The sequence below is a fragment of the Phodopus roborovskii genome, unplaced genomic scaffold (assembly GCF_943737965.1).
Source record: "Phodopus roborovskii unplaced genomic scaffold, PHOROB, whole genome shotgun sequence".
NCBI lineage: Eukaryota > Metazoa > Chordata > Mammalia > Rodentia > Cricetidae > Phodopus > Phodopus roborovskii.
This window is the reverse complement of record NW_026126410.1, coordinates 13,132,772-13,272,500: the sequence shown is the minus strand read 5'-3', so window position 1 is coordinate 13,272,500 and position 139,729 is coordinate 13,132,772. Positions and strand designations below refer to the sequence as shown.

Sequence of the window (139,729 nt, the reverse complement as noted above, 5' to 3'; positions counted from 1 at the left end):
GCTACACTAGTAAGTACTCAAGTCAACTGACAAGATAGGTATAACACATACTAAGTCTGTTACACACAGCAAGTAATTATGGGAAGGAACATGAATGAAAAATATAAATAATTTATACTTTATAATAGACTGATGATAGGTGGATACGTTTGTTAAGTTTCTCTCTCCTCTCTCTCTCTCTCTCTCTCTCTCTCTCTCTCTCTCTCTCTCTCTCTCTCTCTCTCTCTCTCTCTCTTTTCTTTTTGACTTTGCAACTTTTCAAGGCAGGGTTTCTCTGTATTGCTTTAGAGCCTCTCCTGGAATTAGCTCTGTAGACCAGGCTGGCCTCGAACTCAGAGATCTGCCTGCCTCTGCCTCTTGAGTGCTGGAATTAAAGTGTGCATCACAACACCCAGCTAAGTTTATCTTTTTTCTCCTACCTTTTCAATATAAATAAAAATTACACAAAGAAAATTATCAAGATAGAAATTTAGAAGGTTATCTACCTAACATCTCTAACCATATTCACCACATATAAACAGTCTCTAGAGTTGTCAGTTAGAGGTAAAACAACTTAATTTCTACCTCACTCTTTGCACCAAAACAATTCCATTTAGATGGTATTACTAAGCATAATAATAAAATAAAACATAGGTCAATTTTAATATTTTTTTGACTGACACATGACTTTCAAAACAGAACACAAATACCCATCTCTGAAGTCCCAAGGTAACTTTGATATATAAAATTTAAAACATCTTTGTAGCAAAATATACAGTCAAGTTTAATAACAATTTGAGAAAATGCTTGAGTGTAATTAATAGGTTGCTAATCTCAAATATGCATAGTTCTTTCACATCCCTGGGGAAAATGCTGGTGACTAGAACAAGAGATGACAAATGACACAAAAGAATAAAGGACAATAAACACATACAGGAAATATTAACATTTTAAATTAAAAATAGTAACTAAGGAAGGTGCCATTTTAACTTAAACTAATACATAATAATGCTCAGAATGTGATACAATACATTCCTCATTTGTGAGGAAGTGGTGAGTTACATCATTTGATAAAACACAAAACTTAAAATTCACATGCCTTTTAAATTAGTAACTACAATTTCAATTTATTCCACATATAGTATCAGAAATGCCAAAACATGTATACAAGGGGTATATGGTTTAGTACTACTTGTTTATTAAACAATCTACATGTCCACTAAGGGGACTGATAAAATATGACAGTCTTATACTATGCAGCCACTGAGAAGAAGCACCTCTAAGCATAGACCTAAACACCGTTAACTGAACACAGGAAGTTGCAGAATAGCATGTATACTGTGCTCCCGTTTTTTTTTTTTTTTCAAAAACACTAAAATATTGGATTTAATACCAGCCTGCCCTAGCGATTATGATTAACATACAAAGTTAAAAACGAATACATACAGCTGGGTGTGGTGGCACATGACTATAGTTTCAGCACTGAAGTGGTAGAGGCTGGATGGTCAGAAGTTTCAGGCCAGCCTGGGCTACATGAGACTCTATCCTCTACTCTGTTTCCCATCCTGCCCCCAAATAAATACATATGAAACTACACTCTGAGTTGTTTCTTGGTAGTGCAGTAGGAATCAGGCTCCTACATACCAACCCACCTGATCTTCTTGAAACAAAGTGCCTTTCTGAGCATTTATTCGTTTAAACAGGTCCCCTCCTTCACAGTAATCCATTACTATGTAGAGAGAGCCATTTTCTACAAAATATAAACACCAAATTCCATTTTCAAAATGTTGTATTAAAAGCATAGTTAAGGAACTTAAAGATTTGTTAAAAAGCAGCAGCTAAACAATAGAGTGAATCATCTTCAAAAAGAATTAGGGCAGAGACTAAGAATTCTGCCTATATAGCTTGTACACGATTTAAGTTTTAGGCAACTCCATCACTGACCACTTTTCTACCAAGAATGCACCATCTGAGTAGAGAACGGTTTTTATACCTTAATACTTCAAGGTATAAAGGCATACATAAATAAAATGAAGAACAGTATACTTTTGCTCAGTTTTCTCAAATGTTATATATAAACTCACGTTTTCCCATCAATTTTTCAGAGCCTACATCTTAGATTTGAAATAATAAATTCTGAATGTATTCACTTTGAATTAACTGCTCGTTAAATACAATATAATCACTTTTGTGTCTTTTATACCCTTATATCTTTACATGTGGTAGAATATTACTTTCAGGTATGTGACTTTTGTTTATGCTGCAATTGTTTAACTCTGTGAAGCTAGCTGTGTTACTGTGCCTGTCTAAAACACCTGGTGGTCCTAATAGACAGCTGAACAGTCAACAGAGAGGCACGAGCAAGGATCGGCAGGCAGAGGGGATACATAGGAGAAACAAGGAAAGAGGAGCAATGAGAGATCAAGGGGAAGAGGACATCAGGGGCCGGACACCCATCCATCCATCCATCCATCCATCCATCCATCCATCCATCCATCCATCCGCCCATGGAGTGAATGGAAAGTAAGGATGATAAAAGCCTAGAGGGAAAAGGTAATTAAAAATCAAAAAAGCTGGCCAGAAACAAGCTGAGTTAAAGTCAGGCACTCACAAATAAGAATAAGCCTATGTATTATGAGAGCCAAAAGAATAAAAAACATTTAACATTACATTTATGCATGGAAAAAGGATCTTCTGTGTCCCTTTCCATCCATTAGAAAGGCCTAGAAACCATTATTTCCACTACAAACTTTTTTCATGCAAGGAAGAATGATCAATATGACTTGTAACACTTGCTGAAGCATGACTCACTAAGTAAACTATCACAACTCAGAGTGGCGTTCCTCCTTCTCATGTTCTTACAACGTGCACAATGGCCACATTTCTAGAAACACTCATCTCTCTCACTTTGTGGTGGCATCCTTATTGAGGGTTCTTATATGCTCTTCTGATATACTGCCTATAATATACCATTAGAGCTAGAAACTTATCTGGATTAAACTAATTAGGAATCTATGACTATGACAGAGCTAGAAATGACAAAATAAAATGGGGCTGGAAAGATGACTCAGTGGCTAAGAGCATTCACAAGGACCTGAGTTTGTTTCCCAGCACCCAAACGGTGGCTCACAATCACTGATAATTCCAGTTCCATGGGATCTAATGCTACCTTCTGACCTCCAAGAGCACCAAACATACACATAATGCACTTAGCTATATACCTTAAAAAAAAAATGACAAGTGAAAAACTCTGCACAATCCACAAGTTGCATATAGTATGTCATCACTTATACACTTATTAATACTTAAAGACTATTTCTGGGAAGGACAAAGAGCAGTAACAATAGCTAATTCCAAGGAAAAATGACGGTATTTCAAAGATAGTTGAAAGCAAACCTTCTTCTATGTTTTGCAAGCTAAGTGTGGTGTCAGGAAGCTGATGAAGATTTTCAAGTTTGAGCAAGGCAAGATCCTGTGTTAAAGCTGGAGACATAACTTGGTAGAAGTGTTTGCTCAGAACACACAAAGCCCCATGTTTGATCTCCAGCATTGAACCATGGTAAAACAGAGAGAACAGACTATGGGAGGTTATATAGAACACAATGAAATTTTGAGAAATGTTGGGGATTTAGTATATGAATTAGTTACATTTTCTGCTACTCAGATCTCTATTAGAAAACTCAGTGCAAGCACACTGCTTGGTTACTTCTGGCATCCTTTCCTTTACCACTGCTAAGTTCAGAAGCCAAAAAGCCCCAGATGTTTTAATTATTGTTTTGTAAAAATTTGGGGTGTAGATTTGTGTTCAATATCAGAGACATACATGTGTGTACGTGTGTGTGTGTGTGTGTGTGTGTGTGTGTGTGTGTGTCTCCATTATAAATTTAAGAACAGTGTTTCCTGAAATTCTGTGAGCTGAAAAGCATGTCAGTCAGATCTGAAAGGAGGCTGTGGAAATGTCCATTTGTAGCTTATTTGGCAGAAATTCACAGGTCTGCACTTGCTGCTGGGCTGAAATAGTGACAGTGTGGACAATATAGACAGCATGACACTACCTTAAAGTAGAGTGTCTGATGTGAATTGGAGTAGACGGTTTCTAGCTGCTATCCACTGCAGAACTGCTTATTTGCTACAGGAAAGACTCCCACACATTCTGAGTTATGGAAGTCTTCAGCATTATAGTGCAAGAGCAGAGGGAAAAATGAGTACTTTGTTTCCCTAACACAGCCATGTGTCCTGTAGACACAGAAAACAGGCTAAGAATAAACACTGGGCTGTCAACCCCACTAATTCCTAGGGATCTGGAATGAGGATGACATTACAGGAACTGACACTTTGTAGTCATGCCTGTCTGTCTATACCTTTTGAACATTTATCACGAGCCAGCACTGCTTTAAAATGAAGAACACTTGCATCATCCAGATACTTCTAGGTAAAGGTGGGGCCTGTTAATCTAGGATGAACTGGGGAGGGGCCAGGAGGACCCAATCCTCGATGAGGAGATACAGCAGTTAAAGGCTAGGAGGAGGCGTTTTTTCCTCAGAGCTGTAATCACTGGGAAACCCAGAAGTAATCCCACACCTGTGCACATGCAAACAGCTCTACTTAAAGTCAGTGGGTTATTAAAAAGGGAAGACACGAAAGTAGGAAGGAAGTGCTTGGAAGAGGAGAGCAATGAGGTGTGTGTGAAGTATGATTAAGTTATATACATGTATGAAATTGCCAAAAAATAAGGAAATAGTTTTTAAAAAAATAAACATCAGAACATTTTCTCAGTTTTAGTGATATTAATGTTTACATGGAGTTTTAAGTTTAAAATGTTAATTACTATTAATTTTTCCTACTCCAAATTAGTGTGCTATTATTACTTTTTAAGTAATTGCTAATATCAATGAGCCAGCTATGAGGGGACAGTCTGGTGTCACTACTACCCTAGAATTTATACTTATATACATATTTATTAAACAAAAAACCCCACATTTTTTCCTAAAAATACATTCACAAAATAATGCTTTACAAGGAAAATACACAAAAGTTATAAGTGTCATAGAGCTTATTTTACATGTTTGCAAAATTAATCTGACCTTCAAATGATTCTTTATATTGGACAATATTTGGATGTTTCATGTTTGCCAACACAGCAACTTCTCTCCTTGATTCTTGCCGTTCTTTACCGGACATCTTAAATGGGAGGAAACAGTAAAACCATTAATAAAGTTAAAAGTTCATCAACAAGAGAGTGGTTAAAAATGGTACTAATATAATACAATAATAATAATAATAAGTTAAAAATCACAGCACTAAGTTAAAATGGAATTAACTGAATCCATAAGTGAAATCCTCTTAGGACACCTAATCTATAGTAAGTTACAGGACTGTAACTATATATATTTCTATATACAAGTACAGAACATACAAGTAAGTACATGATAAAAAGTCTGAAAGGACACACAGATTCCTCTGAAATCAGTGGTCCTAGGTGCGATATAGCACTCTTTCTCATTAGATTATACAATTTCTCTAATAAAATGCCCTATGGTACCCAAATTACTACTTGTGCAACCGAAGTAAAAATATACTTACTCTTGAGATGTTAATTTCCTTGATAACATAATGCCTGCTGTCCTCTGTGGATTTAACAAGAACAGCTTTTCCAAATGAGCCTTCTCCAATCTTCTGTAGTCTAACATACTTCTCCATGGTTTGTTCTTAAGGCATGTTTATAGGTTAGCTACACATAAAGAAGTTAACAGAGATTTAAGCAAGTCTTAACAAAAAAGATATCTAACAACTTGACTGAAAGTTAAATAAACTTTACATTTAGAATAAAACAAACAAGAAACAGTGATGTTTCAGTTTTATTAGGATGCTTTGAAGCATCCAATACTAAACATACTCACAATACAGGCACATAAACAAAATCTTTTTCCTACGTGAATTAGAGGCATTGTTTTACTACCTTAGTAAGAGTATAAGCTCACTAAGACACAATTTCTTCAAGTTGTTTCAACAATTGTAGGTAAAATTCTGCACTTATATTTTAATGTAATTTGCTGTAAGGATTTTTTAGGATAAAATATAAAATCAAAAACTATGCACGTGTTAAAACTTGCAGGCACATTACTTAAGCATTTTACAGAAATATCAGTCAGAACATAGTCCAAAAATGAAGTCATATGAGAACTGTGAGAATTCTGAGTACTTGTGGGAAAACTCTAAGGAAACAAGAGTCCTGTGACCTTAGTTTCTTCGAAACACAGAATTGTTCTTGGAGTGTGCTCCTCCCAGGTGCAGTGGATAAGAGTTTACTTCAGCTGTTGTTATTCATGTGTCTCTATGGAAAAAATGTTTTCCTTGTGATTGCATTCTTTACTCAAGTGACTCTTCTTAACCCTTAGGGGTTAAGAGTCGGATGCTCTGAAGATGGCTATTTCATGAGACTTTAGTTCACCTTATTTTTAGTCCCCTTCTCAGGCTCACTCCACCAACTAGAGTGGTTACTACTGTAACCAATACTGTATAAATGCTGACTCTTAAATACTCTTATCAACAGTGGCTATTCTTTATAAAATTCTCAAAGCAGCAGCAAAAGTAGTTAAAGAGCTGGTGAGCAAGATGGCTCAGTGGGTTAAAGGCATTTGCTAAGCAAGCCAAGGAAAAAACTCAACCAAGTTGTCATCTGACCTCCACACATGCACGTGGCATACATGCCCACACTCACATAGATCATATATACATAGACACACAAGGGAATGCATGCCTCCACTCATTTACATCGTATGAGCATGTACACACAATTATAATAAACGTCACTTTCTAAAGAGCACTGGCACCTTAGCGCTTGTGGTAGTGTGAATGAGAATGGCCCATAGGCTCATATATTTACATGCTTAGTTCTCAGGTGAAGAATTGTTTATAAGGATAGGCAGTGTGGCCTTGTTGGAGGAGCGGGGTTTGAGATTTCAAACACCCACACCAGTGTCCCACCTTCCTCTGCAGGCCTGCCTGTGATCTGGATATAAAGGTGTCAGCTACCATCCTAGTACCATGCCATGCCTTCTCGCCTGCCGCCATGCTCCCCTTCATAATGGACTAACCCTCTGAAACCATAAGCATGCCCCTGGTTAAATTCTTTCCTTTACAAGAGTTGTCTTGCTTATGGTCTCTCTTCACAGCAATAGAACACCAAGACAGAGTTTAAATCCTGGTTCTATTGTTTGTCACATGACCTTACACCAGTGGTTCTCTACCTGTGGACTGCAACCCCTTTGTGGTCAAACTACCGTTTTTTACAGGGGTTGCATATCATCTATCCTGAATATCAGATATTTACACTACAATTCACGACAGTCACAAAATTACAGTTGTGAAATAGTAACAAAAATAATTCTATGACTGGGGATCACCACAACATGAGGAACTGTACTAGGGTTGCAGCATTAGGAAGGTTAAGGACCACTGCCTTACACTATTGATTTCTATATCTCAGTTTATTCACTTGTAAATGTAAACAAACACAGTATGTACTTAAAGAATCACCATGAGGATCAACTAAAGCAATATACTAAGAACAACATTTTGTTGTTTCTGATGTTTGATTAGACAGTGTGGCATTTTAATTCTTTTGCTTACTGATTAATTTGAAAGATTCTTCTACAATAATCGAACATTTGTATTTTCTCTATATTAACTGCGCATTTCTACTTGCATAGTCTTTTTTATTAGTATGGAAAACCATACTATTTAATGAGAGTTTTCACTGTTATAAAGGTAAAAACTTTATTTTTGAGACAGAGTATTAATGTAGTCTAGGCTGGCTTCAAACTGTCTTCCTTCCCAATCCTAAATGCTGGGATACAAGTGTGTACCACCATGACCAGCTTATTATGAACTGGCTTGATTAGCATACCTCAAAGATTTTTCCAACTAAGATAATTAAAGTTGCTGGTAGCTTTGCTAATCTTTGTTGTCAACTTGACTACATCTGGAATCAACTAAAACCAAGCAGTTTAGGCACACCTTTGAGGGATTTTTCTTCACTGGATCATTTGAGGTGGGAAGACCCACTCCAAATCTGGGTCATCTAAGATCAGAAGATCCATCCTAAAATCTGGTACATCTTTTGGTGACAGTTCACATAAAGGGACATGGAGGACAAAAGCTTTTGCTCTGCCTGCTTGCCTTCACTCCTGCTGGCAAGTTCATCTATCCTGCTGCTGAAGCCCTTCTTCCCTGGCACTGGAACCTCCTTCTTCTGGATTGAAGACCAGCCTTTCAGACAGAACTAACACCAGATTCTTTGCCTTTCCATCTGATGACACCTATTGTTGGGCTAGCTGGACTACACTTTAATAAATCTCCCTTTGACACATTGAGACTCTCTCTCTCCTCCCTCTCCCTCTCCCTCTCCCTCTCTCTCTCTCCTAGTTCTGCTTCTCTAGAGAACTGTGACTAATACAGTAGCTTTAACAATTATAATTTTAGGATAAACAAATGTACAAATTCACCATTTTAATCAGAAATTAATACTTTATTTACTCAGGTTTCCAATATGAGTTCCCTTCTATGGGGAAATGGGCTTTCAGGAAGCTGAAATTTTCTGCCATAGTTCACTATATTGACAAACCGATGTTTCCATCTCATCCACAATACTCAATACTCAATTTTTAAATTTTTCTAAAAAAGATTCTACGTTCTTAAATTAGAGAATTCATATTATAGTCATGAAAACTAAAGGTTAAAATCCAGCCTGTACTAAAATTGACTATTATAGCTTATGAAATTTTGTGAAAAGAACCTTCTTCAACATTCAAAAATGTTATAATCAGATCCCATTTCAATTTCTATAATAATGCTTTTAGCAACTGTAAGAGAAATAAGAATGACAACATTATCATAAAATTCCAGCCATTAATGGTGAGGTGGAGAGGAAAAGTCATTCCAAATACGGTCTACATTGACTCAACCGGCACAGTATAATGGATATCTGGGAACCAGCCAAAACGTAATGTTATCTACAGAACAAGAAAGCTCAATGTATCATATAACTACACTACTTAGAGAGCAAATCATGATAAACTCATCTCAGAAGACTCGATTCCATGAAATAAAATTACATTAAAAAATAACCACATAATGAGGTTATTTTATAATCATCATTGCTTGTAACATTTTCCCAAGAGAGGAAAAAACAAACATTGTCAGTTTGGCTCTTTCTCCAAATTTAATTGCCAATTCCTTTCTAGGGACTATACCAAGAAGACACAACTTATTAGTGTCCCTAGTATTTTATTCTATTGCCATCTACATCCTGAGCACTGTGGTTCTAATTCAATACAGCCAAATATACTGCCCTTGGAAAAAAGAAAGATAATTCTAATTGCCATCAGAAACAATAAACACAGGTATCTTTCTGAGCAATCAGAGATTCATGGTTAATGAGTTTCAGAACACAGCCTTTTCTGCAGACAAATATACACCAGAAGGAAGCTACCTACTTCATATCTGTGAGACTTTACAACTAATTTATTATAAAAGGAAATAATTTCAAATGAAATGAAAGAAAAGATAATAAAATATACCACCAGCAACAGCTGGCTTTCTTACATAACCCAGGACCACCTGCCTAAGGGTGCCACCACCCACATTAGTCTGAGCTCTCTCGCACCAATCATTAATCAAGAAAATGCTCACAGTCATGTACTGGCTGAGGCAATCTTTCACTTGAGAGTCCCTTTTCCAAGATATGTCTAGATGTGTATCAAGTTGACAACAAACACTATTTGTGTAGCAAAAGGAAATACATATGTACAGATTCATGTTTACACTTATTTATATACATATCTATGTACACACACAGAAGTATTTATATAAAAAATAATTCGCAAGGACGGACACACATACACCTAGTAACATTGCTTCCAAAGAAGAGAAATGAACAGTTGAGAATTCTTCAATCTTTTCTATTGTCTGAATTTTGAATTGTAAGAATGATTAGCTCGTCAAAACAACAAAATTAAATTTAATTAACCATGTATACTGGTACAAATAGGAAGAACACTGATCAATTTATTTTTAAATATTTTAAAATGTATTGAAAGACTGTGTGTGTGTGTTATATGTGTGAGTGTGAGTGTGTGTGAGGTGTGTGAATGTGTGTGTGTACTAAGAATAAGACTTGTGGGAGTTGGTTCTTTCACCATGTAGGGTAGGTCTTGGAGATTGAACTAAGGTCATCGGGCTTGGTGGCAAGTACTTTACCTGCTGGCCCTACTTAAATATTTGAACAGAATGGGGATACAGCTTGGTGGAAGAAGCAGCAGCCAAGTATGCACGAGGCCCTGTGCAAAAACCTTCAACAATTCCTTATTTCCAAACTTTTCACCTTAACATTTAAAGTTTTGCTACAATATCATGCTGCCTTTTAAATATGTCAGTTATGTTTCAGAAAAAAATATACTTCAACTCTAGCCAAATTAGATATCTTCCTTTCCATTTTTCTAAGAACTATTACAAATAAGCAATCTTTGACACAATATTATGAACCACATGAGAAAACTGTTAGAGTACATGAATTTAAAACTGCATCTCCATCAATCAGGAAAAGACACACTGACAGGCATTAAGCATTAGCTGTTTCAGATATTTGATGGAGAGATTATTCCAAAGGGAAACATTAGGAATAAATGACAACAGATGCCAAGAAGTTTTCTGGTACTGTCTGCAATATCTGTACACAGGGTTCTTCCAAAACAATAGAAACGGCCTGAAGAGGTGGATGTATCTTTTCAGAGGAAAATTCTTCTCTATTTTTTCCATTACTGAGAATAACCCAGAAAGCAAAATAGAGAAATGCTACTCTCTTTTTCCACAATATGTGTTTTCTCCTCGGTAAATGTATTCAGACAACATCCAAGGACTTTGTAGTAGAAACTACCAACATACAAAGGAAAACTTTATGTACATAGAAAGCTATCATGTCCACGACTTAGATAAGAAAGCAGAGTAGAAGAGTAAAATCTACTAGGGACACAATGTCAATGTATTATTAATACAACCTCAAAAGAACTTCTGTGGCTTTTCCACGGGCTTTAATCACATTTCTAACAGACCTTTTTCTGTGTAAAAACCAGTTTCCCCACAAAATAGGCCACTCGGGTTTCACCAGAAGAAACCATTTTAAATATAGACGCCTAGATCCTGGAACCTAGAAACAAAGAACTATCCTGTGTTTGGCTGTGGCCCATCATCTCTACTTACTACATCATAAGAAAAGCCCATCATTAAAGCTTTGAAGGACTAGGGCTTTTAAGCCATCACAAACATTTCCCGGAGTGATTTATGTAGGCAATAAAAATATTTCTTCTTCTCGGAGATCTTACAGGAGAGAGTAAAAAATTGGCTGGGGTATATAGTTCAGTGGCAGATCACATGCCTAGCAAAAATCTTTAAGTCCTATATCCAATCCCCAGAACCCCTCCCCAACGTTACACTGATTAACGTAGTAAAACTTTTAAGGCTTTACACATGGAAATTGTGTCAACTCATGAAACAAGAAGCTATGCATTAGGTTTTAGAGTAATCAGTTATTCATTTTCTCTTCATTAAAATATACAGGTAAGATCAAAGGTATCTAATCCATTTAAATGACCGCTTATCATCCACTAAGATTGCGTTGTCATTTTTATGATACCAAAGAACTGCTTTGAGCCACACACAGGACCTCCGAGTTAACATTTTAATGAGATGAAGGTGCTTCACGTGCAAACACTTGGGTGAGCATCCATGCATTCTACAGAAGATCTATCTATACAGTTCTCTTCACTCCCAGTGAGTTCACCATTCTGCCTATCTCTGCTTCCCCCACGAGCAACTCACCTCAACGATACGGGACTTGATCCTAATAACAGTGGCGACCATTAAGCACCGGTCTAGAAGCGGCAGTGACTTCCTACAGGCTTCCTACAGGAGGCACCCCGGTGCATTTTGAAAATGGCATGTAGTAAGAGAAAGTAAGTCTGTCTACCCAGCCAGCAGCCGCTCAATGCCCAGACTGAGACTCCTACACCTGGCACACACGGGTTTCTGGCTGACGCGTCAGGCTTGCCTCGGGCGGGCCGGGCACAGCGCCCGCGCCGCTGGTCCTGGCTACGCCGACGAAACAAACGCAGCCTTTTTGACCCCTTGGAAACGGCAGCGGCAGGGGGAGTGCCCGGGTACCGCCCCCAACTTCTCAGGCCGAGGTGGCCGGGCCAGGCGCGGGACGCGCAGGGTGTGAGGCTGGGAGTCTACCTGCCGCCCACGTCCTCCCGCCTCGCCACAGTGATAATGGATTCGGAGGTGCGGGCAGCTGCACCGGTTCAAGGTAAAGACTCCGCACGTTGCCGCCCCAAATGCCTGGAGCTGATACTGGGAGGGTAGACCGGAACGGCCCGCGCGTCCCCGTCGCCGGCGTGTGACGTCAGCGCGCAGGAGCCGGCTTGTAGCGATGCAGCAGGGGAGGAGCCGGGAGGCGAGGCGGGGCGGGGCTTAGCCGGACGAAGCAAACGGGGCGGTGCCCACAGGGCGGGGCGGGACTAGCGGGGTTGGTAAGGGCGGGGCTTAGGGGGAGGGCGGGGTTACGGAAGCTGAGAAGCGAGGGGGAACGAGCTCGACTCGCCGCTAGTGGAGTTGCCATAGGGGCGGGCATAGAGGAGAGAGGAGGCGAGGCAGAGGGCAGAGCGAGAGGGTAGGTACTAGTTAGGAAGGACGGATTGAGGCGGGGCGAAGCGAGTTGGGCAAGGCTGGGGGTAGGGCGGGATCGAGGAGGAGCGAAGGAAGTGGGGCGGGGCCGGGATAGAGGAGTGGCGAAGGAACTGGGGCGGGGCACCAAGGAGGGGCGGGGCCATTGGGAAGAGTTGGGACACCGGGGCGGGGATACAGGGAGAATAGTGAAGATGAAGAGAGCTAGTGCTATCAGGGAGGGGCGGAGCTTCAGGGGTGGCCACTCCAAGAACCAGAGCGTGAGAGTAACAGAAGGATGGTTTGAGAGATGGCTGTGGGGAAGAAGAATGTAAAACTACAAAGAATTAGACGGAGGGAAGGCGGGAAGTTCACTCAGGAATCTCAGACCGAATAAAGCATGTTAATAACTTCCCCACACATGGTACACTAACTTTTATTTAATCTGAGCGCTTATTATTTAACTGAGGATGCCATATATTCACAAATAATTTTCCTTTAAAAAGTTATTTTGAGGGACTGGAGAAACGGTTCAGCTGTTAGAACGGAGGAAGAGTTCGGGTCCCAGAACCCATGTTGATTAGTTCACAACCACCTACAATTTAACTTCAAGGTGATTCTGAAGCCTCTGGCTTCTGCAGGCACTAGCACCCACGCATATGCACATATCCACGCACATAAATTAAAAATAAGATTTCTTTAGGTTACATTGTTCAATTAATTAAAGGAATAATTCTTATCTTTAATTTTTAAAATACAAAGCTATAATACGGTTTTCTACACCTTTCCATCTACTGTGTATATGTTTTATACTGAAGGCACTGGTGGTGTACAGTAGACTAAAAGCCTTTCAGTGCAGCAAGTTGAGTAGCTTTACTGAGTAACCTAGCACCTCCTAGGATAACCCGGAACTGCTGAAAAGTACACACTTGAAGCAGGAGGATAATGCCTTTGAGTACTACCACAGTTGCTGTATGTTGTGCTTGTTGTTCCTGTGTTGTATGCAGAGTGGAAAGACTGAGATTTAGATCAAAGAAACCCACCTCCTTTTTCTGTTTTCCTCAGCCTTTCCTCCTCTCTATACATCCAAGACAACTACTTTTCTAGATTCAGGAGTTTGTAATCATTTCTAACTTGGAAATCGACAGATTTGGGGCTTCTATGCCAGATGGTGATACAGCAAGTTATTAAGTTAGTACACTAGAAAAAAAATGTTGAGATTCAGCACTTCAATTTCCATGAAAAAATATATATAATCATATATATATATATGTATACATATATATATGTATACATATATATATATATATATATATATATAAAATCTTAGACTCATCCAAATTCCAGCTACCAGGAACTTTGCTATCTAAAGTACAACTCTAGTTCTACCCACATAACATTGTCTAGTTAAGTTGACAAGGAAGGAAACAGTGGCAACTGCTAATCTACGCAAATTCATTTTTAATGCTGGCATGGAAAATGACTAGTCAATAAATATGTCTGAATATAATTCTTTAGTCCAATGGTCTTTTATATTTGGGTCATGAACCCTGGGGGGATTCAAACAATCCTTTCACAGAGGTCACCTAAGACCACCAGAAACCACATATTTACATTGTGACTCATAACAGTGGCAAAATTACACTTAAGAAGCAGCAATGAAACAGTTTTATAGTTAGGCTCACCACAACATGGGCAACTGTATTAAGGGCCACAGCATTAGGAAGGTTGAGAGCCATTGCTTGAGAAAGCTTTTGCTGGGAATATAAATTGCTAGTCTTTTTAAAAGCATGATGTCAATATTTATACTCTTTGACTTTAAATTTCACTTCTAGAACCAAATAGTAATAATAAAAAAATTAGGAAACTTGGTATTATTGTTTATAAAGAGATACCCTGGAAATAATGTGATTGTTTGCAAGAGAATAGATTAGATTACAATATAAACAATGGAATATTCAAAAGCCATTACAAAAGATAGACCAGATCTATTTTTAGTGACAGAGCATTGTTTTTTTTTTTTGTTTGTTTTTGTTTTTTTAATTGAGCACCTTATCTGTTTCCCTTTCTGGTTTTTCTGGTTTATATACCCTGTACTAGTTAATTTTTTATTTTTACAGCACAAGTATTTTTTTTTTATTATTCTTAGGTATTCCATTGGTTATCCCTTTTAAACAAAAGTGCTTTTTGCTCCTGGGAACAATGTAGCAGTCTTAAGTGTAAAAAAAAAATAAAGCTTTCAGCCCCCCACCCTCTGTGCACAGAGCAGTATGAATATTTTCTGAACTTCATTTATGTCTATTCATAAAGAATACTCATGTACATAGGCATGATAGTCCTAATCATTATAGTGGGGTCATGGTATGCACATTTTAAGGCATATGGTACCTACATATACATAACTTGGATAAGCGATTTGACAGTAGACCCTGAATATCTCTGGAGAGAACACCAGATCCCTGTCAACATAAGGATCCCATGATCAGCAGCTGGATGAAGTGCTCCACATGAACATGGGCACTAGAGCTCAGAGCTCTAGAACCCATGCAAATAGACTGGACAGGCTTTTTGGTTGTAACCCAGGCATTCAGGAAATTCATGGGGCATGCTAGCCAGAGATGGTGAGATAGATCCATAATGAGAGACTCAGCCTTGTTAAAGCTGAGAGCCACTGAGGAAGACAATGTCATGTGCCTCCACATGCACACGTGTGAACATGTACACCCCCACGTGTGCCCACAGATTCAAACACCCATGCCACACACAAATACACTTGCAAAAAACCTTCCATGATATAGATGTGCTAAAATCCACTTCAGTATATAGCATTTATATTGTTCCTTAAAGTATTCTTAACAATTTCTTTAAAACTTTATTATGTATAAAGTGTTCTGCCTGCAGGTCAGAAGAGGGCATGAGATCAAATTATGGATGGTTGTGATCCACCATGTGGTTGCTGGGAGTTAAACTTAGGACCTTTGGAAGAGCAGCCAATGTTCTTACCTCTGACTCATCTCTCTAGCCTCTTAAAAATGTTAATTGAAATAGAATTACATCACTTCCTCCTCCATTTCTTCCCTCAAAGCCCTCCCATGTGTTGTTGATAGCCTCTTTAATTAGTTACATGTGTGTATGTGTATGCACAAATATATGTAAATAGAGCCTACTGGGCCTGTGGTTGTGTGTATATGACTTCAAGGCTGACCACTCTGCATTGATCAACCAATAAAGGGGCTCATCCCTGGGAGAAGATAATTGTCCCACCCAGCAGTCAGTAGTTGTCATTTGTTGTCCCCGGGCGAGACCTAGTTAAAAATTTCCCCTCTCATTTTAGCATGTCCATTGGTAATGCCACTGTTCTAGTAATTTATATAGCAATTTGTAGGAGAGAGTGTTTCATAGCTAACTTCTGGTATTCTGGCTCTTACAATCTTTTCCTTTCTTTCAGAGATGTTTTGAATCATGGATGTAGTAATGTAGATGTATTAATTGGAGTTGGGCTCCCCACAATCAGTTGTTGTCTGCATTGTCTCCATTTGTTGTTTTCTGTGATGGTCTCTATTTGTTGTCAAGATTTCTAAATGTAGGTTTACTAAATCAAATAGTGTATATTTTCCCACTCAAATAAGCACTGCCATACTTGAGTATATATTGTTGGATAACACATCATATTTAAATATTAGGGGCCTGGAAGTTATGTGAACAGAAGGTCAAGGATGGTTCTACCATGTAGTTCTTCTACTCCATGTGGCTTCTCAGTTGGTGGCTATGTTTTGTTCACATGGTACGACCCTCCCTGGGTATCCTCCAGTCTCTCCCCATGGATATCTTGGATTGTTCATAGCATTGTGATCTCAGGGATATTTTTTTTTTTTTTTTTTTTTTTTACACAGCAGCTGCCTTCAAATAAGAAAAATAGAAGTTTCGAGTCCTTTTGAAGGCTTTTAAAACAAGTATGGTGCCACTCTGGCCATGTTTTTGGTGAAAGGAGAGGGAAGAGAGGGACAGAGAGAGAGAGGGGAGGAAGAAGAAGGGGAGAGAGAGATACAAAGAGCTAGAGAGAGACAAAATTTATTGAGTGGGGGAAAATGTCAGCCATATTTGGAATATGTGCAATATTTTTGGTTACCTTTATAAGAAAACGTGCCTAGAAGTGGTCTTGATGTTTCTGTATATTTTTGATTTTGTATAAATTTTTCATTTTTTTCCCTGTGATTGCCTTTCATAAGTTGTGCTATTAGCACTTAGTTTAGGGCTGGTGAGTTGGCTCAGCTGTAAAAGCGCTTTCTGCCAATCCGGATGACCTGAATCCTATCCCAAGGACCTCCATGGTGGATGAAGACAGACTCCCAGTTTTCCTCTGACATCCACACATGTGCCATTTGATGTGCATGTGTGTACTCACACATGATAAAATATAATAATGCCAGTTTACATAAACTGTTTATGAAATAAAGAAGTTAACCATTTACTATATATAGAACAAATGTTTCTGCTGGTCTCACTGAGACTTTCTCTTTATGGTGTCTTTGACTAAGCAGAAAAAATTTAAAATGCATATGATCAGTCCCGTCCATCAGGTTCCTCTCTTGACGTGCATTTTCTCAATCTCCCCAGTATCCAAATAACTTAAATTTTCTTTTGTTTTAAAAACTTGATCCATCTGAAATTATTTTCTGTAATTACCATAAGGAAACTACCTTTGTATTCTTTCTGAGGCAAACCAGATATACCAGAATCAGTTATTAATTGTGGTTTTCTTTGTCACTGACTGGGGATATAATCTTTCATATAATAAATTACTACTTATATTTGTATTCACCTCTATATTTCTTTTTAGTATCTTTATTGGTCTCTGTCTTGGTCCATCTTCCACTGCTGCTATGGAATGAAAAGCTTCCAGTGGGCAACTTATAATGGGAAATTTCTTTAGCTAGTTACAACACAGAAATGGCATCTCAACATGAAAGAAGAGAAAAGTGGGTGCCTGGAGACAAACATGAGACTTGGCCTTGCTTTACAACGTGGGAAATAATCCAGCCCTGTGAGAGCATAAAACCCTCATAATGGAAGAACCTTCTTGAAACAAACACTTATTGAAAGCAATACTGTGGCCAGCAAGATGGGTGAGTGGGTAAAAATGATCACCACACTTAAGAGTTTGAGGCCCAGAGCCCAGTCAAGGTGTGGTGGCCTTTGTCATCCTGTGACATGGGAGGCAGTGACAGTATGATAGGCGGGCAGCTTTCAGGACACATATCCTGACACAGTGCGGCAGAAACAATACAAAAGATGCTTAACACTGGTACACAATTCATTTTGGTTCTTATGGCCTAAGCTCCTTTCTAATGACAGCAAAATTCAACTTAAAGAGAAACTGACCTTATGCAGATAACTTACTGCTCTGTTATCTCCAAATCCTTCCAGTATACTAGTATGTATATATACTAAAATCTTATGCTGTAAAAGGCTGAATTAAGTATTCCACAGCAAGCAGGCTATTCAGTCCCCCCCCAAAGACATCCATGTCCATTTAATCCACAGAATCAGTCAATAAAATAGATTAGAGGAAGATTCTACTTGTCATTGAAGGCTTGGAGTAGTAAATGAGCCAAGAAGTTCAAGTGATCTCTGATAACAACAAAAAGCACCAAAGTTGACTCTTCCCTAGGGCCTCTAGAAGAAAACCACTCAGCCAACCTTGATTTTAACCAGTGAGACCTGTGCCAGACTTTTATCCTCTAGAATTCTTAACATAATACACCTGCACAACAAGAAGGTACTGGCACATACTCCCACTAAAGGGCTAGGAAGACTGGAAAAGTCCATAAAAACTCCTTATTGGGAATTATCACCACCCTAAGATCATTCATCTGAGTATCTATTTCACAGCACTCTACCAGGTATGTCCTTTCCTTCTCTTTCCACTGAAGTCATTTGAAGAAGAGATTTAATGACAAAAATCTCAGTGGAATCACAAAGAAACTGGTTCTCAGGTTTAATCAACTGTTTGGTGACAATGCTACCACACAGTGCATTGTTTAAACATATTGTTCAATGTGGACCTCCTCACCAAGCCTTACACATTTAAGGATTGCATATAGAAAGGCTTAAGACCAATCTAGAAATGGTTAAAATAATTTCTGTGAGTAAAGTGAAGATTGAGAACTAGTGTGGTTGAATGTATGCCACAAATCAAGTATTTTTATGTTTGTCAAGCTGGAGGTGGAACACAGTACTCCTGGTATGCCGAGGAATCCCTCTATCCAAGTACTTCCCACCACAAATTTTAAAATAAACATTCTCATAAATTAGTATATAACTATTACAGAAGAGCAAATGTATAAGTAGAATTTTCTTGTCCACTTAAATGAATAGTCTTCCACAAAAGAACTAATACAGTACAAAAAGGATTCTGTCATCTTTATAGATGCCCCCAACTCGTCCTGCCCCTCCAGAAAAAGAATTAGGCTACAAGTCTGCAGTGAGAGCCCAAGCCACACCCAAGGCCTAAATATGAGGGCATTAGTATTCATTAGGCTAATATATATTCATAACTCACTAAATATACATGAGACTCTCAGCCACCTCACGTCTTAATTCTGCCACCCAGTGGCCATACCCATACTACTCCCACAGGTCCTGCTCAGTTACTAACTGCACCTTTCTGTTCACCAGGCTCTTGGACAAGCTCTGGCCAAGGCCAGGCATTTTTATGCAGCTCCCTGCTTGAGTCACAATACAGCTCGTTGAGCAAGGGGAACAGGTTTCCTCTATATTGTGACACACGACAGGAACCCAACATGTAAGACCACGTAACACCTTAAGATTCTTCCAAGATTTTTTTTAAAAATGTGTGATGTCTAAATTTGGATTTATAAGGATTTTCCCCACCTCTGGTATTTTTTTTTTTTTAAAGCGTATAACCTGCGACGCTATGTAAGGCTAGATGACACCGTGGCACACATTACTACGGGCCCCGCAGCATCAGCCCGCCCCGGTCGTAAGCGCCTTTCCCGCCGGGGGTCGCCTGTTGTCCTTTCATGTGGGTGCCGGCGGGGCAAAAGCGACGACGTGGGTGACGTGAGCAACTTGCAAAGCCAGACGCCCTCCGCTGCGGCCCTGAGCCGCCTCCTCGGCTTGCCCAAGCGGGTCCCCTCGCGGCCACGCCCAGGCCGGTCCCCGCCGCGACATTCCGACCAATAGGAGCCGACGTGCCTCCCAGCGCGGCCACGGGAGGATGCGCTGGGACGGCCGGGACGCCGAACGGCCGGCCGTTCACGGCAACGCGGTGACGTCACGCGCGCGACGCACCTGTCGGGCTCGGACTCCTGCAGCTTCCCTTCCAGTTCAGCGGGTCTGGGCCGGTCGGGTCCGGATCGTACAACCGTCTGCTTAGTGCGGTTGCGCTCCGGGTACCGGCTGTCTGGAGGATGAGGCTGGAGTGGGCGGAGGCGTGAGAGCATCGTGCTGCTCTCCTCCCGGTGTGGGGCGCAGATCCAGCCGGAGTCCTTCGAGAGCGCCCCGAGGCTGGAGTCTCCAGTCCGGACAGAGGCAGGTGGCCTCGAGGGCCCACTAGAGCCGCACGACTGAACTTCACCCCGAGACCAGCCTCCGCCAGCCTCACCTGGCCGCACTGACGTAACCCCCCCTGCCCTCAAAGCCGGGTGGCGGTGAAGCGCGCCGCGGTGGGCACCCGGGAGCCGTGTCCCGGTGAGGCTCCCGGGGCGGCTGGCGCGCGGTCTCAAGCAGATGCGGGGTCCCCAGGCAGCGCAGCCACCAGCCGCCCAGCTTGCTATGCCTCTGCGCTGCGAGGTGAGTCGCCAGCTGTCAGGCGTCGCGCCTCGGCGGCGGCGGCAGCGGACACGAGGCCAGGCTCTCGCGTCCCGGTTTCTTTCCACAGTGGTACCTATCTACCTGTTGTTCAACCCATTAAAATCGCCCCTATTTCTTCAGGGAACTGTAGAAGGAGCTACAAGAATTAGAGCTAGGTGCTAGGACACGAGTTTGATTTTTACAGAGTGACCAAATTTAGCAACAGCGTTTAGTTTTTCTATCTTTAGACTTAACGTACATCAAGTCATTTTGAGTGTGTGTGTGTGTGTGTGTGTGTGTGTGTGTGTGTGTGTGTGTAAATTTTTGCATATTGGTAATAGATTGTTGGACCAGAAGTTACTTTGGGGAACTTTTCATGCGAAATGCCTTGTTTAAATAAGTATGGCGTTTTAAAATTAGACAAGGAAGTTAATTACATATTCATCAGGTGTATTCTAATTTTAGCCCCAGGTTTCTATTTCCTTTAGAAACAATGGCTGTTTATGACATTTGGACCAATGACGACTTTGCCTTTTAACAGTTCTATGTGAGTGGTGTATAGAATTTAAAAATTCAGTTCTGCAACCTTTTTTGAGCCCTTGTATTCAGTGCCTGCACCACCACTGTGTTTTATGTATAGTGGGCAGAATTAAGATGATTATTTTCTTTGGATAAGTTTTACATGCCTTTGTAGGTTACTAAAAAACAGGATTTCAGTTCGGGTTGTACAGGAAGTCCAATGCTTGTGTTCACGTTGTTGACCAGGTTGGAAAAGTGCTGCCTTTGCTAATATCCTATTTTATATGGCTTTAAAATCAGCTGTATGACTTGTGGGTGTTTTCTCAAATTGAATAAGCTTTGGTAGAATTTGTTACAGATAGCATTCAACCCTACCCCACCCCTCCCTCTCCCTATGCTACTTCAAAGACTTTGAGTGGCAGCTCCAACTATTTTAAGAAATCAGTATGAATAACTTAGGCCATTACTTGGAAATAGTACTGTCTTATGTACTTGACGAAGCCTTTAAGGAATTAACCTGGTTTTGAGTACATATAGTTCAGAAGAACAGATTTGCTAAGTTTCTTGGTTTGCAGTAGAAAAATGGCAATTGTCCAGGTCACGCTGGTGATAGGCTTTCTGTATCCTGTTGTGACATGTTGGTAATAATTTTCAGACCTCAGGAAGCCAGATTTGATCTCTGTGGTGGGTCATATATCAAAGTTGTATCCTGTTGGGTTTGACCACTATCCTTGCTTTGTAGAATTTCTAACTTGCTTTGTAGTCAAAATCGTCAGAAGACATGGCCTATGTATATGATATAATACATGTAAATGAATACCTTCTGTAATAATTTAGGGTCTGTGTGTCTCTCTCACACACACACACACACACCACACATCATACACATACACACATGTCACACACACACACACACACACACACAGAGAGAGAGAGAGAGAGCGCACACTCAAGTTTTCACCAGTCTCACAAAGTAGAAACATTAACTTTGTCTAACATTAATAGGTGTGGAAATGTGAGAAAGAATTTACTTGTCATTCCTAAGGTTCCACATCAATAGTCGTCAGAACTGAGACTGAAGCTCATCCGTGTGTCATTGCAGAGTTGTTGCTTCCTATCTTCAATGGCTGCACTGTCCTGCATGCTCTTCTAGGTGACACTCTATAGAAAAAGATGGAGTGAGAGACATGGCACCAGAGATCCATTCATTTATAATTTGTAAAAGGGATGTGCAATTGCAGAAACTCTTACAAGTATTGTTTTAAAAAAGCAGAGCTTCCAGACCATTTTAATAAACTTTTGTGTCGGTTTGTATGTGCACATTTGTATTTGTTTGTAAGCATTACAGCTGCAGTTCCGTTTGATATCCTAAAGATAAGAGTTCTTAGTTAAGTATAAGGTGAAGGAAGACCCCCTGCAATCTCACACATTGCTGGAACTCAGAGGTTCACTGCAGCTGGGAGGGAACCAAGTAAACCAGTTCTTCCCATTCTTGGGAGATTAGCTGAATCATATGTGTGTGTGTGTGTATGTGTGTGTGTGTGTGTGTGTGTGTATGTGTGTGTGTGTGTGTGTGTATGTGTGTGTGTGTGTGTGTATCATATGTTATATATTATATTTAAATATATTTAAAGTCATGAAACCTGTTTTTTAAAGTGTCAGTCTTCTGTAGCAGCTTCAAATTGGGGTATTGTTTTATTTTTTCCCCCTTCTTATTAGGACCCTTATATTTGTGGATTTTTCCCTGTTGTCTTTTTAAAATGCTTAATTTTCCCTTTTCTTTTTACTTTTTTTTTTTTTTTTAATTTTATGTATGCTGGTGTTTTGCCTACATGTCAGGTCCTCTGGAACTAGAATTACAGTTATAAGCTGCCATGTGGTTGCTGGGAATTGAACCCAGGTCCTCTGGAAGAGCAGCCAGTGCTCTTAACTGCTGAGCCATCTCTCCAGCCCCCAGTTTTCCCTTTTCATGATGCTTGTTTTTGTTTTAATTTTCAAATTGTACTTGCGTATATACATTTGAGGTACAAATCGTATATACATTTGAGGTACAAATCGTATATACATTTGAGGTACAAATCGGTACTTTGACAAAAGTGTACATTTTGGAAACATTAAGTCAAACCCACATAGATAGCTTGTCTTTCATGTATGTTTTTATGTGTGTGGTAGAAACACTTGTGTTTGAGGAGGTAGCAGTTTAAAGGCATGCAGCCATCATGTGTAGCTGTGCTCACTGCTGTAGGTCACTAGTTGCCTAGGTAACTGAAACTTTGGACCCACCCCCACTTCCAGCCTTCCAGCCCTTTGGAACTACCATTGTTACTTTGCTTTTGAATTGGACTCTGCAGATTCTTGTGTAAGTGAGATCATGCAGTGTTGTTCTGTGCTTGTTTACTATATCTGTTGATAGACACTTTTTTGTATCATGGCTCTTGTAATAGTATTTAACTTAAAGAATTTGTAGTTTTAAGAAATATTCTTCAGGGAGCTAATTATTTAGTGTTTTTTTTTAATATATAAGGTGCAATTTCAATATGCTAAGTAAACATCTTGATTAAAAATACCAAGTAATAATAATTTTGGGAGAAACTAGTTAGATTGTCTTATCTTAACCTTTTTTTAATAAAAATATCACCTTCAATGACTCCTCAGTTTGATGCATTTCAAACTGTTTACTAAATGTGTTTATATTTAATTCCCACTTTCTACTAACTTCAAGGAAAGGTTGAATATTTTATTTATTAATAGCTAGTATTTATTAGTAATTTTGCTTCCTTTCAGTTTATTATGTCTTGTAATCCCCTGACAGGAAAAGGAGAAAGATTTTTTTCCCTCAATGTGAAATCAGATGGAAGAAAGAATGTGGTATGTCCTCCTGAAGGAGATGCCAGTGAACCTGTGGCCCAGTGCCTGTTTCTGGTCAGATGTCCTCTGAACATGTCTGCCTACTCTGTGTTCTTCCACTTCCTGCTTTCATTGACTCTGCTACTTCTGGAAGGAGTGAAATCTTTTCATTAAATGTGGAGAAAGAAACACAAACGTTAGAGCAATTGCTTCATTTCCCACTAGTTCAGTTCTCCATAGATCCAGATTTATTGATCTTTCTTCTGGGTGACACCTTAAAGGTGTTCTTTCCAGTTTTTACTATGGTTTACGATTCTTAAGGCATAATGATGCCTGTTATTTTTGTGCTGGGATTGAGCTCAGGGTCTTGAGTATGCTAGACTCTACCCCAAATTTCATCCAAAGCTGATTATTTATAATTTGGTATTGCAGCAGGACCAGAACTTTTTTCTAAGTGCTGTCCCCGTGTGCATTGTTTTCTTGGTGGTGCTCCACTTACCTAGCTGTTATTTTACTCTTCTCAGAAGCCAACTTGGTATCATTTCATTTGCTCCTCCTTTCTGCCTCCATTTAATCAGGTACTCTTATTCCTTCATACTAGGCTGTCTTTTTGTCGCTGTTCTGTGGTTCCTTCCATACTGTATGACTATATGACTACTGCCTTCTGCATTAAGTCAGCCTCTCTCATGTATCAGTTTTAAAAAGTATTTTATTGTTTATTTTTATTTTTTTGTGCACATTTGTCTGTGTGAGGGTGTTGGATCCCCCAGAACTGGAGTTACAGATAGCTGTGAGCTGCCATGTGGGTGCTAGGACTTGAACGCTGGTCCTTGTGGAAGTGTAGTCAGTGCTCCTAATGCTGAGCCGTCTCTCCAGCCTCCTCTACAAATATTCTAAGGTTCTGGTACCATAGACTGTTACGAGTATTTCATGGTGTGGAAGACTCATTCCTTGACAGAGTAAATTTGAGAAACATTTCATAGGTTTTGTTTATCAAGTTCATGTTCATATAGGTTTTCTAAAAAAGGTCTTTACTGTTAGCAAATATCGTATATATTGTATGGTAGCTTTCCCAAACATACTGACCATCAAGCCTTTCCCACAATTAGAAGTTCATGTACCTACCTATAAATGATTTTCCTTGTCTCAGCTTGGTAGGTAGTTCTGTTCATGCCACTTTTTAAATCAGGTAACCAACCCCTCCCCCAACCCTACTTAGTTTTTTTGAGAATCAGTGTCTCAAAAAAAAAAAAAAAAGAGTGTTTTATTTAGTGTTTTTATTGCTGTGAAGAGACATCGTGACTATGGCAACTCTTATAAAAGAAAACACTTAATTTGGGTGGTTTATAGTTCAGAGATTCAGTTCATTATCATCATGGTGAGACATGGTGGCATGCAGAAAGTCATGGTGGTGGAGAGGTAGCTGAGAGTTCCACATCTTGCTCAGGCAGCAGGAAGTGGTCTAAGACACTGGGCAGTATCTTGAACATAGGAGACCTCATAGCCCACCCCACAGTGGTATACTTTCCCACACCTCCTAATAGTGCCATTCCTTATGAGCTTATGGTGGTCAGTAACATTCAAACTACCACAAGGAGCTTCATGTTATCTGCCACAGTGAGACATAGTCTTTTTGTCTTGAGTTTTGTTACCTTGTGTCATTGGTTGGGTTCCACTTCTTACTGTAGGAATACATATCAGCTATATAAGAAAATACTATATCCCCCTTGAAGATAGTATTTAATATATGCTGAGGCTTACTGAACTACCTGAGGCCCGTAAAATATGGTATATATAAAATTACATTTATAGTTATATAAATTTCTGATACTTTTTAGCTGTTCTGTAAGTATTTGTTATTAAACGATTACTTTGAAATCAATAAAATAACTCACATTTTAATATGAGACCTAGTATAAACATTTTTGTTTTTGAAAATATTTTATACATATAATTAAAAAAATAGTGAAATATAATCATACCCATTCTCATTTACCCCTTCTAATACCTTCCATGTCTCCTCCAACTTTCCTCCCTCCCAACCTCATGTTTGTTTATTTTTTCTTTTTTTCCCCCTCACATTTGGTCAGTCAGTGAGCGGGTGGATGGTCTGTCTCTCTGCCTGTCTGTCTATATCTGTCAACTACTGAGTCCACTTAGTGTTCCTCATATATGTGTGGGTGTGGGGCCCAGTGGCTACATCCTCACTAAATGGTTCTCTTCCTCTTAGCAACTATTCACATCCACTGCCAACAGCTCCATAGTAGAGAGTGAGGCCTGGAAATCATCTTCCCCATCTGTACTAGGGTAGATTTTGGCTTTTTCGATCTTGCACAGGGGATATGCAAACAATCATAGCTCCTGTGAGTTCATGAGTGTGATAGCCACGTCTTACACAGAACAAAGTATTTCATAGCACTCCTCCCATCCTCCAGCTCTTAAATTATGTCTACCTCCTCATCTATGCCTTGGCAGTGTGGTGTGATATGGTATGGTGTGTGCGTGCGTGCGTGTGTGTGTGTAATATAGCTGCCCAGTTTAGGGCTACATACTCAGACTCTTATCTTAGCACTTTAGTTTTTCATGTCATTGATTGCTGCCCAGTGCAAAAAAGAAGCACATGTGAGTATAAACATAAATATTTTGAAGGCAATTTGACAGCACAACTGTCAAAATAAGAATAGCAGGTTCTACCCTTGGGCCTTTGACCTCCCATGGGGAATCGGTACCAGACATGAGATTTCCACTGTCAGAGAAGGTCTCAGATCTAATAGGAAAATGCTTAGTTAGCCTTTACAAGTTGTACCATTGCCAGGCAATGGTGGTTCACACCTTTAATCCCAGGACTTCAGGAGGCAGAGGTAGGTGGATCTCTGAGTTTGAGGTCAGCCTAGTCTACAGATTGAGTTCCAGGACAGGCAGGATTACACTGAGTAACACTGTCTCAAACAAACAAACAAAAACAAAACAAAAAAACCAGCCACTCTTGCACTAGTGGGCACATTTGCCTGGCAGGTTGGTTTTGCAGCATGAAGGGTCCAATGCTGGGTAAGACCATGGATGTCTTCTCTATCTCAGTAATTTGCTTAGCACCTTCCAGCACTATGAAAGCTAGTAATTAGGGAAGAAGTTTCCTGGTCAGTTTGGGATTCATTACTCTGTGTTCTGCAGCCTAAGTATATGCTGCCTTGAGCAACAGATCTTGTAGTCATAGTGAGTAACCAAGGGCAGTGGCAATAGCTTGTGTTCTGGAGACTTCTGGGGCCTCCCCTACCAGTAAGCAGTAGAGAAGTTCCAGGCCTTGCTAGTAAAACATTTAAAAAAGATTTAGATGGGAATGTGTCTTAACTACAGACAGCTAGACTTTTTCTCTCTCTGCCATCATGGCTTTGGAGACTTTGGTCCTTCTTTCTAGTTGCTGATGCTCCTTTTCATTTGCTCCTTTCACCAGATTGTGACAGGGTTCTCTGTTTAACTTCCCAGTCAGACACATAGTTGACTGACACTGTGGGAGCTTAGCCATTATCTTCAGCTCTGCCCAGAACCTTTACAGGGGTAACAAAGCTTGACTGAGACCACAGAGCTCCCTTAAGTTCTTTGGGAAATAGGTCTAAGAAGTATTTATGTGTTTTAGTAATAAAAATAATATCCACAGAGAAAAACTGATTAATTGAACTCTATCAAAATTCAATATTTTTGTTATGTGGTAGATCATCCTGGGCTACAGAATGAGACCGTCTCACAAAACAAAAACAAAAATACTCAAATTGAATACCTAATATATATGCACATACTTTGCTAACCATTGACTAGTAAACAACAAAAATTTAACAGTATTAGGCCTTAGGATACATTCTAGATCACAAAATCAGTAAATTAATAAAACATCAAAGAGCTGTGGTCAATGCTATACAATGGGAGCTGAAAGAACTAATAGGAAGATTTGATATAGGCAAAATTTGACTCAGGTACTGGGGTAGACTTTTTAACTATCTGCATGGCTGTGGTTATTTAAATGTTTTGTGTCTCAGATTTCTTATCTGTTAAGTGGGGAGATTAATAGCTCCCAAACCTTATTATTGGCTCTTAGTTAATACATATACTTTTTCAAAGTGTCATGAGAGTGCTAGAGAGATATGTTTTCTAGCTAGAGGAGTACTTTTGTTTGTTATTGCTGATATGAGATGATGTAAATTTCTGAGGTTGGCTTTGAACTCTGGATAATCCTGCATCAGGTTCCTGTGTAGCTGAGGCTACAAGATGCCTAGCTAATTAATGGATATTTGATGTGACATCTAGAATGAGTAACAAAGTTAGATGCAGAGGAGAGGGTATGTATGCCCCAGACGAAAGGCGAACTGAACTAGGGAGGACTGCCAGCCTGGGACTTTTCTGCTTTGTTAAGTAAGGACTTTGTCTCCTAAGAAGTGTGAAAATGATTAATATATTTTGATACATGGAATAGGGAGAGAGAATACTAGTCAGACACTGTTTTGGTGGTCTGGCTGCAGTAAAAAGATGAAGTTAGAGGCAGACAAGATGTTTGTGTTGATGTCATTAGAAATTTATTACAGTATACTGGACTTTGTCTCTGGGAGCCTGATCTTCAAAATATAGAAAATATGCAACCCACCCTCTATTATACAAATGCTTTAAGTAACACATTAACACTCTTAGCATAATAGAGTTTTATGGTAGAAGAAATAAACATTTATAAATTTGCAGAACAGCAAATTTATTTCCATATTTGTTTATTTCAAGACCAGTTTACTGTTGTTGCAGAGGATGTGTAAGTGTTGAAAACTGAACACATTTCTTTTTGAGCTCAGTTGAGTGGGAAGATTAGTATTTATTGTCTATATTCTGTTCCAGTCACTGTAGTAGGTTCTGAGAATATGGGTGAGGGCTATTTGAAGGCATTTTTAAGGGAAGTATAGCATACATTAGTTTTTACAAGATAGCTATTATTTAGTAATATTTGCTTTTCTAAAATAGTACTGTAGTTTCTGAATACCTGTGTTGCTGAGACACTTATGCTAGTTTTTCATGTGCAGAAAGAAAAGTACCAAGGAGGCAAGATTTTCTAGGAACTTTAGTCTTGGTTGAGTTTGGGAACTTGCTGCTTTCATATTCTGTGTGTAGTCAGCCTTGCTTTACAAGCCTTACTAGTTTGACTGCTTCTATGTTTGCTGAACTCTACACATGTCATTATACGTAGAAGTTCTCATCTTGATAATGAGCATGGGAGTAATGCATTTAAAAATGTAGGAGTGCTATTTTTGGTATAAAAACAGTGAATATAATAGTTTAGGTTTACCTGCTTTGAAAAAAAATGAAAAATTTTAACTATTTTTAGTTTTTCCCTGGTTAGTGGTTAACCCTAGGCTAAAAAATACTTGACTATTTCAAGTCAGTTTAAAAATTTTTAAGTTACAATGTTAACTTTAAAAATTAGGTAGTGTTTGCCTGAGGTAAAATCCAGAGGACTTGGAATTTCATCCATGTGCTGCCGTTCTTGTGGGCCTCTTCCTTGCATAGCCCTGTCCAGTCTGTGCACACAGAAGTGATTGCATACTGTGAATCCTCTCCGTCCTGTGCAGTAAGTGGTGCACCTTTATGTATGGTAGATTTACAAGTGATTGCATACTGCGGCTCCTCTCCATCCTGTGCAGTAAGTCCTGCACCTCTGCACTTGATATTTACATGTAGAGGATCTTAAGATTGTATGGTACTACTTGGAGGAGTCTTTCTTTTTGACAGTCGCATAGTGAGAAGAATTGAACCATCCCTCACCACTTAGCACAACAGAGGGAGATACTGTTACAGCAGACAGACTTAGTATTTTTTAGTACAAAGGCCATGGCTTTCATTTTGTGATGTTAGAATACGTGATTTTTGTTGTATGTTGGGAAAATGTTGAGCCATTTTCCCCTTTTTTCCAGATAACCAGACAGCTAAATGGAGTCTGAGCAGCTGTTCCATAGAGGCTACTATAGAAACAGCTACAACAGCATAACAAGCGCAAGTAGCGATGAGGAGCTCTTAGATGGAGCAGGTGCTATTATGGACTTTCAGACTTCTGAAGACGACAGTTTGTTAGACGGTGACACAGCAGGTGGTAAGTGCAGCATGACAACTGAGAATTGTAGTTATGAATATCTACCAGTACATATGCTTTGGGTTTTTTTTTTTTTTTTGAGACTAACATTTGGGGTAACTTTTGGAAGCCAAGGTAAATTCATAGAACTTAACCATTTAAAAGTGGCCTTATTCATAGTATTTACCTAAATTATTTTTACTACCTCCGACATCTCCAACACTGAAACAAACTTAAATTTAAATATAATTCATAGAAGCATGCAACCATTACATTGTACTCGTCAAGAAGAAAGATGACTGTCTGCAAAATAAACAGGTTATATAATTTCCCTTTAGTTAAGAAACAAGCATCACCTAGAACTCTCTCTTCTTATTTGATTTCCATTTAGATTGGCTTAGTGGTTATTTACACTTTATGTAAGTGGGGTCTTAATGTATGGACTCTCAGTTCTGGTGTTTTGAATTGTGTTTTGAGGTTATCTTTTTTTGTTGCCTGTAGCAGTGGTTATTTCTATCACCATGTAGTTTTTCATTGTGTAAATACACTGCAGTGTAGTTATTCTCTATATTTCATTGTAGATTTTGGCTATTGTTAACAGTACTGCTAAAATATGTAAGTGCATATGTTTTATAAAGTAATATAACTCATGCATTATACTTAATGTGACATGCTTAAATGTAGTGTGTGCATGTCTGAGCATCATCAGGTACTGTTAGAGATACTCTAACATTGTGGTATGCTTATCATCGACCAAGCAAATGGGAGAGAAAAGAAAAAAAAAAAAAAAAAAAAAGACAAACATGAGGCTGGGTGGGAGAAAAGTTGGATGGACATGGAGGTTATTAGAAGGGGTAAATGCGGATAAGTATGATTACATTTCACGTATGTATGTATGTATACAAAATTTTCAAAACAAAAAAAACTTGTTTATACTAGGTCTCACATTAAAACGTGAGTTACTTTATTGATTTCAAAATAATCATTTAATCACAAATACTTATAGAACAAATTTAGTTGTATATCTTAACCAAAACCAAATACTAAAGTGTTAACAGTTTTAAACACTAACTCTTCTGTGTATGCAGAAGGCTCATTTTGAGCTTATATTTGGTGACTTGGGAATTGAAATGCATTTATATATGTTGACCTGGCTATTTAGGTTGCTTCCAGAAGTGCCAGATCAATCTGTCTATTTTATAGAATCCTGTTATATATTCTGATTTGTCAGATACGTTTTTTTGGAGATGTCCTCTTCTCTGGTGTGTCTTAATTTTCTTAGTAGGATCTTTTGGAGAAGTCATTGAGTCTAATGAAATCTAGTTAGTATTTTTCTTTGTTGTTCTTACTTTCTGTTTTCTGGTTAATGATCTTCTAAACTGGGTGTGATGGTACATTCATGTAATACCAGATGTTGAGATAAGGATAGAGAATCTAAAGGCAGCCTGTTTCACATAGCCAAACTCTGTTATTTAAAAATAAAAATTTCAGGTACTTTAGGGGGACCAAAGATCGTATTCTGTTTGCTGCTTGTGTCATTCACATTTAGATCCAGAATCTTCTTGCATTTAATTGTGTATAATGTGAATAAGAATCCAAATTTGTTTTTTCCCATAGGCGTAACTGATTGATTGGTCCAGTACCAAGGCAGGCAACTTGAACTCTCCAGCAAAATGATAGATGGAAGATTGTTTGACAGTATACTATACTATTAGCTGTAAGATTCAGCAATACTGCACCAAAATATTTACTCCAGTTAGGTGAAATACTCACATGAAAAGAAAACAATAAGTGCAAGATGGAAGATACAGACGAGCCTAAGCATCCCAGTGAGAAACTGTGCTACCCCTGGGTGCCACCTACAGTGTTATCTCTGTGTACCAAGTAGCTGTGTGTCTGTAGGTGTGTGCTGGGCTTTGTATTCCCTTACAGTTCAGAAATACATGCCTTTTTGTTCAGTGATCTCAGCGTGTGTCTGTGTTTTATATTCAGTTTGCTTAAGCAGGACATGCTTCCATGATCTTTTCTGTGTATCAACCCTGGTGGAGGTATTAGAGAAACTTAAATGTGACTTGATTTCTTCTCATCCTCGATTTTTATAGTATATCCATGTTCTACTTGGCTTTCTGTTGCTCTGATATAATGCTGTTGGCAAGGAAAGGGCTTATTCCATCCTAAAGGTTACAGTCCATCATGTAGGGAAGTCAGGGCAGGAACTGAAGCAGAAACCGTGGAGGAGTGCTGCATATTGGCTTACACACTTTAGACTTTCACTCAGCCATTTTTCATAAACCACCCACAGTGAGTTGACCCCTCCTGTGTACATTAGTAATCAAGAAAATGTGTCACATACATGCCCACAGGCCAATCTGATGGAGGCAGTTCTGCAATTGAGGATCCCTCTTCCCAGCTGTGTCAGGTTGATAACCAAGATGAGCCATCACAAACGTTGCTTCTATTGCTTCTACAGTTCTATTTCCCCATTCTGTTAGGATTTCAGTTACTTGTAGTAGTTTCTCATTGGGATGCTTAGGCGCTTCTATACTTTTTATTTATGTTTTCATTTTCATGTGAATATTTCACCTAACTGGAGTAAGTATTTTGGTACATTATAGCTGAATCATATGGTAAAGTTACAGCTAATAGTGTAGGAAACTGCCAAAGTGTCTTCTAAAGTGTCTTTTTTTTTAAAATAAATTTTTATTTAATTAAAAAGAATCTTATATACCAATCCCATTTCCCTCTCCCTCCCACCCTCCCATTCCCCCAACCTCCTGATCCCACCCCCCATCCATTCCCCAGGAAGGGTGAGGCCTTCCATGGGGGATCATCAAAGTCTGTTACATCCTTTGGGACAGGTCCTAGGCCCTCCCCCATGTATCTAGGCTGAGATACTATCCCTCTATGGGGAATGGGCTTCCAAAGCCCATTCATTTCTGCACTAGGGATAAATACTGGTTCTACTGCCAGAGGCCCCATAGACTGCCCAGGCCTCCTGAGTGTCTGTCGTTTTGATTGAGAGTTCCTGTTGCCTGCCTTCTCATCAGCATTTGTAATGTCCATGATTTGGAGATTTGGAGTGTAACCATTCTATAATAATACCCATGCTGTAATACACAATTTCTGTATTACTTTTACTCCAAATCCCAGTTTACTGAAGTATATTTTGTGTTCTGAGGAAGTCTCCACGTATGTGTCTTTTTTGAGCATATTCTTCACATTTCTTGACATCTGTGACTGAGAATTTCAGTGCCTGAATCATCTTTGGTTCTATTTCAGTTGTCTGCTTTTTTTTCTTCACTTCTGGATCTTGTTTTGGCTTTAATGCCTGTAATTGTTAACTGAGTACTGGGTACTATGTACAAATAATAGTGGAATCGATAGATGGCACTATCTGCATCAAAGTACTTCAAAATTTTTCCCCAGCAGACATGCAATCTAGGATCTGGTAAGAGAATTTACAACATGGTGGTAGCTCTCTGTTAGTTGGTGTTAGAATTGTTTTATTCTTAGGGTGTTGCTGCTGAGGTGGGTGGTGGTTTGGTAGGAAGCTGCTATGTTTGCTGGAGGATTCAGTAGGCGCCGTCTCTCTTTGCTTCTTTTAGCACTTTATCTGCTTTTTATTGTAATGACTGCTTATTTGTCCTTTGCTTATTTCGTTTGGGAATCATAGATACTTTAGGAGTGAAGTGGAATGGAATGAAGCACCTCATCTCTCTTCTCCAGGTATCAGTTCACTCAGATTCACATTGCTATGGTGGTGTTGTCTTTAGCCCTTTCAAACTGTCCGAGCTTTCAGTCTTCTTCACCTTGTGGGCTTGCTTCTCAGTTACTCTGTTTATGAGCTTAGAAATGGCACAAAACCAAAATGGTTGAGATTGTGTTTACTGCTTTGTTTCATTGATTTCGGAATAATAACACCTCCAGGCTGCCTCCCTGGGATATTCTTTGATTTAAAAAGACAATACTTAAATTTATTTTTTTTCTAACTAATTTAAAAGTGACATTTGTTGACAGTTACAAACTAGAATACATGTATTTATAATTTGAAAAATGAAGTGAAATGAATAACATTCTCTTTACCTCTTTTTTTTTTTTTTTTAATGTGGGTGTAAAATTAGCTCAAGAAAGTAGAAGAAACAGGCAGGGGCAAGGATCCAGCACTTTCCACTGTCATCAAGTGCTGGTGATGCCATCACCCCGACTTTCTAAAGGATTAAGCCAGGTAGTGGTGGCACACACCTTTAATTCCAGCACCTGAGAGGCAAAGGCAGGTGGATCTGTGTGAGTTTGAGACCAGCCTGGTCTACAAAGTGAGTTCCAGGACAGCTAGGACTGTTACACAGAGAAACCCTGTCTCCAAAAATAAAAACAAACACATAAACAAAAAGAGGAATAAGTAGAAAGGGAGGACAGGGTACAAAAATATGACCTAATCTATCTCCAACCACATCCGCCAATATACTAATTTGTATGTCACTTACTAGAACTTGACGTATCCTAACATACCCTAACCAAGACCAGCCACTGGCAATGGGAATGGCATCACTGAGTAGTTAGAACAGTCATGGTTCCTTTACTGGACCTAGGTATGTTACCAACCAAATGAAATTAAGTCTGTATTAGCAAGAAGTTGGAAAGGCATTAGGGGAAGTAGACACTTGTGTTTTCTGTATAGATTTTGTCCTCAAAGTTAATTATATATTTTTCAGTTTGATAGATATTCTAAATACTATGTCTCAAAGACGAATTTATTTTCTTTTTAAATGTTTTTTTTATTGCATGTGTTGTGTGTGTGTGTGTGTGTGTGTGCGCGTGTGCGCATGGCAGATTGAGCATGAGAAGTCAGGGTAACTTGGTGGTCAGTTCTCTCCATGTAGGTGAGCAGGAATCTAACTAAGGTCATCAGGCTTGTTGACAAGTACCTTTACCCACTGAACCATCCCACCAGTCTCAGTGAATTCTATTTTAATACACTTTCTGAATTGGTAAGATTGTTGCACAAGGGGAAGTAAATGTAGTTGTGTATTTATTATTTTTTTTTGAAGCTCTTTGCGTGACCACCGCCTAGCTCCCAAATAAATACATGGAGACTTATTTTTCCTTATGAATGCTCAGCCTTAGCTCTGCTTGTTTCTAGCCAGCTTTTCTAACCTAAATTAGTCCATTTCTCTTTAACTACAATTTGCCTCTGAGCCTCTGACCTATCTTTATTCTGTATATTTTTCTTTCTTATTCTGTGTGACAGAGTCTCTAGCCCCTGGTATCATCCCCTCCTACTCTTTTTCTTGCTCCTCCCTCCTTTTCTCTTGAATATAGATTTGCCCTCCTATTTATTCTCTCTGGTTGGCAGCCCCACTTATGTCTAGCTATTGGTTGTCCAGCTCTTTGTGAGACCAATCCGGTGTTTTAGAAGGCAATGCAACACAGCTTTACAGAGTTTTACAAATGCATTACAAAAGAATGCAGTGCATCCTTGTATCACTTAACAAATATTCCACAGCATAAACAAGTTAACACATCTTAAACTAATATTCCACAACAAAGTAATGCCTAAAGGACCAGCAGCAGGAGTAAGGATTGTCTCCAAAGCAGTGAATGTCCCTGTGTAAGAGAGTGTTCTTTCCATGTAGTTGGTGTGAGGTGTTTAGAAGAAGGGACCTTTGTCATCATGAACTCAGACAAGTGAAAGGAAAGGTCTTACTTTTGTTAGGGCTTGTGTCTAAAGGTTATAACAATGAATGGTAGAACCAGCAATTGAGGATAAATATTCTTCATGATTCAGTATTTGTTTAGTTTTCCAAGACAAAGCCCCACAACACAAATAAGCAACAGCAGCAACAACAACACCACCACAGGAAAGTAGCAGTGATGTTTTGCTGTGTGGTCAGCAGCCTCTAAATTGAAAACCTGAATTTATATCCTGGCTCAGCTAATTCTGTAATCTTGATGAGTCAGCCTCTGTATGCCCCATGCTTTCCTATTAAAAATAATAATAATCATTGAATAAGTGCATTAGAGATCTTTACCCAGATGATATAAATTGGGTCATTAAAAGGGTAGCTGGTTAATGATAGAGAACCCTTTAGGAGAGGCTGTTTGTTTTCTCCTGTGTTCTTTCTGCTTGGATATTCTAAACTCTTTTATCTTAATATAAGCAAATTCCTTTTATGAGAGCATTCATACAGCATACTACTTACATTTCCAGTATTTCTGGTGAAAAGAATGTAGGCCTAGATATGGAATAGGCTTTAAGTTATCAGAGAAATTGCTTTGGGACTCCCCATGAGCTAGCTGTTTTTGTATGGCTTATAGTTTATAAATCCTTTAAGAAATATATTTACTAACTCAAAAATAAATTCAGCTAAAAGTAAATACTAAATACTTTAGAACACATAGTTATCAAAAATAGAAGCATTGTTTAAAATGATAACTATTATTATTAGTAACAAATGTGAATGCAAGGCCAAAAATTTCAGCTTCATCTGTATTAAGTACAGCTAATTTGAGTGAATGTTTTTAGTCGATTAAAACTCTTTGCAAAGTGGAAACACTTTCTTTGCAAATAACAGGAGGCCGAGCTTTCATGGCCAGGGTGGATTCACTGACAAGAATGATATGGTTCTGCTATTGCCAATGAAGCACATGGCTACTCATGAGCAGAACCATAGAATTATTGCTAGCCAGTGCAATCTCTAGGTGAAGTACACTACTGAGAATGACGGCGTGAACTATAGGCAACCACAGGCTTAAGCAGATTAATCGTAAGCAGTTGCTTTGTGTTGCTAATGTCATTATGCTATTTAAATGTGAGCCTGTGTATATTTTTGTCATGTCTGGCAGTGTCAAGGGATCTTTAGATTGTGTAAAACTGAATGTGAGAGTTGAAAAGTCTTACTCCTAATTGTCTTAATTTCCTTTGTATGGAAAACCCTTAAAATATTTCAGAAACATTAAAACACAAGTGTAAGTAAGATGCTTTAATTGTTGGGAATTTTTGGGGAATATGATATGTGGAATTGGAATACAGGTATTATCTTATTCATTTCTCAAACATAGGTTGAATACTCTTTAGTTAATGCTTAGAACCATGTTTCAGATTTTTAAAATAACTTTGAAGGGATAATATTTGCACATATTTAAAATGAAATTTCCTGGGCAGGGAACTCATTCATATACAGAATGTATTTTTACACATAGCCTGAAGTTAATTTTTACAGTATTTGCTGTGTGCCTGTGTCTTGTCTGTGACTGGCTGTGACTAGCATGAATCAGATGGAGACTTTCATGTTTCTCTTTCATGTTGATTCAGATTTTATAGTACAGTGGATTTTGAATTTTTGGATTAGGGATCCTGTATCTGCACATCAGTACATGAGCTTTAAGACTCAAAACTGATTTGTGATATTAGGCTCAGAGGTTCTGAGATATTGGAAGAGATTAGCATTCAAATATCTACCATTAGGTTTAACTTCATTAAAGATATTTATACTTTTATTTACATTGTATTCATTCTTGTGCATTTTTTTTTTTTTTTAAATACAGGGTTTCTGTAGACTAGGCTGGCCTCAATCACAGAGATGCACCTGTCTCTACCTCTGAAGGGCTGTGACTGAAGGCATACACCACCACTACCTGGCTTACCTTGTATACTTATTGGGTAGAATATTCTTAAATCTTCCTCCATGAGAAATTTCAGAAGGAATGCTAGGTAAAGTGATGCAGAGTGGCTATTCAAGAAGCTAGGTGGCCCATAGGACACTTGTCAGGATGAGGGCACAAATGCCAGCCTTAGTCTTGCAGATGAGCATGGCATCAACATCATGAAACTGCTGTATCTAAGAAGTAGGCTGATGTTATCCATAGTACAAATTTCTTTTGTATGCTGAGAAATAAAATAGTCTACTTTATTCCAACAAAAGAAGCAAGGCAGCTCATAAAATGATACATAGAATTTAGTAATTAACTTACATATGGAACAAAAGGAAAGCCACCTGAAGTGACAAAATGTAGAAAGGGGACCAGGAAATAAATGTTACCAACATACTTAACATTTAAAGAATTATTTTCTTTTATTCTGTTGTGTGTATTAGTGTTTTGCCTGCATGTATGTCTGTGTACCATGTGCATCCCTGATGCCCAAGGTGGCCAGAATACTGAGTCAAATCCTCTGGAACCCTGGATATATACAGACAATTGTGAGCTGCCACAGGGGTGCTGGGAATCAAATATGGGTCCTATGGGAGAGTAGCCAGTGCTCTTAACTAGCTGAGCCATCTCTCTAGCCCACCAATATACGTAAAAAAATGTATTACTTGAAAATGTCAGGCGTGTATATAATTTTAGTCACTTTCCTCTTACCCTGCCCCCATCCCATGAAACCCTTCTTTGTCAAATAGTCTTCTTCTAACTTCCACTTCTGCTTCTTGTGTGACTAATTTAGTTAGGGTTGCTTATATGAACACGAGTGGGAGGTTATTGTTGCATCACAGACAACTTATCAGTGGCTGTACTACTAGAGAAAATGGCAACTTCACCCAGCAGCCACTAATTCCTCAGGGAGGAGTGGCAATTTTTAAGTTCCTTTTCTATGCATGATCAAATAGTAATGGCCCCAAAATATAATATAAGTAAGTTTTGTGTTTAGACTCAGACCTTATCCCAAGGTATCTCATTATGTGTACATGTCTATCTCCAAATCCTTAAGCAACCATTTTGGATAAGAGTAGTGCATCTGATAGGCATTATTTATTATAGTTTGACAGGATTCACAAGTTCATTTCAGACTATCTTTGGATAGATGAGACAGTATAGACAATGTTTTAGGAATTCATTCATTTGATTATTTCTTGAAGAGTTATTCTTTGTGTGATTTTAGGCTTAGAATTCTTTATATTCAGTTAGATTTCATTAAGAAATAATGAAGCTTAGCTGCGTGGTGGTGTTGGCAGCACACACTTTTGATCCCAGTACTTAGAGGCAGAGGCAGATGGATCTCTGTGAATTTGAGGCCAGCCTGGTCTACAAAGTGAGTTCCAGGACAAGCTCCAAAGCCACAGAGAAACCCTGTCTTGAAAAAAAGAAAGAACTTGTGAATCCTGTCAAACTATAATAAATAATGCCTATCAGATGTTTCTCTGTGGCTTTGGAGCCTGTCGTGGAACTCGCTTTGTAGACCAGGCTGGCCCCAGACTCACAGAGAACCACCTGCCTCTGCCTCCCTAGTGCTGGGATCAAAGGCATGTGTCACCACCACCTGACTAAAAAGAAATCTTTTAAAAAAGGGATAATTTTGTGTCTGTCAGAAGACATTCAATATTTTGAATGGGTGAAATGTGTATGCTCTGAGTATGACAAAGCTATAGTAATTTAAGCTATGATTAGTTTTAAAGAAAATGGTGACCAAGAATACCTTAGGAAAGAGAAGTAAATCATCCAGGAATTCACAAAATAACTATCATTGAGGTTATTTCTCCTTAGTATGCCCTTTAAGCAGGGTTTTTTTTTTTTTTTTTTTTTTTTTTTTTTTAACTCTTCCCCAGATCCCTTTCTGTTGTATATCTTTTATGTGGTACAGGCTCCCAACTCCTGTGTTTATGAGACAGAATGTCACAGTGTAGCCCCTGCTGGGTGATAAGCATGTCTCACCACACCCAGTTAGTAGCATCTTTTAAAATGTATGCTATTAATATTTGCTATTGTGAATTAAAGAAGAATTTAAAACATTAGTTCATTTACAATATAAATTTAAAATGTATTTTGACATTAATGAAAACTGTATTTTCTAAGTAAACTTAATGAGAAGAGTGGCACTGATTTTCATTTAAAAATCTCTAATGTTTTGTTTAGTAGAGGACAGATTCTCAAATGTGTTTGTTATGACATGTTAGAAGATCCATCTCAAAAAATACATAGTTAGAAAAGAATGTAATTTAGTATCTTCTTTTGGTCATTATGGATTTTCACCTTTGATATTATACTAAAACAAGTGTTAATTTCTTAAAGGCTAATTGCAGTGTTGAAACTATATTAATGAATACTTTGTGCTCTGTAAAATTTAATCTATTTGTCACCTCATACTTTTAATGGGTCTTCTATCCACATACTCATAAATAATTTGGAAAATTTATTAATGTGTCATTTTGCTGTTGCAGCCATAACAAAATACTACAGGCCAAGTACTTTAAACCACATACTTTTCTTTTCTTTTGAGTCCTTGGTTTGTAGGTAGCTATCTGCCCTCCCCGTGTCTTCAAAGTATTTTTCTTCTCATGTGTTCACGTCATAAGAAACCAAGGCACACTTAGTTGGGACTTTGTTTAGCCTTAATTACTCCTTTAAAAGTTAATTTGGTCCTTATCTCCAAATACAGTTACTTTCTAAGATAAGAGGTAGAGTAAGATAGGAATTGAGGGAGAGGGGCACACAATTTAGTCCCTAACAGTTGATCTCTGTACATTCATGCATGCATAGTCAAGAAGCCACAGGCATCAGAAAGTCTTAAACTGCTGGGAAGTTCTCTGGGTCACAGGTTCAGTTTTTATTTATGCTTAAAAATGAGTTTGTTATTGGTAATACATACTACCATTTGTTTGACTTGAAGAGGTAGGCTCACCTGATTTTGTCAGTTTGCCCTACAGTTCTACACAATTATAGTTGGTGTTTTGTTTTTTTTTTTTCCAAAAAGTGGTGTTGGTGAAAATCAGTTCACTTTTTAGCTCAAATATTAGTTCATGTATCTTTCCCCAGGTGGGCCTTTGAAGAACAGTATGGGTGACAGAGGGATAGATTTTCTGTTTCCATACATGGAATATTAAATAGAGCATGTGGCTAATAATTGATTTAATAAAGTGAGTGTTATTTGCTGGTTTGTCAGGCATTTATCTGTAAGGAAAACAGAGTTTGTGTTTTTGCAAGGATACAATTGTGAAAAACACAAGGGTCATGTTAGTGTAACAACATTGATTTGTGCTAGATGGTGGCTTCTTGTTATTCTTGAACTATATACACAAAGGTCAGTACAAAGTAAAAGAAGGTATTCTGTTTGACTGAGTAATGGCCCCTCCCACATCCTCCCACACTCCCCATACCCTAGTTCCGGACACCTGTAAATAACTTACAGCAGATGAAAGACACTTGGTGATTCAGTGCTCTCGAGATTAGTCTGGATAACTGGGTGGTGCCAATGTAATCACAAAGGTCTTTAAAAGAGGAAGGCAGGTGGATCAGTGTCTTTGGTAGGAGACTCCAGGAGGAAGCTGAGAGTTTGGAATGACACAAGAGGAAGCCATGAATCAAGGAACCAAGGAGGCCTTTAGAAGCTGGAAAAAGCAAGGAAACAGATTTTGTTCTTAAAACCTCCAGGAAGAATGCATTCCACCTGACACCTTGATCTTAGACTTTTGATATCTACCTAGTATTGTAAGTGAATGGCTTTTTTTGTTCCAATTAGTAAATGTGTATTGATTTTTTTTTTTTTTACTGTAGCAGTAGAATTTTGATAAGTGTGTTAGTATTAATAGTTTTAACGTCACAGACGTTTTGTAAGAGATCTTACAGATTTCCAGGGTCTAAGGACCTAACTTGACACAGTGAGTTTTGTTTCAAGGTATGCTAGCAGCCAGAAACATACTGGGGTGCTAAGTAAAGTGACTTACCATCTGGTAAAAACTGCAGCCAAGGATTTTTGTTTGTTCCGAGAAAGGGTTTCTCTGTGTAGCCCTGGCTGTCCTGGAACACACAGAGATCCACCTTGCCTCAGCTTCCGGAGTGCTGAGATTAAAGCTGTGTGCTACCGAAAGCTTTTTTGTTTGTTTTCAAGACAGAGTTTCTCTGTATAGCTCTGGCTCTCTTGGAACTTGCTCTATAGACCAGGCTGTCCATGAACTCACAGATATCTGCCTGCTTCTGCTGCCCAACTGCCACCACCACCACCTGGCACAAGCAAGTTTTTTGTGTGTATATTCCAATTCTCTTGGAGATATATATATATATATATATATATATATATATATATATATGGATGGGAAAAAAAATACCTGAAAATAATGGCTTTTATTTTGGTCATGGAATTTGATTACATATTTTGTATTCACTTCAGTGTTTTTTCTCCTAACAATTGGGGTACAGAATTAAAAAACTGACCTTAAACTTCCCTGTCCATGAAAAAGATACATTTGTTATTATAAGAGGATAAACTGTTATTTGGACAAATATTACTGGTAAATGTGCTGTTTGCCTTGCGTCTGGCTGTATTGGCTCCAGGTCCTTTGGCCTTTCCCTACAATACTGACTGTTCTTTGCTTCTTAAGTTAGCTCCTAGGACCTCTGGACAGCCTCATTTTATCTTGAGCTGCGGCTGCTGTGGCCTTTCCTCTGTAGCTATCCATATTGCTTATATTGCTTATGCAGTATTTGCTTTCCTTATCCTTGTTTGTGCTGTTTATTGCTAGTCCTACTCCAATATATAAGCTTTTTTTTTATTTTTTTATTTTTTTTAGTAACATTATCCTAGTATTATCCTAGTTGTTCCTTTTGGTTTATAAGTAGTTTATTCACCATTCACATAATTTTTTTTAAGGACTATTGCTTTTTTTTTTTTTTTTTATTTAGAAACAATCTTATTTTACATATCAATCCCCATGTCCCCATGTTCCCTCTCCCTCCCATCCTTCCATGACTACCACTGCCTCCTCCCTACTCCCCAATGATAGTAAGGCCTTCCATGGGGGATCATCAAAGTCTGGCACATCATTTGTGGGAGGACCCAGATACTCTCACTAGGTCAGGTCAGCTATTTCTGTGGGTTTCTCCAGCATGGTCTTGATCCCATTTTTCTCATCCCTCCTCCCTTTCTAAAACTGGATTCCAGGAGTATGGGTCAGCGCTTAGCTGTTGAATTTCTGCTTCTGCTTCCACCAGCTACTGGATGAGGACTCTAGGATGACATAAGGTAGTCATCAATCTCATTAACAGGGAAGGGCATTTTAGGTAGCCTCTCCATTATTGCTTAGATTCTTAGTTGGGGTTATCTTTGTGGCTCTCTGGACATTTCCCTAGTGCCAGATTTCTCTTTAAACTTATAATGGCTCCCTCTGTTAAGGTATCTTTTTTCTTGCTCTCCTCTATTCCTCCCCTGATTCAATTCTATTCCTCCCCTGATTTAGTCTTGTTCTCCTTTCCTCTCCTCCTCTCCCCTCCTCTTTTTCCTACCCCTCCCCCCATGTTCCCAGTTTGCTCAGAAGTTCTTAGGACTGAGCCATTTTAATTGATTTTTTTGTGACAGGGTCTCTTGTTGCTCAAGCTAGCCTTGAATTCACCATGAAGCTGAGGCTGGCCTTGAACTCCCAAATCTCTTCAAATCCTCAAACTTCATGGTAAAGAAGATATAAGTTTATCATGGGCAATCGTATATGCTGATTACTTATCCTTTCCTTATAATGTCTAATATTGGTGTGCATGTAGGAGGGAGTACCTTAATGCAGTTTTGTTAAACAGCCAAATATTTAGTATATTAGCTATTCATATTTTATAGTTTTTAGGAGCCTTTTTTCTTTTTATTTGGGATCATTATGAATTTATTGGGAAAAGTTTGGTTTAATTGGTCAGCCATAGAAAGGGATAGACTATTCAGTTGGGTAGGAGGCAGTATGCTACTTATGCTGTCATAACCAGAGTGCACATGAACCCACCAAAATGGCAGTGGTATTGGGGAGGAGATGTGACAACATTGACATTTTGATGGGCAGCAGAGCATAGCTATTAAGAGGTTTTCTGACACTGTCAGTGGTTATCACTTCTTAGTTTTCTTCTCTGAAAAACGAGGAGAAAAGTATCTAGGCTACCTACTCAATTCAGACTAGTTTTGTTTGTTTGTTTTGAGACAGGATCTCATTTGGCTTGGCTGGCCAGGAACTCATGTAGACCAGGCTCATCTTGAACGCAGAGATCCATCTGCTTTATTATACCTGAAAGTCCTTTGTGGCAATTTTGGCATAGTTATTCAAAGTTTAAACATATTATGTCATGACATTCCTATGGCTTGTCCTGAACTCATAAAAGTATTTTATGATTCACTTAGAGATTTACTAATGATTTGGATTGTGGTGGGGGAAATGTGGTGTGGGAAAACAAAATGAGACCGCAATATCTTACAGTGTCAGAAACAAGAAAATACTTAAAAAACCTATTGGGATCATGTCAGAGGAACCTGAAAGAGCCCCCACTTGGCAGAGCCAGATCCAGAAGGGAAAGAATGTGGACTATTGCTCTAAGTATGAAGTGAGCCCACATCTATGCTATAAATGATATTAATAAGGGGATTGGGGCAAGTCTAGTTTGTGAAACTTTATGTAAGAGCTTAATCCCAACATCTTTCTTCCTTGAAAGTGGGCTTGAGTTAATGCACTTCCAGAGAATAGAGTTAGGGGTAGGTAGAAAAAGAAATGTTTTGGTGTGGAAAGTTGTCAAATGTTAGTCAAATGATGAATGTTAATGTTACAAATGAGTTGAGATTATATCATATACCTCTGGAGATGTCATCCTTGTAGTCATTCTTTTGTCCAAAGATCTGTAACCCAAATGTCTTCTCCAGAAAGAAATAATAGCTAAAGAATAAGAGACATTACAGGATACTTGACCAGGAAAGGTCATGGAAACAAGTCATATCTGAAAAAACGGTCAAAAACTAAAGAAGAGGCCAAGTGAAGTATGGTACTCTGAACTGGAATATAGAATACAAAAGTGACATGTGTAGAAAACATTCTAAAGTCAAAGTGAAGTTTGGAGTTTATCAGGGTTATTTTTAATTTTGACAAATATACCATGGGAATATAAAATATTACCAGTTTGGAACATGAGTAAAAAGTAGTCAGGATCTTTCCGTTCTGAGGTAAAGTTTACCTTTAAACATAGATTAGAAAAGGCTGAGGCTATAGCTTAGTGGTAGAGTGCTTGCCTTGCATGTCCAGGTCCCTAGGTTAAAGTTCCAGTACAACAAAGATATATACATTCATAGAAGATTTAACAGACTGTGCTTGCAGACCCAGTTTCACTCTAGCCAGAGCTAGAGTGAAACCATATCTCAGTATTTTCCTGCTCCCCCCCACAATGGTTGGAAACAGTTGATTTTTAAATATAAAATCTAAGTGAGCTTGTAGAGAATATGGGGAATTGAGAAAAATATAAGGTTGATGTTAGGTCTAAAGGGAATTTCAGTTCCCCAAATGATACAAGATGTATGCAAGGAGGGGGCACAGCAAAGAAACTGTGCAGTCATAACCACTCTGTGTTACAATTAAGGTTTTTACTGTAGGTATGAGAGAGAGAGGGAGGGAGAGAGAAATAAGGGAGGGGAGGGAAGTGGAGGGGAGGGAGAGGAGAGGAGAAGAGGAGGACAGGGGAGGGGAAGGGAACAACCAGAGGCATCTGGAAGAGTTCAGATCAGAGAGAGAAAGAAGTAGACTGAATGTGGCCAGGGCTAGGCAAGTGGCAGAGTGGGAGAGAATAGTGGAGATAGCCACATAGCAAGGCAGAGAGGCTGCAGACTCAGTTGAGAAAGAGAGACATAGAAGGCTTCTGTGACAGCTCCTACCCACTCCTACCCCCAAAGGAACAGCTTATACAGAAAGCCACTGAAGAGACCTCTTAAAAACTGTGATAAGGATGCTGAAGCATAGCTCTCCACAATTGATGGCTTCTGGCGGGGGGGGGGGGCAGTGTGCAGGTGCAGAAGGACTTGGTTTTCTTTAAGGGGTGACCACTGTGAGCTTGACCACAGAGAGAGAGATGTGGGAGAGAGTAAGACTACATCAGAGTAAGAGCAGGGAATAGTGAGAATACCAAGTTGTTAAGGGGGAAGTAGAGAGGGGAGCAGGAAGATTGGGGGGGACACTTTGAAATGTTTAACAAGTACTTGTGATGCTGAGGGAGCTTGGAGGCTGGAATGGGTTTTCTCAATGGAGAGCCATATGTCCCTTCTGCCAGAGGTAAGGGTACGCAAAATAAGTTCTTTTGGCAGATTGAAACTGGTTTCCCAAGTTCCTGAGGAATTCTGGTGTTTATCTAACTACCAGAAACCCTACAGTCTAGTTTGAGCTCATTTGTGGATATAAAGACTGCCTTTTGGAGTCTGGGGAAATTGGAGTTTATTTCCTTTGGACCTGACATTTGAAAATGCAAATCACCTAACTTGGTTACCATCTTTAGGTTTTGCCTGCTTTTTAGATTTGTTTCCATGACCATGCAGACATAGTTATGTGGGTGTATAAACTCAATTTTATAGACTTAATTTTAATTATGTATTAATTATGTAATTGATAGGTTACTTTATGGACCAGGTACCAAGGATAACGGAGGAGTGAGAATGCTGTGCTTAGGATAACAGAGGAGTGAGATTGCTGTGGGTCTGTGTTTTGAGGTTGTTGCTAGCTAGGGAGAGATGATGTGCTATCTATCGAGGGATGATGACGGTGAGAACATGGGAATGGCAGGCCCATCGCTTAAGTTTAAAACTTAAGGCAAGTGGGAGGAGGGAGCAGTAGACTGATGGGATGGGAGCTGGAGTGCAGTGTGCTCCCAGACAGAGAATCATCTGGTGCTGGAGCCTCATAGCGCCAAGCTCAAGGGAGGAGCACTATCTAGAGAGCAGAGAACTGGCATTCAGAAAGAATTAGCCTGAGACTGAAGAAGTAGCAAAGTAACGTCTAAATAAATCATGAAACATAATGGGAGTTCCCTTGAAAGTGATGGAACTCACTGAGAGTACTAAAGCTAGGCAGTGGTAAAAGGAGTCTGCTGTGGTGTGGGGTGAATAGATTGGCAAGTGGTGAGAAGTATGGGGTAAAGGCAGTAAGGAAGACAGGACCTGGTAGAGTGTGTTCAGAGTGATGGTAGGATACAGGCTGTTTGCAGTTGCTGCCTGCTGGGAAAGGGAAAAATCACTTTTCCTCCCATTCAGTGAGTGAGTGGTATCAACCACACTCAAGGGCAGGCCCCATGTCCAGGAATAGTTGGCCAACACAAAGTGGACTCCATGTATTTTCTATGTGCTTATTGTTTTATTTGAGAGACACAGAGAAAGAAACAGACAGAGACACAGAGAGAATGAACTTATGTTTGTGGTAAGATAAGGAAGATCTGGGAAGAGTTGGGAGAGGAGAAAATATGACCAAAATATATTGTATGAAAAACAAGACATTATTGGAGAGATTGTTGCTAGAATATAAAAGTTGAAATGCTAGGAGTTAGAGTTGCTTGCTCTTATGAAGCATGAAGTTCAGTATTTCTACTTCAGGTAGAAAACTCTGACACAGTAATCCAAATAGGACAGTTTGTGGGTTTAGGAGCAAAAGAAATTTTTTTTGTAGTAGAAAGTTGTGTTGCTCAGAAATCCAAGAAAGAAATTCTGAGTTAGAATCGTTTTATTTGGCAACAGTATGCTGACTTTGAGAGATGACAAGCTGCTTTTAACTGTATTGTTTTATTTGGTGTTTACCAATAGTATTGGTGGTACTGTTCTATTGAGATATTCGGCACCATGTCACATTGAGAACATAAACTCACTAGCCATACACTGAGAACCGTTGGTAAAGGCTGATTTAGAAACCGTGGTGGCTATTCTTGGTTGTCAGCTTGGCTATATCCGGAATGAGCTGTAACCCAGAAATGGAGGGCACGAGCATGATCCGGATCTTGAGGCTGGTTGACATGTGACTTTAATCCAGACCTTGCCTGAGGCTGGAAGGCACAGCTTTAATCTGGCCACACCTTCTGCTGGAAAGATAATGGAGGAAGGAAGGGGGTGTGCTCGTTCTTTGCCTGTTTGCCCTCTCCTTGTCAGCACACCCATACACCCATTCCTTCACTGGCATTAGAGTCTACTTCTTTAGGATCCTGTCATATACAGAAGACCAGCCGAGACACCAGGTCTCCTGGGACTGGATTCTTGGATTTTTTACTCATTTTTACTCATAGGTAACCATTGTTGGGCTGCAGCCTGTAAATCATTCCAATATGGGAATATATGTGTTCTAAAAGATACACACACACACACTCACACTCATTCTCTGTGACTCTAAAGAACCCTGACTAATACAGAAACTTTTAAACATTTATTTTTCATTATTTGTACATTTTGTATGTGCATGTGAGTGTGGATGCTCACGGCTGCAGAAGTATGCCCCCCCCCCCCCTGCACTTAGCATTGTTAAGTCTCTTTCCCTACTTTTCACCACTGCTTCTCCCTTTAATTGATTTGTTGTGATAGGTGGCTGTCCTAGTTAGGGTGACTATTGCTGTGATGAAATACCATGACCAAAGCAACTTGGAACAAAAGGTTTATTTCACTCACAATTTCATGTAACAGTTCATCATTATGAGCAATGAGAGGAGGAACCCACACAGGGCAGGACCTGGAGGTAGGAGTTGATGCAGAGCCCGTGGAGGAATGCGGCTTACTGGCTTGTTTCCCATGGCCTGCTCAGCCTGCTTTCCTGTAGAATCCAGGACCACCAGCCCAGGGATGGTCCCACCCACAATGGGTTGAGCCCTCCCACATCAACCACTAATTAAGAAGATACCTTACAGGCTTGCCTATATATAGCACAACTTTATGAAGGTGTTTTTTTTTTTTTTTTTTTTTTTCATGTGGCAAGCTGACATAAAATTAGCCACTACCCTGGCCAAGCCTATTTCTCTGGGACTCCCAGATCCTGGGCTTTACCCTAAAACAACTCTAGTAATTGTATTTAATGTCTGTCTGTTGGAGAGAAGTCCAGGTGCTTTCAAATGGTCTACTCAGAATTATTTTTAGACATAAACTATTCCAAAGTTCATCTGGTACTTAGTCTAAGCAAGGTCATGTTCTTCATGCATTTGATAGCCTTCACTCTGTTGCCAGTTCCCCTGTAAACATTTTCTGCACCTGCATCCCCAGGCTGTTTATTCAGAGCAACCTACTTAATGTTAGTAGAAATAGAGGACTGCCCAAATGTGTGCATTCATGTAACAGGAAGGTGATACATTTAGAAAAAATTAAAATATGTTAAATTTATGCAGTGCTGTGATTTGGTATGTTTTAAATGTACTAGGAAAAAGAACTTGATATTGATCTGTTGGTTCCTGCCTAGATAAAATGAGCCTAAACTACCAGTGAAATCCTAAAAATACTGAATTGGTATCACTAGAAAGAAGTGCGCTTGCTTTTTATTACACTACAGTACTTGACTACTTGTATCTAAAATCCCATCTGCAAATGTTGCCTTAGTCCTGGAAAACAATAAGGTTTTAAAAAGGGCCACAAAAAGTGTAAGTCGCTGAGTACTGTGTTATATTTGCTATGCCTCTCAGTGAGGTACAATGGAGTGAGCATAACAAATCCTCAGTGAGGATTTTTGTTTTCTGTTGTGCATTTGTTTTCTGGTTTTTGCTTTTATCTTCTACTTTATACAGAAAATATTTTAAAACTGGAATAGATGGCTTTCCATTTCAATTTAGTACATTTAAGGGTGTAAATGTATCTGTAGATATTATGCTGTTATCTTTAGTTATCATCAGCATTAATTGTCATTTTAACTTTTACAATGGTATTTACTTTGGTGGACATGACCAGGCTGAGCTGGGCCATGTTGGACAGGAAGAGGAAGGGAGAAAGAAGAGAGGGGAGAGAGGAACCAAGTGCAGCAGCCAGGAGGCCAAAGGGACAAAAGGGAAAGGGGTGGGGAATCAAAATGTCTGGTTTATATAGGTCAGAGCCTCTGGGGGAAAGGTAAAGGGGGATGGGGATGACAGCCATACCCTGTAAGAGGTAGGGACTGAGGATACTGGGAGACCTTCTTGGCTAGGTCCATCTTTTATATGTTAAATAGGCACCTCAGCTGTTTGTCCCAGGTCTGAAATTTAATGAAAAGATAGTAGTTTTCTTGGATCATTAGTGTTATATGTGATCAGGAGGCTGGAGTATCACAATATCATAATATAAAAAAAATAAGAATTATCCAGACTTCCATATGAGGTTGGTGTTCGACCAGGTTTCCAAGCCCCGTGTGTTACCTACCAGCCTGTGATTTTGGTTCTTCAGTTTCCCCCTTGAGCCTTAACTGCATGTTGTGTTGTTTAAGAATTCTGGATATTTAGCCGGCAGATCTCTGTGAGTTCGAGGCCAGCCTGGTCTACAGAGCAATTTCCAGGACAGGCTCCAAAGCTACACAGAGAAACCCTGTCTCAAAACAAAACAAAACAAACAACAAAAACAACAACAACAAAATAAAAAAAGAATTCTGAACATTTTCCTTTTGTTCCCCTCCTTTCTACCACACCCTAATTGTAATTCATTTTAGTTTCCTGGTCACAGTCCTTCTGCCTCACCTTCCAGTGTACCTGGTCCTTTAATAAAGAGCGACTGCAAAACGTATTTGCCTAGGTGAGGATCTAAAACTTTATGAGGTCTGAACATTACAGAACTACTTTATGATTTCAGTTTATTGTAGGGTTACCCTTAGACCTCTCAGTGCCTCTTTGTTTAGTGGTGTTTTAACTTTGAAGCATCTGTGTAGCATTAATGGATTGCCTTTCTGAAAGCTTTGCTCTGTCTTTCCCCCTTAGCTTTCTTTTAGGGCTAACTGTAAAGGAATGTATAGTGCCTTGTGTTTCCAAATATGTCTGAAGAGAAAGTGTCTTCTGTGAATCCTGTTATGCCCCAACAGTTTTGGAAATCGAAAGGACTTCAGTTTCATTATTATAAAAGTAATATATTCCTTTAAAAAATTATAGTGAAGAGCTTGGGATGCAACCCAGTGGTAGACCACACATGTTCAGCATGCAGGAGGCCTTCGGAACAATCTTCCCCTCAGTTAAACTGATGTCTAACTGATAAGTACTGAATGCAAGCCCACTTTCCTCTTCTGCCTCATTGCTCAGTGATAACAGCTGTTAAAACTTGTCTTTTTCTAAAGCTACCTCTATGCAAATGCTAGCACAATAATATATGCATATATGTCATATGCACATAATTTTTTATTTTGAAGAGTAAGTCGGTATGGGTATGGCTACAGGATTTACTTGGCATTGTCAGCATTTCACAGGCATGATATTTCTCCTCTAGTGCTGTCCTCTTCATTTTTTGTGACCAACTTTGGAGAGAGTGCACAAATGCCAGGGAAGTTTGTAGGAAGGTTTCTCATGTTCTGTTAAGTCATGTAAGAAAATAGTCTCATGCAGGTGAAATGATTTATGAGTGCTATGCAGTATATATTATACCAAAGAACGGCAAGTGACCAAAATCACATTAAGCTACTTTAGTAAAATTGACTTTGTCAAAGCTTTCCTTTCTTAGAATATAATTCCCTGACGTCCTAGTTCTGGTCTGGACTCTTTTCCTGGAGTCTTTACTTCTGAATCCCTGTGGACTGTTTTAAGAAGCTATTTGAGTTTCAAGCTTTTGAAATATAGAAACCTATCTAACTTAACAAAATTGGGGAGAAGAGTCCAGCATAACTGAAAACAGGCCAGGCTAAATGCATAGACTTTCTCCCTTCTTAGCTGCAGTTTTCAGATACACAGGGTTGGAGCAGATCTTAGAGGTTGACTCATTCATGCCTGAAGAAAACACGTTTTATAGACTTGAGTGTCCAGGTTCCCTAGAGCTGTTCCTGGTGGCCATCACCCTTAAGTTACAAGGTATACTATGTAACAGGCATTTTAGAAGACTGCTCCAGTCTGAGGCCTCAGCTTAGAGGAATCTGTAAACCCTAAACTCCTATATTTTAGGTTGTGAGCCTAGCCTTTAACAGCTGAGCCATCTCTCCAGCCCTATCACACATGAGCACTAGTCATGTTTGGAATGCCATTTAAAAAAATTACATTTCTAAACTCAAAATTTTCTAGCACAGACACAGTGTGAGTAGCTAACTTTGATAGACATTTTCCTACTAAAATTCTTTCTAAGAAAATACATAGTAAACCTTTTTTTTGCATAATTTGCACATATAAGAGTTATTAGTATACTGGTAAGTTTTCATCCTTTTCCCAAACTAGGGTGTTTCCTGGCTAGGGTTTGAAGGAAGGGAACAGGAGGCTGCTGGAGGAGATTAGTAAATGAGATAAAACACCATTCATTCAACTCAGTGACTCAGCATTTTAATTCTTCATAAAAGGATTAAAGGAAAATTAGCATAGTCGTAAAGCCAAGACTCTGAAGAAACTTGTTGGTATGTTTTGGTTTTCACTGTTATGACTCATGAATTTATGCAAAAATTAGTACATTTATAAATATACCCTTTTAGTGTTTTCTGTTTTCCTACATTAGTGATGAAAAGGCTCATTGTTTGCATTTAGAATTATCTTTTTATGTCTTATATCTTCTCCAAATAAAAATAAATGTTTCTACTGTCTTACTATTGAACGTATGTTGTTAGCACTTTAAATTTCTCAAACCAGTTTAGTCTGTTATACTTGGCGCTTAGTCATCGTCGTACACAGCAGGACCTGATTAAGAAGGCTGTGCTGCCTCTAAGCCGGGCTAGATTGTAGCCACTAGCAACCAGGCTGCAATAATTTCCCTTTGATGACATCATCCACTGTGGAAGAACCCAGTTGCTTCAGCCGGTCGAACTATACAGTTCCAACCTCATCAAATATGGCATCTCCCTTGCCTTGCCTGCTAGAGCAGGCAGAGGAAAAAATGCCACCGTCTTTTTAATCTAGCAAGCTTCTCTTTTCTTCTTTTTCTTTTTTCCTCCTTTTAAATAATTCTGATCATGGATGCTTCTTCTGATCCTTATTTGCCTTATGACGGGGGAGGAGACAATATTCCCTTGAGGGAATTACATAAAAGAGGTAAGAGCATCCCCTTGCTCTGAATCCTCTGTTGGTTGTTGTGCATGCGGCTGGGCGGTTCTGGGGACAGGCTGACTGTTGTCCTCTTGCTGCAGTGTGCTGCTTAGTTGCCCTGCCTTGTTGGTGTGGGAGAATGCGACCTTCCCAGCAGGGCCGGCCCTCCCTTGATTGTTTGCTCTGTGCAGATTAGCACTGCTTCAGATCACATAGAGCTTCGACTCCATCTTCTGTGTGAAAACGCTTTCTGTTTAACTCCAGAAATAAGCTGCCTCTATAGCCAGCTAAAGTCCTGGTGGTTGGTTGGCACCTGCAAAGTAGTATTTTTGTACCTCTGGAAACTTATATTTTCTTTAGTTCACACAGTGAAATCAAGTGCTGGTATGCCGTTCTGTTTTGGCTGCTGCCAATTACCTTGTAGACTTTGCACCACAGAGTAATAGTAAAAGCTCTTAGCTGTATTTTATAACATTTAAAAATAGCAGGAAAGGAGTATTTTTTTTTAATTTAACATGTTGTTTTCATTTACTGTCTTAGCTAATTGACATACTATATTGTCTCCCATAGGTGTCTTGTACAACTTGATAGGATAAAACAATTTAGGGTTCTTTTTATACATCCAGAATATAAGTCAGTAGTTTGAAAACAGATAAGTACCCAATGTAATGATGTTAATCTTTTGGCAGGCTCTGCCTTGGTCTCCTTAAAGCTAATTAGGTGTTAGTTAATTAAACTGCTCTTTTGCTTATTTTCTTAAATTACTTTTTTTAAAAGATTGGTTGGCATTTGTTCTAGAAATAAACTTCAAGAAACATTCTTTAGCCAGATGACTTCCTGAGCCATATTAGTTTGAATTATTTGCTTGATGTTATAAACTTTATGGTTTAATCCCAACTTTTATTATGTGTAAGGTAAATAAAGGAAAATTTAAAGTACATTTTGTATCCTGAGAATAGTTTTAAGTTCCACAGAATTTAGGAATTATAATGCATTCAACAGTTACTTGCCGGTCATATTGTGCCTGCAAAACAATAATTAGACTCTGAACAGGTACAACACTTTTCTCTAGAATTCTGTGCTTAGTAAAAGGTTGCTTTTTATATTGTGGGAGAAAACTGTTTAAAGATCATGACTTATATTTTGTGCTTTCCTTTATGAGTTGCTTTCCTTATACCTTTTCCATTATATATGTATATACCTACGCATATACATAATATACACATATATAAAATGTTAGAACATTTGAGGAAATAACTAAAATTACAAAGAATAATTTTTTCTAATTCTTTATTCCCTGTGGTTATTTCTTTTTCCTTGCTTTCCTTTCTCTTTGTTTTTATTATCAGTTTTCTAGTAATACTCTTATTGAAAAATGATTATTCAAATGTTACATTATTTATTAATCAGTATTTAAATGGTAAAGCAGACAGGCCATACTTTCTCTGAGTGATAACATCCATTTGTTAGTAATGATAAACTAGAAGGGTCAGGCTTCATAGTCTTTGGCAGGACTAATTTACAGACTGTCTGTAAAGCCCACAAAAAATAAGAAATGTCAAAACTTATGTGAAGCTAGACATACAGATATTACCAAGAGAGAAACAAACAAACAAAAAAGAAAAACAGAAAGAAAAATTCTGTGACATGTCCTTAATTTCCCAGGCACCATCCTAAAGGCCTAAACCACTCTTAGAAGCTCAGATGCTATCCTTCTTTGATGAGACTTCTTCTGTTAATATAAGCTGATGGTTTAGGAAGAATGAGTGTTTGCAGTATAAACTAGTTATTTATTAGCCTTAGTTTAAGAACATACTGTGGTGTCCTAGTGTCTATGAGAGAGAAGGTGTTTGTTTTCCATTATCCATGACCCTTTGAAACCATAGCACAAAGGAGCTGGGGATATGAATGTAGGAATGTAACTTAAATCAAGAAAAGTGAATCAGCTTCCCAGTGAAGACAAAAATGCAGTAATTAGAAGTAGATCTTTAGGCTGGGAAGAAGGAAAGAGGTAAAATGCAAAGTGTAAAATTGTAGAGGGTGTTGATAAAGTAAGCATGGGTATGTTTAGTAAGTCAGGAACAAAGAATTAGCTCTGTGGGTGACTGGACTTAATGCACTTTTCTAGGTGGGATAAAAATGAGTAATTAATAGAATAAATGGATAAAATAATATGAATAAAATACATGAATAATGAGTAAAAATAAAGCAATGAAGCTATTTACTTCAGTGTGTATTGTAGTGGCTAGAACAAGTAGATTCATGATAGAAATCATTTATCGAAGAAGTTAAAATGATAATTTAGAAATAGGCATCTTTGGGAAAACCAGGTTTGCCTCTTTCTTAATTTTTTTCAGGAAGAAAATAAAATTTGACTTATTTGTACTGCTAGTTTTCTTTAGTATGCTTGCTTGCTTAAATTTTTAATGAAGTTTAAGTAATTTGGGGTCGAATTCCTTTTATCTACTAATTCCTTTTCATGGTTTTGGCTTTAAAAACTTTATTTACTACCTTTATTTGTGTGTTAGGAGGCAGTTGGTCACATGTGCCATGGCATATGTATCTCAGAGGCACTTGTGGAAACAAATTCCTCACTTCCCACCATGTGGGCCACAGAAATCTAACTGGCGTCAGGCTTGGCAGCAATTTTTAATGCACTGAGCCTTCTCGCCAGCCCCTGGACTTTTGTGGGGCTGGAGGAACAGGTTTAATATTTCATTTACTCCATGTAGAAAGCCTTTAAAAAATATTTGACTACCTATTGTTTTATTTGAATTATGAAGCTCTTGTGTTTATACAAATTACAGTTAGGTTCTGTGTAGACTGGTGGTAGCTACAATAGTAATATTAACAGCTAAAACTTAGAATCTGATTGAGATAATTTGGCCCTTCCCATCATAAGATACTCTTCTCAAGCCTTGGATGACTGGTTCTTGAGTCTGGTGGGGGCTTAAGGCTTTGATATTGAAAACAAATCAGCAAGGCTGTTAATTTCTTGTAACTGCTGTTAGACTGAATTTCTACTGTTTGGCTCTTTAGGCGAGGAAGAGACAAGTCTCCTTTTGGCAGGTGTTACTAAGTAGGCCATTTCCCAAGGAATTTGCCAGGGTTTGTGGTGGAGAGAATAGAGTGACTAAATGTGGTGGGGAGCGGAGAGGAAGATTAAGTTCTGTTGCATCAAACCAAGAGTCCAGTTCTGTTGTGAGCAGTAAAGGAAGCAGGATAGAAAAGTAGATTTAAATCTTTTTTTCCCTTACCCTGTTGTACTTGGTGAATGTGTTTTTTTCTCCCTCCTGAAAACATAGTAGTTCAACTCCTTTTGTACAACTTTTGAAGTCTGTTAAAACATACTATTGTCAAAAGAGCATCCTATAGGCTTCTGGTTTAAAAAACAACAACAACAAAAAAAAAAACGAAAATAAATTATTTGGTATTAGTAATGCTTTGTTTTACACTATTTGTCTTCAAACACTATTATAAGCAAGTGCTTTATATTGCTTGTACTATTTAAATTTTCAAAAAAAAAATCTTGATCATTTCACTCTTTCTAGCTGTTTTTAAAGATCTATTTATTCATCCTGTATACAGTGTTTTGCCTGCATGTATCCCTGCAGGCCAGAAGAGGGCACCAGCTCTCATTACAGATGGTTGTGAGCCACCATGTGGTTTCTGGGAATTAAACTCTGGACATTTGGAAGAGCAGGCAGTGCTCTTGACCTCTGAGCCATCTCTCCAGCCCCTCCATCTCTATTTACTAAAAAGCAGCCAATAGGCACTTTATTATGATTCATTTTAAATAATCTCATGGCTTATCCTATATGAGAAATTCAGGATGTGAACAGACTTCCTATGACATTTACTAAATTTGTAATTTTGGCATTTTTCTTGCTTTGAGGTTTCTACCTTATACCCACACAGGAGACTAATGGCCTAAATTATATTTTAAAATTTTATTTTTGATTTTTAATTAATATGTGGTGTGTGTGTGTGTGTGTGTGTGTGCGTGTGTGTGTGTATGAGAGAGAGAGAGAGAGAGGAGAGAGAGAGATCTTTCCTTGGCAACTCAAACCAACATTTACTTTATCTTCTTTTTTGCAAATTTTATTTGTTCTGATGATATATATATATATAGATCATCGGATTTGCAGAGATCAGAAGTGAATGTTGTACCTGTTTCCAGTATGCGTAGGAACATTATCTCCCTTATCTATCTAAGGTTGCTGTCTTTTCTATTGAGGTGGCAGCACAGTAGAAAATTAAAGAGTGTGGTGATGTAGGCAGTGGGCTCAGCACTGCTGCTGGTTAATTATATGCCTTTTTTTTGGATTTTGTATTAGTTTCTAAGTCTTTGCGGTTTAAACACTTAAACGTGACTGAACAGATTTCCAGAACATCTATATCTCATACCATCGTTGATCTAAGGATTATACTATCTAAGGATCCTTACTAACTGCAGAGCTCCATGCTTGGCCTTGCCCCCACCCCTCCTGTTTTGTTTTTGTTGAAGTAGTTTCATGTGGCCCAGTGTGGCCTGGAACTTGATAGGTAGTTGAAGATGACCTTGAATATCTGATTTTCCTACCTTTACCTCCCAAGTGCTGGGATTGCAGGCATGTACCACCATGCCCAGTTTATGCAATGCTAGGGATCAAATTTAGGATTTGTATATGCTAAGTATATAGGTACCAACTGAGGCACATTGGCAGTCCTTGCCATTGCCATTTTAATTTGCCAAAACTGTGGGACTTCGGTTATCAACCTACAACATTTACCCTCTCTTTCCTTACCAGGGTGACTATTCCTTATCAATAAGCTCCCAGGAGGAGATAACATGCACGGCTGGACCTGTTGATCTCAAGACAGAAGTAACTGTGGCAGGGAATACTTAAACATGGGTTTCTGCCTGCCTTCTTCCATAATACTCAGGGTCAAGCGTTATGCTTGTCTGCTATGATAGCAATATGTAATATCAGTAGGAACGCCAGATTCACCTTCATAGCTTTGGCAATTGGCCCAGAGGTAATATATGGCAATCTTATTAAGCAATGGTATGTTTATTTTTTGTGAAAGAGTGCCATTTGAGTGTTTTTCTGTGAGAAAAACAGTAAGTTGCTGTTTATATAAATGACTATGGAACTTATTACTGACTCTAGTGTAAGCAAGATGTGGCAATTTACAATTCAACAATTATGCACTCATAGCTAGTAGGAGTCATAAAGATTTTTAATTCATGGAAAAATAGATTATCTTGATATTTATTATTCTCCACTTTTGTGTCAGCCTTCAGGTTTATAAAGATTTTTAATTTATGGAAAAGTAGATTATCTTGATATTTATTATTCTCCACTTTTGTGTCAGCCTTCAGGTTTATAAAGATTTTTAATTTATGGAAAAGTAGATTATCTTGATATTTATTATTCTCTACTTTTGGTCAGCCTTCAGATTTAAAATGTTGATCATGAAATTGACCAGTATTTTTTAAAAGATAAAGTGAAAAGTTACTACTTACTAAATAGTATCGTTTGTTAAACTTTGATTTTATTCAGGTATGTATCTGTACGCTATGTCAATGAGGAATGCTGTAGGCTACAGCCAAAAGGTCTTAAAAACTAGCATATTTTAATTTGCGTAGGTAAAGGTATGCTCTCTGTGGTGTAAGATGAATCTTGGACAACCTGAGGGTGAACGTGCAATGCATTATCACAGGAGGTTTGGAATGTGTATTCTGAAAGCAGAACTGCCCGTAACTATTAGTCCAACATTTTCTCTTTTTATGATTTATCATGTGTGTATATGTGGATACATGCCTGTGTGTATGCACACACATACATAGATGTGTGTCTGTGAGTATGGAGGTTAGAGGTTGATATTAGGAATCTCTCTTGATTATTCTTTCTTTGTTATTTGATGCAACCCTTATTTGACCCAAACTTTATTTGGAGCTTAAAGTTAGGCTCTTTCTAGCCCCCTTGCTTTTGAAATTTCTTGTCTCCAGGGCTGGAATTACAAACTAGTTGCCATGCCGACCTGGCCTTTATGTGACATATCAGGACTCTCAAATCACTGAGACATCCTTTAAGCCCATAGCATTTTCTGTTGTAGCATTTTAAGCAATACAGTAAAAAGTGATCTGGAGCCTGAAAGTAAAGGCCGAGTTCCCATAGTGATTGTTATGAACAAGGTTGGACCAGTTGTCCATAGGCTAAGTACATATGCTTGTATGCATATGTATAGGAATTAGTCATAGACTAATCATTCTGAACCTACTCTTGACAAAAATCTTCATCTACCCTAAAATGTGTAATTATTACACTATTATTATAGTAGCAGTGATATTTGAGTGCTTATTCCACTACTTACTTACATTGTGACCTTGATCTTATATCTTATTTCATAGTATTCTATTCCTGTTTTTCAAATTTATTTAAAATGAAGAATAATTCTTTTCTTCTTCTTGTTCTTGTTTTTTTGGGTTTGGTTTTTTTTTTTTTTTTTTTTTTTTTTTTTTTTTTTTTTTTGAGACAGGGTTTCTCTGCATTGCTTTGGAGTCTGCCCTGGAATTTGTTCACTCTGTAGATCAGGCTGGTCTTGAACTCACAGAGATCCACCTGCCTCTGTCTCCCGAGTGCTAGGATTAAAAGTGTGAGCCATCAATGCCTGACAGAGAATAATTCTTATCTTACAGCGTTGTTGTATTGGATGAGCTGTACTAAGAATAATGTCTGTTGCACAAATATTCCACAAGTGCTGGTAGGTTTTATTGTTTTCAGATATGAGCTAGTTATTAAGGTACAGCCTTTGCAAGGAAAAGTTATTTTACTGTGATGGGTCCACTTGCTGTACTTTGTCATTTATCACTGTGCTTTAGTGTTACTTGTGATTGCCTGACTCAGGCAATTCTTCTAAAATTAAAGGTTGTGCTTTTTTATTTCCTTTTATCTTTCAAATATTAATCTTTCTTATTACTTATCTGCTTCTGGTCTACACACTGACCTCTAAGCTAAGAGTGACTGACAGAATGGACCTATGGGCTAAGAAGTTAATAAGTAATGTGTGCTGGATTACAGAGCTAAATAAGTGGCAAAGCTGGAATTTGACTCTTAAAATATTCTAACATCAAAGTACATTAAGGTCATGGATTTCTTTTCTAGGCTCTTCTGAAGGAAAATATTTGTCTGTACTTTTTTTGTAATGAATTTTAACTGGTAGGTAACTATAAGTAGACATTAGATTGGCCTACACAGGTATTTGGTGATTAAACCTCCAGAGAAGTGTTTCTCTCTCTGTCTGTCTCTCTCTGCTCCCCCCCTCTCTGTCTATGTGTGTGTGTGTGTGTGTGTGTGTGTGTGTGTGTGTGTGTTGCAGGGTTGTGGGAGAGTCAGTCTTAAATTTGAGAGCTAACAAGCTTTAATATAGTTTAATACCTTCAAGTCCCAGTAGCAGGAACCAACTTATACCCTTTTGATAGTTTAGCTATTAAAATGAATTGATTTCATTTTTTGTATCAGTATGTTTGAAATTTATGTATCCAGCATCTTGTTTTGATGGATCCTCCCTTCTTTCATTCTTTCCCTTTCTTCCCCCCACCACCCACCCACTACCTCCCATCCCCTACCCTCTGTGCTCATCCCACAGAGAGTTCAAATCCTGTACCTATTGCTTGGTGGGTAAGCTACACTTCTTTTTTCTGGGCTGAGGCATGTATCTTAATAGATCTCCAAATCAAGAGTAGTAAAGAGATACAAAATGGACAATGTTAGTATGGACCTTTTGCACAAATAGTGTCTCTTTAATGAGGATAGTTACTTGATTATTTAATCATTTTAAGTTTGGAGATATACCTGTTATTAGTAATGAATATTTGGGAGTGGGCTTTGGAAAAAAAAAAGGGACAAGGAAAAGTTTAAATTAGTTGTAAAAGTTGATCAGGAATATACATATAATTCAGATACTGTTTGCAATGGTCAAGTGATTTAAATGTTTAAGTTATAGTTCATCATAGAAAATATATTAAACAGCTAATCAAAAGTGATATGTGTATCTGTTTAATGATAGGACTTTCAGAAAGTGTGAATGAAAAGCTCATCATCCAAACAAATATGGCCAGCATGTAAGTAGGGTGTGTATATTTTACTTGTAAGAAAGGGAAAAGGCTGAAGCCTATCACTGGTCTGTTATGACTCTTGTTTACTTAGTTCTGTCCAGTTCTTTCCACAGCACATTTCAAGTAACAGAACAATATGGGTTCTTCAAATAGCTTCTTGCCTTTTGTTTTCCTTACAGATTTTTTTTTGAAACGTAGACAAACATCTCTTATGCTCAAAGTATTTGCTTTTATAATTTTCTCTTTTGTATGACTTTCAAAATTCTTAATTTGAAACTTGGAAATAATAATGAATAAAAATATTTATTCTTTATATGCATGAGTGTTGTGCACACATGTGTGTATGTGTACCTCATGTATGCATTGCCTGTGGAGACCAGAAGAGAGCATCATAAGCCCTGGAACTGGAGTTACAGATGGCAGTGAGCTTCTATGTGGGGGCTGGGAACTGAACCAGGGTTCTCTTCAAGAGCAGTGAGTAAGTCTCACTGCTGAGCCATCTCCAAACCCAATAATACTGAGTTTTTATGTTCTACTCTTTTCCCGTGGTAATTCATGTCTTTCATGGTCCTTTGAAATAAGGTCATGACCTTCATTCATAGTTCCTATTTTCTGACATCTCCATTACTGTCTTTACAGATAGCAAATGTGGGCAGCATTTACATTGAGGAATGACATCCTGTAAGTTTAGGTGGATAAAATCAATTGTAAGGATCAATTTTGCTGAAGATAAAGAAAGGCATAGTCAAGGAAGCACAGTGGTCTTGACTAACCCTGGTTTAACCTTGAAGACCTCCTTATTTTTCAGAGATTATTTATATATATTAATTTTAGAAAAGCCATATTATCACTTGTGTATGAGTTTTTCATTCTCAATTTCTGATAGTCATATCATTAAATGGACACACATAACACTTTTGATGAGTTGTTTAATATATTTCCTGTGATGAACTTAAACATTTAGATTACTTGACCATTGCAAACAACAAATGAATTATATGCATATTCTTGGTCATCTTTTCCAATTAATTTCAACTTTTCCTTGTCCCTATTTTTCAAAGCTTACTCCCAGATACTCACTATTAATAACAGTTATATCTCCAAAACAACTCTTGAAATATTGTTTTAGTATAAAAGAAATGTATCCTAAGTTTAAGAGAACTTCAGGTTGTATTTGGATAATACCTAAAACTTGTCTACTTCATGTGTAAGACTATGTTGAAAGATAAGTTATTTAATCTGTTGCTTATTAAAAGATTTAATACACATGTAATTGATTTCTGTTTACTTCATTTTTACATATGTAAGTAAAACCTTATACACCCACATACTGCTATGAACTGAATACAAAGAAATGATGCATTTGAAATACTTTGTTAGGAAATGTACCTTTAAAGTTACTCCACATATGGGGTGTGTGTGCATCTGTGATGTATGTCTTAGGGTGGACTCGTGTCTTTCTCTGCTTCGTTTTTGCAGTAACGTGTGTGTGTGTGTGTGTGTGTGTGTGTGTGTGTGTGTGTGTGTGTGTGTGTGTGTGTTGGAACAAAGTACATAAAAACCATTTAGAGATATCCTGTACTAAAGAAAACATTTGAATTCTTGAAAACTTTGGTTTCCAGAAGTTTTGATTTGCTGCATAGTTTTGTGAATTGGCAAGAATAACTTCCATAGGCTAATTATTTGAAAGTCACTAAACTCATGTGAGTGAATATAAATATTTGTTATGCTCCTGATTTCCTATTTCATAAAAGTGGAAATAGCAATCTTTTTCTACTTTAAAGTTCACAAGTGTATTGGAGAACTAGATATCCCATATGCATATCTTCATGATAAAAATAGTCTAGAAATGTTTTTTGCTGATTCTGGTGATGTATTATTGTTACATGTATGTTGAAGGTTATATAAGTTCAGAGTTTTGCATAGACAAGTAGTGAAGTGAGAAGTCTATAGCTCTTTAGCTCCATTCAGGTAAGGGCAGCACAGGGGACAAAAGTATTGGAGTTCATAGACCATTTGATAGGTGATTCTTGTATGCATTAGATGCGTATGTAGTGTATGTATTCATGTCTGTCACCATGTATGTGTGTAACTACATGTGGATGCATGGTGTCTTCCTCAGTCAATCTCCACCTCATTGTTTGTTAAAAATTTATTTATTCATTTATTTATTTGCTTGTTTAGCTTTGCGTGTGTGCATGAGTATGTGCCACATGTGTGTGACTGCCTGTAGAAGCCAAAAGGGGGCATTGGTTTCCCTGGATCTAGAGTTACAGGTGATTTTGTTGGGAACTGAACTTGAGTCCTTTTGTGCCTTTGTACCATCTTTCCAGTCATCTTCATGTCATTAGAGTTCTCCTCCTCCTTTTCCTTATTTTGTTTCCTTTGAGAGACAGGATCTCTCACTAAACGTTGAGCTTACTAATTGACTAGAGTAACTAGCCAGAAAGACCCAGAGAGTGGTCCTCATGTGTGTGCCCTAACTAACATCCCATTACTGAACCTGGACTTTTGAGGTCACACAGCTGAGATCTGATCTCGGGTCTTCATGCTCACACAACAGGCTCTAGTGACTGAGCTGCGTCTTTATCCCTGTAGTAGGTTCTCTAAATAATTTTAGGGCACTTAGCATGAATGATTCTCAGCACTGAAGACAAAAGAATCCTCAAACTTACAGACATGAAAATTAATATGAAGCGTCTTCCTGAAATTTAGCTGAGTTCCTGAAGGATTAGCATTTTACCACAATAGGTTTTCCTACATTTTGTTCTTTGCATTTGTTTTAAATGTGCCAAGTTATAGAAAATATGTAACATTGTCCATAGATATTATGCATGTATGAATATTTATATTTTTAATTATGTTAAGAATAAAATTCTGAGAAAATACATGTTTTTCCCCAATAAAGAAGTACATTTGTGCCAGGTAGTGGTGGCTTAAAGTCTGTAGATTAGGGGTTGCCAAACTGGCCAATGGGACAAATTTTACGATTCATCTCTCTCTTTTTTTTTTTTTTTTTTTTTTTTTTTTTTTGGCAAAATTTCACCTGTTTCTTAAACCCATTGATGTATTTCTGCAGTTTATTTTGTGGTACTGTGCCAGAGTTAAGTAGCTATAACTTTGTGGCTTCCATGTCAACATTACTTGCCCTCTAACTGCTGGGTGACTCTTGTATCCTAAGTACTCTGACATTCATGATTTTTTTTCTTCCCTTTTCTGTAACATGTTTTAGGAAATTCCATGTACACTGTGCATAATTTTTAATTTAGTCAACCATTGTACAGACAGAAACTTAAAATTTCTGGTAGTGAATTTATGGATTTGAGATTATTTGTGTATATCTTAGTCATTGTTCCTGACCAAGGCAACTCTTATGGAAAAAAGCATTTGATTGGGTCTTGCTTACAGTTTCTTAGGGTTAGTTCATTATCATGGTGGATAGCAGTCAGTCATAGCACTGGAGCAATAGCTGAGAGCTGAGAGATCATAGGTAGCAGGCAGACAGAGCCTGGGCTGTTTCACAGCTCATCCCCAGACATGTCTGCTCCAATAAAGACTCACCTCCTCCAACAAGGACATGCCTCCTAATCTTTCCAAACAGTTCTAATGGGAACTAAGTATGCAGATATATAAGCCCATGAGGACATTCTCATTTGTCTTCCAAAAGGGTTTATATTTAAATTATGAACTTTTTGTCGGGACCCCTTTACATAGCTGACAGCTCAGTGCATTTATATACTTTCAAAAATTTACATTTCATTTATGTGTTAGAATGAACTTATTTTCATATTTAAAAGCTGTCTGTTTCTGCAACTCCCCAGTTGTCTTTTTAGCATCCCAGAACCTTCCTTATGTATGTTTACACATATAAAATATATAGTAAATATATGTTAAAGATTTATTTAATTTTAATGAAGGAACCAGCTTGATTACAAAACCGATTCAGTGAACATGTGAGACAGAAATGTATATAGTTTGCAAAGGAAAGAACATTCTTCTAAAACATAAAACAACAACCAGCAACAAAACCTTCACAGTTTTGAGAGTTATCTTTCCTACTGGAAAGCAACTATTTGCATTTTACCATATGAAATTTGTTTTGTTTATCAGAATCAAAAGTTGTCTTCTAACTGGAGTTCATCTTGTCGTCGGTGGTAAATGGTTTTAGTTCACACAAAATTCTCTTGTCCAGAGTACCAGATAACCATTGGGCTGCTTGTTAATATAAGGTCATGAGTATCCTTTTTACCTTAATTTATCCAAAATTAGAAATAAATTTTGGATAATCAACATTGCCTATACTTTTTAGTGATTTTGTAATGACATTTGTAACTTATCAATTTGTAAGGAAGTTGCAAGACTCACTGTTACCTTATAAAATAAACTTGTCCTTTCTTTTTTGTTCTGCAGGAACTCATTATACAATGACAAATGGAGGCAGCATTAATAGCTCTACACACTTGCTGGATCTTTTGGATGAACCGATCCCAGGTGTTGGTACATATGATGATTTCCATACTATTGACTGGGTTCGAGAGAAATGTAAAGACAGAGAAAGGCACAGACGTGTAAGTGTTTTTAGTGTTTTATAAAAACAGTGCAAAGTGAATCATTTAAAATTATAATTCTGCCAATGATCTCAGTCCACCAAAATGATACACATTAAAATATGTTGGACATGTCATATATGATATGTTTCCCCCTTTGTCTTGGTTTCCCTCTTTTTAGTTCTTTATACCTTGTATTTTACTGGGCAAGGTTTGAGGTAATTTAATAACAAAGAAACACAATTAGACAAAATACGAAGGAAAGGGAGAAGCGACTTGTAGAACTTGGGTGAGGACACCAAGGTATTTGCTTTCAGCAGCTAAAGCAAAAAGAACCTTGTTGCACAAGTCTAATGGGAAAGGTAGATAATGTACTGAGGAAAAGAATGGTTTTTGTAGGGTTTGTTGTTAATATTTCCTTTCCCGGTACTAAATTTCTCAATTTGGATTCTGGTCAAAGCTTTTTGTGTGCAGAACAAACCAGTGGGTTTTTTTTTTTTTTTTTTTTTTTGATTGTTTTTAAAATTTTTAAATGATTTGTTTTTATTTCATGTGCAGTGGTATCTTGCCTGCATGTGTATCTGTGTGAGGGTACTAGATTCTCTAGAGCCGGAGACACAAACAGTTGTTAGCTGCAATGTGGGTACTGGGAATTGAACTTGGATCCTCTGTAAGAGCAGCCAGTGCTCTTAACTGTTGAGCCATCTCTTCAGGCCCCCATTGTTTTCCTCTTTTTTTTTTTTTTTTTTTTTTTTTTAAGGAAAAACAGAAATATAAATGAGGCATGTTAGTGCATGCCTGTAATTCCAGCAACCAAGAAGCTGAGGTGCAGGAGCACCTATCTCAAACAAAACAACCCCATCCCTAAAATCCCACAGTACAGTGCATGCAAACAGGTATAATCTAAAACATAAATTTTCAAAAAGAGAAAGAAAATTTCTTTCAATAAAAATTCCAAATTTCCAAAGCTTACTTATTTGGTGTCTGAAATTTACTATCAAAATAAGTTTATACAAGTTAGCTATATATTTTTTTGTCTTGGTGTCTGTTTTTATGTGAAGCCTGAGCCTGCCGTAGATTGTACTATGTTGTTCAGATGCTCTTGACCTGAGCATAACTGAAAAGAAGCTCATCAACTCACTGTCCTCATCCAGTCAGTCTTGTTTTCTGCACTCAAATGTCATTTGAACTAGAAAAAGTATTGAGGAACCTCAAGAAACTTTTATTTATATGTGTTAATAGTTCCCTGTTAAGTCCTAAAATTTAGAACACTTAAAAATACTAATTCACTTAAAAATTATAACCACAAACCTATTATTTGTAAACCTAACTAATATTATATTAATATTATACATTTTCTAAAATAAAAAGTATTTTTTTTTTTTTAAACCCTCATGATTGCCTGGCTCAATAAAAGACTGGTGGATTTTTATATCTACTATGGTTTTTGTTCAAAGAATAAAAAGAAAATACAGCCTCACACAATTGTAGTTTGAAAAGCTGTATTACACTAGCCATTTTAGATAATCATAGCTATTTTTTGAAAGAATAAAATAACAAGTAGTAGTTTGTAATAGATTAGCTGTTGTGTGCATTCTGAAGTTGCCTTAATCAACACTGCCTTTGTTACCCTAAAACCCATTGCTCCACCTTGAACTTTGAGGATATACTTTCTTAACATGAAATTATCATTTGGAAAGTACTACTTTGCTGATGTATGGGTTGTCAGATGTGGGGCAGTGTTGTTGGTTGGGTTTTGTCCTGGGAATTTAACTCATGCCATATATAATCTTACTACACTGGAAATAGTTTTTCTTGAAAAGCTTTAGGGGCTTTCATAGGCCTTCCAGGACTTTTCTTTGAGAGCCATTTTTTAAAATCTATCCCATATTGATAATTTTTTATTATATAGTATCATAATTATCAGAAAACTATCACTGAGTAAAAATACTTTACATTGTTTTTAACTTGCTTTACAAAGTGACAGGTAATATCCCCAGCGATTTCTTCAGAAAAGTCTTTATATGCATTACAGCTTATTTGGCCAATACTACACTGGTAAGCATTTTGTGATTTTGATATTTTTGTTGATTGGTGATGCACACACAGTGTCTCTATACTAAAATACCCTAGCAAGTGTTTATTAAATAACTTGTGTAGGAACAAGAATTATAGACTGTATCTGAAAATGATTTAGGATTATCTTTTTAAAAATACGGTTATTTTTAAATCAAGGAACAGCAAAATAGAATTTAGTGTTTTTTGAGACATGCCCTACATCCAGTTCTAAAAGTGTTGATATCTGTGTTTGGATGCTTCTATTATGAAAGGACTTCAATTTCTTCATTCACCATAGAATTTACTATGTCTTTTTAATTGGTCCTTGTGACTTTTGAATAGATGATCCATTTGAAATACATCAGGCCATTGAATTCCAGCTGTAGTTCTCCTACAGGATAGTTGAATAGTGAAGTCCTGGTTGTACAGTAGAGCTTCTTAAACTGAGCTAAGTACAAAAGAAGCCAGTTAGTGCTAGGCTTAAAAAAACATTCGTAGGAAGATGGGTATGTGTATTCTGTTCTTAAAGAGAGGAGGCTTGCAACAAATGTGTTTTCTTGTTAATCTCTTGACACGCCTCCTGGCTTGCATAGTGAAGCGTCTTTGGCTATTACAAGTGGGATTGGAGCTCTGCACCTATGTGTTCACAGTTCCATAACTTTGGGGGTGTCTCTTTGCCCATGTGACTCCTATTTATGACCATTTTCTGCCTTACTAGTTTTAACTTTTAAACAAGATTGTATTTTACTTAAGTACTAAAGCCAGATGTTTCCAGCTGTGTTATCTAACTTCTGGTGTGTAAGTTACCTGTGTATAGCAATTGAAGTTTGAATTTGATGTAGTTTGAAACAGTGGAGGTCAGACTTCTATGTAGTTTATGGACCCCTCACACTCAAATCCAGAGGTTCTTATTTAAAATACAGATCTCTGCATTCTGTTTATCCTCTGGCTCTTAGATACAACATCCTACAATCCCAGTTTTGCTGCTGTTAATTAGTTTACAAGGTACTTTCTGTGTTGTGATAACTTGAGAAAATCAGACTCAAGAATTTTAGAAATACAGTTTAAAAAATGAAGCAAATATTTGTAATTTCAGATCAACAGTAAAAAAAAAGAGTCAGCATGGGAAATGACAAAAAGTCTGTATGATGCCTGGTCAGGATGGCTGGTAGTGACATTGACAGGACTGGCTTCAGGTAAGGAAAAAGTTGACAGCAAACCTTTCGTTTAGTTTTTAAGTTAGCTGAATAACTTCTCCTCTCCTCATTTTTTAGATATATTAGTTTTTGGCTTTGTTTTGTTTTGTTTTAGAGTGCTTCTTTTGAAAAAAAAAAAAAAAGAAAAATATAAAACAAACAAACAAACAAAAAAACCCCAAAACTAAGTAAAAGACCAGGAGACAGAGTTTTCTGAGTCTAATTTTGGCCCTGGCACTTTGTCTCACCAACTTAATATGGATGAATGGCATGGATAAATGAAATAACTTGTATTTTGGTATCATATCTGATAGCTTGTTCCCGTGCAGCATTCTAGCACCTCTGCATGTATTTAAGCCTCGTGGCTATCTCATCATTAATGCTATTCTAACCATGTGACAGATGAGGGATTAAAACTCAACAGAAGTGGCTTGGCTTCAGCCTTATAACCATAGGTGACTTGGCTCTGTTCATGGTCTGTTTTAGCACTGCATTGTCCCTTGTGGCCACCAAGTCCCTAGAGAGCACAGTTGAGCAGCTAGTAGCTGATGGTCTGGTCTGAATACCACTGGGGATAGTTTAATCATTCCCAGCTTCTATCATCTAAGACAGGAAATGTGGAAAAGTAAGGTATTTGTGGAGAATAGAAAAAAGTATTGATAACTGGCATGCATAAGAATTTTGTGTTCTGGGGCCTGGAGAAATGGCTCAGGGGTTAGGGACATAGGGTGCTTCTGTAAATGACCCAGGTTCAGTTCCCAGCATCCACATGGCAGCTCTCAACTGTCTGTAACAACAGTTTCAGAGGATCCATAGTGATCCTCTGGCATGCATGTGTTGAGCATGAATGCGTGCGTGCGTGTATGTGTGTGTGTGTGTGTGTGTATGCAAAATACTCACCAACATAAATAAAATAAATCATGACCCATTTTGATTTCTTATGATAAGAATCATCTAAGCATAACTATATATTTTTAATAGTCTGTTAGTAAGGTAATTTCATATGTATAGCTTTCTGTCAATTAAGAAAAATATAAATTTATCATGAATTCAGTGAATGATGTGGACTTCCTTAATTATATTTAATGAACATTTTATTTTATTATTTTGAAACAGTCTCATCATGTCACTCTGGCTGTACTGGAATTTGCTATGTAGACAAAGGCTGGCCTCAAACTTACAGAGATTCACTTTACTCTGCCTCCCAGTGCTGATATTGAAGGTGTGTGCCACTACACCTAGCTGTGAATGTTAAATTTTAATGAGGTCTATATCATTTATGAGTCTACTGATTAAGCTTCAGGTGGAAACATGCTATTAAACATCCTGACTTCAGTTGCCAGAGTTGTAAAGCTCCTGTCAAGTAGTTGTCTTTTGAAGGTGTTGCAGTGGTTTTAAAATAACTTTTTCTTTTTCTAAAATTGCAATTAATATTAATGATGTGTCAAAGAAAGAATCTCAATTTTATTTTAAGATAGAGCTATTTACAATTTTTGAAGTTGTATTTACATTTTTAAATTTTAAAGTTAAAATTTGAAAAATTTAAAATTTAATAATTAAAAACATGTATTTAAAATTTTAAATCTTAAATTTGGATACTAGTTCCTAATTGGCCCTTTGTTTATAGGAAGAGTTTTGCTTTTTATTAATCTGTTAGCTAGATAGTCTCAGCCCTCCCTGACTAGCCTTACAGAACATTTCCAATGTATTCTTACAGGGGCACTGGCTGGATTGATTGACATCGCTGCTGACTGGATGACGGACCTAAAGGAGGGCATTTGCCTCAGTGCATTGTGGTACAACCATGAACAGTGTTGCTGGGGGTCTAATGAAACAACATTTGAAGAGAGGGATAAATGTCCACAGTGGAAAACATGGGCAGAGTTAATCATAGGTCAAGCAGAGGTAAGTCTTGGCTCAAGATGAGTTAGTCATTGATGTAGGTAAATATGGCTACTTCCCTTAGTTATAGAATTAATCACATATTAGGTGATTGTAACCTACAGTAAAGGAAAATAGACAAAGTCTGTATGTAGCAAGGAGGAATGGAAAATCTTTATATACAGTGTGAACAAAGGCAGATTGTTTGAAGCAGCTTTTGTGCTATTTAATGCATAATCCCATGAGTCACATGTGTTAAGATACAGATTTATTGCAGAGAAGTATAGTTAGTGCAACAGGAGCACTAAAGGTAATAAGGTGGACTAACATATTATGTCACTAAGATTGGAAAATATGAATGATGGGAGTGTAAGATATATTTTATAATTTTTAAAATCAGCCTTTTTAAAGAAATTCATACATTTTTATTTTTTTGGCTAAGATACATTTTTAATTGAAATAGAAGTACATCCTTTCCCCTTTTCTTTCCTCCTTACATCAACCCCCCAGGTGCCCCTCCTTCCAACTCCTCCTATGTCCCCCTTACTCTTAAATTGATAGTCTTTGTCTTTTTTTGTTGTTACAGTGTGTCTATGTATTTGTGTGTGTGTGTGCCTGCACTCCATGCACTCAAGCTCATGAATATGTAAATATACCCTGCTGAGCCTATTTTTGTTTGTTTGTCTATGTTTGCAGGGCTGACCATTTTGTATTGGATAACTAAAGGGGGAATCATCCTTGGAAGACGCTAATACTTCTTTTTGCTGTCATTGGTCCCTATAGCTCTTTGTCTAGGGGTCGGGTTCTGTGAAATTTTCTCCCCTCCTGCATTAATGGTTCTGTTAATACTACCATTGTTCTGCTTAAGCTGCCTTTTTTCTAGGCGATACTATTTTAAAGTAGACTTCCTGGTATTTTGGTTCTTAAAATCTGTCTGCCATAGATACATATTCAGTGGGGCTGAGCTCCGCATAATCCATTGATCTCTGCATTGTATACAGTTGTAAGTTTCTGAGATGATCTCCATTTGCCAGGAAATGTGACTCCCACACAAAAAGGGTTAGCAGGCCTTGGACCAGAACTAGGCTTATGTATTTGCAGATGGTAGAAGGTCATATGTTTTTCTTTGTGTTAGTACAATATTTAATTATATTATTACAATGATGTTCTGTACTGGAGCTTAAACTTAGGATATTAGATTCAATATATAGTCACATGTGAATATATTTTGAAATATATATATTCACATATGCACTATTTTGTTTTTTTAAGACAGGGTTTCTCTGTGTAACAGCCTTGACTGTCCTGAAACTTGCTCTGTTGACCAGGCTGGTCTCGAACTCACAGAGATCTGCCTACCTCTGCCTCCCAAGTGCTGGGATTAAAGGCATGTGCCACCACTGCCTGGCCACATATGGATATATTTAAAAACTTTCATTATAGCCAATGTTTGGGTCAGTAATATTTCTTGGTATTACGTTCCACGTGTTTTTTGTTTCTTACTTTGCTTAATTGAAATCAGTTTAGCAATCTCCAGGAGAATTAAAGCAGAATGGAATCTGAGTGCCAGGGCTGGAGAAATGGTTCAGTAGTCACGAGTAGCCACTGCTCTTGCAGGGGACTAGTGTTCAGTTCTTAGCACCATGTGGGAGCTAATAGCTCTAACTCCATTTCCAGAGAATCATGTTGTCCTTTTCTGTACTCTGTGAGCTTCTCCATGCTTACAGTTCAGTAGATTCACACAGGCAGAAACCCGTGCACATTAAACAAAGAAGTCTACAAAAGAAAGGAAATCCACGTGCCAATGCAATTTTACCTCCACCAGCTATTTTTAAGACATTTGTGGTAGGCACGGGTCAGTGCCTATGTATCTATGTAACAGGATTTTAGAATAGGAAAACTAGCAACTTTACCAAATGGAATAAGGCTTCTTAATGTGTATAGTGATTAGCTTTTGGATTCTATTTAAAGTCTTTGTTCATATAAAAAAGCTTTTATCATTGTAGAAATAAACCAGGAGACTTTTAGAGATTTACGCAGGTAGGTGTGTGTGTGTATCATGTGCTTATAGTTCCAACTACTTAGGAAGAAGAGGCAAAGCATTTCTTGAGCCTATAAATATGAACTCAGCCTGGGTGCATGTGTGGATCCCAAATCCAAAAATCCTAAGTTTTAATTAGGTTTCTTATGTGGCAGGCACTTGAGTTACTGGTACACTGTAAAACTCATGTTCATACTCTGAGCTGTTTTGTTTTTTTAGGGTCCAGGATCTTATATCATGAACTACATAATGTACATCTTTTGGGCCTTGAGTTTTGCCTTTCTTGCAGTTTCTTTGGTGAAAGTATTTGCTCCGTATGCCTGTGGCTCTGGAATTCCAGAGGTAAGCCTATAATATCCATTGATTGCAAATTGTATGCTGCTTTTTATCTTTAGGAATTGTACTTTTTAAAAAATAGTGTATTTTGTTAATATAAAAAAAATTTATGCCAGGCATTGGTGGCAAACGCCTTTAATTCCAGCAATTGGGAGGCAGAGGCAGGTGGATCTCTATGAGTTTGAGGCCAGCCTGCTCTACAGAGCAAGTTCCAGGACATCCTCCAAAGCCACAGAGAAACCTTGTCTGAAAAAACAAAACAAAACTAAAAAATTAAAAAAGTGTAAGCTTGGACTAGAGAGATGGTTCAGCTTGTAATACAGAGGTTGATTATCATCATCATCATCATCATTATCATCTCTCTCTCTCTCTCTCTCACACACACACACACATCTCTCACCATTAATATATAGTTTATGAATAAGTACATTAAGTTTAAGTAACAAAACTTGAGAAATGTTTTATGGCCTGAAGGTCTTTGATGGATTAGTTGGAGTTTTGCTGTTTGATTATGATTGTAATGTATCCTCCTTTCCTAAGACTCTTGACTAGACTAAATAAGCTAATGACTTATCAATTTGGTCTGTCCGTCCGTCTGTCCATCCATCCATCTATCGCTTTTGAGGCAGGGTTTCTCTATGTAGCTTTGCAGCCTGTCCTGACACTTGATCTGTAGACCAGGCTGGTCTCAAACACAAGAGATTCACGTGCCTCTGTCCCCAGTGCTGGGGTCAAGGACATGCGCCACCACCGCCTGACATATAGTCATTTTATATTTAAGAACAAAATTTCCCACAGTAGTTCAGCAGTATAGGTGCTTATTTTTTATTTCATCAGTAGTCATTTAAAAGAGAATTAGGCTTGAACTCATTTAATTCTATTTTTTATTTTTTAAAAATGTTTTCTTTTAGAAACAAATTGTGATTTTTTTTTAAAAGGCTGTGTAAGTAAATATAAGGAATCAATAACTGCAGTTGCTATCAGTTGTTATTCATTCTCTGTGGTATAGGTAAGAACATTCCACATGGTCACAGTGTGATGAGAGGCATAATGCCTTTGTTCTTGACAGACTGAAATGTCTCTGAATACTTTGTGTTTATTCCTACAACAGACATTTTCAAATTTGCATTTGTTTACATATCATTATGGCCCTGTATTACTTTACCATGAATGACCTAGTATTTTTTATTTGTTCCTGAGATAGTGTTGCCTCTTATCTTTGGTTACATATATAACTATATATTACAGATATGTGGTAAAATAAAGTTATTTTTTTAATTATGAAATATTTTATAGTTCATTTGTTTTAGCTAAGTTAAATTCTCTTTTCCTAAAGGAAATTAAACTACCTTCATCCTTCCTTTGTAGATTAAAACTATTTTGAGTGGATTCATCATCAGAGGTTACTTGGGAAAGTGGACTTTAATGATTAAAACCATTACATTAGTGCTGGCTGTGGCTTCAGGTTTGAGTTTAGGGAAAGAAGGCCCATTGGTACACGTTGCCTGTTGCTGTGGAAATATCTTTTCCTACCTCTTTCCAAAGTACAGCACAAATGAAGCTAAAAAGAGGGAGGTAAGTGGTGTCTAGCTCATTTAACAGAAAAAATGAGTGTTACATAAACTTGATGTTCCTGGAATGATTTCCTCATTTTTCTATGTAACTCATCTGGATTCAGATTAAAACTTGAGTTTAAGTCTGTGTTTCTTTTCACTTTCCTAACTTGTACCCTTCTGGAATTGACTGCTGGTTCAGTCAGACTAGTTAGAACTTCTTTGGTTTCCATTGATTTCTCAAAGTTCTTTGCTATTTGTATTCACTTGGCCTTTGATGTTACTGCGTGTTCTGCCTTGGGAAGTCAGTGTTTTTCTCTTAGAGACAGTGTCTGATGTCATGGAAATTGGGTGTGATACACAGAAAGTTCTGAGTGCCATCAGGACTTCTGGAGTCTAAGTCAGAAACCATCCAGGGAACAAGGGAAATCCACCTTACACTATTCTAGGCCAACATGAGCTTTCCTAACAAACCGTTAAGCTAGACTGCAGCTCATGGATTATTGCGGATGTTTCTGGATGAAAAGTAGCATCCTGAACTTTTCTAGAGCCTTGAGTCTCTTTAAGATTCTTAAATTCCGTTTTCATAATCTAACCCTGAATCTTTTAGATGGTACAGAGATTCTATGATTGTTAAGGAATGGTTTTTACATCTCATCAAGGATTGAACTCAGGCCCTAGCCTTTCCTCCTGCTGGTACTAGTATAATCCTTCCTCGATTTTATTATTTTTTAACATAGGAATAATTATAGTACTTGTTAATATTAACATTGAAGTACTATTCTTGTATTGGATATAGATATTCCCAAAGTGCAACATTTAAAAGCATCATATTTTCGTCTTTGAATGATAATTGTTATTTCGTTACTTTAGTTTACTCACATTATAAAATTATGGCACTGCCATCTTTATTCATAAGTTCTGTATATATTATATGTTCACTAAGTAACACTGTTGTAATCATTTTAGAGAAAAGAACAGGGATTCTCAGAGAGATTGAGGTACTTACCATTGTTGCACAGCTGGTCTGTGGCAGAGGCAGGACCCCTGCCCTACAAGTAGCTTGATATAATTCATGCTCTTTGTGGAGTGTAAAACTTGATGATTTGAGCAAGTGCTTAGGATGCCTGCAGATATTTACTGGATCAAAGTAGTGAAAGGGATAAAGATTCTTAAGAATAACACTTCACAATAAATCAGCATTGTAGTTGGTGTCCTGCAGTGGAAAATCATCAGTGGTCAGGTCCTCTAGAGAGCTGCCCAGGGGCCCATAGGAGTGTGTGTATAGGCTTGTTTCTTCCTTGGAACTATCTCTACTGTTTAGTTGGTGCCTCAAAGGGTACCAACAAGAGTTGGTCCTTGTAGAATGATGGCTTTGAAACATTCTTAGAATGATGTGGCAGGATGTTCAGAGTGCTTAGGGTAGTTGCAATATAGAGATATCTTTAATGACTAATGTTCTTGATAAGGTGTCGAGTAATTACTAATGGTAAAGCAGTTAGCTCCATAATCTGGAGAAAGATATCCTGTGTAAAAATAAGTAAACGTTTACCCCCGTTTTCCTCTTTTCCTGTTTGGTAAAACTTAAGTATTGAAGGTCATTGGTATTCATTTCCTTGTCTTCGTTACAGTACACTCACATTTGTATGTCTGGTGCTAATGTTTTGACTGAATAGAAAAAGTGCAAATGAGTTTTAAATTCAAACAGAAAAAAAAAAAAAGTAACCTTTAGAAGACATGAATACTTGCCCTTTGCTTTGCAAGCAGGGGTTAAGATCAGAAGAGGCATTTGAAATAGCATGGAATATAAAGAGTGTTTGCTGGGTCTGAGTTGATTAGGAAACTAGAGACAAGCCACCTTCTCTTTGCAGGTGCTGTCAGCAGCCTCCGCCGCAGGTGTTTCTGTAGCCTTTGGGGCGCCCATTGGAGGAGTTCTTTTTAGTTTGGAGGAGGTATGTACAAAAGCAGCATTGAAAATGAGATAGAATTTTGTTTAAAATTGTATCTTGGTGTACATTTTATTTTCGTAGCTGGTATAATAGAACTTAAGTTTTTTGAATTTATTTTTAGAAAGTTTTAAACTAGTTCTCACATAAAAAGTAATATTTCATACATAACCCAAACAATAGGATTTTTTCTTCAAAAACAGATCTGTTTTAAATTATTTGTATGCATCTGTGTGTGGGTGTATGCATGTGAGTGCAGGTGGCCACACATGTCAAGAGGGCATCAAATCCTCTGGGTCTGGAGTTACAGACTCTTGTGAGCCACTGGGTGGAGGTGCTGGGCATCAAAGTTGAGTTCTCCATAGGAGCAGTGTGTGAACACTTTCCTGCTGGGCAATCTCTGCAGATCTAAAGGCACCTGCTTTAGACCTTTTATTCATGTCTCAATATTAGCAATTGTTTCCAGCCAAACTTTACTTTGTTGACCTATTTAAAGCTAGCAAAATAAGAATTTTACTTAATGGAAGCCACTAAAACCTAAGTATCTTTGCTGGCTAAATTATAGTCCATATTTTCATTTTACTATTTTAGATCAGTTCATAAGCTAACTTTTAATTAAAGCTTTAGGATTTGCTTGTTTAAAAGTTGTATGATTGTTTCTTATACAGTTATAGATGTTTAAGGAAATAATTTTATTGATTCAGTGGAATTATTTTTTTTGGAATATGTTCTTCTTATTTCCTCATTAGTTCTTAAATCTTCCCTGTTTTATATTTTACTTAAAAATATGCCCATGTATGACTTTAAAATTTTCTTCTTTCTGTTTTATAGAGGAAACAAATCATTTTAACAAGAGTTAACAAGAGCTTCTAAGGGAAATTTTTTTTTTTTTTAGCTAATATGATTGAATTAGGCATGAAACTCCTTTTGAAAAATAAACATTTCTTGGTATGATTATTAGACATTCATAATCAGTTTATTGTGAATTTATAGTTATAGGATAGTCAAAGAGAAAGAATCATTGCTTATTAGAGCAAATCATGTATATTCAAGCTGCAACAAAATTTGAGCTAGCTACAGTGAAGTTTATACTTATTGTGGTGAGTCAGAAATAGATGATGACACTAATTTTTCTTTCTCTTTTTTTAGGTTAGCTATTATTTTCCTCTCAAAACTTTATGGAGATCATTTTTTGCTGCTTTGGTGGCTGCATTTGTTTTGAGATCCATCAATCCATTTGGTAACAGCCGTCTGGTCCTTTTTTATGTGGAGTATCATACACCATGGTACCTTTTTGAACTGTTCCCTTTTATTCTCTTAGGGGTATTTGGAGGGCTTTGGGGAGCCTTTTTTATTAGGGCAAATATTGCCTGGTGTCGTCGACGCAAGTCCACCAAGTTTGGAAAGTATCCTGTTCTCGAAGTCATTATTGTTGCTGCCATTACTGCTGTGATAGCCTTCCCCAATCCATACACTAGGCTCAACACCAGTGAACTGATTAAAGAGCTGTTTACAGATTGTGGGCCGCTGGAATCCTCTTCTCTTTGTGACTACAGAAATGACATGAATGCCAGTAAAATTGTTGACGATATTCCTGACCGTCCTGCAGGCGTTGGAGTATATTCAGCTATCTGGCAGTTGTGCCTAGCACTCATATTTAAAATAATAATGACAGTATTCACTTTTGGTATCAAGGTATGTGCTCATGTGAGATGACATTGAAATAATTTATTAGAGATGTCCAAAATATTTATGTGTAACGAGAAATGAAATTTCATCCAAATGATTACAATTCTAAGACCAGACTCTGCAAAGATCTTATTATATTAGTCTGAAATCAAGAGGTTTATGGTATTTTCTGGAGATAGTGGAACAGAATTTGTTTTTCTGCATTTTCTGTGTCCTAGAACCATGAATGACTGGCCAGATTTTTCTCTTGCCTAACTCTTGGAAATAAAATCCTGATTTCACATGGGGAAAAAAAAATCGTAGGATTACTTTTAATCTACCTAGGTACTATAGGATAATCTCTTGTTTTAAAAGTCAGTTTATGGCTGGGTATTGGTGGCACACTTCTTTAATCCCAGTACTCAGGAGGCAGAGGAAGGTGGATCTCTGTGAGTTTGAGTCTAGCCTGGTCTACAAAGCTAGTTTCAGGACAGGATCCAAAGCAATACAGAGAAATCCTGTCTCCAAAAACAAACAAAAGTCAGTTGATTAACAACCTTAATTCTCTGCAGCCATAATTTTTTCCCTGGCATGTAAAATGTTCACAGATCCAGGAGAAGCCAATGTTCTGCCTTCTATACCACTGTAGTATGTTTGCTTAAATGGACACTAGTCTGAAAATCAGATTGCTAGAGCTATAAATACTGTGACTGTCCATCAAGTATTTAAGACTCACTAAATACAGCTTTCTCATAAATGCAAACACAGAGAAGCAAATGTCAGCTTGCCATATACCATCTTCAAGTCATGATACCTATGGTTCCTATAGTAATTGGTACTTCTCAGGGATGGTATACTTTCACAAATGGAGTTCATGTGGAATAACAACTTTATTTCTTGGACATTGGAAGGTAAATAGTTTTGAGTTTAAAATTAAACTGAAAAAACTCGTTTTTCTTAGCAGAAAATTAAGTCAAAGGGATTATTAAAATGTGTTTTGTTTTGTTTTTTTCTTTACAAATCCCAGTGTTGTTGTTTTCAGTAGAATTATACCACATATTCTCAGTGGCTGTAACTGGCCAGCGCTGATGAAGGTGGAGGCAGATGGCAGTCCCTAAGTCCTAGGCTCTGGCTGACAGATTATAACTGAAGATTGTGAAATGTATTTCAATCCTTTGCATTGTATGACCCTTTAATTAGCTCAGTACTTGCCAATATGTTCCTTCCTTATCTTCTAGTAATTTCTGCTAGTAAGATTTTCTCTTTTTAGTTGATTGACATACATATTCTATTTAAATATTGGGTGCTCCAGAAACATTGCCTGACTTGGGCTGTAGCACTTGCGAAGTTAACATCTGCTGCCTCTATCATTTGCAAAAGTATAATGGAAGGACAGTCTTGAGCTTACTGCTTCACATTGAACAGATTTAGTTTTATGGAAACACCAGTCTCTCCCTCTCTCCTTCTCCCCTCCCCCTCCGGCCGCCCACTGGACTACTGAGAATTTTGTTATAGACTAAAGATTCCCTAGGATAAAGGATAAATAAACTGAGTTACTTTTCTCTTTGGCTTAGAGAATCCACTCTATTTGTTACTGAATTCAAAGACTTACTAAGGAACCGTTTCATTTAACAGGATTTTGCTGTAGTTTAGTTAGTATGTACTAAGATTTTAGAATTTCATTAAGTTAATAGAAACAAATCCATAGGATGTAGTTTCAGTCACATGACTAGAGTTGTGTTATTTACTGTCACAGGTTCCATCAGGCTTGTTTATCCCCAGCATGGCCATTGGAGCAATTGCAGGGAGAATTGTGGGGATTGCCGTGGAGCAGCTTGCTTACTATCACCACGACTGGTTTATCTTCAAGGAATGGTGTGAGGTTGGGGCTGACTGCATCACGCCTGGGCTTTATGCCATGGTTGGTGCCGCTGCATGTCTAGGTAATGTGATTCTGTTTGCTTGTAAGTCTGAGAAAGAAAAGAGACTATTAATATATTCATGTTTATTTGGTTGCTAGGGAGAAGAGGATGCAGGATAGAGGGAAGGAATAACTTTAAAAGAAATGAAGCACTAATATTCTTATGTATTTTGTTTTACTAAGAACATTTGTTTAATGTAAAAATTTAATAATATATCATGTAATGCTTCATGGCAGAAACCATCTTATTAAAACATAGACATAATCTGAATCCTGTCCAAAGGGACTTGGTTTTTTTCACTGCTAAGGATCTGAGCCTGTCTGTAATCATTGATAGCAGTTGCTGTTCCTAAAATGAGCTTCAGAATAGTTTCACTTTAAACTGTGTAGTAACTCATTAGTCTAAATAAAAGATTTATTTTTCAGCCTTCTAGATCCTAAGGTACATTTGTAGAAAAGAAATAACTCTTCATTTTAGTGAAATAAAAGCAAACTATTGACTCTAAATCTATAAGAATCTATTATTTTCTTTGGCATGAAAAAATTGTTAGGTTTTATATTTAAATATTTTTGCCAGATTTTGGTGTAATATTTAACAATAGCTTGAATTTGACCTTGTTTCTGCTCAGTGACTCAGGATCTTCAGAAGTGTAATATTAGGTAAAGTAAACGAACAGAATAATTTCCATCAAAGTAGCAAGTATTTCTTCAGCTTCCACTTTCTTTCTCGAGTTGCATTAGGTACAGTGAATGGTAAGAGAAAAATGAAATGTGGGTTGACTGTGGCAAGACATGTTCAACCCTAAGAAAACAGTGAGTCCTGTTTGGGGCTAACAGAGCGCCAGTGCTGGATTTAGTGGGAGCAACAAGTTCCAGTATTCCAGCAGGGGTTTTTAGGTTAATTTTTAATTGAGAAATTGTATATGTCAGCCCTCTTTAAAGACTATCAGTCTGCAGTTCTTCTATTTGGATATGCCTTCTTTCCACTTGACGTATGCGCTTACTAATGACAGTTTTAAAGCCTGTGACTCTGGGCTCTGATTTCTTCAAGCAATCAGACAGATCTGTCTGGTTCTCAATTTCTGATATCATGTTTAAACATGCATGAATTCAGGTCATATTCATGTTTTTTTAAATTGTTATATGAAGAACCATACAGACTTTTGGGATATGCTGGCACCTAAAATTAAAAACAAAATTGTAATAGAGGGCTGGGGAGGTAGTTCAGTGAGAAAGAACACTTGGTATACAACACTAGGACCTGAGTTCTAGTCCCCAGTGCCCATTCCAAAAGCCAGGCTTGGCTGTGCATTTCTGTAACCTCTGGGAGCTCACTAGCTAAGGAGAACTTTCAGTTCAGTGTAAGACCTTTTTTTAAAGGAATAAGGCAGAGAGCAGTAGAGGAAAGCAGCAAGTGTCCTGCTGGTCCCAGCCTGTGCACCCACGTGTGTAACACACACACACACACACACACACAGTCTTTTATACTTTTAATAACTGTCTTGTAGCTCTTTCTCATAGACCTACCTAGTAGTCCTTTAAGTCAGAGCCACAGAGTTACTCTATGAGGTTTTTTTTCAAAGTATTCTGATTATGGGAAGATTTTAATGCAAAGATAAATTTGTATGAAAACACATTTGGAATCAGTGCTTTGAATAAATGTAACTGTATTATATAGCACTTTCGAGTATTTTGGGAAACAAGTTGAATTGGTAAGAAGTAGGCTATAAAAAGATTAGTATCTGAGTTTATATCTGCATGAATTTATATTTGAAATTGTTCAGAACTGTGGTAGAGTTCTGGCTTTGCCTTTTTGTCTTGATGACTTTGGAAAAGTTCCTTTAGTTATTTTACATTTACTTTTCTCATCTGTAAAATGGAAATACTAGCTTGTCCATTATCATTATTTTGAGCATTATATGAGATAACATGCACATACAGATGTTAGCATGGTTCTAGGAAAAGTAAGTGCTTAGTTTAAGCACAAGAAAAATACCTGTATAAACTGACTGGGACATGCTCACATAGAGTAGATGCATAATGCATGGAAGATCCTTCCTTTTTTTAGATTGAGAAACAAAAAAGCTTAATGAGCTGACAAACTTGTCAGGTTTTTATTATATTTATTTATTTTCTTTGGGGGGGTTTCAGAATAAGTGTTACACTTGTATATGGTGGTCAGTGGACAGTTTATGAAAATCAGTTCTCTATTTCCATGTGGATCTTGGGAGATTGAACTCAGGTCATCAGGCTTGGCATCAAGTTCCTTTACTTGCCGGGCCATGTTAAGTCTTTTGGCAAAAAGAACAGTATGATGGAAATGATAGTAAAGCCATTGTGGCTGTGCATGCCTGTCATCCCAGTGTAAATGTGATGATTGACAGTTCAAGGCCAGCCTGGACTATACAGTAAGACCTTGTCGTTAAAAACAAAGAGTAGTACTTAGTTGTAGTACATGGCTTATGGAGTAGATTGACAGTAAGAGTCAAGGAGGTTAAGATAAAATGGTACTAGGATTGGAGGGATGGCTCGTCACTTCGGAGCACTGGTGCTTTTCCAAAGGAGTTGGGTTTATTTGCAGCACCCCACATGGCAGTTCAAAGGGTCAGACATCTTCTTGTATCTTTCATGGGCACCAAGTATGTACATGGTACACAGAAGCAATATGCAGGCAAACAGATCTACATAACAAATAAGTACCAAAAATAAATTTGAGAAAGAACCTACCATCTGTTTGTTTTGTTTTTAAGGAAAGTATAATATGGGTTCTGGACTAGGTTGGTGACAGTGAGTACTCTGAGAAAAGGACTCACAGCTAGGGATTTTACAGAAGAATTCAGATCTGTACAGGTGATAGTCAAGATCTAAGGTTCCAAAAACAGTTACCTAGATTGTCAGGAGGAATATGTGCAGGTTCAGGAATGTGGGGTCAGGGAAGTTGAAGTGACCCCTCTTAGTGAAGGAGAAAAATTTGGACTTCAAATCAAATGTGTGTTTTCCTTGACAGCCACTTCAAGTTCTTTTTATAGTTGACAAAACAAGTAGAAAGATGTGGCATGCATACCAGAAACACGTGAAAGGTGCCAGTAAGCAGAAATAGATTAGGGTGACAATATCAGAGAGTTCACAGCTGAGAATGATTATCTGAGTGGATGAATAGATAGATGCCGTTCTCTCCCTCCTCCATCCCTCCTTGAGATAATGGCATAAACCCAGGTCCTTGTACATGCGAGGCAAACACCCTCCCACCGTGTTAGATCCCCACCTCAGCTGCAGAATAGATGAATTTCCTACCTGACAATGCCATTCACATTGTTAATAAATATCAAGTCTTCAAAATATTTTACACATTTTGAAAAGACATAGAGGAAATATATTTCATTAATATTTTCCCTATGTTTAATTTATAAATTGGTAGCAAGCAAGCAAGAGCCATGATGTACTTGTTTATATTTAAGAGATTATAGTAAACTTTTAGAAGAGTGAAATTTATATTTGTTGCAGCAGTAAATCAAAATGGCAAAGTCATTTTTCTTGGTCAGCTGTGGTTTGTTAATGTTATAAAAGGTTTAGGAATGTTACTTTAATCATCTTCTGTGCCATAACTGGTTGGTTTTTCTCTAAATCATGGTAGAAGTAATGGCTGTTATCCTAAGAGCAGTTGTTTTTGGTGATAATGCTTTTTACTAGTCAGGGCCTGTCTGTGTTCCATGTTCACCTGCCTTGTGCAAGACTCTAGTAATGGGGTGGAGAGGAGGCTGTCTCCCTGACCAGTGGTGTTTATTTCTTTCAGGTGGTGTGACAAGAATGACTGTCTCCTTGGTGGTTATTGTGTTTGAACTTACAGGAGGCTTGGAATATATTGTTCCTCTTATGGCTGCAGTAATGACCAGTAAATGGGTTGGTGATGCCTTTGGTAGGGAAGGCATTTATGAAGCACACATCCGACTAAATGGGTACCCTTTCTTGGATGCAAAAGAAGAATTCACTCATACAACCCTGGCTGCTGACGTCATGAGACCTCGAAGAAGTGATCCTCCCTTAGCTGTTTTGACACAGGACAATATGACAGTAGATGACATAGAAAACATGATTAATGAAACCAGCTACAATGGCTTTCCTGTTATAATGTCAAAAGAATCTCAGAGATTAGTGGGATTTGCCCTCAGAAGAGACCTAACAATTGCAATAGGTATGGTTTTATAAAAACACTATCATGCATTGAGGTTTAATTGGTTGGGTTTCTGGGTTCAAGTGATGTTAATTTATGCTCTTTGAAGTCTTGTGTTCTCTAGGAAAGGAACTTAGGCTTCAGTGATTGTTTTTCTACTGTGTGGTGGGAAAGGCCAAGAATTTTAGTCTTTGTCAGCAACACTGTATCCTTTCCACATGATGCAAAAGTTGAGAGATGAGACTCCTTAACCCACTGATGGCTACTCCTTAGGGTTTGGGGGCAGTGCCTTGAGCCAGAAATGTCAAATGAGGTCCCCACCTCATTCTCTAGCTTTTGCTAGTAGCTAGCCAAAGAAAAGGAAAAGAGGTAAGCAGTTTTGGAATCAATATAGAAAGTTAAAGAAAAATGGTCAGGGTTTAAAGACAAGACAGTGCTAAAATTTTCAATAACTCTCTGACTGTGGACAGGCAGTATCTTAAACTTTTGTCACTTGACAGAGACTATTGCATAGGAAATAATGTTAGTAGTTTAAGAGAATATAGTACTCTAGATATGTGAAATAATCAAGATATGGCATCAGAAATGTTAAGTCACAAGATTACTTTGGAACACATGTTGAATATTTTCCAGTATGTACCTCTGTAGATTTTTTTACAAGAATAATAATCCTATACAGTAAGTATATGTATGTGTTATTGTACTGTGTGTGTGTGTGTGTGTGTGTGTGTGTATTTATACATTATTGGAAAAACAGATTTGTCCATGCTCAACAAAATATGATCTTTGAAATGCCAAATTAGACTATTCTCCTTTTTAATAGAGAATTAATCATAGAACAAGTTTTTAGAATATTAAATCCAAATGAGAAGTCTCAGATCACTTAAAATCATGAAAATGAAAGTGTTGAAACTCTTTTTAAAAATCTTCTGGGTAGCATTAGAAAATGAAATCTGGCCTGGAACACACCTGTAATCCTATTACTTTGGAGGTGAAAGCAGAAGGGATTGCATGTTTGAGATTGCTGGGCCACATTGCAAGACCCTTGTCTTTAAGAAAGAAAATAAAAAAGAAAAGAAAAAAGAAATTTGTTGTTTTCTGCTTCAAAGGCCTGAGAATGAATGGCATTAGGATAATTTTAAAAATAAAACAACTTAGTAGATATCACAGCACATTGTATGTCTAATATATGATGTACCTTAAAGTAATTTCTGCATCCATAGACAAGTTGTATTATCTCAAGCATTCTTCTTTTAATTGACATATAGAAACTGGCATTCATGTCGTTTTGATAAATGCTTGCATTGTGGAATGTTAAGCTGGTTGATATCTGTCACCACATACATTTATTTTATGGTGAGGACTAAAAATCTCTTGTAAGTTTCAAATGAAATTGAAAAATTAAAGTGACCATTCTGTATTTGGGGTGGGGGAGGTTGAGACAGGGTCTCTTTAGTCCAGGCTGGCCTCAGTAATCTGTATGTAGCCTATGAGTCTCTGCATCTGCTCCTACCAGCTGCTGGACGAAAGACTCCTTTTGATATTGTTGATGCCACATTTTCCATCATTTTTATTCTGTGTGTCCATTGGGGGCATGTACATGTTGTATTCTTAAGGACCTAAAGCGACTTAGCATTTTTCAAGAGCAATCGGTGTTGGTTACTAATGGATGTATTTTCTATACCATGACCATACTTTTCAGGTGGCCCCTCCAGAAGCCTTTAGGATCTTACATAGTACCCTGTTATTTAATACACTTATAGCACAGCTCAGTACAGCTTGAGTGGTAAAGCTTCCATTAAGAAGCACTAATATTCTCTGTTCTTCAGGCAGACTGGTATTTATTATTTTGACATAAATATTTTTGTAGCAAAATTCATGTGCAAAATATTTTTATCATATCTCATTCCATATTTACACACACATAGTTTTTAGTTAATATTTACTCAAAAACCAAGCATAAAGCTGATAGACTATTTCATTTGCATATTCTGTTCATGTTACAGGTTTCTGTTTTCTTGTGTGTGATCTCTTGCACTTTCTGTCTTGGGCTCTAAAAGATGGAAGAAGAAACAGGCAGCTGGACAGATCACATTGGAGGGGAGGAGAAATTGATAGAACCTTTATAAATAAACAGCCCAGCCAGGTGGGGGACTTTAATCCCAGCACTAGGGAGACAGAGGCAGGTAGATCTCTGAGTTTGAGGCTAGCCTGGTCTAGTCTACAGAGTTAGTTTCAGGATAGCCATGACTACACAGAGAAACCTTATCTCGGGGGTAGGGGGAGCCCACAAGTCTTTATTTACTTGGGTGTGTAGTTGTAGTTAGAAGAGCCAGCTCATTCACAGTGGTGGAGTGTAGAGCAGAGATAACAAGGGTGAAAGTCTTCAATCTCATCTCCAGTGTGGAATAAGTTACATTCAGTGTAGGTGGGCTTCAGTTGATGACAGATTCTGTAGTAAACAGTCTTGTGATGTGTACAGGTTTTAAATAAAATGCCTTATTTTCAACATGCTTCCTTGTCTCTAGTTAGCAAACAGTTCAGCGCCACTGAAGAAAATTGCACCATGATGTAGAAAATTATTGTCAGGTTCCCTTTCAGTCAGATAGGAAAAGTTAACTAACAAGTGCCTTACCAGTTAATTCTCTTTCAAGTCGAAGATAGGAAAAAGGAAAGGGACCAGAAGTCATAACACACTTACGTTTTTAATGTCAAATGAGCAAGTTGCAGGTAAGAAAAGAAAACCAATCAATTGAAAATGTTTGCTCTTCTCTGTGTTTTTCAGAAAGTGCCAGAAAAAAACAAGAAGGTATTGTTGGTAGTTCTCGGGTATGTTTTGCACAACATACTCCATCTCTTCCAGCAGAAAGCCCTCGGCCATTAAAACTGAGAAGCATCCTTGATATGAGCCCTTTTACAGTAACAGACCACACCCCAATGGAGATTGTGGTAGACATCTTCCGAAAGCTGGGTCTGAGGCAGTGCCTAGTAACTCACAACGGGTAAGTTCAGCACAACAGAAGTCAGTTCCTTCCCTAGAATTACTTGTCCTTACTAATAGAGTCTTTTCAGGGCAGAGTGTGAGTCAGGTCCCCCAGTGGGCATGTCTGACTTCGTTTGGTTTGGCCTGAAGAGTAAGGAGGACCATCAGCTCTGTGCTCTTTGCTGGAGAAGAATGAAGAGATTGTTGAGCTTAAGGTGTTTCTTTCCTGGGGATACTAGGCTCAGCCTTCAGGGAGCATTGCAGAACTACTTTTTGTGTTTCATTTGTCTACATCTCTCCCCAGATACTTTGCTATGTGCTATTTGAGCCAGTATTTATCATTAATGAAATAATATATGAAAATTTTCAGTTTAACCATACTGTTTTTCTTTCTTTTTCTTTATTCTTTTTACCTTCTCCAAAACAAATCCGACCCATAAACCGAACCACTAATGACATACAGTTTATTCATGTATTTAGAGCCTTTTATTTTCATTATATTATTTTTCTTAGGAGCATCTTCAATTTTTACTTAATTATTTTTGTTGCTGAAACAGGACCTTACAGTAGCTGGAGGCGGTCTGGAGTTTGCGATCCGTGTGACTGTCACAAGCACTGAGATTACAGGCATGTGCCTCCTTGCTGGTGACTTGTTGGAATTCTTAGAGCAGTGTTTCATGTGAAGTTGTGGAGCGGAAACGCTAGGAAAAGGAAACAGATGGTTTTCTTGATTATGAACTGAAGGATCACCCTGAATAGCGTGAAGCTGGTTAAATACCGTACCAAAAACATTAGAGGATCACAGCACATTTTATCTTTTTAAGAGTTTGTATAAGACACGTGGGTAACAGAACACATGACCCCTCTCTAGCGAAGCAGGCATAATAAAAAAGCAAAGGAAGGCAATTTACTGAACAAGTTCATCCTTTTTCACATAATTCTGCAGCTCTGCACACTGGGTGGAGGGGTCGTATTTGCAGGTGTTTTGTTTCAGGTAGCACTCCAGCTCACAGACTCCTGCTGCTGTTCCATAGTCTTCTCCTGGACCAGTCTGCTTACTGGCTATTCTTTCTTCATGATCTTTTCATCTCTTAAAAAATTTTCTGCGCTTCTACCATAGACCACATTGGCTTAGAAATAGCAGTATTGTAGATATTTATACTTCTGTTAAAAGCAAAACGAAGCAGAAAATCCGAACATTAGAGCCATGATGGGTGTTTAGCTTCTGGAATATAATATAAATAAATCAGAGATGTGTTTCATAAAATACTATAGTCTACAGTTTTGTTTACTACTGTCTAATTTAGAAAATGGTACCAAACTTCATTGTTTAAAACTTAATAAATATTGGCTAAATAGTGTATCTTAAAGCTTTGCCTTGGGCCCTTTGAATCATCATGTGGCTAGATTGCAAACTAAAGCAAATTTTCATAAGCTACTGTTGACTTTGAGTTCTTAGTGCCTGGCGTGGGGGCTCTCTTCTGTACTGACAAACACCATTGCTGTTCTGTAAGTGGTGATGAGCTATGACCACAAAGCCCTGCTGTGTAGCTTAATTTTCATAGTTCACCTTACTGCTTAATTGAGAGGGTTTTGGCAGTATAGATCCTGGAAAGGAAAATACTTAAGAATAAATTAGGCCAGGCAGTGATGGGATACGCCTTTAATCCCAGCATTCTGGAGGTAGAGGCAGGCGGATCTCTGAGTTTGAGGCCAGCCTGTTTTACAGAGCGAGTTCCAGGACAGGCTCCAAAGCAATACAGAGAAACCCTGTCTCACAAAAAAAAAAAAAAAAAAAAAAAAAAAAAAAAAAAACAAACCAACCAACCAACCAACCAAAGAATTAAATTATTTTTAGGGGACAAAAGTTAGTTACATACATTTTATCTGCTGTTGCTGCTGCTGACAGTGTAAGTAATGGAGCTTTCTTCTCCAGGGAAATCATGTTTCACAGCCTTGATCACATTTTCCTTATTTCTTCACGGAAAATAACTGTATTCAGAAAAAAAAAAAAAAAAAGCAACTCTTGACTGTGTTGTTTGTGAACACTTAAGTGGAAGGGTGTTTTATTCTTAAAGTTAAGTGGTTAAAACAGAACAGACAGCACATTTGATGTGAAGACCATGCAATTCTAGGTAGCCATGCGTTCCTCAGCAGTGGAAAGTAGTTATTTGAGGGAAGAAAAAGGCAGCAGACTTCGGACCACAGGTGCAAGAGGAAAACAGAACAGAGAAGTAATGAGAACGGATTGAACTGTGGTATCAGCTCAGTGTTGTTCCATATATGATATTAACAGAACTTCTCAGAACCCAGTAGTTTACAGAACAAACAGGATGGCAATATTAGTTTCTAGAAATTTTTGTGACCAAGTAAGTTTGAGAAGTATTGAAATAAATTACAGCAGAGGTTCCCTTTGGAACTTCAGGACTTTGAAGATGTTGATGTTCTTTGATTCCCTAACAGTCAGTAATGGAATCATAGCTTGCCTAACTTGCCCGAAAATACAACCATTTTTTGGTGGGGTGACATAGGATGCACTCTTGGGATTACTGTCTTTTGGAACATACTTTGGGAAATGGCAGTCTCTGACCTGTGAATTTCCACATCATTATTTGTTAGCTCAAAATGAAACATTGCTTATTCTTAAGTAAACATTTGGCATTGATTTTCCTTTCATCTTTTACAATGGGAAATGACACTGAAACTGGTCTCATGTTCTCGTCAGGCTTCTCTATTGGAGAGGAGCTGTGTGGTTTTGCTCCTCCTAAAAGTTCTTCACCTTGTCAATCTGCAGGTGTTGTGTAAGTGTCCTGAGGTGGCTTCTTGGTCCTTGGCAAATGTGTTACTCTCCTCATTTTGTCACACAGTCACCAAGCTTACTAATACAAATGATAAACTGAAATCATTCTACTTAATTGGATACACAAAGCATGCACAAGAATCAAATTGATATTGTATTTAATTAAATACTAAGAATTTCACATTTCCTAACCATAAAATCCATTGAATTTATAGCTTAATCCTTTTAATCCTTTTTTTTTAGTATATAGTAATTGTACAAAATCTTGGATTTCATTACATTTTCACTTGTACAATGTACTTTGAACATATTTACCACCACCCCAGAGCTAAAGAAAGAAAAGAAAGAAGGAAAGAAAAAAGAACCCTCAAAGCTTTTTCTGAAAAATATTTTTCTAGTGATCAAATGCTCATTTTATACAGTATAGTTTTTGAGCTTTGGAGAGGTTGCTCCCATACTCTGAAAACTTCACTACATCTTTTTAAAGAAAATAATGTGAACACATGAACCTATGTTTGCCTTTATTCTACCCTTCCTGCTCCTCCAGTATAGCCATTACTGTATTGTGAGGGTAAATATTTGTTGAAAGCCGGATTGCTTTGAAGTCTCATAGTGACCCTCGTTAAGAAATCAGGCCAGTGGTGGTGGTGCATGCCTTTAATCCCAGTACTCAGGAGGTAGAGGCAGCTGGATCTTGAGTTTGAGACTAGGCTGGTCTATAGAGCAAATTCCATGACAGCTAGGACTTCACAGAGAAATCCTGTCTTGAAAAAACAAAGCAAACCAACAGCAACAACAAAAAAGAAATCAGAAATTTCCAAGGTGGCTTAACAGGAAACTGACTTAAGTAGATAGATCACCAGGGAGGTGCCTGATTATTTTGAAGATGTTTGAAATGGGCTTCTGGAATTTATACCACTACATATTACAGTCAGATTCATTTATTTGTTGTAAAATAAGCATTAGGATACTTAATAATTAAAAGTCTAGTTTCAGGTATTCTTATGAGAATTTATGAAAATCATTTTGTAAGATGTGATAACTGTAAACTGAGAAATAATTGCTTAGAGAAAATATGCATTAAAAGTAATTTTGACCTCTACTCATAAATATTTATTAACATATTATAAGAAATGGGATTCAGTTCCTGAAAATGAGGTCAGTTGTATTTAAATATGCTCTTCCTTAATTGGAATTCCAAATAAATAGTAAAAATCTAGGAGATTTAAGTTCTCTTACGGAATTCAAACTCAATCTGCATGCTTCAGCTCACACACAAGGAAACCCATCTCCCAGTTTTAGAGATCTGTAGCTATGTGTCAAGTTTCTTCTGTACTTTTAGCTTTAGTCATCATTATAGTTAAAATTTATCATATTTTTATTTTTTGATTTAAAAAACAATAAACTACACCATTAGAAACAGTATTGTCACTTTAAGTTAGTAATCTGAAAATGGAACTTAGATTTTTAAATCTTATTTTTATCTCAAGTTCATGAGAAAGCACTCTTATGGTTATGTTTTATTTCCTTCTCTCATTCTTTATCAGTATGATTGGAACCTCTTTCAATTTAATTTCTCACAGTTATTAGCATAATAATCTGTTTCAGGATTGTCTTGGGGATCATCACCAAGAAGAACATTTTAGAACATCTCGAGCAACTAAAGCAGCACGTGGAGCCCTTGGTGATTAGCTGTCAGCTCTCCTCACTAGACACCTTAAGTCAGGAGGCATGAAACTTGTGAACAAAAAACCCCACCATGCTGCCAGGCACTCTTGTATCTCAGCAGATGTCTGTGAGATGAATTAGATACACTGTCTAAAATCCCATTCTTAGAAAGTGAGCTGAAGTTAACATCCATGAAAAATTAGGTAAACTTGGAGAACTGCAGGGAGTCTGGTAGCTGAATAAGGAGACATTATTGGACATTCTTAAACATGAAACATCTGTCTACCTTAGTGGATTCACCGGTCTCAGCAGACTCCTGACTGGTTCAAAAAAATGCCTGTCCTGTCCCCCTACCCTTCACTCTCTTTTATGCTTCCCAGACTGTGGTAGTGTTGTGGCAAATCTAAGCTCCTTTGTGACTTTAACTGAGCTTAGCAAGTAGAGATGCTGACCATTTTTAATGGGCACACTAACCAGCACACACTGTATATATCTGTGTTCATAGCATTAGCCCTTTTTCTGCTACCCCTTGTGTATGTTCAGTTAGAATGTGTGTCCTGCCATTTCATTAGTGGACTGTACACTGGGCATGTATGTGCCCCTTTTGTATGATGCTTGTAGATTGTCATCAAAGTAGCTTTTGTGTTATCAGCCTTTATATCCTAGTGGTGTCATTGATTACAGATAAATTTTGATTTACGCATAACCAGTTGTCTGGCTTTAACAATTAATGCCTCAAATTATTTTGCCCTGCAATTGTCATACCTATATGAAACCTGTCCCCATTTGTTTAAGTATACAACTGAGTATGTATTCCTGTTGTATGCTAATATTTCACAAGTGTTTCATGCATCCTTTTTTTAAAAACTACTAACCTCAATATAGTAGCTACTCATTCATTCTGCTTTCTGCTTTCCCTATAATAATCTTTCAGGATTGCCTCTTGATTTTCACCTACTTTTTAATGTAAGCATTAACACTTTCATAACAGCACTGTATCTTCTTTTTGGGGAGCACAAAATTGAAAACAGAACATGAGTATGCTTTCAGAGCCCTGGGTTGTGGTGTAGGCTTATTCTTGCATCTGAAGTTGGGAGTTATAGCTCTGTGCTGACTGCTGCTTATCTAGTTCATCTCATGTGCTTCCTTGAATATTCTGCATACAACTGGGTAATCTGAAAATTATTTCCTAAAATTTTTGGTTCTATAACATGTCGAGTTTTTAAATTGTTTACTAATATAATGGGAATGGTTCCTTTTTCAAACTGGAAACATATTATTTCCTATTCATACACCTTCCCAGTTTTCCCAGTTTTGTTACTTTTTTGTTGGCATATATGAATCAAAATAGCTCTGCGTCAGTGAGGCTTGTAGTCCTCAGTCCCAGTGGGAAGGACCTCAGAACCACAGTACTTTTTATGCCAGAGGACGGTTTCTGGGGAATTTCATTGTCTTTACCTTAAAACACTTTTTTAAAAAAATGCATAATCAGCCTGCTTGCTTGGCTATCTGTTCCTGTCAACAAAACAAAAATTATAGATTTAGCTCCTGTTTTCTTTTCCCTTTTATTTTAATAGATCTTTTCTGTTTATCCTTTTCAGGCGCCTCCTTGGCATTATAACAAAAAAAGATATCCTCCGTCATATGGCCCAGACGGCAAACCAAGACCCCGCTTCAATAATGTTCAACTGAGTTCTGTAGATGAGAGAGAGGAGACAGAAGAGGAAGTTCGTTTGTTGAATAGCACAATTCTTTAATGAGGGACTCGTCCACTTTTTTCTTCTTTAAAAAAAGGAAAGGAAATACAAGCCGAGCTTTTGCAACCTGGTTTGCAAATGATGCTGGGAGACCAGAGTGATTGTCTGGGGAGGGAGAAAGAAAAGGAGTGAGGTACTTCCCTAAGTGACTGGAGCAGTAATTCATCTCATGTTGCTCTGCACTGGCTGCATTGGCTGAGGCTATGCAGTGAGAGTGCAGGCCTGAGCCTCCATGGAGCCTTCACTGGAATCCTCAAGCCTCTGGCTGTCCTTCAGCACCACAGAGACGTGTTCTCAGTCCCTGTTTCTGGAGGGATTACTGTGAATTGAGCCATCTATTATGACTGCAAGGTCTTGCCCTTTTATATCAGAACTGTTCTGTTTAACTCATGAAATGTATAGTTAAGCATTACCTTTCTACATTCCAAAAGAGCTTCTCTCTCTCCTCCCGCCCCCTTTTTTGAGCTCTAAGAAAACCTCTTTAAATTGGTGTGTCCTTTCTCATATTGAGACGTACTGTGATTTTACTGAGGTTTCATCACAAGAAGGGAATGTTTCTTGTGCCATTAACCATGTAGTTCGTACCATCACTAGAGGCTTGGAAATGTGTGCACACACACTGCTGCTGGCCAAGCAGGTAAAATCTTGAGATGGGAATGAAATCCCCCAGCTTGTGCGATGTGTGGTTCAGAATCAAAAAGAAACTTGACTCTAATCAGTTTTATTTTTTCCTCTCAGATAATGTCACCTACTCTTATGCAAATTTTCTATTTCTAAATTCCTACTATGATGTACAGTGCTGTTCAGCATAATTAAACAATGCTGCTGCTGTTACAGAGAAGAGACGGGAGTACTCTGTTTAGCTGGACCTGGTATTAATTGCATGTTTTAAACACTGGAACTTTTTTCTTGAAATTAGATTATTCTTTTATTTCAGGATGTTTCACTGCTGACACTGGGGATGAAATGTAATTCATAACTTGCACTAAATGTATATTTCTTTTCTTAAAAATTTACCATTCTTATTTATATTTTTATGGATTAAAATTTATAAAATACAGATCAGTTAATATTGCACTTAAATAATTTTACCTTTTTAATGTGATTTTTTTTTAATAGACTAATTCTGACTTACAAATGTGGAAGTATGAGCAAAGTTTACAGTGGGCACAGGGGTTTTGGAAGAGGTGGTCACTTCTCTGTGATCTAGAGTGCACATGATACCTTCTGAGTTCTCACTGCCATTTCCTGGGTTATGCCCTCTGACTTGTCCTTTCTGACTCACAAACTAGAACGTTGAACATCCCTTAAATTACTACTAGTAGATTAAAGCCAAACCTTTCAAGCGAAAATGAAAACGAAATCATAATCTGAGTATAACCTTTGAATCACTGGGTAGGTGACCTTACCTGAAGTGTTCAGTGATGATTGATTTGAATAGCTATGGTGCACATTTTTGCAGGATTAGTTATAAGGTACCTCAGAGTATTGGGAATTGTTATTGCAAATTCGTGTTTTAATCATGGTCTTAATTCACTACTGGCAAAGGCACTTTACTCGCTAGATTGGCCCAGATATCTGTGAGTATGCATTTTTGAAGGGCAAATGCATTTGTGCTGACAGACATTTTCTGAAACAACTGGCAATGAGCCATTTCCAGTATCAGTGAGATCACATTAGGTCTGTATGATCTTGATTACTTAAAAGATCAGGAAGCCATATTAGAATGATCCAGAGTTCACCAAGCTTTTAAGGTTTCTCAGCTGTGCTATCTGCCAACAATATTTTTGTCTTTTTACTTCTTTTGGCAGATTTCAAGATCTTTCTTAGCCCCCATCATTGTTTTTTGGATGAACAGAGTACCCTCATTTTTAATAATAGTTCTGTAGATCTTGAAGTATATTTGCAGTGTGCGAGGCACTGCTGGGGTACAGACTCCTTAGCTTGGCTGATGGGTGACTCATCCCTTTCTGGGTTCCAAGTCTTCAAAGGAGAAGCCAGTTTCCTGGCAGCCTCACACAGTAAAGTGAACATGATTTTGTTTTCCACATTTCCTTTTCAAATTCTGCTCTCATGACCCATCTTATTTCAGAGATTGACATTTCAGGGTACATATTAAAGCATTTATTTTCTTCTTTGTTACATTTCTCTATTTCCTACTGCTAAAATACATGGAAAAAAAATGTGCTGTGGTTTTAATGTGTTCAGAGGTTTGGAGGTTTTTATTTCTTTATGGTATTACCATCTGTTCTATTTTTCTTTTTTCATACATTAAGATTTGGTTGATTCTCAACCAAATAAGATAGTGGAAACCATGAACTACATGTGCCTAGCTAATTGGCAAACTTATTGACCAATATAACTAAGTACAGCGCCTTATTTGAGTACCCTTTTTAAGAAGGTATGATGAAAATGGGCAAAGGTGTCAGCATCTCTTATTAATAATTGCTTTTGGTTTTGGTTTCTGAAGAATGCTTAGTTGTTAATCTGTGATGTTGCCTAGAGCTGTATTTATCTGTTTTTATTTATACTAGTATAGTAAAGCTGCGTATCATTACAGTAAAGATGGTTACTGTGATGAGTTAATAAGAAAAATCTATTAAAATCTCTACTTCAATGTGTGGTTTGGCCTTTAATTGCACCTGTACCAGCAGCCCTCTCCTGCACAGCTGTGCTCTGCAGTGTGAGCCAGTGTGCCTGGCACACACAGCCTCAAAAGCATGGTGCTTTCGATGCTTCAGTCAGGGTAAGCTGTTCCCTCTCTGCTTTGTGAGCAAGGAGCCGGAGGAGGGCGCTGGGGTGAGAATGTATGAACACAAAAGATTCCAGTTCCATTTCCAAATGTTTTTGTTTTGTAGAAGAAAACTTATACTGTCTGCACAAAGATAGTAAGTTACTTGTTTTATTTAGAAATATACTAACAGATCTGCTTTAAAACAGCAGTAAGAAACACATGAAATTTCAGTCTCCTGATATTAAGCATTTAGTTAAGAAGAGAGCATCAGAGGGCCAGGATAAATCTTTTATCATGTCCTTTTCCACTTAGTGTCCATGGAATTTAACTGTGATGCTCTGGAATTGCTAGGATTCTAGGGATGGTGCTGGTGAGCAGGATTTGCTAATGGATTGCTCAGTATGTAAGAGTGAGCTCAAGGGCGAGCACGATGGCAGAATGGCACAGACTGGAAAAGGATGAAGGAAGAATAGGTCATCACCTCCTGGGGCTTACACATGAAGTTGTAGTTATTTTGTGGTTATGTAAATGGAGGCATGAGCATACCACAGCACACATGTGGAGGTCAGAGGACAACCTTCAGTGACCAGTTCTCTCCAGTCATCATGTGGGATCTAACTTGGGCCATATGCGTACCTGAACAGCCCAATACCAAAGTTTTTTTTTTTTTTTTTTGTGTGTGTGTTTTTTTTTTTAAAGTTTTATTTATACTGTGGGAATGTGTCAGGTATGCAAGGGACCAGAACCAGGTGGGAGAACTGAACTTGGCTCCTCTGTTAAGAGCAGTACATGTCTTGCTCTTTAACCACTGAACCATCTCTCTGGCCCCTTATTTCATGTGTGTGCAGACACATGCTCTGGAAACTCAAGTTACAGGTAGTTGTCAGCTACCATATGTGGGTGGTAGGAACCGAACTTGTTTTCTGGAATAAATGGGTGCAAGTGTTCTTAACTGCTGAGCTCTCTAGCCAGTAGCAAGTTTAGTCTCTTGGAGGATTCCAAGTAGAAACTGATGTATAGAAGGTTCAAGTTAAAGAGAAAGGTCCACCTTGAGTTAAGTGGGAGGTATATTTCCAGAAACAGGATGAAATTACATGAGTTTAAGTTTGGACAAAGAGGCAGGAGAGCAAGAGTGAAATGAGAGCAAAAGAAAATTGCCAATGAGATGGGAAGGGGTGCTATTAAAACAGCTAAACCAAATGAAGTGATTTCAAGGAGCCCTCAGCAGCCAGCTATATACTGACAGGCAAAGCAAGGGCTGAAAGTTGGCCAGTGTGAGCAGACTGATAACCTGATTGTTTTAAGTGGAATGGAGGCATGTACCATTGGAATGGTCTATTAGGCAGGAGAGACTTGTGATTCTTCTGTGATGTTTTCAGGAGTCTCTTACAAGTGATTTAAAGATGCAGAATATAGTTTTTCCCCATTGGTGACAGCAATGATTGAAAGAATAATGTGAGATCATATTTTAAGGTATAGGGTATTACATAATTAAGCTAATTATGGGGGTGAGGGAAAAGTGGTCTTTGTGTAGACTAAAGAGTATGGGATCATGACCACAAAGTGAGACATATACATTTGAGTCTGTTAAGTTGTTCTGACTGCACTTTTTTCTGCGACATTTAACTGAGGATGGAGGAGATATTGGAGACTGAGCACAGATGAGAAAGGACTAGGATCCATGAGCATCCAAAATGGCCATCCGAGGTTAAAATAACTTCAGTATGTCATGATAGCATCCCCCTCTCCTCACCAGCTCTTGGTAGAATTCAGGTGAAATATAGACTGTTTGGTTTAGGGTACTAACATAAATACAACAGAGTTGAGGATGGATGGGATGGATGCAGTGATGGGAACTGAACCTTCAGGCTGGGTGAAGATGATTATAGTCAGGTTGAAAAAAAAAATGGGATACTAGAGGAATGAAGATAAGAAGTTGGGGGCAGTATTTAGATAATAGGATGCTTGGAACTGTGATGAGGTTTCATTATTAGTACTGCCAAGCTACAAATTTGTCAAACCCTAGTCTAGAAAACGGAATTGAAAAATCAGTACATTAGATCAATAAAAGAATTAGAGACAATGCTGTTAAGACATTAAGGTCAACCTTGAGTTAATGTGAGATTTAGATCCCTTTTACAAAGTACCATTTCCCACCTCCACAGCAATCCATTCCTTGAACATACTCAAATACTTGAAAGGTTAACAGAAATTCCATTATTGAGCCCAAGAAGTAAGAACATGGATTTAAGTTGGCTAACAATACTGATTTACGGTGATTCATGAATGTGCTCAGGCACTTAAAATGTGTTCCAGCCAGATCCTAGGTAAATATATTTAGTCTTGAATTCAAAGGGACTGTGCCTTTAGTAAAGGAAAAAGTCAACAAAGGAAGGTTTGGTATTCTGTAATAGAATGAAAAGTGTTTAGTAGCTGAAAGATCAATTATCTCATTGCCCTCATTGCTGTTCCACAAACATTCAAATTGTAATTGCCATATACATACTTTTGTTTAGAAGACGATGGGAACAAACCACACATTTAGATAAAGTACTCTATGGTTGAGCTAATCTGCAATTCCACAGACATATCTTCTGTTGGGTTCCTAACTTGGCTCTCATAGGCTGGCACAGCTTCTGGAGATACAATTCCATGTTAGGCTTGTTTGTGTGATGTGGATGAAAAGCTGGCTCTCCCATTTCATTGGTTTTGATAAATCTTGTTGGGATTCATATTGGTTTCAGGACATGTAAAAAATCTTATCAACTATATATTTGGGACCACCACATCACTAAAGCATAGTGTTTTTATTCTTAGTCTGATATTTCTGGTTAATAGATGGTTATTTGAATTTGGACAAGCACTATTTTATTTAAACATGTTAACACTGGGGACAGCACTCAAAAAGTACCTTAGAAACTAAAGAATTTCTGGAAAGTTAAGAGGAGTGCCATTTATTAGCATGTGAAAGAAAAACACTGGAAGAATTATATTATGAAAGTTTTTAATACATGTTTCCATGATTTATTTCTGTATTCCTTAAAAACAAAGCTCCATCTGACAGTCCCACTTTAAGACACTGCACCGACAAAGCAACTCACTCATCCTGCAAGCTGATCTATGTTCTCTGTACTTCTGCTTGCCAGATGATCTTCAATAATTTTTGCAAACAGATCCCTCTTCAACAGATTATACGCAAGAGGTAAAAGCTGGCCAGCAACTTTGTGAAAATACTGAAAAGAAAAAGAATAGCAGAGAAAATGTCAAGTATAGCTAGCTGACAATATATTGAAAAGCCCTCCCCTCCCCCAAAAGCATATCCTGAAGGGAATTCAGAACCATTACAAATTTAAGTTTCCCATGATCCATGACGTTTTATCAACCGCTTTGTCCCAAATTGACATCAAATGCTTTTCTTTCTTAACTACTTTCACTAGTTATGATTTTTTTTCTTTTATAGACCCTATAATTGGCATGCTAAATACAGGATTCAAATAACTCCTTTATTATTCTAATAATATGTATGTGTTTTGCCTATATGTGTACTACGTATTTGACTGGTGTCCAAGGAATTCACAAGGAGGTGTCAAATTCCTTGAAATTGGAATTGCAGACATTTGTGAGCTGCCATGTGGATTCAGGTCCTCAGGAAGAACAGTGGGTGCTGTTAACCACTGATCATCTCTCAAGCCCCATCCCTTTATCCTCGGACTCATTCTCTACCATGTGTACATTTCTTCCCTGTTAAGAGTTAAGTTTTATGTTTATTGAATGATTTTCCAGTATTATTGTTACTGTAACAGAATATTGTTACATGAATACTAGTGGGAAACCCAGCAACATTATATTCTTTTGCTGGTATAATCATTTATTAAACACTTATACTTACCTCGTGCAATTCTTACAACCATCAAGTTTGTTTTTACCTACTTCACATCTCAGTGGTATTTCCGGTTAGGTCCTTTATGACAACTGTATCGTTCTGTCTAACACTTTGGATACTTTTTACTGGTAACAAACAACCATAGGCAAAGAGAGCCTGTATCATGTTTTACAGCAGGCTTCTCCACCAGTAGCATCAATTTTTCAGGACCTACCCCATAACTCCAAGTTAGAGAGAGGGAAGCACTAATCTGTGAATAAGCCCTCCAGATGACTGATGCATATGGAAGTGAGGGAGCTGCGGCTTAGTCTTGCTCTTCAACATGGTCTGTAATGTGGCATTCCTATCACAGGAATGTTAGTGCCATAAGGGCCCATCTCTGACAATCTGATACAGTCTGCATTCTTAACAGCTACAGGTGGCTCCCAAGCATTGCAGTTTGTGGATAATGGATTTAAGACACTGCAATGGGACTGTCTTTACCAATCTGGAGATTTTACCAGTGACTTACCAAAGATACAATGAGAAATGCGCATGGCATATGAGAAGACAATTTTATAGGAGGAAAAGAAATAACAAGGTACTAAGAAGATTGCCCAGCCTTATACATACAGGGATGATTTAAAACTGAAACTAAGCCTGTGGCACTGATATAGCTAATTTTCTTAAGGAACATGACTACTAGTTCCAACATTTTAATTAAAATATTTGAAAGTAGTATTGTAAGACACTGTAGCAGATAACCACCAAAGCAGAACCAAAGGAATGGTGTATGTACATTCCCACATATATCCCATAAGCCCATACACACAGCCAAAAGATGGCACACCTCTAGTATATTGATGTTTGCCAGAATACAAGATTCCCAACAGTTTTTGAACTTTTTCTTTAAAATTAGTTCAAAAGTTCAATTTGAAATACGAGCTGGGTAGTAGTGGCACATGCCTTTAATCCCAGCACTCAGGAGGCAGAGGCAGGTGTCTCTCTACAAAGCTACACAGAGAGACCTTGTCTTGAAAAACAAAAACAAAACAAACAAAAAACCACCCACACCAACAAAAAAAGAAATACAAGCTGGATCCTTGTCTTGCCAGCACTGGAACTAGAGAATATAAGTGTGCAAACCTGAGTGGGTGTACATGGTGTAATGGGGAAAGGCAGTTTTTACTTACATGAGAGCCATAGCAAAAGAGGTCCATTCCTAATTCAAGCCCCATGCCATAATCACATTCGTCATTAGCAAACTGCACAAAAGTCATCATTTCCTGAATGGGAGCAAACGCTTTTATTCTTTCCTCATCACTTGCAGCCTCCACAATTGCCTTGCAGATTCTTCTAAGGTCAGCTGAAAGAAATCAATGATGTAAAGATAACACGTACAAAATCACACAACCATTTTAATGGTAGATTTTCCTATGTCTTCTATTAGTTCTGTCTACTACTACTCAGCTGATGCCACCTTAGTAATCTGACAAACCACAATTCAGAATGTCAATCATAACATTACTTCTGATTCAAGCAGAAGACTGGACAAGGGGAGCCAGAACTTCCCACAGGGACTGATTAATCCCAGCTTCAGGGAACAGGGACCAGTGTGAGAAATATAGGATGATGCATATATGATTCATATTTTTATAGTAATCACATTTCAAAAGAGAGGACTGGTGATAGAGCTCAGTGGATTAGAGATGCTGTACACAGGCCTGGCTAGCTGAGTTGGCTACCCAGATCTCATGAGGTGGCATGAGAACCAACTCCCAAGAGTTGTCCTATGACTCCATATGCACCCCAGAGCATGTGTTAGCCCCTACCTTCTCTCTCTCCCATCTCCCCATTTCCTCTCTCACACACCTACATCCAAACTCAAAACAGATGAAACTAAAGATAATCCAACCTGGTACATCTAATACAACACTTCAACATAAATCAATATAAACATGTTTAATACTGGTTCAACTTAAAAATTTAAACAAAATTGTTTTAACTTTTAACAAAATGTAAAAATTACGCCACTAGCCACATGTGAAGTGTTCAGGACCAATTATTGGACACCCCTTGTGAATTCCTAGAGGGTGAGTAAAACTAATGCAAATTTGATTAAATATAAATTGTCACACAACACATCACAACTTACTGGCTGGATATACCACATAAAACTTTGAGAACTGTCAACTGAAAGAGTGGTAATTACTAAGACTCATAGTTCAGAGGAACAAGTGGCTGTGTATATGAAGCAAGACTTGCTTCTTCCTTGAGGGGGTACTAATTTGGATTCTCTTTCAATTTTATATCACAGAAACAGGAAGATAAAGAATGCCAATAGGGGTGCTAACAGTGAAGAGACAGAACAATGTTAAATGATTTCAGCAGAGTAATAATTAGATTTTGTGTAATCATTTTTAAAGTATTTTTGAGTGACTATGAAGTAGTGTCTCAGGTAAATGAAAGCTGAAATGGTCACAAAGAACTGTGCTTTGTGACTGCAACCAAACACTGACTCCTCAGTTATTACTATGTCCAAGTTATTACTGTTTAAACAAGTTAGAAAAAAATAACTTAAGCAATGGATTTAAAATCCCTTAGATTTTAACAGTAATTAATTTGCATCAAACATTATGTAACCCCATACTAAGTACTTTATATCCTTTCACATTCTGAATACCCCTATGAAATGACTATCACTGCCTAATTTGTAGATGAATACAAGGTTTAGTAACACTAGTTTATTCAAGGTCAAGCTATGAGTATAGTTTTAATTCGTTTACCTGAAACCTGACTTTGCTCTTAACAACTACCTTTTTCCCAACACAAGGGAATGCTTTCTCCATGTATACAAACATACATTTATACATGAAACACATTACCGTCTGTCTCAGGGAGCTCTCTATAGCCAACATCATTTTTATCTACAGGAACAACCAAGCCTGCACCATGAAAGGTCTTTGTCACAACCTAAAATCAAGAATAAAAAAAAAAAAAAAATTGAAAAAACAAAACAAAAAAACCAACACAAAACCAAGAAAACAGACCCAAAAGAACAGAAGATTCCCCACCTCAACAGGGTTTTTTCACACAGAACATTCAGGAACATTGTGTCAGTAATCTGGATCCTGGAGAGAGTATTCTTAAAAATCAGAAGTCAAGCATTTCAAGTAATTATAAAATTTACAAGCTTGTTTTATATGTCTCAAAACAGCCAGTATGTTAATGGCAGCTGAGTCAGAATAGCAGTCTTCTCTAGACAGAAAGCATGGGGACTCTAGGTGGAATAGGGTGGATTTTGTAGAAAACAACAGAACTCTTTTCAATACTGTCAAATTCGGAGTCCTATTTAGACTCCTTAATAAATTGCAAAACAGGATAGTTCTAATAGATGGTGCCTTTACAGACCAATTGCCTGACTAGTTTACCTAATTATTCATCTTCAAGGATGAAAACAGGCCCAGCTATAGGAACCACCATTATAAACCTGGTTAACATTCTTTTAGTCATACTTTCAGCATTATTTTTAGATTATTTTTCTTCTACTTTTTTGTTGGTGTGTTTTCAACTTTTCCATTTTATGTTCATGTCTGGTGCCTGAAGAGACCAGGAAAGGGCATCAGGTCCACTAGACCTAGTTACAGATGATAGTGAACCTCTATGTAGCTCCTGGGAATCAAACCCTGGTCCTGTGGAAAAGCAGCTAGTGTTCTTAATCGCCAAGTCATCTCACCAGCCCCTGGCTTGTATTCTTGATCTTCCTGCCTTAGCCTCCTGAGTGCTGAGATTACAAATGTGCACAAACATACATGGCCTTGATCTTTTCTAGTAAGGTATCTTCAACATTCTACTTGCTTATTTAGTCTAGTGAAAACTTCCAGGACAGAAAAAAAGTCCCAAATGCCCTCTACTAAAGTTTTTACTTGCCCCATATCTGCTGAAAGATTTTCTACTTCCACTCCCCCACTGGCCTTCTCTCTAATTCTTTCATCATCTTTTGCTCAGCTACCGTAAAGGTGGAATATTCAAAAGAAATTTTCAGACACTCATGATTTAGGAAAAAAGTTATAGCCTTATATTTTAATCTTTACATTGGATTAACCTGTGGTTGCATTTCAGTCTTAAATGTGAAAACAAAAACTAAAATACTGGAAGAAAAGCACGCTTCTTCCAACTATACACAGATTTTGTGTAGGGCAAATGTAGTGACTCACATAGACTTTTCATTCCAAGTCCTACAAGGTGCCACCTACTCAAGCACTGCTGCACTGTTGCTTTATCATGTTCTGTCTACTACAATGCAGTCTATGCTACAATGCAAGGACAAAGTCACTATTGTACTACTGGGACTGAATTTTTCAGGAATAGGAAATTATGAAATAAAGATCTCAGTAACATTAAAAATTATACATAAAATAAAATGGATCTGAAAGTACCTATCAACAACAGAGTGAGAAAATCCTAATTTTTTTTGTAAATGATTTTCCTTGTATTTATGATACTAGTTATCTTTTAAGAAAAACAAATACTGAATATAAACTTGGGTGGAGTCAAAATAAGCACAGCATGAAATTTAAGTTTCAATCATATTTTTAGATCTAGGAAAGCATTAATGAAATCTCTGAACTACTAGCTATTAACAGAAAAAAAAAAAAAATCAAGGGTCTTCATAAAGAACTTGCTGACCAGTGAGCCCACAAAAGCTCAATGATCAAGACACATTCAGAATGCATGGTAGCTAGGCCAGGCTCATTTCCCTTCTAGTTTTAGAGATTTCCCTTGAGAACCATATCGGTAAAAGAACAATACAAAGTGTTAAATGTTGCTGTACTCTCTAAATACACATCTTTAGAAACCATTTCTGTTCTTTAGGACTGAAGAAAGTTCCTAAAAGAGCAGTTCAGTCTGTGGCTGAATCCAGATCAGAGTGAGGCAGGCACTAAGAACACTCTCCCAGTCCCTTCAGACACAAGGATGCCATTTGGCTTAGCAAGTTCAGACAAAACTTCAGAAGACAATGAGAAAGGCTGAAGCAATGCCAGCCCTCACTCCCCCAATGCTTATGAGGAATGCCCACAAAGAATTCTTTTGCATATCTATTGACTTACAGATTTATAATTGAAAAACCAAAAGGACCCCCAACCTAAAAATTGCTTGCTGCTTTATAAAACACTTTCTCACTCTGCAGGCACTAGTAAAATGCTCGTAGGGTCAAGAAGGAATTAGGAGAAAATTAACAAATCATAACCCACACTGTTTCTAAAAAGCAAGCTGCCTTTGCCATCTTAGGTCACTAAGGTTAAAACTACACCCCTAAAGTACCTTGCATGAAAAGGAGACCACCCATCAAATATTGAAGCTTAATATAAAGTACAAAGCTGCTTTTATTTAAAATACCTTTATTCAATGGCCAATACAACAAGATTAAAAGACCAGAATGAGTGATGAGAGAGATGGCCCAGCAGTTCAGAGCACTGGCTGCTCTTCCAAAGGACCAGATCAATTCTCAGTACCCACATGGCAGCTCACAACTAACTACAGTTACAGGAGAACTGACACCTCACACAGACATGTTGGCAACACACACACACACACACACACACACACACAGAGAGAGAGAGAGAGAGAGAGAGGGAGGGAGGGAGGGGGTAATAGAGAGACCAGAATGACTTCCACAACCACAGGAAAGGCCTCCAGTAATAGGAGTCAGCCTGCATGCTAACCCTGCAGGCTGACCTGACCCATCCCAGCATTGTCTAAGAGCCCTTGAGGGTTGGCATGTAGCTTTCTTGAAGACAAGGCTAGAGAAAAGTACACTGCAGATGGAGAGGAGCCAAGAACAGATGGGTGGAGCCCTACCTTCTTATCTCTCTGTCTCATCTTCATGGTTCTCTGCTCCAGCGAGTATCCTAGTTTTCTGGCTGCTTCTGTGAGTTTTTCATCTATGTTTTTCAAAATGCTAGTTTTCTTTCTATCTGTTACTTCTTTAAGTTTTTTCATCAAAAATAGCCTGGAAAAAGAAGCAAAAGCCCTAGTTACAATGCTGGCCTCTAAAACACAGAAGTCAAAGAGCTGAAATAAAAACATAAGTCCCATGCAGGGCTTCTCTCCAAAATCCTCATAGCTGTATCAGACAAGAAATAAGCAGTACTCATGTTAGATGTCTGTATTAAGTATCTTCATTATAAACATAATCAAAAAGCCAATACTGAATTTTGAGTTGAACTACTGGAAATTAAGATGTGGCATTTACAGCCAGTCGGTGGTGGTATATGTATTTAATACCACCCCTGGTGAGGCAGAGACAGGAAGATCTCCGAGTTCAAGGTGAGCCTAGTCTATAGATCAAGTTCCAGGACAGCCACAGCCACACAGAGAAGAAATCCTATTTTAAAAAACAACAACAAAAAGATATGGCATACTGCCTTGGAGAGGGTTGGCTGGCTCAAGAGGAAAACACAAATGTACTGTCCACAAAAAGGATTTTTATTTTTAAAACACCCACCCTGGTAGCAGACTCTTGGAATAAACTGACTTTTTGCAGCCTACATTAGGGATTTGCAGTAGTCATTTAGACCATGTAATTTTTCACTCCTCTTTACATATGAGGAAACATATGTAAAGGAAACAAAGAATAGGTCAGACTATAAGCCAAACCACAAAACCCAGCACCACCTCATGGCAGCACAGTGGTTTAATCACCATGAACTGTATACTAATTATAATGTAAGAATACATTAACCATTAGATCTGGTCCTCTCAAAATGTGAAGGACTCCTACCCTCAGGCTCTTGTGGAGGCTAGGAGGCCTTCAAGTACTCTGTCTCTCATTTAGACACATTCACACATCCACTCTTCCTTCACTAAAACACTTCTTTCCATTATTTCTGAGTAAGGTTCTGTGCAGTCACCAAGACTCTTTATCCATCAAATTGTTATGGTCATCTCTATACCAGTCAGGGCTACTATCAGCTTCAGCACTGCTCCATGATGTTTAAAGATGTGCAACATGCAAATGGAAACAGTGATCATGAACATTGTGTTAGACCCACTGAAGCTCAATAAAACCCATGTATGTTTTATAGCAGTCTGTGATGGTCATTTGGAACATATTGCTCATTAAGTTATGTAAATTTTCTCAATGTTGAAACTTATTACACCAAGTTCATTCCATTATGCAACAAGAAAGACATCACATTCATGACTATTAGGAAGTTCTAGTGAAAAGCTGTCAAGCTTACTATAGTGTTTACTACTATTTTCCATTTTTTATAAAAACCTTGAATTTTAATGATGGCACAAAATATAACTGGTCATTTCTTTGGTTTGAGAAACATGCCTGCTCTGTAAAAACTTGTGTCCAAATAAAAGTTTGCCAGGCACTCCCTCTCAGCAAAAATAGGTAGAAGTTTAACTCACATATCATATTAATTTAATGTGCAGAGGTGCTTCCTACCTATTTCCCATTTCATTATGCACACTGTTAGGATATTCTGGACTGCAGCAACCTAATGCATCTGGAGATGTGCATCACTGATGTTCTTAAACATAGCTGCACATACTGAACGATGAACAATGCAATGCTGCCAACTTAGTGTCAATATGCTGATTCTTACAAAAGGGACAACAGTACTACCCTTATGCCACTAGTCTATAAACAACAGACAGACAGACAAAAAACCTAGAACTTGGATTGCTTTAAACTATTAAGACTAGTAAGACTAAGGCAAATTAAGTTATATATTTGGGGAGTTATAGATTTTGTTCTGTGGTGGAGCATTTGTCTAGCAAGTGTAATGCCCTGAGTTTGCTCAGCACTGGATATTTTAAAAAGATACATTTATATGCTATTTCTTATTTTATGTATTGATCCCAGTTCCCTCTCCCTCCCTCCCAACCTCCTACCCCCACTCGACAGGAAGGGTGATGCCTTCCAGGAGGGATCATCAAAATCTGTCAAGTCATTTTGGTATAGGGTCTAGGCCCTCCCTCCTGCCTCTAGGTTAAGGGAGTATCCCTAGCTATGGTGTTTTTAAGGTGATTTATAGAACATCTACTAGAGAACAGTACTATGCAAAAGACACAGCCTCTGCCCTCATGGGGCTTATAGGCTAGCATAAGAGACAGTAACAACTACAGTTTCCAATAAAGACAATGCCAATTTAAATTGAACTCTAAATCTTAAAAGTTTAGAAGAATGGTATCAGGGTCAAGGATATACCCAAGCAATAGGCACTTCATCTCTGTGGGTACAGTCCCCAGTACTCAGAAACAAAACAATAAAAAACCAACCCCAGCGGGGAAAAACCTACACCAATTACAAATGCCAAGCAAATTTTACAGAAAACTCAAGTCTTAGAAAAGAGAGAATAAGCTGTGGCTGTCCCTCATGTACACCAACCAGTGTGTATGTACACAGAATAAAACGGTCACTTTAGGTGGACTTGGTTTGAATTCTTCAATAATAAATTGTGCTATTAAGTCACAGGAATAAAGCCCTTTAGTCATATGAAACACGGTCTATTTCATGTGATAAAGACTACCTTGTTGAATAAATGACAACATAAATTGCACACCTACTAACAAATGACTTTAAATCATGTATGTGGCCAATACCAGTTGATTCATTCAGCTGGAATATGACTCCTTTCTACATGAAAAACTGTTATTTCCCATGCTATTTTATTTATTTGTTTATTTATATTTAGCTGATTCCACGTGGGATCTGGCTTATCCCAAGCAGAAATAACTCAAGTCTGAAAGGCAGAGGGGATGGTAAGTAGGGACCATGCTCCTGCAATCCCACTTTGTATCAGCTGTACAGACAGCTGATAGGTCTGGAGCAGCTGGAGCAGCTGTAGATGATCTCAGTACTTCATCCTTAGCTTCATGAGGTTGAGTGGCAGAGGGCAGGGCACTGATTTTTCTGGCATAACTGCAGATAAATGATATAGCTCTTGAGATACTTGGGAGAGGATCTCATTTCCTGGCTTCTTGATAACAGCAAAGACAAATGCCATGAACAAGACAGTTGTACAACTGTTATCCTTGGAGGCTCAGCTTGTGTTAGTAGCTCTCCCAAGGATTTCATAAATACCTACATTAATCTTAAAAACTGTAGTTTGAACTATATTTCACTTGGTTCTTATAAATTCTTCATGACATCGTTTAAATGTAATGTCTAGTAAAAGAAAACTCTGAAACAGTTTCTTACTTGATGGCAGCAAACACATTGTCTCCATTTTGAATAATTATACAATTTTTCTTTGCTTCATTTGTACCAACACATACAGGAAGTTCATCAGGAGAATCCCTGTTTTAACAAAAGATAATAACAATTTAGCTGCTCATAATTTATAATCCAACAAGCAGAAAATTAAGCCTAAAGACTAATTGTACCTGTAAAAAGTAGAATAAGCTTACTAGGTTTAAGATCCAAATATCTCCAGACTATCTATGAAAAATCTTATATATTAGAAGTTAAGGTTCTCAGTACCTTATTATCTTTCCTCAAATATAAAAGATGGTAAAGAAAGTCAACAGAGTATTACAAACAATTGATGACCACCTTCATTTTAGAGTTTATTAAGAAAAAAAGCAAGAAGAAAACGTGGAGTAAAAGCCAAAAGTAAACAGGAAAGATTATAAAAAACTGAAGAATTTAATTCATGCACATAGCCAAGCCTTTTATTTTAAAATTGAAGAAACCCATAGGTTCTTGGCTACGGTTCTAGCAGCCAATTAGTGTTAAAACCAAGAACAAAATCCACCTGACCCCATTCCCAGCCCGAGTATTCTGTACAGTACTTCTCTCTAGCAACACTTCATCTTTTCTTCTATTACTTCACTTCGACTTCACACAGCAGTAATCCTGCTACATGTGCACAAAGTATTTCTCACAATATCCTAGCTGCTAATACTTTATGTATCTGCAGGCAATCCCTTAATTCTCACAATATTCCTATCAAATATATGCTGTTATTATTTCTGTTATTTCAAAAGAGGAAACCAAGTAACAGAAAAACCATTGTCATCCCTAGCTGGCATACCCTTATCATGGTAATAAATAGTAGACCAAACTTTTGAGTCCTTTGGCCCCTGGAAGTGCATGATTTAAGTCAAACAGTTGGTTTACAACATCTAATTTGGGCTTCATGGAAAGTCCTCTGATCCCCAAAGAACAAAATTTTATATTCAAAGAGGAAAAGAGATCAGGGAGGGTTAACGTAAAGAGTTCACCAGCCTAGGCAGGCTACAGAGGTGAAAGATAACCAGCTAGAACAACAGGTAGAGCACAGAGCCATCAATAAGAGGAAATGAGTCTTTCCTTGGGGATGCCAGTGAAGGGCTGTAAGACTCACTGATAGCAGAGCAGCTGTATTTGAGAGAGAGAGAAGATCCTTTACCTGAAATACCCCATGTGGTACTGAGTTTTATTATCTCCAATAATAATGGTCTGGAACTCAGGAGGGTCATAGTAAAACCTCCAGTGAAGATTACAGTTCAAGCCTGTGGATTTTGTCTTCATTTTATGTTTCCCAGCAAGGATATCATAGGGACCCACTAACCGAAGTCCAAGGCTTGTGGCAAGTGCATCTATAAGGAAAATAAGTTTACTCAGGTAACACTTTCTACAGGCAAATAAGAAAAATGCCTTTCATCACTATGACTTTTCTTTTCCTTTTTTTTTTTTTTTTTTTTTTTTTTTTTTTTTCTTCTTTGAGACAGGGTTTCTCTGTGTAGCCCTGGCTGTTACAGAATTCACCATGTATAACAGGGTGACCTCAAACTCAAGAGGCCCATCTGCCCCTAACTCCTAATTCTAAATAATTCTTAAGCAAGTTATTTTAAAGAATGCTTTTAAGTATGTGAAAGTGTTTTTACTCAATGGAAGAATCAATTTAACAGAATGTGTCACCAAATTTAGGATTTCCCCCTAAACCTACTACTAAACTAGTTAACATTTGAAATATTCCTGTCCCTCATGTAGCCCAAGCCAAGCTGCTCTGCGTTCTTTCAGGCCTAAGAGCCACACACTTACCTTGCCTCACTGCTACCTATCTACTGTTAGCTACAAATAACATAGATTGTGGAGGAGACAACTTAGATCAAGGATAGGAAAAACCGCCTCCTTTCCTTCTCCTCAGCTGGCACTTCAGGCTCTTTTGACTTTCAGATAAACTGAGCCACAACACTCAATGATTGCATCTGGTTTTCATAGACCACAGGGGCAGAGTTTGGAAACCACAATGCCATGAAGGCTGTACAGACATACAACTGACAACCTCACAGTGCCTGCAGCTTTTCTAGGAAGGATACAATCAAGCATTAAGTCTTCCGCCCCTCAGTAAACAGACTTGAAGAAAATTCTTAGTTTACCTAATCCATAAGACAAGTTTGCAGAAGTAAAATGACAATATATGGAACTGCTAATTTTCCTTTACACTTACATAAAGGAATATGATGAAACTGCTTACCTTTGTCAATAGGTGACAGTAGCATATTATAGCATTATGGTTTGGATATGACATTAAACCAAAATAGCTCATGAACTGAAAGCATGGGTCCTAGCTAGTGGCATTACTGAGAAGTGACTACCAGCAGGAGGTGAGATCTGGCTGGAGGAAGTGGTCAGTGACTTGAAGGGCTCCATCCTATGCTAGGATTCCTGCTCCCTAATGCTCTTTGCTTCCTTTCTGGCATAACATATCACAAGCCCCCCAAACAAGGAAGCCAACTAACCAGGGTCAGAAACCTTTAAAACCATAACTCCAAATAACCCCATCTTTCTACCGGGCTGTTTTCTCAGGCCACAGCCATTAAAATTGACTAAAGTTAAGTATTAATTTGTGTGTGTGTGTTTTTTTTTTTTTTTTTTTTAACAACATATCTCATTACAAACTGTGGGAATGTTCCTTTGTTCTCCTTCTGATATTATCTCACTGTGTAGCCCAGGCTAGCCTGAAACTTGTGAAACCCTCAAACTACTGTCTTAATAGTGGAGACTGTAATAGCTATGCATCACTATATCTGGCTGCAATACCCTTTCTTTATGAGCTATTTCTGTCTTTCCTCCAGTGTCCTATCATTTTTACCAGTCACAAAAGCAGAAGGATGCTGGAGGAACTCACCAGCTGGCTTTTCAGGATCAAGGTCTTCACAGAACTTCCAGAAATGATAGAAATCTTCAGGCAGGGAAAGCTTGTAAAGATCTTCTACTTCTTTTCGAAGGTCACTGGAGACATCAGCTTCACAGGATTTACTTTTCTTCACTTCAACTTGCTTCTCACACTGGAAATTGGCATATGTAACTTCAGTTCTCCAAAAGAAACCTCAACAACTCTCCTTGTATGCCATTTATCCCTATAGTTAGTTAGTTTCCATAACTATATACATTTTTCTAAAGATTTACTCTTTTTATCGTGAATTATGTGCATGTGTGTATGTCTGTGCTGGGATATGTGGCTACATGTATTGGAGTCCCTGGAGCTGGAGTTAAATGAGGTTGAGAGCTGTCCAACATACCAGGAACTAAACCTGGGTCCTCTGTAAGACCAGTGAATACCCTTAACTGCTGAGCCATCTTCCGAGCTCCATTTTACTATATGTTGAAAACAAAACCAAAACCAAAATGATATCTATGAGTAAAATCCTAGGAATTCTTTTATACAAAGTAGAAATAGTTACATGGTAGTCAAGTAATACCCACATACAACGTCTTTAAATATGTTTCTCCATGATAGCAAAAACACAAAAGAAAATCTTAAAACTTGTCAAAAAGGCAGACTGTCATTACTTCATAATCAGCACTCAAGAGGATTGCCTGGGCAAAGCCAACATGGGTTACACAGGAGAGCTGCACTCAATGCTAGGGTTGAGAACTTTCACCTAGGTGTTTCTGATAATTATGTTTTGTTTTCTCAGAGGCCCACGTCTATTAATAAGTATCAAAGTCTACATAATATATTTACAAATCAAATGGCATGTAAGACTTGGCATTATCCTTAGGGGTTCAAATGCCAACCGGCAGAAAAATGGATAGTTACAGGTCTTTCAAACAATGGAGTACACTAAATAAATGAAAGGAAAGTATAGTTCAACAACATGGCTCAATTATGAACTATTTGAAGGAGCAGGTGTGACCGACCATGTTAGAGACAGTGTGTCACTAGGGTGAGCTTAGAGGTTTCAAAAAGCCCATTTCAATTCTAGAGTCTCTCTTCCTGCTGCCTGTGATCCAAATGTAGGACTCTCAGCCACGTTTCCAGCACCGTGTCTGCCTGCATGCTACCATACTTCCAGCCCTGATAATGGACTAAACCTCTGAAACTCTAAGCAAGGTCCAGTTAAATGTTGCTATGGTCATGGTGTCTCTTCACATCAATAAAATAAGATTTACCATAATAGATTTTTAAAGGAAATAACAAACAATGGAATCTTGAAATTCAGAGGCAAATGGATAGAACTAGAAGACACCATCCTGAATGAGGTAACCCAGTCACAAAAAAGACAAACATGGTATTTACTCACTTATAGGGATTTTAGACATAGAGCAAAGGATCACCAGCCTACAATTCACACCAACAGAAAAGCTAGGAAACAAGAAGGGCCCTAAGAGAGACATACAGGGTCCCGTCCCCCCACCTCCCAGAAGGGGAAAGGGACATGATCTCCTGAGCAAATTGGGAATGGGGGTGGGGGGGGAGTTAGGAGAAAGAGAAGGGTGGAAGAGGAGAAGAGGGGAGAGGAGGATATGAGGGAGCAAGAAGACTGAGTCAGGGGAAGAATAGAGAACAAGAAAAGAGATACCATGATAGAAGGAGTCATTATAGGTTTAAAGAGAAATCTGGCACTAGGGAAATGTCCAGAGATCTACAGGAATGACCCCAACTAACAATCTAAGCAATAGTGGAAGAGGCTACCTTAAATGCCCTTCCCCGATAAAGAAATTGATGATTATCTTATATGCCATCCTAGAGCCCTCATCTAATAGCTGATGGAAGCAGAAGCAGACACCCACAGCTAAACAGGGAGCAGAACTCCTGGAATCCAGTTGCAGAGAGGGAGGAGTGATGAGCAAAGGGGTCAAGACCAGGCTGGAAAAACCCAAAGAAACAGCTGACCTGAACAGGGGGGAGCTCATGGACCCCAGTCTGATAGCTGGGAGAACAGCATGGGACTAACCCAGATTCCCTGAATGTGGGTGTTAGTTAGGAAGACTGGGCATTCTATGGGGCCTCTGGTTGTGGGGTCAGTATTCATCCCTAGTATACGAATGGACTTTGGAAGCCCATTCCACATAGAGGGATACTCTCTCAACCTAGACACATGGGTGAGGGCCTAGGCCCTACTCCAAATAACTGATAGATTTTTGATGATTCCCCATGGAAGGTCTCATCCTCCCTGAGGAGCAGAAAGGGGATGGGATGGGAGTTGGGGAGGGACAAGGGAGGAGGGGAGAGAGAATTGGGGTTGGCATGTGAAAAATGCTTTTTTTCAAATTTAAATTAAAAAAAAAGTAAAGAAAACAAATGCTAAAAGGAGGCAGGGGAAAACTCAAAATTCAGGGTGATAGTTACAGTGACTAGAAGCAGCAGGAAGTTTAGGAAGAAAGGATAAGAAACCTAGATGGTTATATGCAGAACTATGGTAGTGTTTTATCTTCAAAGCTACTTTTGAATTTAAATTTATTAAATACAATTTATTTGGGTCACATCCCCCACCCCCTCCAACTAGACATGAGTTCTAAGTATTGAATTCAGGTCATCAGATTGGAGGTTAAGTGCCATTATCCGAGCCTTCACACTGGACCTTGTTTAAGATAGGGTAAACTGGCAGCCCAGGGTGGCCCTGAACTTGCAATGTAGCTGAAGATGACACTGAACTTTTGATCCCATTGCCTCTGCCTGCCAAGTGTTGGGAATTAAGTGTGTGCCAACACTCTGGCTTTTGAGCTGACTCCACTTAAAAATTTCCAGCTGTCACCTGGGCAAGCTACTTAACCTCTCTGTGCTTTGTACTGTCATCTAAAGACATGGTAGTACTTGTTATCATAGTTTTTTTTTATTATTTAATAAGGAATAGCTCTATTTCAAAATAAAACAGTCTTTGCAGATAATTGATGCTGGCTATTATTGCCAGCTATAAACACTCCACCAGATCACCTTCATCTTATTTCCAGTTAAGCCAATTATTCTGCCAAAGCAGCCCACTGTACCTTTAAGAGACTGCTCACCTCTGCTGTTAGTCAATGAGTTTCAAAATCCTCACATTCCTAACAAGTAGAATTTGAGACACCTGCTCTCTTTAGACTGCACTTTTAACTTGATGTTGTGAGAAAAACACGACCCAGAGTGAAGAATATCTATAAGTAGCATCTGCTGGCCGTTAAGCCTTAACAACAGCCTCACCCTACCTAACCAGCTTAAAATTCACCTAGAACAATTTTTGTCAGACTGCAGCTTTCCTGCTTAATTCCTTATTAGCGACTGAATGGTCAGGGAACGCAGGAAATCATGTGGAAGTACAGGCAGGCCTGTTCATCACTCATTTGCACCCTTACAGTATTATGTCAAAGGATCTCTCTCTTTTTTATTTTTCCCTCTGCCATCAAGATTTTCAAGACCGAGTTGCCTTAAAGTCGCCCTGTGGGGGCATTGGAGGTGCAGGCCTTTAATACCAGCACTCCAGCACTCAGGAGGCAGAGGTAGGCTGTGAGTTAGTTCCAGGCTAGTCTGGTCTACTCAACCAGTTCCATGGCAGCCAGGGTTACAAAACAGCTCCTGTCTCAAACAAACAAGGGTCGTCTTTAACAACTCTAGGACTTGCTAAATCCAGCGTCCACCCCAAACAAAAAGTTGAGGGTGAAATGTAAGCTCGCGTGGGCCCCGCCGCCTTGACAGCTCCTCCACAATCCGCAGGGCCAGCCAGATCTCCGTTTCCATCAGCTGGCTGAAGGAGTAAAGGATGGATAATGAATGGTCGGTCGGCCGAATCTCTTCGCGGGAACTGCGCCCAGGGACGCCGGCTGGAGCTGGAGAGGAACGACTCCGCCGCGGCTCCCGGGACAGCAGCCCTCGGTTCCCAGCGGCCCTCCGGCCTTGCCAGGGGAAGGCCAAGTGCCGCCCCGCGCTCCGCCGTCGCCCACGGGGTCCCGACACACAGCGCGTCCCGCCTCGCCTACCTGCGGCCCCGCCCCGCCCGGCCTGCGCTTCCCGCCGCCGCCGACCATCCCGCAGCAGCAGCAGCGCGCCGAGGACAGCGTTCCCGCCACTTCCGAGCGCCAGCTACTGCTTCCGGGTTCAAAAGCCGCCAATCCGAGCAGCCGCTCAGCGGCGCCAATTTAGAGATCAGACCCCGCCCCCTGAGGCGGAATGTGAGAGCGCCGGCCCCGCCCCCTGACTACGGTTCCCGCCACGCCCCCGCCCACTGGCGGGTACGGGTACCTAGACTCGATGCTCCAGATATTACCGAGTTTGGGTCCCTTGACACGCTCCAAACTTCGTCCTCAGGTGCATACTGCTGGCCAGGTGGCTGTGTGATGCCGCCTCACTTCAGTCTTTTCCTTTTCTTCTTTTCTGTTCATTTCAAGAACTGGTCGTTTGCATTCCATCCCTTTGCCTTCCCAGTTGCTCTATTACTGTCTATCGTCAATTTCGCTCTCGTTATCTTCGAGAAGTAAATCAATCTACCTTTTCTCTCTCCTGCTCTCCATTTCTTTCCCTATGTCTTCCCATCTTTTCTTTCTGCTTTCGTTTCTCTTTCCTTCATTCTTAATGCAATTTGATTTTTACATCTTGGCGATGCTTAGTGTAGGGCCTGAACCACCATCAGCAGCAACATCCCCAGGCCCCTCCGGAGAGCTAGTTTAAAAGGCACAATCTCAGGATGTACCCAGAGTTTAAAACTCAGAATCTGATTTTTAGGAATAATATGGTTTGGAAGACACACTGCTCCATCACTGTTCCAGCAACATTCCCCATTCTTGAGATGGAATTTGTACTCATAATTTGTAATTCATAATTTGTATGCTCTCATTTTGTGGAACATGTCCTAAGTTTTAAAATTATTTTATTTTTAGTTATGTATGCCTGTGTGTTTGTGCATGTGTATGCAACTGTGCCTGCAGATTTGTGCATGTGTGTGCAAGTGTTCATAGAAGCCAAAGTAGGCTTTGGGTTGTCCAGAAATAGAGTTACAAGAGGTTGTAAGACACCCGAGATGGATGTCCTGTAAGAGCAGTGTATTAGTCTTAACCAGCCTTGCTTCATACCAACTTGTCCTGAAATTCCTTTCTGCAGTGTTAGTCAAGAGCCCAACTACCTGCTCCCCCAAGTAAAGGGAGGAATTGTCATGAAATATTATTTTAACTAGCCAAAGATGTGTACATTTGTTTATGCTGAGGAATATTGCTTTAACTATGTGAAGGTATGTTATATTTGTTTCTGCTGCCTTTGTTAATGATGCAAAGATGAGTTACACTTTCTGTGCTGCATTTATTTAATTTTGTAAAGATGTGTTGCTCTTGCACCTTGCCTGCCTAAGGCACCTGATTGGTCTAATAGAAAGATGAATGGCCAATAGCTAGGCAAGGGAGGGATAGGCAGGGAGAATAAGTATAAAGAGAAATCTACTCTTGAGGAGGAGGAGAGAACAAGGGAGAAAGAGAGGGACATGCCTGAGGCCAGAAGCCAGGCAGCCACCAAGCCAGCCAGACTTGAGAAACAGGAAAGTAGGGCATACAGGAAGAAAGGTAAAAAGCCCCAAGGCAAAATGTAAAGAAAACTAAGTTAAATTATAAGAGCTAGCAAGAAATGAGTCTAAGGCCAAGCATTTGTAACTAAAAGTCTCCATGTGGCACTTTGAGAGCTTGTTGGTGGGCTAAAAGAAAAACCCTGCTACAAGGAAGTCCTTGAGTTGCACAGCCAGCAGCGTGGGGCTGTATCTCCTGCTGCCAGTAATACACCTGTCTAAACAATAACTTCATAGTTGAAAATAACGCTCACTCAGATTATTGAAGCTCATAGGCCATAGCATTTTAGTTCCCAATATTCTTGACAGTTTTATACCACTGATTTGTTTTATGTTTAGGTTATTAACTTCTTTATCTATAACAAACCTGTTGTCTGTTTTGCCTCCAAAGATTTTCAGATCCTCTAATTTCAGTGTTCTAGTTATAATGTGTTTTGACTGTAATTTTTTTCTCACTTCTTTTGAGCTTCGAACAGGTTGACTCTATACAGGTTTGGGGCAGTTCTGGGACTTTTCCTGGCATGACTTATTTGATAATTTCTTCTAATCTCCCATCACTAAATTGCTACCTTTTCAGAAATTAGATATTTATATTTGTCTGTTTTTTTCTTATTTTCCCTATTCCTATTTTTCTTCACCTTTTGTTCTACTTTCTATGTGAGACACCCCCTTTTTAAATTATTTAATTTTTTAACATAATTCTTAATGATTCTTGGGAATTTCACATAATGTAACCCAATCCTGCTTACCTCCAAGTTCCTTCATATTTGCCCCTCAACCCTGTAGCATGCTCCCCCAAGAAACCCCCTAAATTAATTAAAAACAAAACCAGGAAAAAACACCACCTCACTCCTTCATGTTTCCAACATCTCTTCATTCATCCTAGTGGCATCAGGAGCTGCTGGTGTGTCATGTAGTATACTCTTTTGTCGAGTCAGCCCCACCCATTGCGATGAGTCATTGGTCTGCTTCAACGCCTTCATCACATCCTCATCTCTGGATTCTCACTGAAACTCCTCTTGGATACACTGCTATTGCCCCCAAGTCCTGGAGAGCCTGCGGTTATCATTCTTCAGACCAGCCCCTTCACACACCCATAGCAGGTCGCAAAAGGAGTAGATGTTAGGGTGGGCCAACCTAAGGCCCAGGATGTAGGAATGAGTGGTAGCTGAGCTGGTCTGTGTGGGCCACTGGGACTGCTCCCCCTCCCCAGGCAAGGCAGAACAAACAAGAGCTTTTACCCTTTGAACCATCTTCCTAACCATCACTCTCTTTCAGCCTCTTCCTCTCCCTCTCTTTCTCTCTCCCTCTCCTTTTCCCTCTCCCTCTCTCTTTCTCTCTCCCTCCCTCCCTCACACACATATACACTTTATTCCTAAAAGCTACTGGATTTACTATGTAGATAGTGGGATGTTGGTGAAACATGGATTGTAAAACAAAAGATAAGCAAAAAATGCCTAATATACCTCAAATTAAAGAAAAAATTTAGAGGGCGATTTCCTTTTATGTACTCTCAAAACCATATATGCCATATTTAGTCTCTTAAATAAACAATTGTTTGGAGTTGCTGAAAACTAAAGGCAAGGAGGCAGCTTGCCACTCAGGATTCCTGGTACTGTTGTTCACCCCTCTCAGCATCTACATGGATTTTGGAGATGACCCATCATGACTCGGCACATGTGTAAGGGATGACGATATACTTCATAAGCTCTGAGTGGCAGAAATTTTTATTCTGGCAATCAGGGGTGAAATGAATTCCTGTGATGGAGGCCATTGCCTACCTATAGATGATGACACTGGTAAAAGAAAGCTGGGGTGGGGTGGGGTGGGGAGAGGCTAGGCATTCAAATTCCCGACTGGCCTCATAAAGTAGGATTCCTTTGAAGGCTTATTGGCCTCTGTGATTGCACTGAGTCCAGAGGAAACTGAACTTTGTGGAGACTGAAGTTTTGCTAAATTACCACATTAAAACTCAGCAAAAGTGTCACACAGGGTGAATCACAGGTGGGTAGACTCTGAAGGGCTGCATTAACCTCTGACCCCACATTCTGACCTATTCTGTGACCAATTGACCCTGAAAAATTATTCAGCTAAACAGTGGGCAAAGTGTTCTGTTCAACTTTGCTTAAGGCAGATGATAGCTCTGGCATCATGTAGCCTTAAGTTGGCACCGGCTAGATGATCCAGGCATCTTTAAATAGTATCAAATGTCCCTCAGTTTTCATATTTCTAGTGGGCAAAAAGCCTAATTAATTCACTGATTCCTTATCTTAAACTACAATGTTGTATATGCATGCATGCATGTGTGTTTATGTGTGTGTGTGTGTGTGTGTGTGTGTGTGTATGAGAGGGGGGGGGAGAGAGATAGGGGTGGGTGGATATGTGTGTGAGTGAAGGTGTTTGCATACCATGATGCATGGGTGGAGGTCAAAGGTCAGCCCTAGGTGTTAGGCCTCACCTTTCACCTTTTCCAGACAGGGTCTTGTTTGTTGCTGTGTATGCCAGGCTATATGGGCTGTGAGCTTCTGGGATTCATCTGCTCTAAAAGCACTGGGGTTTTAGCCATGAGCTATACACTCAGCTTTACCTTGGTTCTGGGGAATTCACTCAGGTCCTGATACTTTCATAATAAGTGATTTACCCACTGAGCCCCAGTTGCCCACAGATTCTTATAATCTAGCTTTAGGCATAAATTGTTACATTGTAAATGCTCAATAAATATTGACTGTCTTCCCTTAGTGAGTGACAATTAACGATTTTAGTGGTCATCCATTCTCCCATCCATTTATTCTTTTGTTATTTATTCAAAATATTCATTTTTTCCTTGTTATATATGGGCTATATATACTGTTTTAGATATTGGAAAGACTCAGAAGATGTAGTGCCATGTTCCAGAAAACTACAGTGCATGGAATACATATGAATGCAACACATTCAGTGTTCCTGTTACACATGTCACAAAGTTATAAAGATCATGTGTTTTCACCACATTTCAATCATCCAGATATATTGCTCTAGGTCAGGGTTTGGTTTAGTTTGCTTCCTATTGCTGTGATAAAGACTATGACCAAAGTCAACTTGGGGAGGAAACAGTTTATTGCATTATATACTGTGAGTCTCAGGCCATTGAGGGAAGCTAAGGTTGTAATCTAAAGGCAGATTTGAAGCAGAAGTCATGAAAGAATGCTGTTTTCAGGCCTGCTCCTCATGGCTTTCTCAGATTGCATTTTTATACAACCCAGGACCACCTACCAAGTAGCAGTATCACCCACTGTGGGCTGGGACCTCCCACATCAATCATTAATAATAATAATAATAATAATAATATAATAATAATAATAATAATGCCCCACAGACTCACCTACAGACAATCTGACAAGTCATTTTTTTCAACTAGGTGTCCTCTTCCCAGATGACTCTAACTTATGTCAACTTGACAACTAGGACAGTCTTCCTAAAATAAGTGCTCTAATCACTTTATACTATGAATATCATAAAGTCAAGCAGATCTAAAATTACAAGCAAGTAGTAGTATCATCAGGAACTGACAACCGACACAACCAAGGGTGAAGTTTCGGGGAGCCAGTGTGGTCAATGCAGGGCCTTGATTAGTTGATGATACAGAGAGCATCAAAAGCAGAAGATGAGATCAAGGTCTTGGAAAACATCCAAGGAGGCAGAAGAGGGCACTATGGGGAACAGCTTCTACTACAAGGTCCCAATTCAGTGTTAATCTGCTTAGTTATAGCTGCCTTGTTACCATCTCCAGGCTTTGGGGCTTCTTTTCTGAACATGTTATATTTGGCAATATCAATAGACATTCTGGCTGTCACTAACATACACCGTCATCAAAGCTAGAAAATACAAGGAAGACAATGATATTTGGTGATGTGTAAATAAAAATGTGCATGTTATTTTCTCTGCTCCAAAGAGTTAAGTGCACTGCCTAATGTTCAAGATTACACCAACACACACTTTAAAAAGATTTAATTGGCTTTGAACTTCTAGAATAAGGGAATGGTGAGCTGAACAGAGATTACTGGCTTGATGGAAAAGTGGTGAAATAGAAATGAGAACCCCCAAATGATTAATTTCTCTCAAAATTACTTTTCTTTGTAGGGTTAAAGCAAAGGGGCCCTTTTTACTGCTATGACTATAGAAGACTGGAATCTCAGGATTTAATGCTGTCCTGATTTAAAGTTCAGTTTAAGCATGTGGCATAGGACTCCACCCTAGTCTGTTTTTCTGGGACTTAGAATAGGAAACTGATCCAAAATAATGACCCCAGCTTGTCTTTACTTACCACTACAGGTGGCAGCATAATAAAGTGGGTGCTCACCTAGTTCCTCTTTGTCATCTGTGTTCCCCTCCTTCAGCTTGTAATTGAAAGATCAGGATTTAAACCTGTGCTGAAGAAGATGTTGTCAAACTTGTGTTTTAGACCCTTCATCATTTATTAGATGCTCAAAAACCTTGCTGTAAAGCACACTCTCCAGAAAAGAGCTGTACAGGAAAACCATGGCAGTATAAATAGATATCCGCTAGCCACTTTCAGTGTCTCATTCCCACATTGACCTTTCCATTCAAGAAAGACAATGAATCCCCATCAGTTTGTGAGGGCATTACTATAAATCTCCAAACATAGCAATAAATAACAATCTCATTTTTCTTTAAATGAAAGGTCATCCTTGTGGCTAAATGATGCTTTGTAGCACAGTTCCAAAGACACTACTATCGCGGTAAATAAGGATTAGGATAAACAAATAGGCGGAATAGATGTTTATTCAGGGAGAAATAACTTACAACCTAGACAGATGAACACCAGGAAATTCAACCCGATCCTCTCCTGTCCGAGTCACGCCAGAAAGAGAACGCCTTTCCTGGCCCCCTCCGACCTCCTTCCACAGGTCACTTCCGCCCATGGCTCCACCCCCCAATGGGCGTGGTCTGTGCCACAGAAGGACTATCTCACTACAATTCCCCTTTTAGTCTAAAGAAAAGATTTAGGCTTAATACAAAACTATATACAAAATAGTGAATAACAAGTGTGCTCTAAGAAAAGGAAAATCGAGAACAAAATGACCTACATATCTAGTCCTAGGGTGAGGGCAAAATGGAGTTTACAATAGAGTTGTCCTAAGCTGGAAAACGTAAGTCTAGTACCTAATATATCTAACTAGGAAGAGAGAATAATAGTTGTGATAGTTTAATCTTCAACCTCATCAAGACCTGAGAAGGAAATTAACAATACTAGAGTAGACAGGAAATGCGGATGGCCAACTTCCAAAAGGTGCAGCAAGGACAGAAACAGCAAGCCACCTGAACAGTCACCCCTAGGTCTCACAGCAACGTTGGTACACCCAGATTTGGCTAAGGCCAAGAGAACTTGACATACCACAACAACAGCAGGGAGGTAGAATGGCTGTCTTACCCTGACTTGGCAAGGTCAAGCAGTCTTTTATATTTGTCTCCTGCAAGCACATAGGACTGCATGTCCAAATCAGTGGTCAAGGTGGGGGCAATTCTATGCCCAACAGGCCATTAGCTGAGGCGAGATTGAACTCCAGCAGGAGCAACAACAGTGTCCAACATATTTTTGGGAAAGTGCACGGTGCTGTCAGGAGCAACAGTGTCTCATGTCAATGGAGTACTAATATTAAAACATTTAAATGCCATGTTCTGCATGTCTATGAAGTGATTGAAGATTAAGCATCTATATCTGACTAATCTCATAGGTACAGGAAATGTGAGTGAAGATAATCTGTAATACTCGGGAATTATAATTAGGTACCGTGAAGGCAAATTTCTCTTTGTCTTGTTCTTGTAAAGGTATAGTGAAGAAGCAATCCTTTAAATCAATAACTATAATAGGCCATTCTTTGGGTATCAAATAAGGCAAGGGCATTCCAGGCTGTAGAGAGCCCATTGGCTGGATAACTTTATTGATGGCTCTCAGGTCTGTAAGCATTCTCCATTTATCAGATTTCTTTTTGATCACAAATATAGGAGAATTCCAAGGGCTGGTTGATTCCTCAATATGTCCAGCATTTAGCTGTTCCTGAACCAGGCTTTCTAAAGCTTCTAACTTCTCAGAGGTCATAGGCCATTGTCCTACCCAGACAGGTTCCTCTGTTAGCCATTTTAAAGGTAGGGCTTTTAGTTCCTCTGTTTAGCATTTGTATTTTGTTTTTGTACTGTCTAGATATTTGGTCTCTGTCTTGTATAGTACTTAACAGTATTCTTTCCATAATCATGAGGTCGTCTATGGTTCCTATCTAATACTGGAGGAATGTTAATCTGTGTATTCCATTGTTGTAATAGATCACGACCCCATAAATTTATCACTACATCAGCCACATATGGTCTCAACCTCCCACTCTGTCCTTCTGGTCCTATACATTCAATCCATCTCATGCTTTGTTTTACCTGAGACAGGGTTCCAATCCCTAAGAATTGAACATTTACCTCATGCAGGGGCCATCTTTGAGGCCAAGATTCATTAGATATGATAGTTACATCTGCTCCTGTGTCCAGGAGACCTTCAAACAGTCTATTATTCATCTTAACTATCAATCTAGGCCTATGACTATTTATAGCAGTTTGCCAAAATATACGTTTTCCTTCTGTCATGTTTGATTCAACTTCCGTCACTAGTTTGTCATCCAGAGTAGTATGAGTTTTTATAATAGGCACAGAATTTTTTAATTGTCCTATGGGAGATTGTCTTTCACTGTGGCTGGGAATGTTCGAACCACCTGTGACGTGGGGGCCTTCGAGAGGCCCCCCAAGGAGTTTCCTGATGGTAAAGGGTTTCCTTGTTTGTCTCTGGTCGATCTACACTCATTTGTCCAGTGTCTGTCTTTGTCACACCTTTTACATAACCCAGGAGGCTGAGGCCTTTTGTTTGATTCATTCCTGGGGGTGTTATTTTTAGGGAAGTTTAGTCTATAATTTTTTTTTTTTTAGATGTCCTATCTTACCACAGTTATAACATCTGACATGTTGATATCTCTTTAAACCTTTGGGGATGGCTTTTCCTACCCAAGCTTCTAAGTCACCATAGTAAGGAACTCTGTTATCTTGATATCTTCTCTGACCTTTAGATATGGCTTTTCCTACCCATGCTTTAGTCTTATTGTCATTATACTCAATGTTGCCTGTATATAGGACCCATTCATCCAAGGGTGCCGATCGCATTTTTAAAGGCCAAAGCACCTGTTTGCATTGAGGATTCACATTCGCATAAGCTAAAGATTCTATGAGTATTCGCCTAGCATCTATGTCTGCTATCTCTAATTGTACTGCCCTAGATAATCTTTCTAGAAAGATACTAAAACATTCTCTAGGTCCTTGCTTTATCTTGGTATAGGGTTCTATCCTCTCTCCTAATTCATGAACCTTATCCCAAGCATTCAAAGCTGCTGTACTGCATAGAGACAAGATGTGTTCATCATGGGCAGCTTGGGTTTCTGGGTCAGCATAGAGACCCTCACCAAGAATTTTATCTTGGGGAGCTTTATAACCTTTCTTTAAGCCCTGAAGTTCAAGAGCTTTTGTTTCCTCTCTCCATAAAGCCCTCCATTCTAATTGAGAGGAGCTTTCAAGGACAGCTGATATTAATTGATCTCAATCCTTAGGGGTTACCTTGTTATTCCATGCCCATGATTCTACTAATTGTTTCACATAAGGTGAGTGCATGCCATAAGAGACTACTGCTTCCTTTATACCTTTTAAATCTTTCATACATATTGGTTCCCACTGATATGCAACGACACCTTTTGGATGTTTCTTCGTTGCTGGCTTTTTATGAATAGATACAGGGAAAGCTCCCCTGACCCTAAATGGTGTGGAAAATTTTAAATCTTTTTTATGTCCTGTTACCTGTAGTACTTTTTTTGATGTATCAGACTGAAGGTTTTTTAAAGCCTGAAATCTATTTACCATTGTTTTTTTGAGTGTCTGAACTTCTTGAATCAAATAACTTTTTAGAGACTTTATTGTATCAGTCAGTTTCTTACTTTCTCCAACTATAAATGATTTTATGTTTTTAATCTTATCATCCTTAGATATTATCTGAATGGTGTGTAAACTGTCTTTCAGAAACAATGTTTTATCTGTTAGCTTGCCATTATCCTCAGACATGGAAGAGATTCTGTCATCTAGTCTTTTTATCTGATGTTCCAGTTTTTTAAACTTATTAGTAGCTTCCTCCGACCAGGAGCGAGCTGTTTTTGTTAGTTTGTTAATGCATTGCATTGTTTCTGTTCTGGTTATTGAGGTATCTGACATGAAACAAATTATACCTTTTAGCTCGCCAACGCCATCTTTAATATTTTGAACCTTTTTTTAATATTTTTTATGCTTTGAATTTTATCATTTTCAATGTTTCGAATCTTTGTCTCTATGTTTTGAATTCTATCATTTTTAATGTTTCGAATCCTTGTTACTAAGTCTCCTATGGTTTGTACAAGTTTCTTATTGTTTGCTGTAATCTCAAACCATTTTTTAAAGAATATCATGTTAATGATGAAACCCATTGCTATTACAAAATAAAAGTATATATTGGTCCAGTCATAAGTTTCTTCTGCTAAAATCCCTTCTACATATGAAGTAAAATAATTCCTAAAGTTCTGCATAGTAAAATTATCTGCCATAGTTATGGAACAATTTATCTCAGATTTTATATCAGCTTAAATTGCAAAGGATGTTACAATTACCTTAGGTGTCATTCTGCTGTCCTGGAACTTTGATGCTTTTAGTTGTATATCTCAGCTTGTGGTAGCTATGCCTGGAGGTGTGTCACCAAATAGCACCTAGCCGCCGAGGCCCGTCTTATTCTGGTTCTGCTTAGAAGTGTGCCGCCAAATATTGTCTGGCAGCAGACGATCCTTCTGATTCCGGTCCCTGTAGAATAGCTCTTAACAAACTATGACAAGTGATCCTCTTTCTTTAATCATATTGTTTTTCTATTATTTTGACAGATCAATCCTTCAGGTCACCCCATATTTTACTTCCTATAATTGACCTATAATTGACTAGTTTTTCTCATGTCTCACTTTTCTTGATCTTCCTCCCGCACCAAAAGATGAAATGAAAGCATTTTCTCTTCCAGGGACATTTTTCTTTTTTAATTTTACATGTCTGTGTAAATAAATGATTGCATGTATATTTATGTGCACCATGTGCATTCTTGGTGCCCTTAGAAGTCAGAAGAGGACATCAGATTCCCTGGAGCTGGTGTTACAGGTGGCCGTGAGCCACATTTGGGTGCCAGGGAGCCAAACGTGGATCCTCTGCAAGAGGTAACCACTGATCTGTTTTTCCATCCCCACTTCTAGAGACTTTTGATTGGTATTTTATTCATTTGAATCGTGAAAAAGGAGAGCACTCCAGGACTGCACAGATGGAGAGCCCTTGTGTGTAAATTGTCAGGTCAAATACTGCCGCCATAATAAAGAAATGTGTTTGGCATGCAAGTATGAGGACCTGAGTTCAACCCCCAGAAGGAAACCAGCCATGGGGTCATGTACTTTTGTCCCCAGTACTGAGGAGATAGAGACTAGTACATCCCTGGAGCCCATGTTAATGGCTGTGTTTCAGATCACTGAGAGATGCTGTTTCAAACAAAAGCAAAACAATAACAAAATCCAACAACAAACAAACCCCTAAATCAAAACAAGATGAACACACCTGAGGGATGACACCCAAGGTTGTCTTCTGGCCAGCTAAATGCAACAAATGTGTGTGCATTTGCACCCACACACATCCTAAGTGTACACACAGAGAGAGGGAGAGAGAGAAGGAGAGAGGGAGGGAGGGAGGGGAGAGAGAAACCAGGTACAAATATAATAACAATATACTGTGCTATTAGCACTTGAAAGTGGGCTAATACTAATGGAGAAGTATCTGCACAGTGTGCCCTTGCCTGAGCAGTTCCTAACAACTACTTAGAGCTGGAGATAATAGCTTTCCTCTTGCCCAGTATAACTCTTTATGAGACTGTCTTCTTCAGTGGAATAGTCCACACCATGTCCTCAGTAGCCTGCCTTCCCTTGGACTCCTGGCTTATGTAGTTATCCAACTGTCTTCTGTTCTGGGATGTCTCCCCCAGGGTGCAAACTGGACTGACTAGACAGTGTTGGCTTTGAACACTGTTGCTTCTTTTCCCATCGGGGTGTACTTGGATAAGTTAGTTAATGTTGTTCTTTTTAAATTTGTAGCTGCATATAGAAACCATGCCTACTTCATAAGGTTGTAATAGGGATTTAGAGAACACATATAAAATATTAGATTGAGATATTATTATGATGAAGCCTTTAAGTTCAAATTAAAATCCCACTTCCTCTTAAAGTTATTGCCAACAATTCTTGTTGGAAGGGATAGCTTCTTGTGCTGATTTATGAAAGCACTTGATTGCCCACAGTGTCAGTAGGGCCTTTAGTATATGTAACATGATAAATAAAATACCCAGAGACTGATATTGGGGTTCAAGCTTCAAGCTAAAGATCAGAAAAGCAAAGCATCTGGCCACTAGCTCTTACTCTATCATAGACTGAAAGGTGATCCTGGTTCCACCAAACTTCAGACTGCAATCCTAGACTGCTTCTTCTGCGTCTTCTCTTCAGCATGCCTGGAGAAACCTGAGATTCCAGTGTCTTCCTATCCTCAATATGGCTGGAGAATGAATCCCTGACACTGACTACTGAAGACCCAGTTCCTGTCTGTTATATTCCACTAGTGCTGGGATTAAAGGCGTGTAATACCAGGTGCTGAGATCATCTTTGTGTGAGCTGTTTCTCTTTAGGACTGGATCAATCTTGTGTAGATCTGGGTGGCCTTGGACTCACAGAGATTTATCTACCTTTTAATCCTGAGTCCTAGGAATAAAGGTGTGTAACACCACTGTCTGATCTCTATAGCTCGAGGTTAACTTTGCTTTCTGAATCCTCAGGCAAGCTTTAATAAGTCATAAATAATATGTCACCACATGTATATATGGTCTTGTGATCTGGCTAATTGTATATTACGTTTGTGTGTGTATATATATTAATATTACTATATAAAATATATTATACTATATTACAATATATAGTTATATATAATATATATTATAATACGTGTGTGTGTGTGTGTGTGTGTGTGTGTGTGTGTGTATGTTTTGCTAGGCATTGAACCTAAGCAGTTGTGCATACTAGACAAGCCATCCACCATTGTGCTATATTCCCCAGCCCTTATACAATATTCTTTATACAGTAGATATATGGTAAATAATTGTCAAATCAAAATGCAAAGTGAATATTTTAATGACTTGGCTGACTGAATGAAAATCTTCCTTTTAGTTTTTTTTAACTTTTGTCTTTTTTGTGTGCATGGTCGTAGGGCTTATAGCCAGGGTCTCCTTGCAGGCTAAGCAAGTACCCTTCCATTGTGCCACACCCTAGTTATAGGTTCTCAGCTTTTCATCTGTTATCCACATAGAAAGCCTGGAGATGTTTAGCAGAGAAGATTAGGAAAAGTAAAGAAGGTTTTTGGAAAGTTTGTCTTAAGATCCAGAGTCACCAAACCAGTGCCAGGAGTGAGAGGAGAGGGTGGGAAAGAGCGAGAGGAGGGGTGGGAAGCAGGCCCTCCAATCATGCTTTCCCATGGCATAACCAAAATGGAAGACTATCTTTCAACAAAGGTTGAATTTTTGTGCCTGTGTGCGTGCGTGCGTGCGTGCATGCGTGCGTGCGTGTGTGTGTGTGTGTGTGTGTGTGTGTGTGTGTGTGCACGCGCGCAAGCGAGCATGTGTGTGATGGTTCTGGAAGTGCTGGGAACACAGGACCCAGAGCTCCCTGAGTGCTAAGCATACACTTTACCACTGAGCTACCCACCCTCTCAGACTGTGAAGATAGCAATTTTAACTATTGCACCAGGCAGGACATTCCCATGACAGTAATTTTTACTGACAGGATATTGCCAGGAGTCTTCTTGTTATTTGAGTCTGACTGAAAGCTATATGATCTATTTTCATTTCCAGTGGAAACAATCAGCCCTGAAGTGAAGGTTCAAATAAATAACCAAGGGGGGGGGGGAGAGCAAAGTTGCTTTCTAACATCAGCCACGGAGTCCCACTGCTGATATAGGAGGTCAATTTAGTGTCAGTGCTGGCCTATTGGACAGCAGCGAGAGGAATAAAGCCACCAGAGGGGAGCAGGGGGTCATAAAAGTGCAATCTACTTCTCTCAGAAAGAGGAAGAGACAGTGTACAGCCAGTGGCTCCCCGACACCCTAGCTGTCTTGATTGATGCATGGACATGAATGGTTGATCCTGTTGTCTTTCCTTCGCTTCTTCTCCCATCTAGCAAGAGACTGGTTTCACATTGCCATGCAAACCCACCACCCGGAGTCACTTACAGCCCAGCTTTTGTTTCCTGTGTCCCACAATATAAGCCAGGAGAAAGCACCTCCACCCCACAGGCTCTGGGGAGAATTTTGATTCTTTCAGCTCTGTATTAGATTAAAAAAATTCTATTGGGATGCAGTTGTCAGTTGCCATGGTATTCTGTGCAAACAGAAGCCCTTTATTCTATGTTATGTTTTCAGAGCAGTCATCCTGCAGTATCTGTCACAGAATGAATTGCTCTGATAGCCAATCGTTCACAGGTGGAAAACCCTTGAGATTTTATCATTTCTATTAGCAGTACCTGAGAGCCACTTGAGACCAGCTCTCATAGATCCTTGTATATGGAATTGTAGACTCTCAGGCTTTTATCAGGTTGGTCTTGGGGAAGGAAAAATGCAGTTTGAGGGCAGGTAGAAATAAGTAGATTTTTTTTTTTCTGAAGTCAAGGGATCTTGGACTGAGAGAGAAAGCAGGATCGGTTGTTCCATCCTAACAGTGGGGCAACAGGTCAAGCAGAGGAAACAGTGTTTGTTGTGTCATTTTGCTACCTTTCTTTTCTATGGTCTTTATTATTGTCTGTGTGGTCACTACTGCCTTCCTTCAGTTCTCACTTTAGACACCTGCTAGGATTTGTACCTTCTGTATTCCTATTCCAGATGTTTCCAACTTTCCATTATAACTCCCACTCCTGTGAGAACAGGAGGACTTATGCCACACAAATGGAGGTGTTAGTGAGGATTGATTTCTGAATGAATGCTATTTAAGGCTTCAGACTACGGGCCCAAGAATTCTCTTTCCATATGTCTGTGTCTGTGTCTGTCTGGTCTGCCTGTCTGTCTCTGTCTCTCTCTGTCTCTCTCTCTCTCTCTCGTGTGTGTGTGTGTGTGTGTGTGTGTGTGTGTGTGTGTGTGGTGTGGTGTGGTGTGATGTGATGTGAGTATGGGTACACATGCACATTACAGCACACATGTGGAGGTCAGAGGACAACTTGGGGAAGTCAGTTCTCTCCCTCATGTGAGTCACAGAAATCAGCCTCAGGTTATAAGGTGTGATGGTGAGCATCTTTGACCTTGAGAGAACTATATTTAAACTAATTGGGAAAAACTAAGCCTGGGAAGATGCTTTTGCATGATAAGTCCCAGCTTGAACCAGTATACCAAGGACTTCCATTCATTCATTCACTTTTCATTCATTTATCAGCTCTTGCCTGGAGGAGAGTGGATAATTTCTGGGTGGGTTCCCGAGAGAAAGGCTAAACAGTAAAGAACACAGAAGGTGTGTTTGAGTGTGCAAATTCTGTAGCTAAGGATCTTGAATCAAGCCCCAGTTCTTCTAGTAGCTGGTAGCAACCGTGGACAAGTTGCTAAATCTCTATCATTAAGCTCTGCTTGGGAAATGGTGCTAACTGTAGTTAGAAGCACCTCAGGGGTATTTTGAGGTAATTTGCATAGTCTACTTAGAATGGTCTATCACATAGAGTGTATACTAAATAAATGACAGCTTTAAACATCATTCTATTCCTCAGCACTTTGGATGGATTACTTCCTGAGATGGATGAGGAGAGGGAAAGGGCTAGAGGTAGGGATCTGTGAAGGAAACCCAGGGACTACCATGTGTACTCCTAAATGAAGAAGTGTGACCCAAAGAGAGGACAATGATGGCTGCCTGCTCCATTGAAGCATGCAACATTGTACTGGCTCAGTGAAGACCTGAGCTTGAGTATCATAGGGTTTTCTTCTTTGGGGATGTCAGGAGGTGGTTGGGATTTCCTAGAAGGAGAATGCTATCACTGTGTGGAGGTCTCCTTTCCCTCTCAGTCTGTTAGCCATCAGTATGAGAGGGGAAAAGGCAGAAGGGGTGACAAAACAAACAAACAAACAAAACAAAACAAAAAAACCAAAACTTTGTACATGGGCCATGAGCATGAGTGGAGACAGCCCTCCAGGAGACAGACTGATGAATCAGCTATACTTTATTCCAGAGTATAAGGAATATATAGGACTGGGGAACCTGGGGACAAACCCTAATTTGCATTAAATGGCTTGCTTCCATCACAAAGCTTTGTATGTGGCAGTAGGGTCCTATCAAAATGGCTTATCAATTGGCCCAATTACCTAATTAGCATGTGGGTCATCAAGGGAAGAGAGTTTGCAGGGAACTGTGTTGGGGTCACCCTTGGAATAAGTCAGGCATCCAGATAAGGCTGTGGTAGAATGTTATTTTTGGGTGTGTGACTTGTGTGTATGCTGCATTTGTTTAGCTGTGTGAAGCTGTGTTACTGTGCCTGTCTAAAACACCTGCTGGTCTTAATAAAAAGCAGAAAGGCCAATGGAATGTCAGGAGCAAGGATCGGCAGGGCTGGCAGGCAGAGAGGATAAATAGAAGGAGGAACAAGGAGAGGAGGAGCAATGAGAGAACAAGGGGAAGAGGACATCAGGGGCCCACGCACCCACCCACCCATCCATCCATCCATCCAGCCATCCATCCATCCACCCAGCCATCCAGCCATCCAGCCAGCCAGCCTCCTAGGCACCCAGACACCCAACAATCCACCAAGTAATAGTAAGATTTATACAAGTAAGAAGAAACAGGAAAAGCCCAGAGGCAAAAGACAAGCCAAGCTAAGGCCGGGCATTCATAAGTAAGAATAAGCCTCCCTTTGTGATTTACTTGGAGCTGGGTGGCAGGCCCCACAGAAAAGCCAAAGAGTAAAAAAAAATACCGACCACAACTACATAAGGCTAGGTAGAGAGCAGGAAGCTTTTGCTGAGGGTTAGGGAGTCCTCCATGTTGTGGAGCTTAGAGAAAGCTGCCAGGCTATATCAATGGCAGACTGCGACCTCTGCCAGCCAGCAATGCCCTCCAATGTCACTGAATCTGTAATATCTCACACAAGCTCCTATTTGAATGCTTGACCCACAGTTGCTTCTGGTGAACTTCAGGAGGTTGAGTCTGGTTATTTATTGGCTCACTTTGGGTAGGCCTTTGCAGATTAGTAGCCTGGACCCTACTTATGACAAACCATCCTGCTTCCTGAACCACTGGAATATACAATCACAGCTGTGTGCTGCCCCTGAACAGGTGGAGATGGACTGAACTCTGGAGAAGTCAAATCAAGACTTTCTTCCCTTGTTTCTGTCAAGTATTTTGGTCATGGTGATGTAAAAGTTATGAAGACAGAGGCAGTTCTAGCTCCTGTGCCAGGAATCTAGTGCCAGGAAGAGACCAAGGTGAGACCTGTAATGTATACACAGGAGGTGTTGAGTTCATTTCTCATTAAGCCTAAGTGGGGGGCGGGGTGTTCTATAGCAGACAAAGGACTATATTATAGAATCAGGGGGTGAAGATGCTTGTCTGGGTTTTAAACATCCAGGAGAGTAAGAAACCAGGCTGAAACAAGTTCAACTCCCATCTGAATCTGGAATTTCCCTACCTTCCTCCATCCTTTATTCCTTAAAAACCCTGTCATAGCTGAGTTCAGTGCTTTCCCTGATCCAACCTATGAGTTAGAACAGACAGAGAGCCCAAGCTTCAGCTTTCAGTAAAGGCTCTTTGCTTTTGCATACAAACTCTGAATCCTGGTTGTCTTCGTGAGGCTTATGACATGGTCATAACAATCTTAAGTACATCCTGAGGCATTTTGACCTGAAGTCAGCACCCTGTGACTCAGATTGCTATCTGGTGGGATTTCCTACACTAGCACTGGCTCTGCCACTATCACCAAATGTAGTTTTAAATTGAGTTTCTAGCATTCTACTTACCAATAAAGATTTGGGACTCAGATGTTGGGGTGAAAACCTGCTAGCCCAGAGAGGCTTCCTTTTTCACTGGAGACCTAGCAAGAGTGTCTCTCCAGCTGTCTCAAACACAAAAGAAGCAAAACTCCAAGCCCCTCCCTACTCCTTCCTGGGCATCACTCCTTCCTGGGCATCTCTCTATCCCTCCTCCTGGTTTCTCTGTATGGCTAATTCCTGTCAACTAGTTGCTAGCTCCACCCCCTGGTCCAAGGTTGATTTTATTAACACAGTCTCAGGTTTCACGGTGTGATCAAATATCCCACAACAGCTGATGGTGTAACTTACTCTAATAAGTGTCATCTTTAAGCTAGGGAAGCACGATGGCGCGCAGACTCATTTTCTTCATGTGTTTCTTGTTGAATAAATGAGCTGGCCCTTGGTGGTTGAACACTTGTCTCTTCAGTGAAGGCAGACCTATGCTCAGCTGCCTAGTACTTCAGAGCTTAATTGCTCTGAATGATCATATGTGCTAGTTCCATCTTTCCACCTAGATGGACATTTCTGAGGATAAGGACAGTCTTGCATTTCTTTGATCTTTCTGCATTGTTTGCAGAACCCCAAAATGCAAAAGGAGCTTCATACATATTTAACTGCTTCTGTAAACAATAGAGTGATGCGCAAACATCTTGTTAGCTCATGCATCTCACACATCCTTTTTACTCCCATGCTAGTTCAAAGGTAAGACAGGATTAGTCCCTCTGCTCTCCTTGTTTCTGTATATCTTCACATGAAAAGGTGACTGGAATGCCTTTTTTGTATCCGAGGATAAAAGACCACCATGTTGGTATGCTTGATATAAGATGTGAAAATTAATAGGGAGGGTGACTATAAAAAAGCAAGGGTTTTGCTTTTAAATTCAGATCTTCTGTGCATGCATCAGCGGTGATAGCAAAAAGAAATTTGCAGACTGCAATGATTTACTTGCTGGGTCATGGTCAAATTAGGTTAATGCATCAAAACAGACATATGGCAGCAGAAAATGCATTGAAATAGCCTTACAGATCCTTAATAATTTATGTAATACCCATACTTCAGTTAGCTTCATTTTACCTGAAACAAGCCTTTACTCATCAAGCAAATACAAAGGCATATATTTGTATAAATCATCTTACGTATTTGTGCACACTCCATGTTTCAAGACTGAAACCAAGAATTGGATCTCCTTACAACTACTCCCTCTTACAGCCTTGCACAGACATTATTGTGAATGGACCTCTCGATGAGGCTTGTGACTCTGTATCCGGAAATTCAGTGGGCAGGCAAAGAAGTTCCTCAAACACAAAAGCTCTTTGACCTTCCTGGTCCTCTCACCCAAAGTTCTTTCTCAGTCCCTGTTCTTTTCAATTTTGACCCCTTGAATCATTAGAGTTACCTATAAGAGCATGGGCCACCTACCAGTGGTTATGTCCCGGAAGAACCGGGCGCCCCTGCTCAGCCAGCAAACATTAACTATCTAGGTCCTTGGGAGAGTTGGGGCTTCATGAACCCTTCGCTACTCCATGCAAGGAATATAAGGCCTGCAAAAGATTAGATATGTCAAAATTCCTTATTTTTATAGAGATTAATGTACAGGCTAAAGGTTTTCATAGTTTGTAGCCATACAAGGTTGATTTTGAATGTTTTCTAAGTGGAACCTCTTGTTCCCATCCCTCCATTTTCTCACAGAAAAGATAGATCAAAGATGACTAGACACCTATGCTAAGACTCTTCCTCCCCCTATCTAGGAAAATAGACAAGAGATTACATGGTCTGGTGATTCTAATGTATCCCCTGGGAAGCAGACTGAGATGGCTGTCAGCAGGTGGAAACAGCATCAGTGAATACTCAGGAGACTCACTCAGAGAAGAGACAGAACTGTTCAAAGAGAAAACAATAAACATATAATGTGTTCGTGCGTGCATGCATACATGTTCATGTGGAGGTCAAGGTTGACCTTCCTAGTTCTCTCTTGTTTTCTTGAGTTGGGGTCTTTTGCTGAACCTGGAATCCACTGACTTAGCTAGACTGGCTTTCTAATGAGCCAATGAGGGTTCTGCCTGTTTCCACCTCCCCATCACTGGGATTACACACACACACACACACACACACACGCACACATACTGTCCCTGGCTTTTTACATGGTGCTGGTGATCTGAACTCAGGTCCTCATGTTTGTACAGCAAGAACTTTACCGACTGAGCTATTTCCGCAGCCTCAGATCTACATTCTTGCTTCTGTTTTCTTCCTAGGGACCTAAATGACAGAATGAGCAAAACTGAGCACTGTAAAGTCAATGCCACACCTAAAGTAGACAGAGGAACATTTGTTTTCCTCCTAATGAAAAGGATTTTTCCTCCTTGTGGGCTTGAGGTGGTAAAGACTTTTAGAATCCTCGGAAGAAATGAAACCATTTTGTTAGACACTGTCTTCTCATTTGCTTTGAAATGAATTACCAAATGAACACCACCAAAGGACATTCTCAACTCCCCATTGTCCTCTCCGCATTTGTTTTTTTATGTAAATGGAAATTAGGTTGGCTCCATCCATCCTCCCAGACACTCCTAGGCAAAATTCTCTAGCCATGTCCTCAGCTGGCCTCCCACATCCAATTACATCACTCTCAGCTGAGAAATTGGGGTCCCTTATTCTAGCTCATTTTAACTCTCAGACAATTTAAGAGTCTGGCATTTGTCCTGCAGACTAGATGATTCTTTCTGCTTTGAGTCCAGAAAGATCTATTTTTGTTTCATACTAGTGACTGAAGTGTGGGTGATACATAGGGCATGGAGTTAGCAGGAAATTGAAAGGAACATCTCTCCTGGTTTGTGTTTCTCCTAAGATATTTCTATGTATATTCACACCCCTTCCATCTTTACCGAAAAGTGTGTGAATTCTCTTTTACTTCTCTGAATCTGTTGAATATAATATTGGAAATGTATGCTTGGTTTATGTTCTGCTCTGAGCCTAAGCCATTCCTTGAATAGCCATGATGCTGATAATAAACTTCTGCATTGGTTGGCTCTTTTTTGCCCCTCAAATAATGGATTTCAGTTTTTCCAGGAGATTCTCTTGGCCTGACTTTGGAAAGCCACTGGTACAAAATAAGCCCCCCTTACTGGGTCCCAGGAGCTTCAGAGAGGGGTCAGAGTGAAATAAGCTACAGGGATGCACTTTTTTTTTTGAGTAAGCTTTTTCTTCCTCTCTAAATCTGGCTTTGGAGATACATATAATTGGAGAGTGTTCGTGTGTTTTGTTGCATCATGTTTAACTACCCCTACCTCCTTAAATTTCACCATTAAATCTCACCAGCATCATCTTCAAATATATCTAAAGTCCTGTTTCCTCTTGCCATCTCCTCCAACCTGCCACCCAGCCCCCCCACTAGGTTTCTATTCTAGAATATTACTATTGCCTTTTGATGTGCATCTGCACTGCTGTCCATCCCTTCTTCATAGGCAATGTGACTTTTTTTTTTTTTAATGGCTCTATCATGTTAGCCATGAACTCATTCCTACTGCCTTTAAGACAAAATGCTCAAAGTCCCCATGTGGTCTACAGAGCCCTGCATGCCCCCCCCCCGTGTGTGTGTGTGTGTGTGTGTGTGTGTTGGAGTCTACCGGTAGAGCTTGGGTTTGCTTAACAAGTACTTTTGCCCCCCTAAGTCCCCTAAACCCTCTGAGCCCCCTACCCTCTCCAGCTCCACTGAGGTCTTTCGGCTCCCAGGAAGAGTCAAGTCCTCTAGTCCCCACTCTGGGATATTTTGTTTTCTTATTTGAAATGGTTTCCCACCCTACCTTAATCCGCTAAATTCCTTCTCAGGTCACCTCCCTAATGTAGCTCTCTACACAAAACCTCCCTGTCACTTTCATTTCTAGTGATGTCCACATCCAACATTAACACGACTGACTGCTCATTTCATGCTTGTCTTCCCACTGTTGACTCCACAGAGCTGTACTCATCTTCGTTACTGTTGTATTTTTGGTGTCCAGCACAGGTTGTGGTACCTGATCACTGCTCCAAAACCATTTCTGAAGCTTTTTTGGTAGATCCAATGTGATGATTTCTGAGCACCTTGTGGTTAAAATAATCAGTTGCAGGCAACCATTTACTTAATGAGTTGTTCTGGGAAAATCTCCTTCTGGCCTTGTAGACAAACAGCCCCCAAAATTAGAAGCAGCAGCAGTAGCAGCAGCAGCTGCCCCTGTGAGTGATACTGTGAGACTTCAAACCTGGCTACATCTGTACTCTCAAGTGACAGCATTCATTTCAGAGCTCTGTAGTTTCTCCCTCCCCATTACTCCAGCAAATATAAAATATATAATGCAAAAACAAACCACTGGGTGAATAATAAGACCATAGACTAAGTTGACCAGACTCTAGATTGCCAATGACCTTGTGGGCCACAAGAGGGCAGTGCTTAAACTCTTGTTAAACTTGGGGAACAATTGAAGGCAGGAATTTGGCAAGCCTAGGGTTGGCCAGATGGACACCTATTTATATGATAGTGACTCCGGAATCCCATTTATTTTTATGCTATGGAAATTTCAGTTCTCCTCATCTGCAATAAAATTTGCATTTGAAATGGCACTATTAAAGGCAGAGAATTGTTTTTGTCTTAAAAATCTAATTTTAAGTCTAGTTTTGTGTGAAAAAATGTAAGCAATCATTTAGGTGACAAAGAGATGATAATTCTTTCAAAATAAATGTATTTCTAATTACTTATTAGAAACAGGCTCATGAAGAAATGGCTTAAAGTGTTTTCTGTCAGCAATTAGCTTAGATGATTTTAAATATTTAAATATATGCAATCCTTAGATTTTTAAAAGAAATATATTAATTGCAACTAGAGGACCAATATTTTAAGAACACTGAGATGTAATTATATACAAATTTACATACCAGGAGTTGATTATACAGAGGCTATACCTACCAGTGTTTCTGGTACCTAAGATGCAGTTAAACTGTCTACAGGGTTATGACTTAGGGTCAGAAATACGTTTTTCTACACAACGGCTACAGAGAGGCACATTGTATTGATTCAGTGACCAACACTAACAATAGTAGTGATAGACACTGGATGTTTATATAGACCAGGCACTGCTTAAAATACTTTACATGGGCTAACTCATTAATTCCTTACCACATTGTGAGATGGCTACTAATTTCAAAGGAGAGTGGAAAGGTAAAGTGACTTGTACAAGATTAAAATCTATTAAGTGAGGGAGCTGGGATTTGAAACCCTCTCCTCTGAGGCACTTAAATGTAATTCTCAGTTGGCAGATCTTGCCGAATCAAATGGTCCGGACATGGGGCTAAAATCCTCCTCTTCCTGTAATATACATAGTTATCCTTATTCTGAACATCAGGATTTGGTCAAGATGAAATTCTCTTCCTCTGATAATACCCTTCACGTACTGGGTGCCTGTGCTTGGGTGGATTATGGGTAAATAGGTGTGGGAAGGATAATGGTTTCTGCTGACTCACTTGTGTGATGTCAAGCTTTATGGGAATACAGACAAACTTACTGAATCATAATAACAGACATCATCCAATGCTAAAAAGAGAAGCTACCAAAATGTTCTAAGAGATTTCTTCCAAAATACTTTACCTCAGTGGTCCGGCTCCCCCAGTGTGTTTCAAATAGTGTTCAGATATGTCTTATGAGAGAGCAATTACTATTGTCTTCCTGGCTACGGGAGTTGGGGTGGGGATGTCAGGCTGGGACAAAAGGTACAAGGAAGTCAGAGGCTTCAGTTTTTTTTTTTTTTTTTTTTTTTTTTTTGG

General features: G+C 38.7%; 3 protein-coding genes across 11 annotated transcripts in view; 1 reads left to right on the top strand and 2 right to left on the bottom strand.

The window, feature by feature from the left end:
* Window positions 1–5,712, bottom strand: part of Nek1 (NIMA related kinase 1) — a 115,043-nt gene extending 109,331 nt beyond the window's left edge. For all 4 annotated transcript variants that reach the window (XM_051182461.1, XM_051182462.1, XM_051182463.1 and 1 more), the window contains exons 1-3: window positions 5,563–5,712; window positions 5,064–5,160; window positions 1,632–1,729 (exon numbers count right to left, since the gene is read on the bottom strand). In XM_051182461.1, the coding sequence (XP_051038418.1) occupies window positions 1,632–1,729; window positions 5,064–5,160; window positions 5,563–5,679 (312 nt within the window). In that variant the 5' untranslated portion in view covers window positions 5,680–5,712. The remainder of the gene's footprint in view (window positions 1–1,631; window positions 1,730–5,063; window positions 5,161–5,562) is intronic.
* Window positions 5,713–20,109: 14,397 nt separating this feature from the next.
* On the top strand, window positions 20,110–96,051 carry Clcn3 (chloride voltage-gated channel 3). Of its 6 annotated transcripts, XM_051182467.1 has the most exons (14): window positions 20,174–20,514; window positions 29,823–29,998; window positions 65,319–65,476; window positions 68,610–68,709; window positions 70,427–70,614; window positions 72,851–72,973; window positions 74,336–74,542; window positions 76,392–76,472; window positions 77,616–78,161; window positions 79,891–80,077; window positions 83,849–84,247; window positions 87,012–87,228; window positions 91,618–91,693; window positions 93,279–96,051. In XM_051182467.1, exons 2-14 carry the CDS (start codon window positions 29,839–29,841, stop codon window positions 93,432–93,434), a joined length of 2,598 nt encoding a protein of 865 aa, XP_051038424.1. In that variant the 5' UTR covers window positions 20,174–20,514; window positions 29,823–29,838; the 3' UTR covers window positions 93,435–96,051. The 6 variants fall into 6 exon arrangements, with proteins under 6 accessions (XP_051038430.1, XP_051038424.1, XP_051038428.1 ...); XM_051182473.1 differs by lacking the exon at window positions 83,849–84,247 and having other exon boundaries at window positions 20,110–20,514; XM_051182471.1 differs by lacking the exon at window positions 29,823–29,998 and having other exon boundaries at window positions 20,179–20,514.
* Window positions 96,052–99,205: 3,154 nt separating this feature from the next.
* LOC127220589 (histone PARylation factor 1) lies at window positions 99,206–126,608 on the bottom strand. Its single transcript, XM_051182474.1, has 9 exons — window positions 126,603–126,608; window positions 116,217–116,281; window positions 112,165–112,324; window positions 110,440–110,629; window positions 109,248–109,346; window positions 105,893–106,043; window positions 102,916–103,003; window positions 101,224–101,396; window positions 99,206–99,401 (listed from the first exon to the last, which is right to left on the bottom strand). The coding sequence occupies exons 2-9, from the start codon at window positions 116,262–116,264 to the stop codon at window positions 99,270–99,272; spliced, it is 1,041 nt and encodes a 346-aa protein (XP_051038431.1). The 5' UTR covers window positions 116,265–116,281; window positions 126,603–126,608; the 3' UTR covers window positions 99,206–99,269.
* Window positions 126,609–139,729: the final 13,121 nt, after the last annotated feature.

What these genes read in the sequence shown, in the direction of transcription:
- Clcn3 (XM_051182467.1), top strand. Translation starts at nt 29,839, where the DNA reads ATGGAGTCTGAGCAGCTGTTCCATAGAGGCTACTATAGAAACAGCTAC. An exon ending in TATTCACTTTTGGTATCAAG is followed by an intron (nt 78,162 to 79,890) that starts GTATGTGCTCAT and finishes TTACTGTCACAG; the next exon opens with GTTCCATCAGGCTTGTTTAT. An exon ending in AGCAGCACGTGGAGCCCTTG is followed by an intron (nt 91,694 to 93,278) that starts GTGATTAGCTGT and finishes TATCCTTTTCAG; the next exon opens with GCGCCTCCTTGGCATTATAA.
- LOC127220589 (XM_051182474.1), bottom strand. Translation starts at nt 116,264, where the DNA reads ATGGTCGGCGGCGGCGGGAAGCGCAGGCCGGGCGGGGCGGGGCCGCAG. An exon ending in AATGTGTTTGCTGCCATCAA is followed by an intron (nt 106,044 to 109,247) that starts GTAAGAAACTGT and finishes TTCTTTTTCCAG; the next exon opens with GCTATTTTTGATGAAAAAAC. An exon ending in AGAGCTCCCTGAGACAGACG is followed by an intron (nt 101,397 to 102,915) that starts GTAATGTGTTTC and finishes GATTTCTTTCAG; the next exon opens with CTGACCTTAGAAGAATCTGC.